The sequence below is a fragment of the Neopelma chrysocephalum genome, unplaced genomic scaffold (genome assembly GCF_003984885.1).
Source record: "Neopelma chrysocephalum unplaced genomic scaffold, ASM398488v2 Primary Assembly neopelma1_76, whole genome shotgun sequence".
Taxonomy (NCBI): Eukaryota; Metazoa; Chordata; class Aves; order Passeriformes; family Pipridae; genus Neopelma; species Neopelma chrysocephalum.
In genome coordinates, this window is record NW_020897737.1 from 13,281,439 (window position 1) to 13,425,617 (window position 144,179).

The 144,179-nt window shown below is 42.5% G+C and overlaps 3 protein-coding genes across 10 annotated transcripts; 1 reads left to right on the top strand and 2 right to left on the bottom strand.

Moving 5' to 3' along the window:
• Positions 1–7,563: 7,563 nt before the first annotated feature.
• Positions 7,564–55,105, bottom strand: PDXK (pyridoxal kinase). Its single transcript, XM_027689220.1, has 11 exons — positions 54,915–55,105; positions 35,031–35,085; positions 28,554–28,658; positions 25,542–25,625; positions 23,683–23,729; positions 22,989–23,074; positions 22,123–22,168; positions 19,582–19,693; positions 18,442–18,578; positions 17,803–17,869; positions 7,564–17,057 (listed from the first exon to the last, which is right to left on the bottom strand). The coding sequence occupies exons 1-11, from the start codon at positions 54,999–55,001 to the stop codon at positions 16,945–16,947; spliced, it is 939 nt and encodes a 312-aa protein (XP_027545021.1). The 5' UTR covers positions 55,002–55,105; the 3' UTR covers positions 7,564–16,944.
• A 7,946-nt stretch (positions 55,106–63,051) lies between these two features.
• Positions 63,052–87,701, bottom strand: RRP1B (ribosomal RNA processing 1B). The gene is made up of 16 exons (XM_027688935.1): positions 87,492–87,701; positions 82,556–82,638; positions 82,020–82,077; positions 80,887–80,972; positions 79,772–79,833; positions 77,163–77,292; positions 75,689–75,753; positions 75,041–75,204; positions 74,737–74,828; positions 73,831–73,928; positions 73,315–73,334; positions 72,792–72,917; positions 71,252–71,994; positions 68,351–68,497; positions 67,567–67,633; positions 63,052–66,461 (listed from the first exon to the last, which is right to left on the bottom strand). The coding sequence occupies exons 1-16, from the start codon at positions 87,622–87,624 to the stop codon at positions 66,271–66,273; spliced, it is 2,265 nt and encodes a 754-aa protein (XP_027544736.1). The 5' UTR covers positions 87,625–87,701; the 3' UTR covers positions 63,052–66,270.
• A 1,281-nt stretch (positions 87,702–88,982) lies between these two features.
• HSF2BP (heat shock transcription factor 2 binding protein) lies at positions 88,983–120,127 on the top strand. Of its 8 annotated transcripts, none has more exons than XR_003535103.1 (10): positions 89,026–89,119; positions 89,478–89,573; positions 91,140–91,290; positions 95,660–95,763; positions 100,727–100,876; positions 104,740–104,878; positions 106,462–106,579; positions 110,660–110,763; positions 113,094–113,333; positions 119,393–119,504. XR_003535103.1 is itself a non-coding variant. In XM_027689057.1 (9 exons), the coding sequence occupies exons 2-9, from the start codon at positions 89,517–89,519 to the stop codon at positions 113,231–113,233; spliced, it is 963 nt and encodes a 320-aa protein (XP_027544858.1). In that variant the 5' UTR covers positions 89,026–89,119; positions 89,478–89,516; the 3' UTR covers positions 113,234–114,576. The 8 variants fall into 8 exon arrangements, 6 of the variants coding, with proteins under 6 accessions (XP_027544855.1, XP_027544857.1, XP_027544858.1 ...); XR_003535104.1 differs by lacking the exon at positions 119,393–119,504 and adding an exon at positions 113,476–114,576; XM_027689057.1 differs by lacking the exon at positions 119,393–119,504 and having other exon boundaries at positions 113,094–114,576.
• Positions 120,128–144,179: the final 24,052 nt, after the last annotated feature.

Below are 144,179 nucleotides of genomic sequence, written 5' to 3' on the forward strand. Positions count from 1 at the left end.
GCCACAACAACACTTCCAAGAGGCAGCACAGGGGGTTTCCCCCACATGCACAGGTATTGGCAAGACAGTGCACATTAGAATGGTTTCTGGCTGCTTCATCTTCCCTCCTCAGGCTAAAAAATAAATTATTTTTCCAGGCTGACCCTGCAGTTCTGAGGGGGGGTAAGAGCCTTCACGAAAAAGATGAAGAAAACCCCAGTCATTTAATTAATGAATCAAGTCCAAAATCAATTTATAATCGTTGAGGTCATGAGTTAATGCCTTGGTTTATGAGTCTCTTAATTTTAAAATCAAAACCACTTTGCAGTTCTTCTCTCTCAGCCTTTCCTCAGCCTTCCTAAGCCCCCACAGTCTGTGTAGCAGCTAATTAAAAATGTCACTTAGGGATGCAAAAAGGGTAACAGGGCTTTCTAAGAGCCAACTGCTCACTTTCTCCCCAGCACCTTCGTGCTACACTGCAGCTCCTGTGCTCAGAACAGCACACAGGACCATCCTGTGTCCTCAAAGTCAGCACTTTAGGATAAAGTCCATTAATTGCTGAACAACAACTTGAAATTCTTGACTACACAGCACCCTAGAGAGAGATGTGTGTTCCTGGATTGCCACAGGAGCATTGGGATTTCTCATGTGGGCTGAAGCTTCAGACAGCTAAGTGCATGCTTTACACATCAAGGTCATGTTTGGCAGAGAGACTCAAGGGAGTTTTCTCAAAAGGATGGGAGCCTTTTACTTTACTCTGATTTGTCCTGTTTTTCTGCATCTCTATTATAGTGACAAATTTTAGATTCATTTTGTATAGTCTTGGGCGATTTCCTCAGTCAGCTGGTTAGAACCCTTTGATATTCCCACCTCCTCTCTTGTTCTCTAGGACTGTCAGGAGACCTCCAAAGGACATGAAGAGTTTATCAGTGTCAGATCAACACAATTAGTCTATTCTTCCAATAACAAGTCTGAAGAGTAAACCAGGTCCAGTCAGTAATGATTCTTCCCAATGCACAAAAATGTAAAGAATTTATCACTTGCACATATTCCCCTAAAAAGTGCATTCACCACAGATCAATGAAAATTACACAGTAAATAAATTGCAGTAAAAGTATGCAGCTTGCTCTATAGTCAAAATACTTCCAAAACACAAGGGTTTTCAGGGTCATACAAAAATTTGGTCCTCAGGGAAAGGAATCACTGCCTTTGACCTCATCAGGCCAAGGTGTTGCCTCAGGAGCATCGTTGTGACAGCAGCAGGACTCAACCCAGCCTAGGAGAAACCTAACCAGGGCCACAGCTCCACAATGTTCAGGTGGAGGCAGCCAACAGCTGGAGGCTCATTTGATCTTCCTCCTCTTCTTTTGGCAGGGCAGCATGAGCCACTCCATCTGCCTGTGCCATCCCCAGCACTGCAAGGGCCGAGCTGCACAGAGGCAGCAAGGTGTCCACGTGGTTGGTGGCTCAGCTAAAGCCTCTCTCCACATCATCTCCACAGCAGGTTGAACTCACTTTTTCCGTGTTTTTATCTCACCTGCTGCCTGTTGACAGACATCTCAGTCAACAAGAACTGAGCAGAGGTCCCCATCTGCCTCTTCAGCAGCTGAACAGAAAGTCAAACCGTACCCTGAGAGCTGCCTCAGCTCCCGGTGGAGGTGAGTATCCTGCTGGCAAGGGCACGTGGACCTGCAGAGGTTGACAGCCTAAGCCCCACACCAGCAAGGGCAGATGTGGTCCAGGGCAGGGAGGGATGGAAGAGGGAACAGCCCCCCAACATATCCCATGGCATGCCCAGTCACCAGGGGGAAGGGACAAGCAGCCCCAGCCCGAGGGCTTGTGGTGGATCTGCATGGCCCTGCCACCAAACCCAAAGAGCTGGGACCTGCTTGGCACCTCCTGTCCTACAGCAGACAGGGAGCATGTACTCAGCTCCATCCTGCCTACTGGATGCTCCTACAGGAGCAATCACTGACCCTTCCAAGTCCCCTGAAGCAATGCTGCTGTGACTAACCCTCCAAATTACTCTGGATGTAATATAAAGGGATGGAGTAAACTCTGACCCACAGGTGCTGGATTTAAGTGTCACAATAGCATTGAGGGGTTAGAGGGGCTTTTTTCCTTTATAGACTGAAGGTAGGAGGATAATGTCCAAACAACTGTACTATGAAATCACAAACAATGAGCAAAGCCAGGATTTCCTTATGAAAATGGATATCAGACTTGCTCTTGGGCTCCAAAATTAAGAGGGTGAAGCATGGTACCCCAAGCATGCCCTGACACCACGAATCCATCCCACTATGTTTGCTTGGAAATCCCTCATCTCTGTCAAGTTCAAATGTGTTGCAGAGAAGTGCCCATTTACCCCATAGCTCTCCTTTAGGACAGAGAAATATTAATCCCTGTCTACTGGTACAAGAGCAAGGACACATAGAGGTGACATTGGCTGTGTAAGATCACACAAATGTTACCTTCACAAAACCACCAGATCAGGACAGGGGGTCTCTTTTTGTTGGGGAAGGAGCAAGAGAGGCAGGGGCTGCTGCTGCAAAGCAAAACTGCAAGTCACTGATTTAGTTGTTACTGGTAAATGTCAAATAAATATCTGTCGCTTATAAATAAATAAACAAAATCTTTAAAAACCAGATTTCCTTTATGTGGGAGCTTTCAAATCCTTGCTTCTCTCCCCAGGCTCTCCCTGGGGCACTGGGACCAAACCTGCCAGGTGCCTTGCAGGGGCTGGTTAGCCCAGGTTTGGCCACCACCAGAGCACTTCACCACGGCAAAAGGTGAAGTCAAACATTTCCTACTTAGCTAATAAATCAGCAGCTGCACTATTTCCCAGCTATTGCATCATTATTATTTCATGCCTTACTCTGCTCTGCAGGAAGCAATTTAACAGGCAATAAGAAGGTCCCTGGGGGGGTAAGTCAGCTCCACCCAGGCTCTCTGACAACATTGCCCAAAGGTAGCACTGGCAGAACAAGTCACCTCCCTCCTCCAGAATCATTCCAAAATCACCATATCCCTGGTCCCAAGGGAAAGGCAGGAACAACCCACTTCTTAACGTCGTTTATCTGCCTTTATGAAGCAAGGGTCACTATCTGTCTTTACAGAAAATGCCAGAATTACTGCAGAAAGAGCCTTTATGCTGAAAGTTGACCACCAAGGCCTCCCAGCAAGCTAATGAGTTGTTAAGGGCTCAGCCAAGTGTTGAGAATAGTCTTTATCCACCTGAGTCTCAGGTGAGCCTGCTTGGGCACAGCCCCAGAAGTGCTGGCTGCTTGGGGAGTTCAGGGCAGACTCCCTGCTGTTAAGGCTGGGCTGGGGAAGGACTGTGAGGAGGTTCTGGCTCACACCCCACTAGCAGCTGGAGGTGAGGGACGGGCTCTCTGCTGGGTGTCCTGCTGGGCAACTCCCAGGAAAAGTGTGAGACAGCTCCTCAGCTTCCTGCAGAGGAGGGAAACAAACCTCTTGGAGATGCTTTGAGGATTAGGTCCCAAGCAATCTCTTAAATATCTGTGACGGGTTTGTTTAAAGACCTCTGTAGCCATGCTGACTCTTTTGACTGCAACAAACAAACAAACAAACATCTCTCTGCACCTGGTGGGAGGGTGATTTCTGATAAATTTTCCAACTTCAAAGCACATCACTAGTCTGGATGCCCATGGAAGTCTAGATGCCCGTTCTCACATGTGCTGCTCATCTGGGTTGATTTCAGCTGCGGTGGTGAAGGGAGCAAGGAGGTGAAGGGTCTTTGCTGAGTGGAAGCCAGGAAGGGGCTCTGGCACGAGGTCGGGTAGAAGGTTGCACAGCTCAGCAGCACCGCTCTGGCTGTGATATCTGGGGCACCTGGTGTCATGTGTTGGTCCCCACTAGCACCAGGATGCTGGGCAGTCCCTCCTTCCACCCACTTACCCCTGCCCTTTAAGGACTGTGCTCCTCTTGCTGGGTCAGGGAACTGATCCAGCTGAAAAGCAATCCCTTTTTTTGCTAGCTGTGGTTTCCAGCAGGATCAGCTCCTTGAAACAGCTCACCATGGGCTTCTTTGCCAGCTGAAGGCAGCGCTCTGGGGTGAGGTGCAGGGGTCAGTGGGGTGGCCTGCACTGGATCCACCTCCACTGCTGCACAGTGGCACCCTCAGCTGCTTTGAACCGTGTGGATTTAACTAGCAGAGGACTCGGAAAATTCACCCCACACCTGAAAACCTCGTCTCTCCCTGCCCATGTCACCCATCTGAGGAATCTCTGTGGCAGCCAGTGCTGCTTAACCGTCTGCTTCCTTGGAAGCTGCAAAACCTGAATTGTGCCAAGGGGATAAAAAAGCCTCAATAACTCTCAAGAATTATTCATTTCCAGGGAATAACATTGGTGACCTCTAAAAGTGGGCCTTAGGTTATTTTGGTGTGTTTGCTCTCACTGACAAGGGCACCTGTTCTTTTGTAGTGCTAATGTAGCAAACCGTAGTTTAAATATTAAACACAAAGCTCAACCTTTAGTAGCTTTAGTAAAGTTGTTTTCTTGCACTCGGGCAGATTTGCTGGATCAACAGCACAGCCTAAAAATCCAAGGTGTAGAAGCCCAGGCTGAAGGCACCTGAATGGGTTGGTGCCATACCATTACCTGCAGCACTGGGACCCAGCTGTGAAATGCTGGGTACCAGTGGAAGGGGGATGTTATATTTCTCCCTGGCTTCCCTGCAGTTAATGTATTACTGAAAGCAGGGGATTTAATTGCCTCTGTCCTACCAGGCAGCTAATGAGTGTTATGAATGAGTGTTATGAATAATGCCATGTCTTTCCAGCCCTCCTGAAGCCGTTCACCAGACCTGACTCATAATTCAGCTCAAATGAAAAGGCTGCCAGTTGCTGTGTGTTACCCTTCTGTTCATTTTTCAGACTTCTTTGCTTATTATTCAATCTAGTCTTTGGAATAAAAGGGGGGGTGAGGGGATGTAGAGGGGGTAGTAGCTTTTATTATTTCCTTAAGATTCCTCTTGGTTATGTGGCCTGCAACAATCTTCTGTTGTGTCTGCAAATAACCCTACTTAGGGAAAAAAATCCCCCATGTTTGTATGACAGGGACAACCAGCCTGCTCCGTGGAGAGGGCTCGGCTTTGGGCAGTCACGGTCCATGGCTGGAACAGGAATGTGGGGACTCCAGCTCCTTTGATCCAGCGCTCCCGGGGCACGAATAGGACACACAGAGCTCAAAGGCAGAACATGGCCTTTCTGTAGCAGTTAAACTCCCCATTCAGAAGCGGAGGTACATCCAAAAATACTCCTCGGAGTCACACCTATCTCCCGAGTCTTTTCCTCCTTTCCCTTTGTTCCCTCTCGTTGCCTGTCACAGCTGCACCGCCTGCCCCCCCTGCAGACCACTCAGATGGTGAGTGATGCTCTGTGTCTATTCCGTGACAGCAGCATTCAAACCCACAAGGGAGGCAGCAAGAGCAGCGTTTGTCACCTGATCCTCGGCTCTCTGGGCTGCCAGCTGACTCAGGGGAAGGCTTGCCTGCCCCAGTGACCTCCTGTGCATGCACAAAATGCTCCTTTTTCCAGGGAACACTCTTTTTTTTTGGGACACGTGAGAGCCACGTGTCTCTCATCAGCCACACAGATCCCCTGGAGGATGGCATGTCCCCCCAGGACCCCCCAGATTGTATTGCTGGAGTGGGTGGCAGGTGGGATGGGAAGAGGAGAGAGGATGTGGCAGAGACCTGCTGGAGGGTCTGCTAGATTTCCCCAGGGGGAGGTGCCACTCTTTCAAAGCCTCTCCTTATTTTGTATGTGTTCCAGTTCTTCCCCAAAGCAAATTGCAGAGAAGGACAAGAAAAATGTGAAAGGGAGAGAGCCCCAGCTGGGACAGTGCCCACCTTTGAGGACAACAAGGCTTGTGGTGGTGCATCCCTCCGGGCCCTTGGGCCTCCTCTAATCTCAGGAGCTCCTGACAAGCCCTGACTGTACCTGTTGGGCTTCCAACCCAAACCATTCTATGATTCTGTGAAGTGTCCTTGACCATACCAGGCGCTCTTGCATGACACGTGTGGGAACAACACTGACAGTAACAGGAACATCAGCTGCTTGACCAAGGTGGGGAACAAGGGTGTCAATCTCACACAGCCTTGGAACATCCCCCATCTGAATCACAGCCCAAGTGCAATGGCACCATTGTTACTGGGGTTTTGGAAACAATTTCCCAATGTTTTGGAAACTCTGGTAGTTACCGATCTGAGGATGGAAACTTACTGGTGACTGAAGGCAAATCACTTTGGGAGCCCACAGTGTGAAGCCTTTTGAGCTCTCCTGGATCACAACACCTGTGCCAGCATCTCCCACTAAGTGGGATGTCTCTTGGAGCTTGACGACACTCAAATGTGGGTACTCCAAAGACCATCACTGACGAGGCCTGGGCTGATATCCACCTCCCCCCACACTCCTCTAGGGGCAATCCGGGCCTCTTGAGAAATATTAAAGGATCCAACCTGTGTCCCTGAACTCAAGGGGAATTTTTGAAAGGTACCTTTACACACCTATAGATGTAGATAAATAGATCTATAGATAGATACATAAATATAGATTATGGTATGAATGTTGTTATCGTGAATCTGTAATTAAGTCACTGCTATAATTGTAGCTAATCCTATTGAATCACTTCATAAATGTTATATTAGTCAATGATTAAGTGCTGCTCAACACTTCTTTATCCTTATATTTTTGTATCCATATCCTTTGCCCTTTTGCATCTCCGATCTCTTTGTAAATCATCCTAAATTGATTCTAATCTGATTTTCTTATGTGTGCTTCATGCACGTAGTAAGTAATAGAGTCAACCTTGCCATTGAACTTCAATAAAGTTGCACTTTCATATATTCATATTAAAACCTGCAATAAAATGGGCAATTAGGAGAAATTTCTGGACTAATAGACCTCATCCTTGTGGAAGATTTCAACCTCCCAGACATCAGCTGGGAATACCATACTGCTGAGATGAGCAGCTCTTGGAAATTCCTGAAGTTTGTAGGACATAACTTCTTAACACAGACAGTTGAGACAACTCCAAAAGCTGCCCTCCTAGACTTGCTGTTTGTGGAAAGAGGAGGACTTGGTGTGGGATGTGATGGTAGGTGGCTGCCTTGGCCAGAGCAATCATGAAATGATTGACTATAAAATTTTCAGTGTAATGAGAAAAAAGGACAGCAGAGTTGGTACCCTGGACTTCAGGAGAGCAAACTTTAAGCTATGCAGGGAGCTGTTTATAATACAGTACCCTCAGAATCTGCTTTTGAGCACTTAGAGAGTCCACAAGTGCTGGTCAGGCTTTAAGAATCACCTTTTAGAAGCACAGGAGCAGGTGATTCCACTGTGTTTTGAGTCAAGCACGTGGAGCAAGCCAGCTTGGCTAAAGAGGGAAGTCTTTGTGGAGCTCAAAAGGAAAAAGAAATTGTATGATCTCTGGAAATGAGGTCAGGCTTCTTAGGAAGAGTACAGAGCTGTAGTTTATATATGTAAGGAGGAGACAAAAAAGGCCAAAGCTCAATGAGAGTTGAAACATCACCAAGGAGGAAAAACCAAACAGACCCACATTTAGGAAAGGAAATGTATTTTATTGAAAAAAAAAATTACATTTCACTTATACACCATGAAAATACTGAGTTGTGTGGTTTTTTCATAAGAAGAGGTTAAGACTTGCACAAGAAAACCACATTCTTTATTACAGCATTACTCCACGAGATGAGGCTCTGGTGGCATCTGCACTGGGCGTTTTCACTAAACAGTAGAGCGGGGCTAAATGTGCTTTGGGCAAAAACCCTAAATATTGGCCTCTCCCAGGTGCTACTGCCCATTGAAGACATGGCACTCCTTTGGTCAATACTGAATTATTTCTGAATTAGAGACAAATCTCAAAGTTTCTCTGCTCACTTAGGTCCTAGGCAAATTCACAGCTATCCCTCCCCTCCACTTTTAACAATCTTGATTTGTGTTTCACACTCAGCCAGCTAAAAGCACATTAAAACAGCACACAGGCTGTCATCCTCCCATCTTCCAGAAAGAAAACAACACTGAAAGGGACACACTGCACCAACAAACACTAACAGCAAATGGCAAAATCATTGTATGGTGCTGAATTCTCCAGTGTTTCCTTCCATCACTGCAGCTCCAGCAACAAGCCCTACGGTTCCCTTCCCTAGCAAGGCAGGTAATCACATGCAGCACCTCTTGGGCACGTGAATACCTGTGCTGTACCAAATGCAGGGACAGGAGTGCCCGTCTGCAGGTGGCACCCCAATGCCATCTGTCACAGGTGTGTCACAAGAAGCCTGCTGTGCTCCCAGGCAGCTGAGACAGGCTCTGTCACACCACTTGGCAAGGCATCTTCTGAAAACCCCCTATGAACCAGAGACCTTTGGTGTGGAAAGATTTAAACATCTGCAGACAAAAATAAATGCTAATGCCACGTAAATTCACAGGTGAGTTCCCTTATTAATCTATTGATTTATTAATGTGATTTCTTCTTTATTTAAAGAAATTAAAGAGCCGGACCTGGACAACTCTGACACCATGCACGTGCTGTGAAAGCAGACTTGAAACTTTCTCCACCTGGATCTTCCTATTATATTCCCTAGTTAGAGCACTGCTTTATTCAGTGCCATTTTCTACTCTGCTAGGCACAAGCACCACACAGGTCATTAAGAACAGCCACGCCAAAACTTTTAGTGCTATAATATTTCTGCCCTACAGGGAATGGGGCTGGATTGAGGACACCAAAATACTAAACCTGCAGCTCTTCTTTCAAGTACTTAGCTCACAAAGATTTCTTTCCCACTAGCAGTGCAGCTCTGCAATTAGGCCCTGCTTACCCAGTATCTCACTGCCAGGGAAAGAGGCAACCACATTCTCCCCCATTTTGAGCAGCTGCATCGTCCCAGCGCCTCCCCAGCAGCAGCAGAAGCACTTATCTGTTCCCAGGATGAGAAAGTTAAGGGAACTAAAGGAGATTAAAACCTCAGGGGTTTTGACTGCAAAAATTCCCCATTGGTTTTAGCTCTTTCACTTCGCTTGTTATGGGGACAGGCAAATACCAAGGCCAGGACAGGTGATGGCAGAGGAAGGTTAGGGCACAGTTTCAGGGTGTAGCTGAGCTGGGTAAGTTAGATATATCACAGCAGCTGATAATTCTCTACCTTTCTCTTCTTAAAAACAAGAGCCTAGCCTGAATAATCTGAATAATGGACTTTCAGAGCCTCTTGGTTCTCCACGGCCTATAGAAGAAGTACAAGGAGATTACACTGTGGCCAGGAAAGCAGCACACTGTACATCACAAGCTTTAGAGTGCACACAGAGTTGTGCTAAAGCACAGCTTTGGTACAGCCCTGTGAAAGAACCAGCCCAACAACTTCACACCGACCTCATCTCGGAATAAACTCCTCCGCGTTTCCCCGGAGGGAGGATGCAGGCAAACAGTCACTCTGCCACCAGCACCACAGGGATACTGTACCCCCAGATTCCCAGGGGAGGAAAAGCCAGGCACAGCGAAGCACACACAACAGAGCTGTTCCCTGCCACAGCCTCTCTCTACGATACATTATTCATCCCAGTGACGTTTTTCCTGCTGACTCGGCAAAGCAGAAGTACCTCTCTTTTAATGCATCTGGAACTCGGGAACTCTTGAGAGAAAAAGTTGTGATAAATTCTCCTCTACTTTTTGCAGTTAGTGATTTATTCAGAAGGGTGGTGAGGATGCTGCCATGTTTCTTAAAAGGGACATGGTTAAGTGATGCTCGGTTTTCCCAGATCACCAATGGTTGTGGCAGGAGCGCAATGTTTAGCAGAGGGCCATGCTCAGAAAACTCCTTTATGTTGCAGACCTTGCACTTTCTAGAGAGACCAAAAAAATAAATCTATCTGGACAGTTGTGCTTTAGCGCTGGTCTGCCAGCCATGAGAAACAAAGACTCAGTTAAGTCTAGCAAGACATAAAAATCACGTTCTGGTTTTGAACCACGTGAACAGCTTTGCCTTTTGACTGAACGGGATTTTATCGGTAACTCAACTCTTCTGAAAGATATTCATGAATTTGAATTCAGAACACCCAACTAAAATTCTTCACATTATTACAGCTGGCAAACTACAAGGAAAAAATCTTTACTTTCTCCCCTTTAGGCTACTCATCTGTCTGTGCACATGTCCAGCACGAGCTATGAGTTACCTTAGTCAGGTCCATGCAATAAGAACAATCCAGTTTTGTTCCAGTCTCCTGGCTTGTACATTTATTAAATACTTTTAACACCTCCCAGTCTTATTTAATTAACTACACAAATCCATCACCAATTGTTAACCTATCACAGATGTATTTGAGACTTTATTCCAATGCAAAAATCTAAATTTCAGGCTTACGCCACAAAGCTCACCTGATTTTTAAAATGGATAAGGTAGCAATATTTAGGGTTTTCTTTATAAACAATGGTATCTACCATCCTATTGCCTCTCTCTACAATCAAGCGTACAAGCCTCACTGCAAGAGGGATACAACTCATAATTGCCAACCAGAAAAGTACACAAACACTAAAAAGCCTACAGTTTCATTAGAAATTAAATCATTTGCTATATTACACAGAACTTCATTGTTTTTCTGGCATAAAAGTCATTGAATTACTACATACGCCTCGAGGACAATCATTAAGATGTGTAAACATATAACAGGTCCACCTAGTCAGTACAAAGCACCACACAAACTTTAAGTACATAGAAAGTTTGCTCATAAATATTTCTTTGTTTAACAATTCAGCACTAAAAAAATATTACTTAAAAAGGCATCTTTTATTAAGTTATTCAGTTTGTCCAGGGCTGGTGGGGTTGTACTATCCCTACTGTATTACAGCCACCTGACTTTCTTTCCAAACCATTTTACTTCTCTGGAAGAAAAGGCTATGTGTGGCTGGGACCCAAAGCTTCAGCACAGTCTATAAAAATATATCTCTTTAAGACCTTCTGCTCACATCCTGAAGGCCTACTCAGCCAGCCCCCCAAAATTCTGTTTCCCACGCCTAACCACATTGCAAATAAAGCTTCAACATACACACACACACACACACACACGGAGTACATATATTACACTCTTCTACACACAGAGTTTTTCTAAACAGCAATGCAACCACGAGGGCAATAGGTAAGTGTGATTTCAGTGGTAACATATGGCACAGCCTTCTCATATTGCTGGTTTTCTCTCTCTGAATAATGTGCTGCCTTATTCACTGCTCTGCAAATTGGGGGTTTATTACCTTTATTTGCACTGTGGAGGCACTAAGTCAGGAATACATGCATATTTAGGAGCATCCCATTTGCCTCGAGGCCCACTGCTGCTGGAGCAGTAAAAGCACCAAACTGGTGGCACTGGTTTCCTGGTGAGGCAGACAGGAGCCTTCTTTGGCTGTTGGAATGCCACGTTCCTCCCTCCTGGAAAATGGTGAGAACTAGCTTGGTCTCTCCTGAAACTGTGCAGACAAAATAGCAGCTCCCTGGCACTCTGCATTCAATGCCCTTCCTCCAGTGTCTGATTGAACCTCATGGATTCACCTGAAATCTGCTCCCGCAGTAAACTCGCTGGTTTACTCACTTATTTAAAAGAGAAGAGTTGGGGCTGTGATTGAACATCTCAAAGCTTAGTTTCCATGGCTGATATATGTCTTTAATGGACGTGCTTTAGAAAGCTACAGAACTGTTCAGCAGGCTCTGACCAGGAGCAAATGTCTTTCATGAAGAACAGCTCTCTGAATATCTTATCCTGGGATTCTAACAGGAGTGGCCATTAAGCCAGTAAGGCTGCAATGGGATATAAAAGAAGGGGTGGTGTTTCCATTTATGAAGGAATATTTTAGTACCAGAGTGACCAAAATTTGTAACACACCTCAGCCTTTAAAAGCACTCTTAAAGTGGGCAAAGACCTTTACTCAGGAGGGGTGGTTCTTTAGTATAAGTATAAACCAAAATTCTCCAGTGGAGCTAAGTGTAATGACACAGCACCTTCTCCAATGACCAGTGCTCTCACTAACCTGGATCCCTGCTCTCTCCCTCTTGCAGGGACACTGCTGAGTGCTGGCAGAAGCACTTGTTCCCACATGAGGAACTACTGTTTCCCACTGTATAGTCCTGTATGCTCTAATCCACATAGTGAGGTAAGAATTCAGCAAAGGGGAGTGCAGCTACATTCTGTACAAGAAACAGATCTCAAAATGAGTTATGGTTCTTACTCCAAGCCCCTCTTTTCACCTTGTTTGCAGGAATAAAGAGCACAACACAATGAGCTCCTACACATACAAGTAAGAGGAATGCAAGAGAGTGGTGCAGAATGCCAGTAGTTGTCTTCCCATGAAACTTTAAAAAAAATAAAAATTCAGACAACAAGGATGTTATTCACTTCCACATCCATATCTTACAGTATGATGATTACAGGGCACAAATGTGTGCTCTTCCATTGACTACCCTTCCTCTATACTAGGACATAACTAAGGAAATATTTAATTACATCCACTTTATTCAGCAAGACTATAAAACCATTCTTGTGCTGTTTGATTCTGAAATGATTAACATATTTAAAAACAGGATCTAACAATTTGTGTGTGCACAGTATATTAAACGTTGATGCTTTTATTACAATCTTCCTTGCCACATATTTTAAAATAAAATCGATCAATACAATCACCATAACAGTCTCAGACAACAAATTAACACCATCCAATCAAGACACAGTTAAGATACTCAAAAGGCAGTATGAGTAGCTGGAAACCTTGGTCCTCTGATTCTTTTGTTTAACACATTAATTATAGAATTCTCCCCTCTTATGATAAAAATCAGCAAACAAACACTAACAATTCATACTGCAGATTTCTTAGATGTTTGTATCGAGTGGGAACAACACTGATTTTAGCACAATGTCTTTATGCACGTCTCCCAGAGGCATGGGAATTTTCCTGTAGAGACTAATCCGGGCCCAGAATAGAGTAGATGGTTTGTAAACAATTTTTGGTCTCTCCTGCACGTCGAGCGAGTGCGCTTGGAGCAATCAAAACGGCTGAGCACATGCACTGTGAACCATCCCAGAAAAAAGGGGGGACCCATCACAAAATCAGTTCCAGTAAGCAGAATGAAAGGAGTTGACTGGATGCAAACACATTCACCTCTCCCATGCCCACAGGTACTGCAGCATGAGGGATGTCCTGTGCCACTGACCTCACACGGACACGTGGAGTCACCAGTCCCGAACTGCTGAGCGCTGCACTCTGGGTTACAGACACCTTTCATGCTCTTAGGACGGTCATGGAAGATTATCCATTAGTTATAGACTTCACTCTCTGGGCTAAAGTGCTTGTTCTGTAATCAATTAGGAGCTAGGCTAGTTTAGATTAACCATTTATCTTTAACTAAAGGCTTGCAAGTGGATCAGACAACCCTGAAGAGTCTCCTCCGAGCCCTCAAATAAATAGTGGGCAGATGTCTGATACTGAGACACTTTCCAGCTGCACCAGACAGACAGCAGGAACTCAGAAAAAGATACAGGTGTTATATGCAGGAGGAGAGGAGGGAATAAAACATTGGACAGGACTGTGCTGACTCTTTGAAATTTTGTTCTGCACACAAGCTCTGTGCAACTCTGAACAAATAAAAATGCATCCAAGTATTAAGTATGTATACCTTGGCATTTAAAAACAACTGTTAGCCTGCTGTGGCTACAAAATGTTAGCTACAGATTATATTTACAGATAATTTCTGATGTTTGTTCCTGGCAAGAGATGTTAAGCCCGATTCTTCAGTGAAGACATAAACCTGACCTAATTTAGACGAGATCAGCAGGAGTTTAAAACAGATATCACATGAACAACGCCCAGGGACTTAAGGAGATGAAGCCAGCAGCCCACTGCTACAGGATCCAGCTACTGTGAAATAGGAATTTTGCAAATTGAGCATATTAGTATTAATATTCTTTTGTTGTTAACATGGATATGTCACAGATTCTAAGGAAGGTGTGAATTACAGAACTGACCCATTCTTTGAAGCAGTGGGAAAAGATCACACCTGACAGATATAAGCTGCTCCAACAAACGTATCACCTTCTCTTTTATGGCAAGATCACTGTTCATTATGGTTTACAATTAAAACCCTGTTTGCAAGGTAGCTTTAAGTTTTCTAAATTCCAGGCTTCTTTATTTCAGGGAAACAGCCCTTGTTTTTCTCTCAATCTTCTTGTGAAGGTCTATTTATTCTAGTGGCAAAAAAAAAATCCTGCTGTCTCACACTTACTAAAAGGGCATTGACCATGGCATGTACAGGTAGGGGAAGTTTAGTATGGTGATCCCTTCTCCCCAAAAGGATGGTAGGGATTATACACTTCCAGATGAAATAGTCTGATTTTAAAAGATAAATAAACTCATAGTTATGTCTGGAATATGGCACACAACACTTGGTTAATTAATGTTAGAAACAGTTAAAATCCTTTTAGTGTTCAACTGTTGAAATGCACCACTAGCTACAGTATTTAAATATCTTTGCTGAAAGCAATTATCTCAAAGAAGTTAACTGTCTTCCTGGCACAACTGCCCAAGCAAGCAGCAGCTTATCTGAGAAGGGGGTAAAATATTAATGTGAGCTATTTCCTGGCCCATCTGGAAGTTTGTGTGCTGCAGGGAGAAAAAAAAATTTGCAAAAAAAAATCTGCAAAGAAAGGCAGTTTGTTGTGCTTCACAGAATCACAGGATGGCTGAGGTTGGAAGGGACCTCTGGAGACCATCTGGTCCAAGTGCAGTAGGCTGCTCAGGGCCATGTTCAGTCAGCATTTGAGTATCTCCAAGGATGGAGACTCCAACACTTCTCTGGGCAACCTGTGCCAGTGTTTGATCACCCTCACAGTCAGTTATGGGTTTTTTAACGTTTTAAATGGATTTTCCTGAATTTCAGTTTGTGCCCATTGCCTGTTATCCCTTTGCTGGGCACCACTGAGAAGAGCCTGGCTCCTTCTTCACTGCTTCCCATCAATATTTATACACACTGTTAAGGTAGTTAATATAATTTTACATGTTGCATATCAGCCAGGAGCTCATATCTCTGTTAATGACTGCTAATTTTAGCAACTGTTCACATCACCAAAATTATTATTGCTAGAAAGTTATTTCATTACAGTGATTACTAAAAATGGTGGCAGTAGAGTCACATTTTGTAGATAATTTCTGTTGGTATTTTTTTCCTTCAAATTCTCGAGTCATATGATTTTTTTTTCCATTTTTATATCAAATGCATGAGAGGAAATAAAATTAATATTGGTTGTTGAGAGTGAAAGCCTGAAGTTTGGCTTTTATACTTACTGCAAAACACGTTCCTCTTAAATTTCATTTGTTTCAAAGATATTAAAAATTAGGGATTTCAGAAACTTATTAATTATGATAACTATTCTATTAAAGAAAACACATTCAGCTAAAAATTTACATCAAGAATAAAATAGTCTTCTACTAGGTGAAAACAATTAAGTTTTACAATGGCAGAAATTCATGACAATGATGGGATAAATGAAGACTTATCAGTTAGGCAGGTGTGAGGAGGAAGATAAGGGAAAGGTATCTGGGAGATACCCAAGAGTGAGTTTCCTCAGCCTACTCAGGTAATCAAGAAAAATTTTCCTCTAATGCAAGTTTTCTTCATGTTCCTGCAATCAGAAATGCAATTTTAATCCCTTTATGCAGCCTGAGACAAACAAAGCTCATCAACTGAACGTGAACAGCAGACCAGACCTCCCTCATCTTGGGACATCAAGAACATGGGTCCCATACAGACCTTGCCTGCCTGTCTGTCCCAGTGGTTCAGGATGTGGCTGTGATGTATTGGACACTGAAATTATTAAAAATTCCATTTTGAAGCTTTAGGAAGAAGAATTTTGAAATTCAGATGCATTACTAATAACAATGCATTTCTGTCATCTCTAATTGGCTGCAGAGACTTACATTATGAACAAGGTAATTTTCTATGTTTTGCTGCATTTGGTAAACATATGTAACTCACTAAAACCAAAAATAATACTTTTCCCACATTGCTTCATTGATAAGCCTGTCTACAGTGCTTACTACTGTTAAGTGGAAGTGCTCTATGTAGTTTTTAAGTACAAACCAGGGCAGCCAGAATAAGAGCTGCTTTCTCATTTGTCTTTAACAGAATGTTTGTCCTTAGTTAAAAAACAGAGAATCAAACCTGGCCTTGGAGGTAGAACTACAAACTCCTAACCAGTGCTACTGAATGAAAGTATTATCTTATTAATGAAGGTGTTTCTGGAGCAGCTTTTGGAAGAAAATCATGTGGGCACCCACGGACATTAGAAATAAGCAGTCAGTCCCAAACTGTGCAGCTGCTCACAGGCCAGAAGCAGGAGCAGAAATCAGCAACATGAATGACACCTCAAGGTCACTTCAGAGTACTGAACATGCCAAACATCTTCAAAGTACTCCTACACACAACCAGAACTTTGTGTGTAGCTTTAACCCTGCTTAGTCTCATAGCAGCTGAGATACTGAATACCTGAGTAGGTAACCAGGTATCTCCAGGAAAAGGGAGCATGGAGCCAGCTCCGTTGGCACTAGAGGCCATCCTGAAATACATTTTCCAGTCAGTCAAGCATTCCATTAGCAAATTCACATCTAAAGTCTTCGGCAAGGCAGGAGCATTGTTCTCTCTTGCCCTGGGTCATTACGCAGACTAAGTGACTCCGACAGCCATTTTGATACCTGGAATATGCTCAAATGCACACCAACTGTTTTGTTTTTTAAACTGAGCAAGGCCAGCACATATGTTTGAGAGTGGATATCTGCCTATGCTGGGCACTATTTCATGAAAGTCAGGTTTCTGTCACAGATCTAAGGCAAATATTACAATTTACAGGAAAGAAATGAGGACATCAATACATTGTGCGTTATTGGAGACGTACAGCCTTTATAACACGGTGGCTTTCACTATGATCTCTGGGTTTTCTATGTCCTTTTTGCTTTGGACCATTCTCAGTTCCAGCTGGGCTGAGTTTGGTTTGTTTCCTTCTCCAGCTTGTGCTAAAAAGATGACATCAGAATGTCATTAAAAACAGAAATGTAAAAAGAAACAAGTTGCATTTTTCTGTTATCCCACGATTTTCTCTAACCTTCCTCCCTTCCCTTCCCCAGTCTCCCTTACAACCCCCTGTTAAAGGCTTCCAAGGTACAAGATCCAGGTCAGCACTGTGATTTTCTATAATCCTTGTGCAGCACCTCTCTCCAGGCACAAAATACGGCTCTGCTGTTAATTAGAAAGTCACACAGACATGCTCTGAGAACCCAGAGATCCCATCTGGATCTCCTTAGAACTGAAAGACATGGGAAGTCCAAGGGGACAGAAGCTGAAAAAAATCACTCCTCACATGGCCAACACAGCAAAGAAATTATTATTTGCTGATAAACCCCTCTCAATACTAAACACACACTCAAGGGGAAAGTGAGTGAGCTACACTTAAAACAGAAGCCCTCTTGCACGTCAAACTTGGCATTTCCTCACATTCTCCTGCCTCTGTTTTGCAGAGCTGAGTCAAGCACAGTCAGCACGACTGTGGTCCCACTACAAGCTAAACAGTGACATCTTCAGTCGGCTGCTGTCAAAGGCTTGGAGGACACAGTCAGGAACATGCAGACAAGACCAACAAGCTCTCATCCTGCTGCCTCTGCACTGAAGGCTGCCTTTAGTCAGGAAACCCACAAAGCTCTTTTAATGTTTCTTCTGATGCAAATGCAGACAGAACACGGGAACAAGGTCTGAATGAATTACCTTTTGCACTCTTAATGGTCCTTTGCAGAACATGCTGCATGGCTGACACAGTCTTTTCACATGCCACCTGCATCAACATAACATATTCAGGTTTTAGTAAAACTTCAGCTGCCTAGTTTAATATTACTATTATTTTAAAAACACGGCTATTAAAAGGCAAACATGACTGATGACACAAGCAGGATGACAACTATGTAATGTAGAGTTTGGGGGGAAAAATTTTTGACTTAATTCTCTAACCAACTGAGCTAATTCTCCCAAAACAGGTATTAGAAACCACATACCCATATTGAGGACTCTATGTCCTTAAGGGAAAGGAACAGAAAAACAGATCTGAAAAATAATTTTCAGTGCTTATGAGGATAAAAAAATGTAATTACAAACATGCATGCAGTCTCCCTCTCTAGAGAGAACAACATCTTATTTGGCAAAATTACAAAATCAATCCAACTGAAATGCAAATGCAACTGTTCAATGCTCCTTTTGGCAAAAGGGAAATTCTGGGTTTTTTTCCTCTGAGGTGAGGAAAAAAGCCAAAACAGAAGACAGTCTTTAAATAATGTCATAGATTAAAAATCATAAAGAACCCAGAAGAAACATGATCTAAACTTGCAGAGAGATGAGTAACTTCTCCCACACCTTCAAATTGTTTGGATGCTTGTGTGTCCATGCCAGAAGCATAGCAGCAAACAGGTCTCCAGTTCCAACAAAGACAGCATCCACTTTAGGAGACTCCACTCGAATTCTTTGTGTTATCCTGGTACCATCTGCTTTAGCTATAACACAAATAGACAGTTAAGTAACAGACCCAGCAGCTAACACTACAGCATTTACTAGAATTTAACAAGAAATAATTTTAAAAGTGATCATCAGATTTGAATTCTTCTGTTGTTTGGAATGTAAAGCTGCTAAGGAGTATTGTAAACTTTGTACTTTAAAGGAGAGGGGTTTTAAAAGGCACAACCTTCAAAAACTTGGCCAACTTGGGGTAGCATTTACAACTTATATAGTCTACATTCTTCCTTTAAGAGGGAGGAGGTAGATAGCACCTTCATTTTTCATTCCTCAAAACTGTGCCCTTCTCAGGTGGAAACACTGTGTGACAGTCTGAAACATAGTGAATCTTGGTGATGGAATAAAGGGGGATATAAAGAAGGAACAGAAGGATATTTTATAACCTATCGGGGGAGGAACAGTCTGCTAACAGTACACTGTAACTTTTCAGAAAAGTATTCAAAACATTCCAAGTTCCTGTTTTATATCACCACTACTCTCGGGGCCACTACTAGGGGCTGTAAGAGCCCTGATAAAACTCACCCAGGACATCCCCCACCCTGCACCCTCTGCCCAGGAGCTGCAGAGAAGCTCAGGCCTGGGCACAAGCTCCCTTGCCTGAGCTCTGTTGTAGGTATTCCTGTGTTCAGCCCTGCTGTCCTGACTTAATGATTGCATTTTCCAGATCAATCTCAGACCTGGCTTGTCTCACCTTCCTCTGATGACCATTGGCCTCTCAGTGGGACCCGTCCTGCTCACCTTATTCAGATACAGTGGGTCTGAGTCTTGTGGGTGTTCTGCCTGTGCTGTGATCACACTCAGCTCCCAGCTTGTCTTCCCTCATGGAGCAGCCCCAGTCTTACCACTCCTTGATGTTACTGTAGGAAAAGCTGCTCCCTTAGGGATCTACGCTCCTTCCATGCACTACAGATGGGTGTGATGAAACTGCTTCATCAAGAGACAAGTTAAAAGAAAGCACAGTCAAGGGAAGAGTTCATGACTTACTTTTTCTGTGGCTTCCCAGAGCAATTAAGTAGTCATTTCCCAGAGGTGCCTGTAGATCTGAGCTTGTGATCACCACAGTCTCTGGTCCCATGGCATGGAGCATATCCATTACCTTTCCATGTACAAAAAGGCAGGAATCAGTGACTGCAGTACATGTTGGATAAACTTTGCATCATGCTTAGGATTTTTGACCAGCATCTTATTTTGGCATGTTTTGTAAAGAGAAAAAACAGTTTCTGCTCAAATAATTCACTTGCATTAGGGGCAGTACTTTGATATAGGGGAATCAAAACATCCACACTTAAATGTACACACTTGTTAAAATATACAAGTGTCTCTGTTTGTGTTATCTTTGGATGCTCCTCTGAAAAGAACACTCTGTTTCAGCTGTGATCAGATTTTCTGCCTGCATCATGTTTTCAGAACGTATCATCAAAAGAACGGGAGAACAAATACACAGACATGTTCACCTGAGCTGGCATCTTGAAACACTTGTTAGAAAGCCAACAAGTCCAGGTCCTGAAATCTTATTTAGCTACTACTTTAAGAGTTAGCAAAAATTTCAAAAGTTAAATCAGAGGTTCAAGTGTGTCTGTCTCAATATTCCTTTCTCATTCTGTTTCAACCTCCAAATTACACTTGTAAATTATATACCTTTGCATGTGTATTTTCACTCTGTGTGTTCCTCACTTAAACTCATAAATACTCTACTTCTGACATCACAATTGGTTACTACAGAACGAAGTGATTTTGATTTCACAGAAGAAAGAATGACTTCAGTAATGAGTTTAGCATAAAACACAGATAAAATATTAATTCTCCCAGCAGAGTTTAACTAAAAATCCTCTCAGGCTAGCTATGACTCATGAGCAGACGGATTTATTTCTGCTATTTTTTAATTCTCTATTGCTTTTCTTTCTTGTCTAAGCCTCCAGGTTTCTTCAACTGTCAGACCTCTTTGCACAGACATCAGTTGGGTTTTAAGGAAGCAATAAATCCACCAGCACACACTGACATAATCAAACTGTGAAATAGTATTAAACTAAATTTCATTTCTCAGTCACAATTCACCAAGAACCTAATCTCCACTATTTCTAGTCATAGGACTTAGTCCCTTCTACATTAATATTACATCGTATTTAATTTTATGTTAGATGACTATTCTGTCATCACTAGTCTTGTTGAAGAAATGAAAGCGTGTCACCATGGAAGTTGATGCCAGAATTCCTACCACCTCAAAAGGGGACAAATTCCAGCATTATTACTGAGAAAGACAGACCTATATATATGACATGCAGCTGGGGAGACAGACAGATTAATATCCTGCAAGCAACTATTTTAAAAATGCTTCCATTCCTAAATATAATTCCACCTCTTTGGAAGAGATTTTTTAAACCCCGTCACAAATAAATGCTATCACACCAAACAGTCTGAAAACTAACTTGCACAACTGTTCAGCACATGCAACTTGTGTTTGCAGTTGAAATACGCAAATCTAAAACCAGTGGCTGCCCAGCTCATGGTGTTCTCCTCAAGGCCATGGTTCCACTGGTGAGGATGAGAATGGAAGAACTGAGTTGCAGTTAGTGGCATAAAGCACAGCTCATCACCCTCACCCAGCACAGTGGGCTAATGTAAAACTGGGGGCTGTAAAACTAGGGGGGGAACTAAACCAGCTGAGATGTTTTTAGATGCTTCCTGCAGTGAAGCAGTGGTAAGCAACCCATGTTGTCTGACGTCGCTACAGCAAAAAAACAACAAACATTTGGGCTGACAGAGCCCCAGCTACTCTCCAGGGTGCCACTGCAGCTGCTGTTTGTTTAAAGATTTTGTGTTCTTTTGAAGTTCAAAACCAAACTGGAAGGAATAACATCAGTCCCTTATGAAAGCACTTGACTAGTCAACAAAACAAAGAGCTCAGCCCTTCTCAAGACATCAATAAAACCACATTCCTACTTTGTCCTTCACCACCAAGCCCTGCAGCTTTTTATTTTCTTCAGTTTGTATGAAAGGGTAAATCTTTACACCTCGATGCAATGTATTTGCAGGCCATCTATCATCTCTGTATGGCAATGACAGCAGCTGTCAATGCTGTGGATTTGTCTGGGAGAAGGAGGAAGAGCTGTCCTCACACTCACACATGGACAGCAAACAGAGAGACCCGAGCAGGTTCCTGATGCCCAGGGTCACCCGGGGTTTTCACCCCAACCAAAGCATTTCCACAGCACTGACAAGTGTCTGGGTACTTGCCACATGTGCTGCTGCCTCTCTTCTTACACTGCAGGAAAGCAACCTCACAGAGATCTGCTCATTACCAAGGTAATGGCTTTATCTGTAGCTTTTTCTGGAAGTTTCTGTAGAAGTCTGACACTAAAATAGGAAACGTTTTGTGTCTGGAGCACATGAACTTTATCGATAAACAAAAAGAAAGGATGGAGGTCAAAGTGACTTCAAGGTTAAAGACAAACTGCAAACTGCAACACTGCAGGCAGGAATGCAGAAAGAGATCTTACACACCCTACCTACCCTTTCCCCACTTACCTCTAAAGCATCTTTTTCGGTGTAAATCTTCCTGCCCGTGAGTAACCTAAGAATGAAACAGAAATCTTAAAAGAGCACAAGTTCTCCAGGCAGTGACTGCTTTGTTTATCCTTTGAAAGGAGGAAACCTTGGACTGCACCAAACAGGCCTAAACCTTCTGTAGCTTCACGGTCTGCTGGACCAGACCTGCTGTCTTTAAAGGTTACGTGCACAGACACACAGTGCTTCTGCAGTGGACTCACACCAGCCCTAACCTGCCTCCTCTAGAGATCCCTGTACCACAAAAATTCCCTTACAAGTGTCTTCTCTCCATCTCCCACGTAGCTGCTCCCTCCCCTCAGGGGCACAGCCTGTGATGTATCACAACAGATTATCTCCTGACCAAAGAGTCACAGTCCTATGTAGACAGGACAAGCAGCAGGCATTTAAATTCTTAGCTCCTATGAGATGTTGACACGGTGGTATTTCTGAATCTAGTTTTGGGGGGGTTGAACCCAACTACCTCAGTTTTGATATTCTGACATATAATAAAAGTTTCCACAGTAATGGGTAAGGATGGGGAAGGTATTTTTTCAACCTGTCCTAGATACAGGCCTCTGGGGATAACAAGTAGTAATCATGAAAATGAGAGACTGGAGAAAACAAGAAGAATCTTTTCCTCACATAACTTCCAGATTTTTTATTGATTTCAGTATGGAACATTTGAGGTTGTCTGAAAAGCACCGATTGAAAGTAACAGCTAAAAACCAAACCCCAAAACATACATACGTAAGGCACTATAGTGAGACAAATAAAATAATGGGGTATCGGCCTTCCCTGCTTTTGTCCCCATGTTTATTTGGCTAGAAAAGGAAATAAGCACTTACTCAGCTTCAAACTGGTTAGGAGTAATTATATCTGCAACAGGTACAACTTTGTCCCTGTAGACCGGGAGGAGATCCTTGGGCACATACTAGGGAAGAAGAAACAGTGTCAAATGCTGTCAGCAGGATCTACGATGTGGGACTGCAACCCTCCCTCACTGCATTTTTACTGAAATTATTTGCTAGTTTTGATCAGAAATGAATGTTTGTCAGTGTGCAGCCTGGTATTGGCACATGGAGCTTTTCCATCACTGATCACAGCCCAATCCTAACTGCTGTGGGATCCCACACAAAATAACTCATCTTCATTTAGGTTCCAGTGCTGTGTCAATTCACACAACAGCTGACAATGCCAGCCAGGCTACCAGCCAAAACAGAGCTCCTGACAGAAGATGAGGGAACTCCAGTGAGACAGGGAGGGAGAGCATGGGGATATTTTCCTGCAGACACGGTCTGTATTCCCTCTGTTGTCTCAGCAGAGAGCCTGAAATGATCCCAGGGCTATGCAGCTGTCATTCCTCCCACATACTAAACTCATTCAAATACAAGAAATTAAAGCACAAACTTACTTACTGGGATTCAAAGCCACACTTGGGTAAAGCAGCTCAGTTTTGGTGTTTAAAAATTAATAAATCTTTACACATCTTTATAAAACAAACATTCACTGCACAGAGAATCCAAACAGATGAATACTAACCATAGAGCCTTCTCCATTCCATTTGTCACCCATCACTGGATCACACACTGTAATAGAATAAATTTAGGTTTAGAAATGGGGTACAGTTATAGAGACCCTGGTTGGAGGGAAAAATTCTAGGTAACAGCACTGAGCACCTCATAGCTTATATAATTTCACAGCTCTTGCAGCACACAGCCTGAAATTTGTAACTGGTGGCTGCCAATCCTGAAAGAGTAGGCCATGTCTTAAACAGTTATCAAGTTGGGATCACCCTCTCCTGCCTGCTTCCATGTTGTTATGTCTGAAGATGATGAGGATGAGAGGATCTGAGTGCTGGGAGTAAAGGGCCTTTTGTTATGGAGAACACAAAGAGCCCTCACCTTCACTCCCCAGCCTAAACTCTGGAATGGTAGTATGGTGGGGAAGAAGTGTGTAAGAAGCTAATAGCTCTGAAAAGAGTCCCATTTCTACTTTAGTGTAAAAAAATACATGCCAAATGTACACACCAAAATGCTGTGTGTATATTAAATGAAAAGTGTATTATAATGAAACAATAAGAAAATCCATGCCAAAGTACATGAATTCATATTTGGTGTAGTAATATTAACATGTGTTTGGGATGGGTTCTGTATCATCAGCAGTATTAACAATGTATTCCAAGTGTCCTCAGAGCATGGAAACAGCCACAGTGTACTTCAAAAAGGAACATTGTTCATTATATTAAGAGAGCCTTTAGCAAGATACAAAAGAAATACAAATCCAATCAGTATTTAAGGAAGTTTTTCTGTGAATAAAAAGAGGGTAATTTGTTTTACATTTTAAAAGTATTTTCCTTACATTATAATCTATTTATTAAATATAAAGGGTCTTAGAAGCCTAGCTGTGATCTCGACATCTGACCTCTTCCTTCCTGTTCTAAACAGTGAGATGTTCCTTTCTACTCATATCCCAACAGTCCTTAGTTTTCATACGAGGTTCTGGAGAATCTGACAATGCAACAGTGTTAATAAAGACTAAAAAGCAATAAAACCCAGTGAAGATCTCTCTGCTACATTTTGCTAAATGAGCACTGTGCTTTAAGTCATCAGCAGTAGACACCTGCAAATCCTGCCAATCTTTCTAAATGTTTCCCGACCACACAGTTTACTGAACCTGAAGATGACAGCTAAAAACCATAATTCACAGCTTTTTATCCCACTGAATCCTCCCTGACCTTGCCCTGTCACTCTAAACATTTTGCTCAATTCAAGCCTACACTGGTTATGTTCAAAAGTCCCAAAAGAGATTCAGGAAGGACACAGATTTAACCCTGACGTGACATGTTAATAAGGACAGTTGCTAGAGCCTGTTGCTCCCACATTTTTAGCAGAAGGCACCAGAGCTAAAAAAGCTTTGGAGTTCAAGGTAAATCATGAAGCTTATAAGGCAAAGTAAGACATTTATGGGATGTTACATGAAGCCATGGCAGGGCAACACGGGAGAGTCTGTCCCGCTTCTGACTGACTGGGAAGTCAGGGAGAGGCTTCAGCCATCAGCACATGCAGCCTCTGAACTACCACCAGCAGCAGCTGGCTGGGATTTTTATCCTTTCTTGGATGCAGACAGTCAGTCCTCAGGGCACATTCTCGCTTGGACAGCGTAATGCAAGAAACATACCGAAAGGCATAAAATCAGAAAGATAAAAAGCCAAGTCCCTCAACACTTAAAGCTGAAATGAAACACCACTGGAGCCTCAGAGAGCCCCCAAATCAGAGGAGAAGATGGTTGTGAAATGCTGTGTAACATCAGAGCAGTGTTGTCATCCTAAAACAGTAAAATGAATAAAATGAATAAAAACACAGTGATGAAACAGAAAGGATTATAATGCACTTCCTTACCATATACAAGGTTGGAATTCTGTTGCTTCAACTCCTGGACAATATCCACCACCATTGCAAGAAATGATGTGTCTCTTGTATACCCTTTGGGGGAAAAAAATAAAAAGAAAGACATTTCTGAAGTCTATTTTCATGAACACTTCTTCTGTTTTTAGTTTTGGATAGGAATGCTGCATACTTCTCATTCTTTGGATAAATGCATTTTTAAAACAAAGGCATTTCAGTAGTTCATTCGAGAAAAATCGGTGGGAAACAAATTCAGACAACTACAAATATAACCTTAAAAATCCATTTACTAAATATGTTACATATGAAGGACTCATACAATTTCAAAATGCTTGAACATATATAAACAAAGGTCAGGCTAAAAGGAAAAAACCTTTCCTTTTCATCAAAGCAGCAGTCTAATAAGTATTATTTATGATGTAGTAAATATTTTAATTTCCATATACTTTTCTCATACTCTGTCTTAAAGCAATTTTTGAGTTATTATTATTAATGTTGGTGCTGATAAAGTCTAGCACACTAATGCAATGGAGTTTTAATTTTGAATATTTTAGAGCAATGGCCAAAGTATCAATAAAATTCCTGTTTTTTAGGCTTAGCAGTGAAAAAAAATGGAAATAAATTTTACTATATTTTAAGGACTTAATCACATTGCTAGCACCACAATATTCTTATTTAATAATTAATTTCTTTATTTTATAGATGTTTCTTAATTTATATATTTATATATTAACTTCATTTGCAGCATTTATAAATTAACAATTTTATTTTAATTTATTTTAGTTCATTCAATACGATTATTTTTAGCCAGGTAGCATCTTCAAACCTTCAGCTTGGAAATGTCCACTCTACTAAAATATTTAAAAGTGCATTTTGGAGATTTTTTTTTTAAACTTGCAAAATTGATCAATTCTTAGATGTTGCAGAGAAATGGAAAAAGCTTCTAAGGTTTTTGGCCAAAATGCTTTGTCTTACATCTATGAAATGTGATAATCAGGAAAAAGAGCCAAGCAAAGATTTTTGTTATAGATTGGCTGAAAAAAAAAATACACAGCTTGGTTAACATTATTGACAGAGGTGTTTAAAACAATTACACTGAATTGGAGTTTATCTCCTACCTTGAGTCTTTTACTGTAAATGAAACAAGTACATAAAGATCTACAAATAACAACAGTCACAAAAGTTAACGGAGTGTTACTTTGTCTAATTGGCTTAAAGACAATAATTTCCATCTCAGCCAAGATATCTACAGTCACCAACTAACAATAAAATCCTGTCAGTTGAGAAATTAATTTGTTTTCAGTGTGTAAATAATCATATCCAGGTTGTTGGAGGTACAAAGTAGTTGTCCACTATAGTGAATGGCTGTTCCTGTTTGAAGAGAAAAATCTGACTTTTGGCCCTGAATGAAAAAAACCCTGAATTTTAAGTTCAGTCAAAGTGCAGCTGAAGAATAAAACACTGGAAGTGTTATTGGATATTAAGAAATTACTGACATTTTTACCCATGCCTTCTTTTTGTCCGTGCTGAAAACGTCTACAGCGAATGAGACGTTAAAACAAACTTGAACAACAACTGACCCATCTACCCACAAATCCTGTTTTAAAAGGCATGTTAATATAAAGATTCCCTTTTTCTCTGAAATTTCTTTTTGCTGAAGATTTCTGTTTTTCCTTCTACCACTTTTAATCTCTTACAACCATTTTGCCAGTACAGGACCATGATAGAAAGGGTGCAGAGGTCTCTTCCAAGAGTTGGAAGTAAAATAAAAAAGGAACATTTCAGCTAAAAGAATACTCAAACACTATTTAGAATTTTTGCATACTAGCATCTCCTGAAAATTCCTGCAATACAGTGTGTTCTTCCTGGAAATGTCCTCTGAGAGAGTTCTTTCAAGGAAAGAAAGGGTGTTCTGCTATTTCTCAGTCACAAAGAACTCATTTATGCCAAAATTAATTTCTTAACCTTAGTTCAATCTATTTTCTATTTAGTCTCCTTTATTTTGGAGATACTCCTTGCAAAAGCCCTGACAATAATCTTCAGACATGCCACACCCTTCTAGCCAGAATGACTGCTGTGGAGTTACAATCCATACACTTGAAGCTTCCAATTTTCCCTGTATATAAGGAACTTCCTTACATGTGGAAGCCATGAAATCAATTAAATCTGGTTATATATTTCTGCTTACCTTTAAAAAGTGACTGTTCACTGCTATAAAAAAATGATACTGTAATCTAAACCAGATGCACAACTCTTACTGAGGTGAAACCTGATCAGTAACCTACTTTTGAGAAGCAGGAATTGGATGAGAAGCAACCTTTAATAAAAACTGCACGTAGAATCTCTCATTTCTAGAAAGTGTTTTACAAGAAGTTCTCTTTGCCTGTATTTATTAACACTTTGTACTTAGTGCTAGCAAAGGAAGACACTGCAGAACTGTATTCACTCAGATGACCTACATAGTAACAAGAGCAAAAAATCAAGACATGACAGAGTCAAACCCAAAATCCAGCCCTGCTTATACTTTGCTCTGTGTCCAAGCACTGTGCCTTAAAGATCAAGTAAAAAAAATCAAGGACATACAACTGTGTATAAAATCATGCTGCAGTACCACAGAGTGCCAGTGCTGCGGATTTAGGAGAAAGGGTTAAACTCGTGTCTTCCTAATAAAATTTAAAATAATACTCTGACATTCCTCATCCTTTTTTCCAGTAGAGGCACTCCCAAAACATTAAGTATGCCGGTACATGACTGGCCTGTACAAGTCTGTAAATTATACAAGGGGATCAATTTACCCACCCAGTTACAACCTGTAGGCTGGAGAGCTCTGGCTGTTCCAAATTAAACAGCACAAGCAGTTGAGACTATAATATACAGGTGAAATTGCAGGAGGAATCAAAGGAGGGAAATTTTAATTGCTTGGTTTGCAATAAGGAGGGATATGGTTCATATTTCTTTAGTTCTGTTTACATCTCATGAGAACTCCAGGGAACAAGCTCATCTTACCTGTGAGCACATAATCGTAGCGGTTGACCTTGTTCAGCTTCAGTCCTTCATACAGTTCATGAAGTTCATCTGAATTCAACACCTGACCCTTCCAGTGGGCATAACCTGCAAAGCAAATGCCAGATAATTTTTTTCAAGAGCTGGATTTTCTATTCCAGATCACACATTATACACCTGCAGGGACCACATCAATTATCAGCATCAAAAAGCATTTCCACCTCTTCTGTAAAACGCTGTTGCCGAATGAAAGCTGCTGTCAGCAGAACAGTTGATGTGCTCAGCTTCTTCTTAGCACTTCTGTCTCACAAAGAATGACTACACTGCAATTTGAGACTGTCCATTTACCAGCAAATCAAGCTGAGAACTCACAAGCTCCTGCAAGATTTCCCATGGAGCCTTTGCAACTACCCCTTTCCAGTGCAGAGGGTGACAAACATATGTTTTAGGCTTCACTGGAGGAGGGTGTCAGCACAACATATCTTTGTTATTTTATACTATATTAAAAGAGAAAAAATTGACAGTTAGATGACAAGCTTAAAAGGCTCGTAGATCTGTCTGTACCCAGACATGCAGCACTGCTGCACCCCATCAGATGTGGTGCTTGCTGGGACCTGCATGTTAACGAACAGACATATAATGTCATCTGACAGATTTTCTTCCAAAAATAGCACAGCTTTAGTACTGAGAATCCTGGAGGAGGAAATGAGTAGCAGAAAGACACTATAAACAGACAAATAATATCCATACACTCTTATCCTTGAATGATCTCTAAGAATTACAAGCCAATATTCTCAGCCGAGAAGTGGATGGAATGTGAAGTTACTCGGGAAAAGCTGAAATGATTTCAGCAAACAGTGGACCAAGCTCCATGGAAGCCAATTTCAAGGAAAAGAAAAATAATTTCCCTTAACAGAATCTAAATATTTATTGAAAAATGTAAATGCACCTTGCACCTTGTTTTCAAAGCCTGCTGCCCATCTAGATGGCACCAATCCCTTCCCTGTAAGAATGGGGCTTCCTCCAGGATTTTAGATGAAGCACCTACAATTTAACTCTTCCAACTTCCATAAAATCAGAGGTTGTTAAAAAGCTTACCTTTTTATTAACTGGAATTAGGAAAAGTGAAATGTTAAAATCATGTATCTTCTTCCACACCACCCCTGTGTGATAACTTCTGCTCTTGCAGTTAGGAAATTCTGTGATAAAAACTGTTGGTTTTGATTATCACTCTTAACTGTGTTATTAGAGTAACTGCCAAAAGGTGCCTGGAGCTTAGTCTAAGCACATTTTTCAGTTTTCCTTCTTATGAATGCAAATACACCCACAGTATGGTGAGCAGATGGATCATTTTGTTCTCCTCAGCTCACAAAGGCCAAGCCTCTAAAACACGACTCGCTGCCAGCTGGCTGGGGGCCTGACTCACATCAGCCACCACCACTCTCTCCCAGGCAAATGCCTTCCACAAAGTCCCTGTGAAGAAATGGACAAAGTGGGGGATTTCCACATGTCAGGGCTGTGGTTTCATTGCAGAAGACAGTGATATTCAAAACTGCAACAGCTAACACCCAGGCACACCTCTAGTTCTTCATGCACCCCGAGTGTATGAAGAACCCTTGACTACACCTAACCCCAGTAGCTGGTTAATTAACACTATGCAGATGTTTGTTCTGTCACATCTGCCGTGCCAGAGAGAAATCATCTGTCCTCTCCTCTTCCTTGAATCTCTGTAGCACTGCAAAGCCAGTACAGGGACACAACAGGGTCCTTCCATTGTGACCATGAATGAAACTGGGTGCACTTTTCACCCAGAAGCAAGATCTGCTGGCAAAAGTGCAGATTTTTGTCTCACACGTGGCCATAAATATAAATATGATAGATTGCCCAGACAATCTAGCTACTCTCAGGAGGCATCCCCTACAAATTCACCATTTAACTAAAAGTTCACCTGGATGTGTCAAGCTGTCTGTATCAAGCTGCCTTAAATACTCAATGCACGGGGTTCATGTCACATTGATCCCTACACTGAGGGGGAGAAATAAATATGGAAACACAGTGTTGGGCAGCAGCCCAGCTTAGCTCAGGAATTGGTAACTCATCCACACGGGGCAGGGACATTGAACTCTGTAGCAATGACTTCCAAAGGTTCTAAAGGAGCCTTTTTACTGCCTGGTAAAGTGTAATACAACCTAAAGTCTAATCACACAACAGCCAGAGGAAAAACAAAACCCTAGGGAAGCTCTCAGGGAAGCCCCAGCTATTCAGAGAGAAAAAAAAAAAAAAGGTGAATGCCTTCACTGGATCTGCAGAGAACTGTGATTTCACTGGGAACTGAATTATGCTGGAGTAAGAAGAAACAAACAAAATCAAAACTGGCAGCAAAATGAAAATCACCCTGAGCCCTTTCCCCAGGGAAATGTCATGTAACATGATGAACAAGGTGCAAACCCCGTGACTCTGCATTTATCCTGCTCTCCTGCTGGAATATACAACCAAAAATCAGCTTCTGTAGAGGGACAGAAGAAAAAGCCAGTTACTCATGTTCAAAAAGTGTTTCACTAACTGCAGAATGGATAAGCTGGGGTCCCAGGAAGAGGGACTATCTTGAAAGGGGTCTTCCTTGAGTCTTACTTGTTTTAGGTACAAAACCACCAAATAATTCCCCTCAGTGCTGGCCTGAGAGAACAGAGAGATCATTGCAAATCATGATCCAGCTCTCCAAAAGACCACTTGGCTCAGACTAACTGCATTAGTCTCCCAGATCTGTAAATAATTTTAAACACACAGAAGAGCATAAGCATTTAAACAACTTTATACCCCTTCTGCTTATCTGTGTTATGACCTTTTACTGCAATTATCTATTTGGTTTTAGCACATAAGGGAATGACAAACAGGTAAGATATCGTGACTTATGTCACTTATCCCTCTAAAAGGACATACATATTCATCAGTCTCCAGGGAAATATCTTGGTTCATCTGTATGAAAAAAAAAATAACAAAACCACAACCCAGAGAGGTAGCTAATACTACACCCAAGATGAATTTGCACACTTTTGTGTCTTGCCTTCCTCCACTGGTACTTTTTTTCTCCTTTGGAATGTATTTATAATCCTCTTAATTACTTTCAAAAACAAGGAAGAAAGAAAATAAAAGTCCCAAGCATATCAGAAGGGACAAAAAACCCCAACCAAGCAAGCCAGCAAAACAAAAGTAAGCTACCATTTCAGTACAGCAAGGCGTGTACTTTGTTTTCCAACCCAGAACACTCTGTTCTGAGGTTTGAGTTCCTCCTGTGGTGCTCCCTGCAAAACTATTCCAAGTGGCTTCACTACCCAAGTATTTCACATGGGAAAAAGGAAGAAAGATCTAGTGTTTAAGGCACATGATGGACAGGCAGTCTGGTTCCAGCAGCATCACAAAATTCACATGTAAACTCCGGCAGACAACCTGGTCTAAACACATGACTAATCTTTAGCTACCAGGAGGCCTTCAACAAAAACAGAAATACAGTACCAAATTCCCCACTGGATTTTTTCCAGCTGGGCAGTGTGGGAGTAAAATACTAGCAGTGTTAGGCATGAGTGGAGATCTTTTCTTTTTGCCCCTGCACACACAGGTGTGAGTGACTGCATACGGGTGGCAGACTATGAGGAATCACATCAAGACATAATTATAATTTATCACATATTAGACCTACCAGCCAACCCAACCACCCACTACACACCCACTAAGTGGAAGTCAAAAGTGCTTAGAAATAAAAAGGAACAGAAAAAAACCCCCGGGCTCTTTGTTCCAGAGCAGTTTCAAAGGTAGGATTTGGATAGCAAAGTAAGCACATTATGTGCTTGCTGGTAACCTACCAATGAAAAACAAAAATGAAAATCCCTGAGGAATTAAAAATGCACCCCAAAATATCAACAACAGAATTAAAAAAAAAAAAATCTAGATTTTAATTTTTGCACATCAGACAATGAGATGCTTCTGCAAATAGTACAGTAAAATAGAATAAAAAGCACAGTCTTTGTAGGCTGCATGACAGCTTCTTTTATTTGTACATGAAGCACGATGCCATTCAAGTGTGAGTCACTCTAATCACAAAAGATCCTCACGAAGCAACATGACAAACTGTTCTCCCAGGGGGACTGATTTAAAGCACATTTTCCAAATTTCAAGATTATCAGAGACTAAAGAAAGCTGAATTTTCTGAGCAGGAGTCAGCAGAAAGTTGCCTGTGGTAGCTTACTAATTTAAAGACAGGGCAAAAAAAGAGCAATAATGATTCACCCAAGAAAGTCTGTTAGTCATAAATTCTCTCTGCATTTTATCCTTCGCTGCCAGGACCAAGTTTAAAAACAGGGAAAGAAGGAAAGAAAGAACACCATGTCCAAAACCTCACACACTTTTCTACCTGTGCTCCTCTGGTATGTGGCATTCTTTCAGAAACTACAGTTCACAGCTAGATTTTGAAGGAGGAATTTGTCCTTCAGCTTTAATGAGGTTGCCAGAAAGGGTTCTCATAGAATTTTGTTTTTATAGGAAAATCAAGTTGCTTTCACCCATTCATCCAGCACACAGTGCTTGTGTATTGCAGCACCACTCCAGACACAAATTCTGCTTCCCAAACCCATAAGATTGTGTGGCAACCTTTGGGATTTTTTTTTAAACACATTTTCTAAGACAATCAAGATTACAGGAAAAAAAAAAAGAAATAATGTCACTGCTAAACACCAGTAGTAGTTCCTGGTGTTTATATTTTACAGACTTGTGACCTTTGAGACATCTTTGGGTTTGGGATGTTCATTTAGGTCTTCTTTTGGGGGAAGACCCTTCTACTATCCACTACCATCTACTACCCTTCTACTATCTCCACTGTCTGCCAAACCTTGAATGGAACACTGGTTTCTTTTCTCCAGCTGTGATACCATTAAAAAAAGTTTAAAAGTTTTCTTTCTTTTCTGTTTTAAGAACCTGCTCATCCTATTGGTAATGTAATTTTCCTACCTTCAGACACATTCAGTTTATGGTCAGTAAAACTACTTCTAAGCTCTTTTAATGCCGTATAAAGCTGATTTAATCTTGAAACTGAAAGCCAACAAACAACATGTGCTCACGCACCTTAAGAACCAAGTTACTCAACATGAAAAAATTGCTTAATTTCTGGAAGATTACAGGAGTTTTACCCAGCTACCAAAACCAAACAACAGAAAATCCCCAACTCCAAACCTAAACACATTAAAGAAATGGAAGTTACACCTAAGTACCTCTGAAAAACATGACAGAACCTTTGTACTGTGCCAAAGGGTACAAGCAAAATAAGCAGCTTTTTGACTGAGCCAGGAAAGGCACCCACCCCCTTGTTTAATTATTACCTCTTTCGTGCCTTTCCTTAACAAGCAGAGATGGCTTTCAAGCTACCTTTGAAACATTAATTTCTTTTTCCCAGGTTGACACTAAATTCCTTCCATAATAGGCATCTTATAATCTCTTGAAAGCTGCACGGAGCTCAACACAGTGAGAGAAGACAGAAGCTTCCTTGTCTGCTCTCTGTTCCAAAAATGACCAGTTTATTAACACAGCTGTTCCTGTGAGATACTAGGAAAGTACCTCAACATTTGTAGGGTTTTTTTTTGTTTGGTTGGTTTGTTTTTTTGGTTTTTCTTTTTTTTGGTGTCAGAAACAAGTTTTGCTCTTTTTCAAGATGTTAAAGTCTGGATTTGCTTCTTAAGACACCTGTGGAATGTCTTTATCTAGAGTAGATCTCCCCTCAAACAACCCATCACCACCAAGACAGTACATGTGTCTCTTTTGATCCAGAAACAGCAAGTCACTTGGAGCTCCTTTCTGGGTGAAAGGTATTGCTAAAATAAACATAAATTTCAGCTTTCTTTCAAAAGATAAAAGTTCTCCAGCACTCTGGATATTAATAAGTCTGATAGTATTATGTGAATGCATCATATAAATAAAATAAAATAAAAATACACCCAAATGTATTAACACCCTTCCTCCCTCCAAATTTTAGGATACTTGCTAGCCATCTGGGTAGGCAGACAAAGATAGGAAACACTGAGTCTATCTCAGTATTCTCTGATGTTTGGGTTGGTAATGTGACTATGCCTGTTATAGGGCCATAATGCACAGAAAACCATTCTGAAGACTCTCTCATTCACAGGCCCTGGCTGTGTAAATGGCCTTATTTGTGTTATTTCACTGTCTGAGTTAATTAGATTACTGCCTAACAAAGAGGAACTCACACTCTGAAGGGCAGATCAGGACATTACCACCTCATATCATGCCCTACTCCCAAATCCAGACTTCAGAGACACTTTAATCATAACATGAAGATTACATTTCCGTCCTATATCATAAAAATGTGAGCAAAAACATAAGGCAAATCTCCTCTCCACTGGCATGGAGGATGAGGTGAGCCACGTGTTGAGAGCAGAGCTGAGTGACTGTGAAGTAGTATCTGTAAAATTTTACCTGTGTGGTTTGAAAACTGGACAGAGTTCACCGTATCAACTTCAAATCCCAGAACCTGCAATAGAACACAGGGATATTTCTTTTACTAACGCAGCTTCATTAATACGTTACCGACGTCACAAAACACAAGGAAGTACTTCCAGTTTCCAGTGCACATTTAAAAATCTTGAAAGCTGAGTCAACAAACATGCAACATAAACAGTAAAGTGCTTTACTACAGCAACCAACATGGAACAAAAGTGCCGCTGGCAACAGCACCAGAAAAACAGAGCTCTGGATCCTCAGGCTGGAGTTCATTTAGGGATAAGGACAGATAGGTTGGTCCAGCAGCAATCACTGAAACCCTGAAGAGAACCTTTCTTGGCAAGAAAATATCTCTCAGGTACTAAATTAATGCAAAATATGGAAGGAGGATGCTGTTGGTATTCCAGAAAATCAATTTTTCTAAAAGGAGGACAGAAGAATCTTAAAGGGAATCAATGCTACAAGCCATAACTTGGATGTCACAATCAGCTCCTTAACAGCTAAAAATGAATAGAAAGAAATGCCAGAGAATTTATTTGGGGCATGATTGGGCAGAAAAGGGAGAAAGCTCTTAAAAACACGGAGAAAAAAAGGCCTAAAGCATGTTCCAAAAGCCACCTGGTACCTTGCATTACCAGCAATCCAAATATTAAAATATCCAAGAATTTGCGAATGCAATCAACAAACATTCCTGTTGCCCCAAAATATATGAATATTATAAAAATTACAGCATTGAATCAGGAGAAAACTAATGAGGGTTTTTAACCTCACAATACCTGCTTAATACAGGCATTGCTGGCCAAGCCATTTTTATCTCTCACGAAAGGAATTCTAATGCAAAAGTGACATTAACAGTCTGACGCTGAATATTTGTTTCCACATCCAGCTTTCTCTGAGTAAGAAATCTCCTCAAAAGATGAGCTGCTATGTATGGCTCAGTGAGTCATACTGGGAGATAAAAGGAATGATGCACCACTGTGTATGATCCTCTTTCAGGCAATTTGCTGGGAGGGGTGAGTGAAGAAACAAAGCTTTTTCAGTCACGTTTTTTTCACCGAGACTCACGACTCTCCCTTTTCAGCATGAAGGCAACCCCTTCACACACATTAAAAATCTCTGGGTGTATGTGCCAGACGTCAGGCTTTCCCTGTGCATTTACTTTCTCCGTGATAAGCCCCTTATTCCAATCCTTGTGCTGCTACAAGAAGGATGTATGTGCTGCGACAGGTCACTCCTTCTCCCTGCAGGTGCTACACTTCTGTCATTTCACAGCTGAGAGTCCACACAGGTCTTCACAGAATTCTTATTTCAGTATTTAATAAAGGTTTCTGTTCATTGCACACCAGAAAGCAAATTAATCCTTTGATAATGACAGACAGAATGGTGGGTTGCCTCAACCTGTTCAAGTTCAAATTAACTCCAGCTTCTACTCCCTGCCCAGGTTCTTGTTTCACCTTGGTGGATTTTATTTTAAAGGCTCAGGAATTCAAAGGGGTGAGAACATGACCATACTGTAATGACCTTAACCTTGATGTTTGCAGATGCTCTTCAAAGAAATAAATGATAATATGACCTCTAACCAGACTGTCACCCCATATTCAACTCCCCTCCCTGCAATGAACAGACCTAAGCAGTTCTTATTTCCTACAAATGTCTTGGCAACAATTGTGAATTAATCCACTTCAGACCATGTCTCTCCAACTATTTAATACTTGACACCACAGAACACACTTATTGTGATTTACTAACTAATCAGGTTCACACAGGGCTTTGGGGAAGGAGAGCAGGCACAGCTGCTGAAGGGAGGGCAGTTCTACAACAGAGGTAAGCACTCTCCCAGATGATGGCCACCAAAAAGAGCAGTCCTCCTCTATTCTCTCCACCAGCACCAGCTATCATTTGATTTCTAAACAAGCTTTTCTGTAGGATTAGGGACATTTGGTTTGTTTGGGCCAGTTAATCTGCTTCAACCAGCAGAAGGGAAAATACAAGTGAGGCCACCTCTCCTGCAGACAGCCAGGTGCCAGGTTAGCTCAGCTGTGCACTTGGTACAAGAGTAAAGAAAATGCTTTGAATGGTTGATGAAAAGCCACAGACAACTCAAATTCTGCAAGGGAGCTTGATATTCCCACTTTTTTCACCGGTGCAAAACAGGCTAAAAAGCCTTTAAAGGCCTCCAGAACAATCACTGGTGTTAGTTACTCTGTCACAGTTTCTAATTTGCTCTGAAGGGTTTTTTTTGAATAAACGTATATGACTAAAATCTAACACACTTAACTAGGAAACCTCATTCAACCCTCAAAATAAGCCACAGTTACTCCAAAGCACTGCCTTTTATAAAGATTCTTATAAAAACAGACGATTAAAATATACAAAATGTTATTTAAAAGCTATGTACAATTAAACTCCCTATTTAGTACTACCTTTGAAAGAAGACCAACAGATGTTAAGGCCTAGGCCCAGTATAATCAAAAAGAATGTTGAAGTCATGTTAAGCCAGGTCATGCTTGCTACCAGGGAGAATTCCATTGAAAAGTCTCATGGAATTTAGTCACCAGAAGAAGACCTGAAAACAGGGTATATTGAGTGTTGAAAGCAGCTTTTGACAGCAATCACCTCTTCTGGGGCTGCAGAGAAAACTCTTTATTTTGGTTTGTGTCGTTCATTTTAACAACCAGATCATTTACAGTGGATAGGAAATGTTTTCTCCTTCAATCAATGTTTAAAAACCAGTATTAGTAACTGTCATCCTTGCACAGCTAAAGGACCTCACACATCAGAGAGAGTTTCTGATGTACTGAATGATGAATACTTTCCCTGCTTACAAGGGGAGTTGTGTTCAAAAGATGCCTTGTTAAACCTTTTTAATACATGTAATTTAACTCCCTTTAATTCTTTGGGCAGAGCTGACTAAAAGAAGTGATTTTGAGGTTTGGGTTTTTTTCCAATTAATTAAGAATTTCTACTCAAACCAGAGGTAAAATAAATCTTAATTCTAAGTTAACTACCTAATTAGAAATACATGGGTTTTCTTATGTACAGATTTAGAAAACTGAGATAGAGTAAATGTATTGAATCACATAAACCATACTAGAAAACTGAGATAGAGTAAATGTATTGAATCACATAAACCATATAAAAAAAAAAGTCAGCCTCTCATATTTGCACACAAAAGAAAGAATATATGTCACAAAAAATATGCCTTTGGTTGGATACTAGCATTTTTTTCTAATGGCATAAGCCAGTAAAAATCCACCTTTTCTTTGGAAAATTACTAGAAAGTAAAAATTCAAAAGAGGACTCAAGTCAATATATATTAAGTTTCTTGCTTGTGTACACACATGTTCCTTGTACTTCTGTGCAACTAAACTGAGAAATTCACTCCACTTGGATTTTGCTTATTTTGCTTACAGCAGAAGTGCCTTCAGAGCATATTTGATCAGTGTCAGGACTGAGCTTACTAAGAGATGCACAATAATACTTAATTTATTGCTTCTCTGTACCATCTTGAAATAGTCCACAGCCATGCTACTTTCCCTGCTCCCTACAGCAAGTGTCCTGTGGGGATATTCCTGCCTCTGGTTTTAGAAATGTAGGTGACACCAGACACTCTGCAAGTGTCCAAGGGCTCCAGCTGCCAGGGATGCACATCACCTACGCTACCACCATCCCCTGATTTGGATGATCTGGTCTCCCACAGGCCCTCCAGCAGAGAACAATTCCAGGTTTCCACGCTCTCCCTCTGCTGTCATTCTGTGTAAGTGTCATTAGCCCACAGAACTGCAAATCTTGGGCAAATCTAAAGCCATCACCAGTTTGGGTAAGGATGATAAGAGCTCTTCAAAGGAAAAAGATGACTAAGTTCGTCCCAAATCTCTCAGCCTCCAGTCTAAGTACGTGTCAAACACTGTTCTTCTTAAGACACAAATTAAAATTGCCTATATCACATCAGTGACATTTACTGCAATTGAAATCTCAGAGGAAAATGGGCAAATTTAATGTATTTTTAAGTATCTTCAAGCAGGGAGGCAGAACTGTTAAACTTCTAAAATTAAATCACTAACCATCAAAACTGGAGGAGTCCTGTATTTGGAAGGCATGGCTGGCAGATGTGAATGACACATTTCAGAAAAATATTTGGAAGATTAAATCAAAATACACACACCAGAGCAGAATGCATTAGAAGAAACAGCCAGCATGAAGCACACATGCCAACATTACGTATGAGATGAAGTTGGGCTGAGCTCTTCATCACAAATAACTGAAGGAAAGGGAAAACATCATCCAGTTCTTCCCACAGTGCAGACACCGCTATCCCAGCCTTGTAAAGAGAAGGTGCATCACCTGGGCAGGCACCTGGTCTAGAGAATTATCTCTAGATAATTCCAAACTAGCAAATGTTCAAGGGAAAAATCAACACAAAAGAAAGGAAGAGACTTCAAAATACGTTGACAACCTCTAAAGGTGTCGGCTCTTTTTTGAAAACAGGACCAACCAGTTTTATCCAGAAGGACAGAAGAATTCAAACTCAAGCCACAAATAAAAAGCCAAGAAATGGGTCCCCTTCAGGATTCAAATTTTACATGTGATACCAGTTGTTTTACTAGGACAACAACCTAATGATCCAGCCAAACAGAAAAAGTCTTAAGTTGGGCAAGTTACATAAATAGCAAGATCTCAGTTAGGGTTCACCTCTAGTAATGCAACTCTTTGGACTTTGCCACTGTGTTACCACACTAATTAGAGCTTTGTTTAAAATTTACAGCCTCTCTTCCTTCCAGAAAACATTTCAATATACAAACACTGAAACAAACCAGTACCTAAGCAATAGAGAAATGAACAGGGAGACTTTGAAGCAAGTACAACATCTCAAATCCAGTTTTAATGATTGCTAAGCTTTATGTTTATATTTGTGTAATCTACATTATGTACCAATGGTCTTGAGATAAATAAAAGTACTCATTTGTACCTCCTAATACTATTTGGTATCTGATTGTTAACACCACTTGAGACAGAAAACTGTTCACTTCAAAGATTAGCTCTGCCTCAGGGTAAATATCAATATAAATTCTCATTTAATAATTTTATTTACTTTGAGAAATGTGAAAAGCTATTATTGAACTGCTTCTGTTTAACATTTGTATTGCAGCTTTACTATGCTCCTGCAGGGGAAAAAAGGTAAATTTTCAAAAGTATCACACACTTTATAGTACTCAAGAAATTCTTTTTCCTTGCTTGGATGCAGTTTAGGGAGGTGTGAAAGGGGGGAAAGGCATTTGGGGTTTTTTTAGAAAAATAACCAAATAAGTATCTTATATCTCCTAAGTGGGTGAGAAAAACTGTCACTGTGATTATGTGAATTTCTGAACTGAACTTTTATTGTTTTCCTGGGTACTAAACATTAGAAACAAACAAAAATCCCAGCTGCCATTGCATTATCTGTACATATTTAGAGAAAAGAGGTTTAGAGGGGGCTGAGAGAGATGCTATGGAATTACTGTCCTTGGAGGTTTTCAAGATCCACGAGGACAAAGCCCTGAGCAGCCTGGGCTGAACTTAGTGCTGCCCAATCTTTGAGCCAAAAGCTGGACTTCAGGAGGTCCCTTCCAGCCCGGGTCACCCCATCACCAGTGATACCACGACATACATAAAGCTCAACTTTACCCACTGTAGATTTCCAAGTGTAAAATCACACAAAATATCACCACCTCCTCATCACCCTAAAGTTCTGGTTCTAAGGTTAAATCCCGGTGGTAGGGTATGTTTACATATTAACTATGCCAGCTTTGACAGTAAAGATAATAAATCCTTTGCTGTTAAATGACCAGTGGACCGATTTAAACGGAATGTTTTAATTTGTATTTAATTTGGGCAATCTTAGAGAACAATGACCTAGTTTTGCAAGAATGAAATTCAATTAAAAACACCTCTCTATTCTACAACATGGCCAGTACATATTGCCCTCTTTGGGCACTGGCTTTGTGCCCCCAGCAGCGTTTTCATTTTAAGGTTTGAAACTAAAACCACAAAGCAGTAGTGCAGCTTAGGTAAGAGGAAAAATCCGGAATGAGTAAAAGGCAGAGTGGAAAAAGAAAAGGCAATGTAAGAAAAGGAAACAAAAAGGTTGTATAAAACCAGACTGTGTAAACTATATACACATTTCTTCCATAGTATTTATGTTCCTGATACATGTTCACAGGTTGCTATCTATATTTCATGGAATAAAGCCAAGACCTCCATCCAAACCCTCCAGTTCCTTCGAAATTCTTAATTTTAGAAAATGTTAGCTTCACCATACCAGAACTCATCAAAAACAATTTTCTCAGCTAAGTCCCCAAAGTAGATGACAAATCCATGGAAAGTATCAGAGGCTGAAGTTGGAAATCAAGCTCAGCCAGTCTTTCACATAAATTCTTTTATTGTGAACACAAGGTACCTTCTTTCTTGTATGCATAACTAGCTAGAACTTCACATCCAGATCTGAGCTACATATGTCCCACAGGTGAAAATCTTGCTATATAGTTTGCTTGTTTGCATGTCTAAAAGGTAGATCTATCTCCAAGGGAAAAGCAGTTTGACAAGAAAAGGGCACTGTCTAAGAAGGAACAAGATTCTGCTAATCAGGAGAAGAAAACTTTTTGAGATTCCACTTTTGGAAGGAGGATTTGACTGCCATGCATCTCACTCTCCCCGAAATAAATGCAGCCTTGTATTATAACACTTTGTATTTCTTCTGCTTTGTAGCAAGATACTCACTTTGTAAGTAAAACTTTTATGGAAAAAGGATGACTCTGTTTCTAATTAATATTCAAATATGAACCATCCAAGCCAGGATGAACGTGGAACCATGAATGAACCATGTCCTGTCCTTTGTGCCAACAGATGGTAACAGACTGACGAGTTAGAGCAAAGTAGCAGTAAATATTTAAAAAACCAAGAAGGTTAACACACACTAAACAAGTGAATCAAAACCACCCAGACAGATCTTAAAATGTCAATACAGTGAATTCTGTGCAGAATCCAAAACAAGGATTCAGGTATGTAAACTCAACTGTGCTACTGATTTGTTTTCCTTTATTGGGCAAGATCAACATGCAAATATATTTTCAGAAACAACCATTAATTTCAGCTGCTTTCCTTCTCCGTTACTGAACTGTTATGCATAGGAATGGTTCATGAAGCCAGGAAACCCAGGCAGATTAGAAGTGATAGTCAGGCTTATCTTTATTGCAACTTGCTCAGATGCTGACGAACACTCCACTGAAATCTCTCACTGAAGTCTAGAGCGAAACTCTCTACAGACAAAACACATCATTCAGGAGAGCATGAGCAGCAAGGAACCATGACAGATATTAGGATGTTGTTTTAAACCAGTTCTAAAAGAGTATACTACCCTCAAACCTTTCAGTGTATGCATTTCATTCTCCTGGTAAAAACAAGCAGTTTTGCTACCGAAAGATTTCTCACAGAGCTGCACTCGTGATCAAGATATGGAAGTTCTAAAGCACAAGATCACAGGATCACAGAGTGGGTCAGACTGAAAGGGACCACAGTGGGTCATCTGGTCCCACCTCCCTGCTTATGCAGGGCCATCCTAGAGCACATGGCACAGGATTGTGTCCAGACGGTTCTGGAATATCCACAGTGAGGGAGACTCCACACCTTCTCTGGACAATCTGTTCAGTGCTGGGTCACTGTCCAGAAAAGAAGTTCTTCCTCATGTTCAGGTGGAACTTCCTGGGCATCAGTTCCTGCCTGTTCCTCTTGTGCCATTGCTGGGCCCCCCCAAGCAGAGCCTGGTCCATCCTCTGCCCCCTCCCTGCAGACCCTACAGACCTGGGAGAGGTCCCCTCTCAGTGTCTGCTCTGGAGGCTGAACAGCCCCAGCTCCCTCAGCCTCTCCTCATAAGAGAGGTGCTCCAGTCCCTTAATCATCTTGTGAAGTTGTGTTTAATTTTCAAATATGGCAGCACATGACAAGCCACAAGGCTCTACAGAAAGAAAAAAAAGTCCTCAGTTTCAGGAGTCAGTCAAATTTTCCAAACAGGGGGGAAGTGCTTTGATTTGTGTCACTTAAAGCACACAGCAGCATTTTAAAAAATAAATGAGTACTTAAGAGCAAATCCTGCATCTCAAATATATACACACAAAATACAAATATATCCCCCCACACCATTTTTTTTATTAAGACCATGTGAGGCTTATCCCAACAAATATCCTATGACTGTCAATTTTAATTAATGAATACTTAATAATTGCTTAATCAGAGTCTTATTCCTCTGCCTCCACAAATACCTTTAACATAAGCAAATTCAGCAACAAGGTGCACTGGCATAAGGCACTTGAATAAACAGATCTGGGAAAAAAAAGAAGTTAATAGTAGACAGGCAAACTAACAGAGAGTGTCTGGTGCCCCATGCAAGGGGACAGCATCTAAAAATATCAACCAGTAGCCCACCAGAACCATGATGTCTGTACTGAAAGCAAAACAGGCTGGCTCAGGGCTGCAAAGGCACATCTGGTTAACTCCAGAGGGCCTTATCTGAGAGGTTGTGATGGCAACACAAAACCAATTGAAGGCTTGAAGAGCCCCACTACATGATCCTGTATTTTCTTCAGAGGACCTCCCTCCTCATCCACATTTAGATCACAGCTGGCTTTATTGCTATTAACAGGACACACATATGGTAGGCCCTACATCAACTAGAAAACTATTGTTATAGCAATGTAACACTGACAGATGCATCAGTCAGAGAACAAATTTTTACAGCACAAAGACAGATAATAAACCAGACACAATTTATGAGGAATTTTCAAGAAATCTTGTGGTAAGACCCAAAATTGCTGACTCTGAGCAGAGCGTGTATACAATTCACAAACTGAATTAGCTGGAATTCCTGTATTTGTCTAAAAAAATAACTGTATCACATAAATCAAACTCATTCTATTCTTTCCAATTTTATATATATATATATATATTAAACCCAAGCTTAATTGAAAGTCATTAACAGAATTAACTTTACTGCCACTGTTAAAATTACCCTGTCAGACGAGGTAATTGAGGTTCAGGGGTTTTTTTTGCTAGGTAATAGCAACAATACTTTCCAATAAGGAAGTCTCCATGTCAGGCCATGAAACACTCTATGTATCCATTGTATTACAAGCTGTTTGCATTAATGTACTACAATTTGGAACTTTATCTCACACAGCCATCACTGTAGTTCCAGTGAACACCACTGCTCCACTGTATTCCTCTGGACACGGCACAGAAACATATTTCAAAAGGCTGAATTTCTGTAATCAAACCAATTTGGAGCGGGAGAAAAATTTCCCAGTTGCAGCTTGCACTTCTCACCGTGTGCCAGCTCTTTCACTTTAATTGCGACTCCTTCCATTTGCTGCTGAACTGAAAAACATACATTGTACTGGGTGCAGAAAATTAGAACACAAATTCAATTTGAGAAAAAGGAACTTGGGAAAAAGAAAAGGCATGTCCTGACAATTAGTGAAGCAGGCATAATTGCTGGCGTGGGTTGATAAACTGAACTGAAACTGCTATTGACTAACCCAATCTCTTTTTTCTCTTTCTGAGCTTTTAATAAACCATACCAAGTAGCTAAAGAGAACTCAGTATACATAATAGAGCTCCATCTTAGTGCAGCATTTGACAAGGCACTGCGAAGAAAAAACATTAAGATATTGGGGATCTTGTGGCAGGTTAAAAATACTGGAGCAAATAAACTAGGAACAGGGATGCTGGACATACTGTTGGTGATTCATTAATCCAGAGTCAGGTACCAAACAGACCACTTCAAATTCTGAGGTTAGAAACAGACAATTACAAAGCATGCAATAAAATCATACACCAGATGACCTTGAGAGAAGGGCACCACAATGTAAGAAGGATATTAAGCTATTAGTGTCCAAAGGAGGGCTATGAGGATGGTGAAGGGTCTGGAGGGGAAGCTGTGTGAGGAGCAGCTGAGGGAACTGGGGTTGTTCAGCCTTGAGGAGACTGAGGGGAGACCTTATTGCAGTCACACCTTCCTCGGGAGGGGAGGAGGAAGGGCAGGCACTGATCTCTGCTCTGTGAGGACCAGGGACTGGACACAAGGGAATGGCCTGAAGTTGTCTCAGGGGGTTTAGGTTGGATATTAGAGAAAAGTTCTTCACCCAGAGGGTGACTGGGCACTGGAACAGGCTCCTCAGGGAACTGGTCACAGCCCCAGGCCTGACAGAGCTCAAGAAATGTTTGGACAATACTCTCAGGCACATGGTGGGATTCTTGGGGTGTCCTGTGCAGGGCCAGGAGTTGGACTTTGATGGTGCTTCCAACTCAGGATATTCTATGATTTTACATGAGAAGAAGTCAAGTGGGGAGGAGACTGGGGTGTTTCATACATGCTGCAGCCACATTGATTTGATGCTTCTTTGTTGCTCCAGGACCAGTTCTCAGGCCCAAAACCAACTAGTCCCAAATCAGCAAAACCAGGACAAGCTAATCACCTCAGGTAGCGTAATGCCTGTTTCTTGAGTGACATTCCCTTTTCATCTTTGATCAACCCCATACCCATTTTCGGGATTTCCAAGCTGGCTTCAGCACTGGACACCACAGAGGACGTACTAAAGATTGAATCAGAAAACAAATGCCTCTCTCTTCTGCCAGAGCAGACTGCAATTTTTGTCAAAGTGCTCTGGCAAAATTGGTACTCACTGAGAATTTGCAGATGGGCTGATCTAGCTGTGATGTCGTGACCATCTGAACAGAAAAAACTAGAACAGCCTGAGACTGCAGTGAATATGTTCTCAAATAGTTTATTTCTTGATTTTTCTGAAAAGGCTTGCAATTTAAATACTTATCTGAAAAATAATCAGGCCGAATTCAAGATTACCCGATAGTGCCTTAAAGATGCTCTTCCAAATAAGCTTTGGAGACACAGGAATGTTTCAGAGCCCATACCACCAGGTCATTCAGTTTTACTTTGCACCTGGGCAGACTGATTGGTATGCACTGCTAACCATTTAATGCAAACTAAGAAGATGACATAAAATATATGTGTTTATCAAAATTCCCTCTAAGCCATTTTGTTCAGGACTAAGAAATTCCTTGTTCTACATCATCATCATTTTTCCACAGGCTACTGAAACAAACAGCCTCTTGTGCCTGCAAGACACACAGGCTTGTCCACCATAATTCCCTGCACCACAACAGTTTAGTTCAGGACAGACCCAACTGCAGAGTCAAAGATTTGTGGTATAGCTGCTTTATTGACCTTCCTATGGGCAGGAGGCCATTCCTGCCATCTGGGGTGGGATCAAGTGTTGGATCTGCAAGACACCAATTTAGAAAGACTAAGGCGAATGAAAGACAAGGAATAACAGCTTCTGCTTCCCCCTTCATCCTTCCCACTAAAGGACAAACATAAAACCAGGAGAATGAGGTGGTGCTGTGGGAGTCTGTCTGCCTTCCACCCAGGAAATACATTTCACCCCCATCCTGAGAGTGTTTGCTGTCACGCAAAAGTGACTTCAGACACCGATTTCAGATGGAGAAGTTGCAGTTCACAAATTCTTCTGAAGAGTTATAAAATCTGCAGGTTCACCGTGAATTTCAGATTCATTATCATCATGTTTCTTCCTTCTACACTTGGATGTAATTTGACAAAAACACCATACTGTCACTGCAAACTCTGCCAGCTGGAATCCTACAGTGCTACATGAGGAAGTTTACAAACACTGATTAGAAGAGGCAGACATAGCAACGATAGGTCCAACAGGCATGGAATTAATCTACTTTTATTTTAGTGAATGAAATGGGGGGGAGGATCCCACAACACATTCTTTTCCTCTGATTTTTATTTTATTTTTAGTCCTGCTGTTCATATTGTGGCTAGACAGGTCCTTCTAACCACCAGTTCATTAGCAAGATGTGGCAGGCACGTTTTGTACATCTCAGGTGGAGTTATCCTACAAGAGAGAGATTTGTTTTATCCAGCACATGTGCTTTATTTGGACTTCTTGGGTAGACTATTGAATGGATTCCACTCTGCTACCAATGTTAAACTGTACAATAAGAGATACTTGTAAAAAACAGAAACAGGTCACATTATGTAAAGATCTCACCAAGGCCACGACAGGGAAAGAATGAAGCTTCTAGAGAGCACATAAATGTCTCACCAATTCCTTCAGAATAAGCAGATGTCTTAGATAACAGCACACTTTGAGGAATGATTCCTTCAGCAGGTGCCAGGTGCAGGAGCCTGAGGCTTGCTCCTGCTCTGGCACCTCAGTTGTGCCAGAAGAGCTGTGTGTGGGGCTGTATTAGGGAACTGGATGAGGAAATTGGCTCCCAAAATAAACACACATTTTCTCCTTTTCTCTCTTTGTCAAGTCCTTAATAAACCTGGATGGCTTCTCAGAGCCATTTAACACATGGCCTCACAAAATGACTTTCCTTGGAGCATGGAAGTGGACACAAAACAGTGCAGGTGGAAGGACTGGCTGTCAGTGGTAAGGACAGAGCAAGTGTTTCTCAATCTGGCATCTCCACTGAAACCAGCAGGTTGTTAAACTGCACCCCAGAGGACAGGTGACAATATAAAACTTCTCAAATTTAAAAACCTAAGTTTAAACAAGCATTGGTTTGGTTGTTGCATGAATGAGTAGAGGCACAATGTTACTGCCATTAAGTACAGTGAGAACAGAAACAACTGCCCCCAAAATAAAGCTACAAGCTGTATTTATCTATAAAAGGAATGAGCTGTGACACAGGCTGTAGCTTGTGCTGGTCCACAAACAGAAACAACAAACAATTACTGTGCTGCAGGAAATACTGTCCATGCTGGCCTCAGTTTTAATTGTTTTTTAAACTTGTTTTTTTCATCTTTAGCTACTCAGGATGTCTGATGGTTTCTGCACATAATGTGATGCCCAGTCCAGTGAGACACGGGCTGTATCCTGCCAAAAAAGTGAAAATAACCACAGCAAAGAGTTAGGTGGATGGGAAAATGAGTCTTCCATCAGCCTAACCTTGCTCAGTAGTACTCATCACCCAAAGCAAATACCACAAACAGATTTATAACAAATATGTATATTTAAATTGATTAGATTTAGGCCCAACTTCACTAAATACATGACCAGAAGCCCTGGTGTGTAATTCTTCAAAAACACTATCAAATTTTGAGAATTTAGCCAACATTGTTTTTTCTGTTATAACTTCTATTTGCTTAGAGAGGATGGGGACAGAATTACCATGTATAGCACAAAGATATCAAGTAATTTAGTTTTAACAAAAAAGTAGAGAACTATTAAGGGGAGCATGAAAGATAACACACTTGGCTTTATTGGCTGTCAATCTGGCAAGAGAAAAAATGTTGCTGTATTCCGATATTGTGGGACAGACCAGAACTTCACTTCCTTGGCAGTTTCCAGTAAGATGACCCAATGGATGCTGTTCTTGAAGACTGTCATGGATTGCTCCTTTCAACTCATTAATGTCATTTATAGCTGTGTCATCCTTGCTTGACATTTACACACACATCCTCTTCTGGGAGGTAAAATGTGACTGGACCCCTCAGTGGGGAGAACTGGAACAGTTGTGATCAGACTGGAAAGGTTCTTCAGGTCAGGAAAACCACTTACTGCTGGTTTTGGGAACCACTGCATCCACAGATCAGAAAGTAGCTCTCCAGCTTTTGCTTTGCCACAGGGGAGAGACTTTCCATTTTCCAGTGTGTGCTCCAGCACCCCCTCGATCCCACATATCCAGCTGGGAAGAGGTGCTCCACATTCCCAAGGCAGCCAAGTTAAATCACCATGGAAGGATTTCTACTCGGCCCAAACTAGTCCATATGCTCAAAATTTACAAAGGATGACAGAGGGTGAAGCGAGGTTTGTTTTGTTTTTAAATGAACCACCTAAGAGGTTTTGGTATCACAGTTCTCTCACCTGTTCTATGGATAATTGTTCCAGATGTTAAGGGAACTGGAGCTCAGAGGTGTCACGGATGAATTAGTACCAAAAAATTAGAGTTCTCAATAAAGGCTTGAAAAAATTTCAGGTAGTTCAGCACAGTAATATTTTTTTAGCTACATCACAACATGATGAACTAGTCTGGCTTCTGCTGAGGCTCATATTATCTATCAACACAGACCTCCTTGGCATGTTTCAACCATTATGCTCATCATTTTTTCTCCTCTGTATATATTTCTATGGAGCTGCACACTCTATCACATACAGTAATTTCAGAAGAATGGACATTTTATGTTCCAGGACTAATGTCCAGCTCCTCACATTAATTTGCTTCACCAACTCCAGCCTGTTTTCCATACAACACAAGCAACTGAAGTGGAACTTCCACTTGCATCTTTTCAGCCTAAAGAAGCTAAAAATACCTGCCTGGTATGTGTTCAGTCAGCCATGGATAATGCTGTATCCCTTATCTAAAATGACTAAATATGCTTTTCAAGGAAGGGTGACCATCATTTTTTGTATATAAATAGAAAAAGTGAAAAGTAAAAAACAACACTTGACTTAAAGGGAGATTTTAGAGAGCTATCAGTAGATTTATCTGTCCCATATTTTTCTCAGGTGTACCTTTGCACAATCCTTATATATGTAATTAAAGACACATTTTATTATTTCAAATTATGCTTTTATTTTTAATACATTTTAGTACATTTTAATATGAAATTAACTTTCCCTTGAAGCTTTTTTCCCCCAAAAAATCTAATCCCTGTTGTCTCTTTTATCTCTCCTTGTTTGTTAATAGACAAAAAAAATATTCTCCCAACTGGAGAATATCTCATCTAGAGCAGAAATAAGACATAACTACTTCAAGAATTAAAAAAAAACAAAAACAAAAACCCAAGAAAAATCTAAGACTTAAAGATAGAAAATAAGGTCATTCCTAATATAAAAATGCCTTAAGCAAGTAAACACTTGCTACTGAGTCTCTGAGTACATTATATTCTCCACACAAACAGTGCAAATCCACCTTTAGGCAAGGTTTTCCAGTCTTTTAATAAGATTTGCAATTTCTTGACAACTCATTTTTTCCCCCCAAAGACAGTGGGTGAATCAGGGTAAAGCATTTTTGCTTGCTCTGAAATCAAATATTTGCACATATTTGCAGACAACAAATTGAATACTCCTTAATCTTTTCCCTTTGCTGTGTTGTGGTAGACAAAAAGACTACATTTATGTCAAAAAAAAAGCACTACTGTTTGTTCACTACATGTCACTACACACTCTCCAGTGTAACTATCATGTCAAGTAGCACCATATGCATCTGCACAGCTCAAATTTTCACAATGGACTATGAAAAAGTTAGCAAATGATCATAATCATCAACCACTGTAAACATTTATCATCACCTTTTTGAAAAGTCCAAAATGCCAAGTGGCCCCATATACACACTGCAAAATAACTTTTAATGCATCTTAGGATGCTTTTTGCAGCTCTCCAACTGTACTATACAATCAGCATTTCTGTATTTTCATGACAAAGGCTTATTTAACAAGTTGCCACTACTAAGTGACTTGAAGGAACAGTTATGAATCCTACAGTCACACACTCAGACTTGACCTTGGTGAGGATGGTTCAGTCAGTCTGGCTCTCTGTTTATTAGAGTCTCTGCTCAGTCATTCAGAGTCCACAGCACATCTGCAGTCCCAGCTGCACGTCTTTTAGGCAGGTTGAAATCACTCTAATTTTTCAAACTGATTATTTTGCATTAGTAGCTGAAAAGATTCCATTAAAAGTTCGAAGAGAAATTTGAGGCCTCTCTTAGTTTGGAGTTCTGCACAAACATAAACTCCTACTATTACATAAAAGTGAGACTTCAGAAGCCTCAGTCTCGTCCGTCTTCCAGCAATATTAAGGGCTGAAAATGACACAGACCTCTCCTTTCTTTTTTTTTTTAATTGTCTTTTGAGGAATAATCTACTTTCTTGTCCTCAGTCCTATCCCACTTGCCTTGGCTTCCAGTTTCCCATGCAGATGGAAAGTCCATCTCCTCCAGTCTTCTCAGAGAAGTTCAAAGTTCTCACCTGAGCTCACAGACAGCCAGAGCCATCCTTCCTTCATAGGTGGGTTAATCTGGACAAACACTTCTGGAAAGTTCTGGTAAAGCCTTTCCCCAGAAATCCAGACTGCCAGGTGGGGAACCACCTTGTTAGGACCTTCTGGATTACAAGTCTTTTTTGGGACTTCACCTTGAGCAAGGTATTCACTGGTATTCATTTTGTAGCTACATGTACTGACATCCACATAATAAGTAAATGCTGTTTATACAGCTATGAACAAACCTTCCCAGAGGGGTCCTGATTTTTTTTTTTAATGTTTTTGTTTGGGTGGGGTTTTTTTGGTTTGGTTTGGTTTGTTGTTTTTTTTAATTCATCCACCCCTTATTTACCTTTCCTAAAAGAACAAAAACAAAAGTAAGGAAAAAAACTGTGCTTCTGCAAGCCTCATTTGAAGTTTGATTTTAGAGCAATAATTCCTGTTTCAGATATGTAATTTAGGACAATCTTTGGCTATTGCAAAGAAAAAATATATTCTTTTATCTTTGTATTTACTTTTTATTTAAGGTTAGGCTTTTTCAGCCTTTGATCTGTAACAAAAATAAGGGCTACCCAGTAGGAGCATTTCTTGTTGTTACTCTGAAAAGACTTTTGATTGATTCATCCTTCTTCTGACTCATGTTATTAACACAATAGAAGCTGGGTTTGAAAAACAGAAAAAGCAATCATTTTGTTTAAGAGATATACTTTATCTTTCTGCAAAATCCTTAATCCATTTTACTACTCTGTTCAACAAAATAAATTTAAAAAAAAACTTAAAACTTTTTTGTGAAGGCAGCAGATAATTAGCAAAGATCTACTGATACTGGTTTTGCTCTCAGCATATGAAAGTAAATTATAATCTCTTGGCTGGATAGTGCAGTTCAAGACTATCCGTAAATATCAAAAACATTATAGTCTGAGCTGACCTAAGTCATTTTCCCATGTTTTTTTTTACAATTAAGAAAGAGATAAAAATGTAGACTTAAGGTTTTCTTTGGAGAAGGTAATTACTGGCATGGTCAAAACACACATTTTTATTTTATATCATAAAAACTAGGACAACTCTTAGTCAAGTAGAAGAAACATTTTTTGGTGTTTTAAAAGAATTTATCTGACTAACAGTGGAAACTCCCCAAGTTAATGTACACCCTACTGCTCTTCCTCTCTTAAATGCTGGATAATCCTGAACCACTTCTTGATACCAGAAGCTGCTCAGGTTATATGACTGTGAAATAACTAATGACTAGCTTAAAAATTATTCTGAACCACCTTCAGAACTTTTTTAAGAGATAGTAAAACCATGGAAGTAAAAACTATTTAAATTCTTGACAAGGCAGAATTCAAAGCAGAGGTGAGGACAGTTCATTTTCTGGTAAGCCCAGGTGTACTTTTCCTCTATGACCTATTAGTTAATCTAGATTCTCCAATTCCTTAAATGTACTTCAACCTGAAATGGTGTAAAGGGTTCTAACATCTCCCATTCAGATCTATTACTTTCATTATTACAGCTGCTCTAATATATAACTCTTGTTTTGCTGTGTTTGCTATATAGAAAGTGTTTACCATAAACTCCACAGAGGAAGTCTTTCCACATACCTCCTTTTTAAATACTTTAGCTTTTAGTGTAATGGAAGTCTGACAAAACCAACTGGTTAAAAAAAAATAAGACATTAAAGAATTCTCAGCTGTGCAAATTGCTGGCTATTGCTAATAAATAATAATGTCACAGATTTCCACCAAAGAACGAGCCATTTACACACGACTGATGCTTTTGCAGAAGTCTGCAAACAGCAGATGAAACCATGTCTGGTTTTCTATTTGGATGCTGCTGTCCAAATACAGATTCCTGAACTGTTGTGTCAGGATTTCAGCCCATCAGGCCTCACAAGCACATAGACACACATCCTGCCTTGCAAACTCAATGCTGGTGAGCTCAGAAGGAAGCCTCACTTAACCTTTATTGGTTCAGAATACCAAAATAAAAAAAAGAGCATGGGAAATAAGCATGCCACACTTGCCCCCATCCTCAAGAATAGCATCAGGTACCATTTTATCTACATATAAAAAAAAATAAAAGAGAAAGACTCAGGTTTTTAATTCCTTTCCTTGTTTCAAGAAAACATAAAAAAAAAGGGGAAAGTTTCACTTGGTGGCACCTTGCTACATCTGATGATCTAGCAAAACGAGGGTTTACATAACTTTCCAGCATGCACAACTTCATTAAGGGTTGCCTGCATAGGATTTTCAAGTGCAGCCTTTAGTAGTAGGTTGGTTGTACCTCAAGTGAATTTCTTTTCCACCCACCCCAGAAACTTCTTCTTACGCTATACTCTGAGGAACATTACTGCCTCCTAAACACAACCCAGCTACAACATCAATAGGATTTTTTAAACTCCAGTAGTATTTTATACTATCACAGTCAAGGAGCTAAAGACACTTTACAGGAACCCATTTGCCAAGTCACATGGGTCATGCACGCAGAGGCTCATATGTCACAGAAAGGTTGAGTTACAGAAAAGTAGAGAGAACCTTGGACAGAGAATTAAAATGGAGACAACAGTTTGAGACCGGAGATTTCTGGAACAAGGATTACTGTGTGCTCTTCTGCTACACAGAAATAGAAGGGGGAAGTACAATTTCAGGATCATTCTGTTAGGAAAGAAGGGACAGCTGTCCTGTAGATCACGACAACCTTTCAAGCCTGGGGCTCCACATACACAGATTTTTCCACAATACTCAGATTACAAATATACATCACCCTTCACCATGTACTAATTTTCAAGAGACTTGGTTACACTATAACTGGGTGGTGACACTGGGGTGTGACATTGGCTTGCTGCAGGCCTGGCCTCACGTGCATCGTTTATCAGAGTACACCATCTCTCCTGTCTCCTCAAGTGAGTTACACCATCGTTTATTAAGCACGTACCAAAATAACCAATGTCACAACACACCGTGTACTGGCAGTGAGGTTCTTAGAGAGCTTCCTACGGACACACGCCCTCAAGGAACAAAGACCTCCGGATAGTGAAGGCCCTAGATTAGCCCTTTAGGATACAGACCCTTCACAGGAGCCAACAGTGCGATCTGCAGAGGCTCACCCAGTGTCTACCCACCACCAGCCAGGTCCAAGCAAGCACCTCCGAAGCCAGCACATGACAGCCATGAAGGCCGAGATCCAATTACACCCTCCAGCTCCGGGCCAGTTCCTCGGGCACAGCCAAGTCCTTACACTCCACTACAGCCTCCCAAGACCCTCAGAAACCCAGGGGTGCGGTCCCACCCCGCCTCCGAGGCGTAGCGGGGCTGAGCTCTGTGCCAGCACAAGGACACCGGTGCCCCCAGTCCCCGGCGCGGGACACCGTGACCACCGTCCCTGAAGGGGCAGGAGCCCGGGCTGGACGCGCCTGCGGTCCCGCCTCTGCCCCACCGTGAGCCGAGCAAACCCACAAGCACCACCGCCTGCCCTGCTAATCCCGCTCGCCGTGCCACGGCACGGAGCAGGAGCTGCGTTAACGGGAGCGCGGCCGCAGCGGCCGCGGGGTGCGCGGAGCCCCGGGACGGTCCCCGCCGCCCGCTCCGCCCGGCACCGCGGCGGGCGGGGAGGGCACCGCTCCGCCGTGCCCTGACCTTACCCCGACTTGGCAGGGGCCGCCCGGGCGCCGGAGCGCGGCGGGCAGCGCTGCCATCGCACCGCCCGCCCGGCTCCGCGCAGGGGAACAGCGGCAGCGCCGCGGGAGGAAGAGAAGGAGGAGGAGGAGAAGGAGGAGGAGGAGGGCAGGCCCGCGCCCGCTCACCTGCAGGGGGAAGGTGGCCGCCTTGTTGCCCACGTAGCCGCGCACGACGTGGCTCTGGATGGAGAGCACCCGGCACTCGGGCTCCATGGCTGCGCCGCCCGCCCTCCCGCCCGCGCCGGGCCGAGCTGGCGGCGGCGGCGCCGGCAGCAGGAGCAGGAGCGGGGGGCGGAGCGCGGGCGGCGTGACGCGCTCGCCCTCCCTGCCCGCCTGTCACACACACACACGCGCGCTCCCCCCGCGGGAGGGAGGCAGGGAGGGAAGAGGCGGGGGCACCCCACGGCTCCCCCCGCGGTGGTCGCTGCCCGGCGCTGGGTGCGGGGCGGAGGGGGCGCCCACCGCAGATCCGCCCCCCGCGCTCTCGCCGCGGGTCCCGCCGCCGCCGCCGCCGCCTCCCCCGCGGCGTCACCGGTCACGCGCCCCAGCGGCCGCCCCGCCCGGCGGTGGCACCGGCGACACGGGGCACCGAGCGCGGACGCGGCCCCGGACACTGCACTGGCACGGCGCCTCCTCGCCCCGGCGCTTGGGGAGTCACCGGAATGGGTCGGGTTGGAAAGGGACCACGGCGGGTCGTCTGTCCCAACCTCCCTGCTCGAGGAGGGTCATCGCAGAGCACGCGGCAGCGGGTTGTGTCCAGACGGTTCTGGAATGTCTCCAGGGAGGGAGACTCTCCACCCTCTCCGGGCAATCTGTTCCACTGCAGGGGGAAGAAGTTCTTCCTCGTGTTCAGGTGGAACTTCCTGGGCATCAGTTTCTGCCCGTTGCCTCTTGTCCTATTGCTTGGAACCACTGAGCAGCGCCTGGTCTGTCCTCTGACACGCACCCTTTGGATATATATACACATTAATGAAGTCCCCTCTCAGTCATCTCTTCTCCAGGCTAAACAGGCCCAGCTCCCTCAGCCTTTATTCATAAGAAAGATGCTCCAGTCCCCCAGTCATCCTCATAGCCCTCCGCTGGACCCTCTCCAGGAGTTCCGTGTCTCTGTTGACCTGAGGAGCCCAGAACTGGACACAGTAAATGAGCTTTTTCCACCTGAAAGGAGGTTGCAGTGAGGTGGGGATGAGTCTCTTCTGCCCATGCTCACAGTGAGAGGACCAGAGGAAATGGCCTTGAGCTGAGATAGTGGAGGTTCAGATTAGATAGAAAAAATTTATTCACTGTCAAGGTGGTCAGACATTGGAATAGGCTGCCCAGGGAGGTGGTGGAGTCACCATTCCTGGAGGTGTTTAAGCCCAAGCTGTGGGTGCCCTGACAGGGCACCACCCTCACAGTCGGGTTCTGAAGTGAATGCAATTGTGTGTTATTGACCCAAAAAAAACCCCTTCGGAGGGCTGCCAAAGAGTAAAAGAAGATGTATGTGTTGGCTGGCAAGTGCTACAATATATCAAGACTCTGCTGAGACAGGACTTGATAGTGTGTTTGGGAGTTTTATCTTCCTCTGGCCATTTGTCATTATTGACCATCACAGATCACAATAAGAAATGACGCCTGATGCCTCTTGTTCTTCTTTGTGGATAGCTTTGAATCGACTCTTGAAATAGCGTGATTATTTCTCAGCAAGGTGAAAGAGTATTTTCCTCATCATAAGTAATCTGTTGGAAAATGAGGGAACATGCTGTCCTCTTTTCAGTCGTCACTCCAGTTAAAAAACTTAGGGCTTATTCTAGTCTGGCCTAACTACTAACAGTTGCTTCACCACCTATAAATTTATGCATTTCTTGAATTGCAGAAATCAGTGCATCTCCATGGTGTATAGAGCCAGAACAATGAGGGATCTGCATCGTGTTATACCCCTGCTCCTCTAGCTTGGAGGGAAATTGTTGGAATACAGATCTTGTCCTTTTTTCCTGTGTTTCCTCCCTTCCTCGCTAATAGGGCTTCATGCTCCACTTTGACCTTGTAAGCCTATGATACACCCATACTGGCTTAGGTTCCTTTTGGGAATGACTCAAGATCTGTCTTGTGGGTTCCACAGTGTTGTCAGGTGAGACTGGGCCTCAGTTAAGGCAGTTGTGTAGTGCCATTAATGGTTTGTCTCCGTAGTGCCTGTACCAATTGTATTTCCCCCAGACTGCTTGTACACCTGAGCAAGGAAACTGCAGCATGGGTATCAATTACAGGATTGTTTAGGTTGGAAAAGACTTTTAAGGTCATTAAGTCTAACTTATTAAACCAGCACTGCCAAATCCACCACTAAACCCAGTCCCTAAGTGCTACATCTACATGTCTTTTAAATATTTCCAGGGGTGGTGACTCCACCACTTCCCTGGGCAGCCTGTTCCAGTGCTTGACAGCCCTTTTGGTGAAGAGATTTTTTCTGATATCCAGTCTAAACCTCCCCTGTCACAACTTGAGGCCATTTCCTGTTATCCTATCCCTGTTCTCCTGGGATAAAGTTCTCTTGCTTGCTCCCACACCACATGCTGTTTCTGCAAGCAAGTGGAAAAATCCACTCTATGCAAGATTGCTACTTTCTTTCTAGTATTCTGAAAGGTCCAACAAAGGCAAGTGCTCCTAGAAAACTTTATGCTTTTCCCAGAGGAACATCTGAAGCCTCCCTTTGTACTCTAAGCTGCAAAAATTGAAGTATTTTTAATGAATTAAGGAGTAGAACCTGCACACACAAGAGTAAGCAAAAGGGTGACTCAGCAGTATTAAGTGCCAATGTTTTTCCAACTATGGAAAATACTAAATATACTAAATGGAAAATACTCCATATACTAAAAGAGTTGCCACAAGCAAAGCAAAGGCTAGAAAACAGTTCTCCTTCCCTTCCAGAAAGCAGCTCATCTGAAAGTGTGCACAATTTCTGGGCAGTGTTTTTTTTTAAAGACTTTTTCCTATTTATTCTTTAAGAAGTCAGGCCTCTTCCTCATAATAAAAGACTCTGTGTCCCAGGAAAAAGTGAAGCTTCGATTCCATAGTGATCATGTATCCTGCTATTCTATCGTTCTCAAAAAAATAACTCCCAGGTACTCCTCCAAATCTGGGGATTACTAAGACTATTCGAGGAGCAAATAACCATTCAATGGGTGACAGAAAGCTTCATTGGGAAAAAAGAAAAAGGCAGGGCAGGTTAGATCAAATGCAGGCAATAGAGAAGCTGTCCTAGGCTTCCTACTACAGCTGCTGCAGCAGCACTGTGATGATACCTTTCAAGCTCCTGCCCTGTCAGTGGACTGTGCATGGAGTTTTATGGTGGTTTTTTTAAGGTAACCTGACCACTCAAATCAGATCTCCTTGGTCAGAGCAGACTATTTGCTGGAAATGGTGAATTTTGAGTAGATCATCATCATTTGATCAAGGGAGAGGATAGTTAAAAAGACCACAGTTTGTCAACAACTGGCAATGTTTCTTCCACAAATGTTCCTTGTTCCTCCTGTGCCCTCCTTCTATAACTCGCTGAAATCCCGCTCACATCTCCCCCACTGCTCTGCTCAGCCTGTCAGTAACCACAGAGCAATGCACCCCACGGCAGACCTGAGGCAATAATGCACATGACAAGCATCCAGCCTGCAGTTCTGGGAGATACACATCTTCACCTGCCTTCTTTGCTTCTGGGCAGACAGGACAAACATCCTTATGGGCCATTTGTTGCACAGGCTGCTGCCTTCCCGTGTCTGTGTTGTTACCCTTTGGAATTCCAGCTCACCACGCATGAAGAAATTGTGAGATTACGGCGAATAACAAGCTTAACATGGATCAACAATGTCACAATATTGCAATAAAGGTAATCACCTTTTGGACTGCATAAACAACACTATAGTCTGCCAGACATATGAACTCATCCTTGCAGCCTGCTGAGCACTGGTTGGGTCTCTGGTGAAGCACTGCCGAGTTTTTGGAATGGCATTTCTTTCAAAATGAAAAAAATGGCACAATGGGAGAGGCCGTAAGAAGGATCCAAGGCTCAGGACACACAATATAGGAGGAAATGTTTTCTTTATATTAATGAAAACTCAACTCTATTAGCAGCCTACAAATACATATAACACAGGGCTATGAGGGAGCAGAAGGGAATAAACCAATGTCCATGATGGAGGGCTTGCTGCTGTTTTGCAAAGGATTATGAAACACACAGGAGGAGATTGCTTGGGAAGATTGATGAGGTTTTGTCTTCACTTTGTTTGGTTTTTCATAGCAACTGGAAGAAATATTTTATAAATATTGATAGCTGTATTTAAATTTGTCTTGGAATGGGGAACAGACTTGAATGACCAAGGTCTCCTGAAGCCCAGCTTTTCTATTTCAGCACAATAGAAAAGATATGGAGCTGCCAAGAATATGACACACTGAGCTTGATAAAAGATGCACAGAGAGAAGGTCTTAAATCAGATTTTGTACCTTGCATATGGGTTCTCTAAATCATTGTAGACATTGACAGAAAATAAAAGGTGACAGTTATGTAAAAGTAGTATCAATACCCTCTCCTTTCCTCAAAAAGTCTTCAAGGCAGCAGAATAGGACCAGCAGAGGGTAATAAGTAGAATCATAGAATTGCTTAGGCTGGAAAAGACCTTTAAGATCACTGAGCCCAGCTATTAACCCAGCACTGCCAAGTCCACCACTAAACCATGTCCCTAAGCACCACATCACATTTCTCAGATACGTCCAGGGAATGTGACAGCCACAAGCAGCCTGTTCCAGTGCTCGACAACCTTTTCAGTGAAGAAATTTCTCCTATGTCCCATCTGAACCTCCCTTGTCACAAATTGAGGCCGTTTCCTCTTGTCCTGTTGCTTGTTACTTGGGAGAAGAGACTGACCCCCACCTGGCCACAACCTCCTTTCAGGTACTTGCAAAGGTCAGTGAGGTCTCCCCCGAGACTCTTTTTCTCCAGGCCAAACACCCCCAGCTCCCTCAGCTGCTCCTCACCAGACTTGTGCTCCAGCCCCTTCCCCAGCACCACTGAAGAGTACACCTGACCAGCCAGTTTTTCCAGAAGAATTCTGTGGGAAGTGGTGTCAAAGGCTTTGCTAACATCTAGACAACATCCAATTGTGCATTGCTCAATCAGAAGACCATCTGTATTTTAAGATACTGATTTTTGCTTGTCAGTTCAATGTTTGCTAAGACAGATTGTAAAGCACCAATTTATGATTGTGATAATAACCATAAGCTATTAGCAACATTTGATGTAGGAGGGGACCGTTGTCCTTGTTTTGTGCCAAATTTTCACTTGGCCTGTAGTAAAATGATTAACTTTGTCAGGAATTGTCAAAATTAAGAGATGATCAGAAGATCAAGTGGGCTATCTATTCACTTACACCTCTGACTCAAACCTGTTCTCTTTCACTTACTTGACAAATTTCCATATATTTTGAGCATTTTTACCTCCAAATATCAGGCCCAGTCTTGCAATCCTCACGTCCATTGTTGGAAGTGCTTCTGGGATGGCATCCAAGGGGCTGGGTGTCAAGCTGAGAGACAGGCCAGTGATAACAAAGTTCTGTTTAAAATGCCATATTGCTGTCACCAGTTGCTGCAGCTGAACAGCACTGTATAGCATGGCATTCTTGATCCTCATCAGCTAAAATACATCCTCAACCTGAAATACACCTTTTTATAGAAAACATGCAAGATGACTCTGCTGTGAAATTCTAAGCTAAAGCCCTCCTTACACTGGTAAAATTCCCAGTAACTACACACAAATATTTTGGCTGGTGCTGGTGTCTGGTGGATGTTTAGGTTCCAGTGTCCATTTAACAGAATTATTTAAATTAAAGAAAGCCAGGAGGCCTCCTTTGCTTGGCTAAGGGAGCTGAAGTGCTTCAGATCAGCTTGCAGTTTTGTCCTGAATGCTCATGTTTGCACCCCCAGGACCCAGTTCTATTGCACTCAATATCCACTACGTAATATTGGAGAAAAGCAACTCATTAGTTTAGGAGTTTAATGCCATTTAACCCTGTTTGTCCTTGAATAACCATTCACCAGCATTAAAGGGGTATCAGGGTGAGTGCAAATATCTCTTTGCCAACCAGTTTATTTCCAGCAGCAGACCAGAGGGGATAGGAGATGCAAACAAAGGGATAGGAGATGCAGTTACAGGGCAATACAGTACAACATGTGTCATGATAACAGCTTTAGAAAAATTAATATAAATGTTTTTGTTTTGCTTTGTTTTTAAGGTATCTTTGGGGAAAGTGTGAAGAAATTGGTGATATTTCACTGTTTTTAATAATTTGATTTCACGGACACTTCATACCTGGATTTTGATATTTAACCTTGAAAATTGTTTGTCTTAGATTTTGGGTCAGAAACGCCACACACTGCATATTTGCTTTATAAAACATGATAACAGCTGGAAAAGAGCAAGGCCTTTCCTGGCAGTGGGAATAAACCTCTCAGCCATGAACTGCATCTCTCAGCAGTTTGTCCTGTGCGTGTCTTGCATCACATGCTGTCGTCTTGCAGTCATGAGTCACTTGCTTCAGCTCCCACTGCTCAGGGATAACGGCTTGGCAAAACTACATAGCTTATTCCCTCATTCCCTAGGGAAATGTGCACACAAAGCAGTGGGAAGCCAGGCCACTGCTGTGCTGGAAACAGAACAGATTTGCATTTGAGTTCAAGCTGCAGGGTGTACATGCTAAGACTAATACCACATCTTTTTCTAGTCCTGTTACCTGGGTAATGGTAATTTCATTTTGTTCTTTTCCTTCAGTGGCTACAAAAAGATTTGCTACTTTAAATTAAGCTTTGAAAACCTGAATGAAATACACTAAGTTCAGAAATGAGCTGTTTCATTTTTCCAGTTATTCTAATTTCCCTAATAAGCAAAATAGCAGTAATACTAGAGGACAGATTTCAGGAGTCTGAGAGGGGCTAGTTCTGTCCCAGGGTGGAAATTCCTTTCTAATTTGCTCTTGCTTTTCTCTGTTATTAGAGGACAATTCTCCCCCCTCCTGTAATTTTGACCATTGTGACCAGTAGTGGTCTAACCTATGTAGTTCTGAAAGTCTCCTGGATTTTCCTCCTTAGTACAAAAACATAACGGTAGGATGAAGTTAGCAGACATTAGTGGGACCAGGATTTCATACCAGACTTTCAAAATTTCATCAGGAGTTTCAGGGTGATCCTGAGTTTGCTAGATTTACTATTTACTGGTACAGCATTGGTTTAGCACCCAAAAGGTCTCTAAAAAAAAATAGAGGAAAGAGAAGAGAAGCCTAAAAACGTGCACTCACACACACATACAGAGAACTGCAATTCACACAAATAGCCAAAGCTGAAAAAATTTGGATGAACACCAATCATGAGGTTCCATTCTTGGAATGCAAGTAATGATCGGTTCCTTTCTGGAACCCAGGTTAAGATCTTCTCAGCAAACAGCAGCAATCCAAAGGGAGTTCCCCAAAACTCTAGGAAAAGCAAAAGGGATGAGAACCCAATTACAGACCATTACCATAACATGAGCAAAACAGTTGTGTGTGTGAAATAGAATCTGAATTTACACTTCTGGAAAGGGAGGGCCAGAAACCAGAACATTTTTTTGGACTCAGTGTCACACCTAAATTAATGCAAGATGCTTCATACAAGATTATTTCTTATGAGGACCTTTCACCTTCGTAAATTTGGTATTCTGGGATTGAAGAAGAAAGAATTTTTTACAGAAGAATTACTGGCACAACATAGTGAAAAACTCTAGAGGTTCTTCTTTAGGAACAAGATTTTTCCCCATTAGCAAGATTTTTCTCCAGGATAACTAACAATCTCTATAATTAAATGAAGGAAACTGGTAAAAAAGATGTGAAGATTGCGTGAGATAAATGGGCAAAAATTAAAAGTAACCATCTGGTCCTGGCAGATACTTGAGCTGTGCAATACTATCAGCAGCAGTTGTAAGTTCCTTGGGCAGTTGACATTATTGCCCACAGCTGGTTAGAAATAATCAGCAAAAATTTCATGTGCAAGCCCTGAACATGCCAGTGGCCAACTGCAAATTCCTGTGTCTGGCAAACCTACTTCTAATGTGTCTGAGTCTTCATCAGTTTTGGCTTTTTATACCATAAAAATAAAATAAAAAGAGAGAGAGCAGGTGCACACGGGCAAGAACAACTTCTTTTGTACTTTCAAGTGGCCCCCCAGATGCTACCCTCCCATTTCCCAAATTTACAGATTTAATCAACATACAATGTCCACAAAAAATATGGTTTATTGGTCTAGATTAAATGATGTCAATGCTTAGACACTGTATTTGTATTAACAATGCTCTTGCAGAGGTACACAAAATGATATTTTTCTGCCTGTAATTAAATCTAAACACAGGTAATAAATGACAAAGGGCGTTTGAAGCTTTCCAAGTCACATAGATTTCATAGACTATAAAAGACCTTGCATATCCAATAATTTAAATACAACTTCAACTTTTTGCCTTGCTGAATTCATTTTGTGCTTTTGAGTTTTCTTGAAGCTATAAAGAATTATCAACTATTAAGAGTTTGAGAAAGTTGATCAGATTCGTAACAAAAATGCAGAGACAATCATTACAAAATACTGTCCTTTAAAAGTTATGTCACATTAATTTTGACTCAGAGCATAGCTGGCAGCTGGAAAGATGGAATAACACTATGAAAAAAAATCTATGAAGCAACATCAAACAGGTCAGATGAGTTTTTCCTTTCTCTTTTCCCATCAATACATCTCTCCTTACAGTACCATTGTGTCTGCGCAGTGGATATCCCAGATGTTACATTTCTTTCACATTTGTTTTTGTCTTCAGTGTTTATTGGAATTGTCACTATCCAAATATTTTGGGTAATTTGTATTCAATTTGTATTCAATTTAACCCAACCAAACTCATTGACAGCGAGTTTTGTTGGTAAAGTTGTCCTGAATGAAACTCCAGACACCACTGAAGACAATATACACTATATATGTAATATTTACAAAACATTCCACCAGTTTCACGGCACAGATGGATTAAGGATGAATCCCAACAAGCAATCACATCACTAAAATTATAGATCAAAATCTGACTGCCATTTCTGGCCTCTCCATTTAACACCGTGGGCAACAAAATATTTGTACAAGCAACAGGTTCAATGGATCCACAATCAGAAGAAAAGGATCCAGACAACCATTTAAATACATTTCCATAATAAGTTATATGTATTAAAACCAAACCAAACCAAAACCAGACAAACCCAAACCAAACCCCAGTGTGTCCTGATCCTGGATTGTTCTGTGCACACCAGATCCACTGACTGATTGTTTGCATCTGTATCCTTGGAGGAATGTGGCATCTTCAACCTAAGGCATTAACAACCATGCACATACAAATGCTTTTATGCATATTCCACAATAGACTTTTCACCCACAGTACAAAATAACAGTACAACATAGTGAACAGGCTGTTACACCCTACTTACCATCACCTTGTTAAAAAAAAAATAAAAATCCATTATGCTAATATACAATGAGAATTTTTTAAAACATAAATGAGCAATACTTGCTCAAACAAGTATCATTAATTTTATCAGTGTATTCTCCAGAGTTCTTTATTGATCAGTCAAACAAATATAGCCTAAAACAAAACCAAAACCAAATGAAATTCAGTCCTTCACTGTAAATGAGAAAAGACAAGAGCAAAGTGACTTTCTGGCAGTACCACAAACCATGGACTGTTGCAAACTTAGTGCAAGAACTGGGATGGATAAGAATTGAGCAGCTGAGACCAACCAGCAATCTGCAAGTACACCAGTATTTTGAAACAATTCTAGATAAGCTACAAAAAACCAGTTTCAATCCAGTTGCTGGATTGAACAACAAGAGGAGTTGTCTGGCAGAGGACAGTCAACATCAAGGACTGGTAAAAAACAGTATTAAGTAGGCAACTATGACACAAAATGTAATTCTGCTGGCTGAAATAGCTAAATAAACATTTATCAGTTTATTTAACTGATAATCCAGTTACTATACAACAAGGTAATGAAGCAGGTCCACCCTCTCTCTTACAGAATTCCAGAAGTAACTGGTGGGAAGCTTCAGGAACAGCTTTGCTCTGGCACCAGGTTGTGCCTTCAAGCTGAGCTCTAATATAGAGATCTGCTGCAAAGCCTTTGCCTCATTTGCATTAGCAAAACTTCTAAAAAAAATTTCAAGTCTTCCAATCATATCAAAAAGAGTTTTTATTTTCACTTGCTCTCCCTTTCCTCACTGTTCCCCCAAAGAGAACTTTAATGGTCTCTCATGGAAAGGCACCTCATTCTTTACCAAAGAAGCAAAGAAAAAAATAAAACATGCAGAGTAGTGATAAAATACCCGAATAAAAACGCCAAGAAACGCTGCAGTCAGAGTTCTTCTGGTTCTACATCAAAACCAAAACTAAGCTGCCTGGGCTTTAAAGTTTCACCTGTACTGAGAAGCACCAAAGCTTTCAGAGAGATGTGTGTCCTACCCAAAGATGCGCTGCACGGATCTAACTCGCTTCAGTACAACCAGAGGCTCATTCACTGAATGAGATCTGAGTTCTGGCACCATGTGGTGACACACCAGCTGCTAAAGCAGAAAACCACGAGTCCTGTGAGTCCTTCAGGAAAGGCAACAGTGGGGGTGGGGGAAAGACCTGGAAATATCAAAGATTTCTCCTGTGCAAGAGCACGATTTCAGTTACAGTGGAAGGAAGAAGCCAGCTTACAATGTGACAGGCACAAGCCAGCTTTGGCACTTGTGTTACTGAAAATAATGTGGTGGCTGTCCCCAACTCAGCAGGCAACCAGCTGTGAAGGTTTACTTGCAGCAGTGACCACTTGAGCAGCGAGGCATTTCTTATCCCAGGGAAAGCTTGCTTGCTACCTGTAAAGCTACCCAAGTCCAGCTGTTATGAAACAGAGACATGAGGTAATCATTATTTCCAGAAGAATTAACAGGATGCCAAGGGTGACACACGAAAAATGACAGAGTAAAATTTTAAAATAATGAACACACGTAGGCTTAAAATCTACATTGCATTTTTCCTTTTTAAGCCCTATCCAATGAAAGACAGTTTAACAGCATGAAGTGCAAGTTGTCTTACACTGGCTCAAAAAAATAAAAAATCACTGGAACAATCAAACCCTGAACATTCCTTAATTAAATGGACAAGTCTCTCGGGAATGACATGGGCAGAGGCCATACTTTTGGTAGACCAAACCTGAGCAGAGACTGGATTTTGTTTCTTTTCTGTAAATAGACAAAACAAGTATTTCAAGATACAGCTGAAGTGGTTTCAAAATAGCAATGACCCAGGTCACAATCAGAATTTTGTATATACAATTTGTATTTAACTTAAAAAAATAAAGAAGTTCAAAATACCTCCAGAGAACATTCTAGCTTAGCAAAACGTCCTGTACAAAAGTAGGCCACATCTGTTGGTTTAAAAGAAGTCCACAGCAGTTGGTCTCTTCTTAGCTGACTTAGTAAATGGTTTCTTCATCTGGGGTTCTCTTGCTGGGGTAGCTGTGGGTGACTTCAGCACCCCATGACGAGGTTTCTGTTCAGGATTGAAAGCCACACGGGAGGGTCCTTCTGGGCTCACTAATATACTTTTGTCAGTCTTTTTAAATTCTGTTGAAAAACAAGCCAACAAGTTAAAAGAAATGCAGCTCCTGGAATAACCGGGCCCGTCAAACAACTGTGGAATTGCCCAGCCCTGCAAGTCTGCCCTAGATCCTTAATTCCACTGAGGAGCCTAAGGCTGCAGAGAAAACAAAGAGATGGTGGTGAAGCACATCTCTTAGCAGAGTCCCTTGGAGAACAGGGTCTGCTGCAATCCACTGAGAGGCTGTGAACCATTCCCATGGTTCCACAGACCACCAGAGACTCTGGGCCTACTCCTGAGACACAAGTGTTCCAGCCATCCTGAAGAACACCACTCTTGAGTTTAAAATATGACGATGGCTAAGAAATGTCTCTGCTCTGACTGTTGAACAGCACTGCTCTAGTGTCTCAAGGTCATCCCTTCTGCCAGCAGAGAAACACTTATCTTTCATTTTGTCAGCTGTGTTGTATTAACATAAAGACATGTATCTAAACATACTGTTCTCAATTTAAACTTGACTTACTGCACACCTCATTGAGTTAAAAAATAGCTAAATGAATACATGGAATACAATTCTATGCTATGGAACAAGACATTTATTTAACAGGGAAAACACTGTCTGCTTACAGAAGGGAGGTGACATTTATCTACTCCTGATGATCAATAAACCACAGGCAGCCAAGATAAAAAGGAAACTTTGCTATGTTAAAGTCAGATCTTATCAACACATCAGCACCCTTTGTCCTGGGAAACAAGTGAGCAATGAAAGCTGTGAAACCCACGTTTCCCTCAGAGGTGCCCTGCAAACAGGCAGCTCAGGAGGGCGACTCCATCACTCTGCTGCAGTTTTCCATCTGTGAGGCTCCTTCTGCAGGTCAGTAATGCAGCACCCTGGAATTGCTCGAGTCTAGCTGTTGGGCTGAATGTCCTAAACTTTCCCATCTCCTCTGAAAAGGAACTTGAGGAGGAGTATTGTTCCAATAATTGTAAATTATATACAATTATTGCAACAAAAAGGATCAGAATCATCCTGTTCTAGAGGTGTTCTCTGTGTGTGTATGAGTGCATGAAGCTTCCCCCTCCCTCAGCCACGAGAGAGACTGTGGACACACACATATATATCAGACTCACCAGCAGTCATGTTTTTATTCAAGCCAAATGTGACTTTCTTGCAGCTGGGTGACTGCAGCTTGTTCAGCTATAAAACAAAATGGAGACATGAAATTAAGATTTCTGAGGCAATGCTATGAGTTCTTTTACCTGCATCCCACCAGTGTAAAGCAGCCTACTTCCTTCATCTGATTTGGAACTGCCCCAATCCTCTAGCACTGACCCCTGCTAAGATAGCACTGTTTTTCTAGCCAAAAGCAAACATACTCCATTTGTGGAGAAATCACATACTCTCCTTAATGTCATTACATAATTCAACAACAAACAAGAAGATATTTGTGTATTAAATAGAGTGGCCCCACTGCACTCAGGCCTCAAAGTGCTGAGAGGGCTTGAAAAGATATTACATGTTAAAAAGGTTCAGAAAAGAGGGCAGTCTTTTGAAGCCCTGTGCTGGTAAAATCTCCACAAATGGGAAGAAATGGAGGCTCAAAGTCCCTCTGCAAGACTGAAAGTCAGTTTATGCTTTTGCTTTCTTGCGAAATGAGCAGACTCAGAATGGTGGGTGTTCAACAAGAAGGTAGTTTTAAAAGCAGAGGGGTGAAGAAGAGGTTTCAGAGGTGCCTACAACTCATTTTCTGAAACTCTGGAGCCATATGTGACAGGGAATGCAACAGCATTTCCAGTTTTATCTGCTCATGGTGAGAGACTAAAGCAGAGTGGAAAAAACAGCATGAGTGAGGTAATGGTGGGGCAGGTCTCTTGAGAAGAGACTTGTGCCTGTCCCTCTGTGAGATCACCTCACCTGCAAGGATGTCCTGGTGGAAGAGATGGCGCTCCTGGCTTTCCTGAAGAACACTCCCTTTGGTAAAGTTGTTTTCTCAAATTTTACAAAATCACTCCCTGGTTTTGCTTTCTTTTTCTTTAATGGTGACAGAGCATCACTGCTTTCCTGTGAAGGAGGGAAAGGGAAAAATGCTTCAGTACAACAGTACTGCAATTAACTATACCTAGTACATAAGCTCATCATCGTGGTCAACTCTTAAGACACAATTTTGCAATTAGCACGACTGAAAGCAGAAGTTTAAGGCAAGCTCTGTACAGAAATAGGAAATTGTCAGTGCAAAGCACAGAAGGAAGAACGAGTAACAGATTTGCCAGGCCCATCAAAGTGCAAACAAACAAGGTTTTCTCCATGTGGATGAGGCTGCCTTGCAATTGATCCAGGTCTCCTGCACACAAGTCACTTTTTTTCCTTGAGCAGAAGCAAAAACTATTCTGTAGTACCTCTGGATGCATAAGATACACAACTAATGAATAAATCCACCTTTGGGCTAAGATGGAGACTTTGGAGAAAAAAATAAAGTGGAGTATGAAGTCTTTACACTCTCAGAAATCCAGCTATTGTGTATTGCTTCTAGTTTGCTGCCTCAAATTCATACTCTTGTGGCATTTAAAGTAATTCTTCCCTCCAGCAGAAGGCAATTCTTAGGGCCTGTACTGGCAGAGCTTTCTAACCTGCTGCCTACAGACTGTGGACCAGTCAGATACCTGTGGATTACTGTCCACAGTTATGCTTTACATCAACCTACAGATGTGAAATTCCACAAGCAGTTCACTGACAAGCTGTGGAAAATGTCCAGGGGATATGGCCTCTTTTGATTTGAAAATCACTTGTGCTTTCAGTAAAGTGAAAAATCACAAGACTTTTAGCTTCCTGAAATCTGGATACACCTGTGAAATAATGCTGATCTTGTCTGTTTTTTCCCCTTCTCCTCCTCCTCCTCCCTCTCAGGATTTGAAGCTAATACTTTGGAGGTGTGTGTTGCCCTTGAAATCAAGAATCAAAACATGCCCCTCATTACTGGGCACAAGGCCAGGATTACGTAACTAAAACCAGGAAATAAAACAACACGTTATTCCTCAAGCAACGAAAGCAAAATTAGCAAAGCTTTATTTCCTCCGCATTTGCGCCTTTTAGCTTTACCCTGCCCTCCTGTTTCTTACCCAATACTCTCACTCTCTTCCTGACTCCCAAATATCCCTCCTTCTCTCCACCCCCCTCTGCTCCCACTCAACACACACAACCACCTGGACTGAGGCTGTGCTGCTGCTTTTCCCCTCAGTGCCCACGTTAATTTGTGCCAACAACTCATTTCCCTGAAGTCTGCAGGAACTTCTTATCTTGAATCTCTTTCAGGTCTTGGAGCCTGTTGGTCAGTTGCAGCAAAGTTTTACAGAAATAGATGGGGGTGGCAGAATCATATTTTCTTAGAAATCACATTTTTATAGACAAAGACAAGGTATGCAACATGGAATATTTAGGCTACAGGAGACAAAGCCAATGGTTCCTGCTTTGGAAGCCCTGCAGTGAAAGAAATGCAGTTTGCACAGTGGGGAAATAGAAATGTTTTTGGTTCTTCCAGCTCAGTACTTTACCATCAAAAACCAGAAAATGCCAAAGCTATTTTATTACTGTTTAAGCAATGTTTCAAGATGCATTTTTTCTCCCTTGAAGGGCTGAGGAGTTATACTAAGTTAATTTACCAGGCTGCATTACTTAACTAATCCTACAGTTTTAAGTCGGAGGTGAGCTGATGGGCTGGAAACATGCACTTTTAAGTCAGAGGAAGATGGAGCTGTTTTGTATTCAGAATCTCATTTATGTTTTATGAATCTTCTTTCCACTGAAGTGAGGCTGCCAGCAAGACTTCCAGGAATGTAACTGAACCCCTAGAAGTGTTAGGGTGAATATGCACATGGGAAGTGAGCAGTTAAAAAGAGCTTCAGTGGCAGGGGTGGGGACAACCCCTGCACTCTCTCTTTTAGCCACACTATCAAAAATATACAGTGAAAAGTGCTTTTTGACTCTCAAATCACTGAGAAAAATCAACCTTATTCTACTTATTGCCAAGAAGAAAACAAGGGTGGGAGGTAGAGGCGGGGGAGAAAAATAGGTTGTTTCCAAAATGCAGTGCATACATTTTTGAACCAGACTACAATCAGACCTTCCTAATGAGAAAACACTGCCTTTATAAGAAACTGGACTGCTCATAAATATGATCATACAGGCACTGATAACATTAAAGGTCACAGTATCACATCCTCTATTCCATCTTTCCCCAAATGCTTTCCCCAGACAGCCCCATCAGTTTGTTTAAGATGGAGAAGTGAGTGAGCAAAAGAAGCCACTCCTGGAATTGCTGTGGGCAATTTCACAAGGAGTTTATACTAATCTAAGTGTGTGCTGCTGCTGCCAAAAGGATGCTCCATCTTCCCATTTCTCATTGTTTTGCCAAAATACGCCCTTTGTGAACATGCTGTAAGACCAACCAGAGACACAATGTAAAAGAATAATTAACCCAGGGACCAAAAAAAAAAAACCACAAAGAAAACAAAAAAAGAAAAAATAAAACAAAACAAAACAAACAAACAAACAACACAACCCCATCCTGTAACATCCCAAATTTCAGCTAGATGGGTTCTTCAAGCTGAGTATCTGGCACAGGTTTTAGTGTCATTGCACAGGAGGGCATGAGACTGTAGCAGCTGTGGATTTCTAGGGAATTGAGCTTTTTTTGGTGACAATGCATGATGACATCAGCATTCAGCCCACGGAGCCCCACACTCAGTAAGCTAAAGCCAAATTTGAAATTGAGCCTGGCAGCTCATGAAGAAGGCAGAGAAAAGCATGAGATGTACATACCCCTTTCCTGCTTTTCTTGCATGCAGTCTCCAGAATCCCATTGGCTTCGACAGAGTTTAGCACCTCTTTCACTTTTCTCTTCTTTTTCAAGGTTGCTGCATTCTGACTGGAGACTTTCATCCCTTCCAAGCCAACAAGCTTTGTCTTTGTCTTCAATGTGACCTTTCCGGAGGGCACAGACTCAGACCCTGCATTTCTTGGCAGGGTCCCCAGCAATCCCTCCTTGTTGGGTTTCCTGTCACTTTGCTGCAGGAGGGGATCCCCATTCACCAGGACAGCCCCTGCCTTCTGTTTCTTCTTCACAGCCTTAGGAGTTAAGGGTGTGACAGATGGGCTGACACCCTCTGCTGCACTGGCATTAGCTGGTCCATTCTGACACGCTGGTTTTGCAGGAACGTTCTGTACTTTTGGATTCATTTTCTTCAGCTGACTCTTTTTACTCTGTTCTGCGTCGGTCGGACTGTTCTGTGCAGAGATACTGTGATTTTCTCTGGTGTCAGTTGCTACATTTGTGGTCTCATTGGCCTCATTTAGTAGCAATTTCTTTTTCTTCCTCTCCTTGATATTTTCTGGCACCTTTTCCTGGCTAGAAACATTAGATCCAGATGTTTCAGCTATTCCCTTCTCACAATTTCCATCAGCTGTTCTAGGATCAGCATTTGGGCTGTCCCTCTTCTTCCTTTTTTTCCTCTTCTTCTGGGGAACTGATGGCATCTTCACACTTGACAGCTCTTCTTCATCCTCTAAATCCATCACAAAAAGAATACCATATAACACAGATGTGAAACACAAGGTACTTAAAACAAGTTAATTCTATCCTGTTTTTGCTCTTTTCCTTTTCTTTTGAAACAGGTGTACCATCTTCCTGCTATCAGCCCTCACAACAGTTTTACAGTTACAGTTGGTCAGGACACTGCAGTCCACTGACATCTGTCCTAATTAATATTCTGCCAATCTTGCCTTGCCACAGCTAACTTCTAAACCATTCCCTGTGGCAACCCTATTTTTTATAGCAGTATTTCTAGAAAGAGTTGTTATTACCCACCTGTTAAGCCCATCATAAGGGCAACTCAGGGGTTCAATAGTTTGGTTGGATATTTTTGGACATGGCTGGGCATGTGTCACATCAGTACAAGCCATGATGCTACAGATACTTGCACCTTGTTCTCAGTAAACCTCTTCACCTTTCAAGAAACACCCTAAATCCTTATATTCTAACAGTCATCCTGTTTTAAGACTGACATGTTTCTGTTTTCCTACAGTAAATGCAACTGCTCAAAGGAGCAATGCAAACAACTGCTTCCAGTTCTGCTTCTGATAGAAATTTTTGAGGTGATGCTTGCCTCAAAATTGGTCAGAGAATTCCCACCACTTTCAAAGATAACTTAATTTCACATTTAACCTTCATCGCAACAGGATACAAATCAGCACATCCCGAACAACAGTGTTGCCTTCTTCAGAACAGCTTGTATCTGACACTTGGCCAAACTGCTCAAGTCATTACAGATTGTCTCTCTTCCAAATGTTGATCTTGCCTTACCTTTTACTTTTTCCAACTCGCTTTTTTTCCAAGGCTTGGCAGCTTTTTTCTTTCGCCTTCGCCTGCTGAATTCATCGTCGTCTTCATCTGTAGAAACATCTTCAGGAATATCTTGGGGGAAGATTCCTGTTGAGGAAGGATAAGGTATCAGAAAACTAATAGTTTTATTTCTATGAACAGTTATGCTGTTCCTATACAGCAGAACTCCCACAGAAAGAAAAAACAACTCCTTTATCCCCACTCAACCTGAAGGAAAATCACTCGATGGATTCCTATTTGTTTAAGTAAAAATAATCATCTTTTATTTAAGGACAAAGTATGGGGTTGCTCAAATTGTGAGGGGGATTTGGCCATCTCACCAAAAACATGTAACGTATCTTAAAGAGATTTAGAAAAACCACAACCCCCTAAAATAATATTCTTGAAATACATATTAAAAAAAAAGAAAAAATATTTCCAATACACATGGTATTGGAAGATTATATATCCCTTAATGGAAAGAAACTACTGTCTCTGTCCTTACCTTCTGCTAAGTCCTGGAACCTGAAGGTGGGGAGGGAGGGACAAAAGAAAAAACAAATCAGTATTACTGGTTTAGTACCAATAATAACAGTAGCATAACAGTATCACTGTACTTACTATGATTTTGTCAAAACAGGAACAACGTATTTTGCACAGGAAGTTACAAAGAGCCCATTCCAGAAGAGACCTGCCTCAGAAATCCCCAAACTCAAACCAAACCACCGAAACCACTGAGAAAACAGCAATTTAACACTTCTGTATCTGTGCCTTGCATCACACACAACCTGATGTCACATCCTCCAGCACAAACCCACCCTGTGCAGACAAAACCTCAGCTGGCTGCAGCTGCACCAGTGAGGAACAGCAGCACAGGCTTCAGGCAGCTCATGCACATCATCCAGGACTGTGACCTGCTCTCGTGACATTGTCACTGGGACGACTGAGGGTAGACAGAAAGCAAAGTGATAGTTGTTTAGGACAGAGTGGCACATGTAAGGTGTATTTCCAAGGAACTCACTTTTTGACCAGCTTGTACAGACGCTTTCTGTTCAGGGAAGGTGTGTTCTTCTTGCTCGCTAATTCAAAGAGTTTGTCAGCAACAGCCTTGTAATCAAACTGTCAGAAGGGAAGTACAACAACAAGTTTATTCATGCAAGATAACCCATGTTGCATTCAATACTTCAAGTATTGAATTCAGTAGGTAGATTGTAAAGATATACATCTTTAAACAGCCACTTCTTTTAAACCCAAAATATTTTTCTCTGTTGAAGTTTATGCCCCCTTCACACACATATATACTGACTTTTCCAGATTGTTGCTTCATTAACAGAACAGGTGAACTCAGTATCACTGTCTCAGATGTTCTTAACCTTATTTCTTGCTCAACCTACTTCGAAAGTCCCATAAATATTTAGCTAAATATCAGATTTAAAGTGTGTCACGTCCTAATTCTTGCTTGAAAGCCACAGAAGCACGAAGTGTATCTGCCTGCATGTGTGTTTGATGGGTGGATCTGTCAAAAACACTACACTGCACTGGGTCTAGAAAACCCAAATTGTAGCATACTACTATTGCTCCTATGTATCCCATCATCCATTACTTTTGCCCTTATTGTCAATGAAACTCAGAGCTGATTGCTTCACCACCCACAGTGACTTGGCATTTAACTCCTGAAACAGGAAGGGAGAGGCAGAAAACAGAAGGCATGGGAGAGAGGAAAGAAGAATTTAGAATTTAGACTTGGATTTATTTTACTACAATTCACAGAGTACACATTACACTAACATCATCTTACATTAAATCAGAAGGGAATTAAAATTTTGTAATATTTATCCATTAATGCCCTTTATTTTTGCACCTTTTGAAAGGGATGGGAAAAAAGAAGAGAGAGGAGTATTAATAACAGAGCAAAGAAGCCACAAACCTGAAGAACAGTCCCGATCCCATCCTTAGCATTTTCATCAATATCCTCTGTTTTTTCAGAGCTCTGCACTGATTTTCTTGAAAAACATCTGTCTGCAATTATAGAAAAAAGACTGAGTATTAATGCTTAGTTTGTTTGAGATAGCAAATCCAAAAGTGCAAGCTTTGTTAAGCACATTTGGAGGGAAGACAGGAAAACACAATTATCCTTACAACACCCCGAACAGAGCAGAAATGTATTTTTGAGAAGCAGATTTTTCAATCCTACCAAGTCTTACCAGGGCAACTTAGAACCTCTTCCTCACCTTTGGTTTCAGGCACCTCCTCCTCTTCCTGTTTGTCTTCTTCAGAAACATCCTCCTCGTCACTGTTGCTACCCAGTTCTTTCATCAGGTCCTCGATGGCGAAGGGGGACTGATCCACAATCAGCTCGAAGATTCCAGTGGCTACAGCGTTCAGCAAACTCCGACTGTGTGAGGAGAGAGCAGGCACAGAGCTGAAAGGCAGGAGTGTAAACACCCTCCCCTCTCACACCAAAAGAGTGGAAATTTGAGGGGCACAGAGAAAGAAGTGGAAGAACATGTTACTCCCTAAACAGAAGTCCTTCAATCCAAACAGTGTCCTGCTGGTGTCCCTCTCTTAAATTTCACTGCTTATATGTTGCTCTGTATTACATTGCAACAGCTCAGCTGCTCTGTGGATGTTAAAAACATAAAATAACTAGATATATTAACCAACAGAAGTTGGTTATAGTCCTTATAAATCCATGATTACCTACAGCTTTGATAAGCACAAGTTATCTTCAAATGACTGTGCACATGGCTGGTAAAATACCCTTCTTTCTCTACATTCTGAGGTTAAGACTCTTCTTCAATCCATTTATTACCATGTGGAGTGGTAAATTCAGATTTTATAAATTCTTAAAAAATATTTTGTCTTTTCATTAAACTTACTCTTTTGATTTGGCAGCAAGTCTGCAGAAAGGTTCAATGAACTTGAGATTCTGGTCTGCTGTGAGCTGTATGATGAGAAAGAAAAAAGCAGTGAGTACAGTAAATATTGTATGTGTACACTCAAATTCCTTGCATATTTGGTGTTTGGGGGATCTTCTTTAACAAAGTCTTTCACTATACTAAGTCCAACTGACAGGAGTATTTAGGGACTTTTTGTTACCACTGCTACCATTAACTTCCAGATATTCCCTGGAAGTATTATAAAAACAGTGACTGTCCTGCAGATTTTAATCTGCTGAGTACAAAAATATAACAAAGCTTCTTATTTTAATTATGGAAACATAAAGCAGAGAAAGCTTGAATAATTTCATGCACTTTCACAAAGAAGGTCTGTAGCAGATAAGAATAAGATCTGAGTGTCTCTTAACTGGACTCCTTGGACCAAAACCCTGTCAGCTCCAGTAGTGCTAAAGATAAATATCCTTCCCTGAATTCAATTTATGAGCATCATCTGTGATTTCAAATAGTCGAGGGGACTAACTCCTGAGGCTTCCTGTGAGTGGCTTAGCTACAGTTTTGTGTCTGTGGAGCTGCAGAAATGATTTGGGCTCCAAGTACAGGCACTTCTCTGTTGCAGAGATTTTTTCTCTCACGCTCCACAATCCAGAAGCACAAAAGCTGCAGGCAGGATTGCTTGCAATACTGCAAGGAATACAAATGGAAAATTGCTAACAGCTTTGCCCATTGCTAGGAGAAGTATCAGAGGCCAGAGACAAGGGAAGGTAACTGAGCAGGAGCCTGGGATGAGTGTGGGGCTGCAGGCAGAGTGCAGGGACAGGAGAAATGCTCTTTGGAAGACATTCAGCAGCGACAGCTGCAGTAACAGGCTTCCAGTTGCTGCAAAACTGGAACATCAGCCAAAATTAAGGGCAACTGCAACAGTAACATACAGCAGAACAAGACAGATTGTCACCAGCAAACCCGACAACTGGATGTGGAGGGTAAACTGCACAATGCACAGGCAACAGTAAGAAAATATCAGACAGCTTTCAAAGCTCACTTTCTTCCTCTATTTAGGTGTTACACAACGAGCCAAGAGCAGGCTTGATGTCAGGTTTTGCAAAAGCGAAGACTGGAAAACATGTTCACACAAGGGAGAAGACACTAAGTCCCTTCTGTTGAAACAAACAAATGAGAGTGGTCTAACTTTTCTGTTGCTATTTCCAACCTCAATTTGGAGCAGCATAGCAGTACTCAGGAACTTGAGAGAAACTACCATATTCTCACTGTCAAAAACATGAATAAAAGTAAAAGCATAACTTGTAGTAAGTCACTTTCTTCATACTTATTCAATGTGTCTAGGTTACAATTAAAACTGTTAAAAAATACATGATGTAAAAATGACGTTTCTTCTAAAATGTTGCATGCTATGGTTAACATTAACCAGGAAGAAAATGACAACATATTTTCTAACCTCCTTTGCACCAACTTTAGCCAATTCATCCAGATAGATATCAATGAAATGTAACTTTATCCCACTGGGAGAATTGCTGTCTGGGTCCATAACTTCTTTCATTAGTAGCTGCAGCAATGGTTCAATTAGACTAAAAAAAAAAAAAATTAAAAGAGAAAAAAAAGAAGAAGATATTAATATTCAATTGCTCATGCTTTATTTGCCTTGAAAACAAACTCCAATCATTCACAGCTTTACCAGTTCTTTACAGTTCTGGATGGATATCCAACACTCATGAGAAATAAATCCAGAGGTCAATTTTCACATCTTAAAGCAAACTTTGAAAAAGATAGAACTCCTTACAATCTAGATGATTTACAGCATCAGACAATCCACTCAACTCAGTTTGCTGCAATGAAAATCACTCTTTTAGAATTCACACCTTAATTTGGGCTGAAGTTTATTATGCCATGTTATTGATGGATAGGAGGAGGAATTCTGCCATTTGAGCAGCTGTCACATGCATCCATCCTTGATGGGCAGCACCTTGTACCCTTCCATTTGAAGATGGAACTCTCTGCCACTGTTAAAGCTGGGTCTGGCATTATTGTGAATAATTAAAATTGCCCTTGTTAATGATGAATAAGAGAAAGCTGTAGGTGGGAAGTTGAGGTGAACATAGATAAGGGAAGAGAAAGGGTATCTGGAAAGAAAGGGAAGAGAATGTGAAAGAACATCACTTGTTCAGATAGAAGTTGCCAATGGTGGTAAAGAGAGGGAAGTGAATAAAAGAAAGAAGGAAGTAACAATAAAGAGAATTCATTCACTTGGGTCTGTGAGGGGAAGGATGCTGCAGTCAGTGCAGTAAAATTCAAAGTGACACGCCTCCATTTTCCTTTTTTCTAGAATCTACCTATAGATGCACAAATGAGACCCGGTTTCTAGATACAGGACTTCTTCTACATAGCCAGAGATGTCAGTAATTTTCCTTTATTGTTAGACATGATGATAGGAAAGGAAGAGAAGTCCATGAAACAATCTCCATTTTGGTCAACACCCAAGGATTAAATTTAATACTGAACCTTCTCAAACTCATTTCAACTGTGCAGTTTGCTTTTGTTAAATCATGTTATTCACTGTCCCTTACAGCAAAACAGACTGAGAGCTAAACTAGGCATAAAAAAAAATCAACATTCCAATAGTTCAAGCCAGAACTGACTGAGATGTGTACGAGTAGCTCTGTGGCTCAGTTATTCACTTCTGGGGTACCAACAAATACTGCTGGAGTGACACTGCTCAGAGACATGCTCTCATTGCTGCAGCTGAGCAGCACTTGGGACTTTTTCCCATTTCCTTTTTGTGCATTTGGGTTTTTTTTCTTTTCTTTTTCCCAAGGCCTATCATTGCTATCTTTCAGGAAAGTGAACCTATTTATATTCCAAGATTTCTCCCGTGGCGTTCTCTGGCACTTTCTACAATTTTGCCCAGAACAAACGTTTCCAGTCCCAAAGAGAATTCAAAGCATCCAAAACCATAAAGATTATTTCAGTTTAATACACCTTCTTTCAAAAGCATTTTAAAAGAAAAGAGAAATGAAAGACATGCCAGGCAGCTTCTAGGCTCCACTAAGGAGGGAAAGGCAGTTCTTGAGCTCCCTCATTCTGTAAAGAAAGGAATCATGAGATTCTCTTCCCACACTGCCTCCACTGGTGTTGAACAGCCTTCAGGCCATCCTTCCAGTGGAAAAATGGAAGCCAAAGCCATAAGAAATCTTGTCAGAGATCAGTTTGGGTGATCATGTCTCTGTGTGTGGGGGAAAAAAGGCTTTGGATGTATCAAACCCCCTCCCACACCTTCTGCTCCTGTCAAGGAACATTTTCATCTCCTCAACCTTTTGCATTTACTCAATGCAAAACTAAGGTGGAACAGGAGGAATGTGGGGCACTTTAGCTTTGCATTCCTTTGTTTTTCCACAAAAACATGCCTGGATGCATTCCACATTTCAGAAGGCAAGAGAGATAGGGTAACCTTGACAGGAGGTTATCAAGCACTTTCAATTAGAAGCTTAAATCTCTCCATCAGTTTAAAGACAGAAGGCTTAGAAGTGGCACAAGAGCTCTAGACAGGGCAAGTGACTGCAATTATTTGCCTTTCGATAGAGTATAATACAACCCAAATCACTGATGTACAGAATAAACAGGAAGATAGTTTACAGTTAAGGAGTTCTGCCTTATCAAAAGAGAAGTCACCATGATTAAACACAGTAAAATAAAAATAAAAAAAAAAAGTCACAACCCATCTAAACAAACAAACGAAGAAATTCCTTTTCCATATTTTCTAGGATGAAGGTTCCCTGTCTAATCTCTCTGCAGATGATATTGTATCGATAGTTCTTCTGGCTAAGTCAGAAAATTAAATACACTAAATATTGTATTTAACTTGAGGAAGTGTAACACCTGACTATGTTTCTAAGCTACATAAGTGATCTGAAGAACAAATAAACCTTAATGTTAAGACTCCGTAACAGAGCCACCGATGGAAACGAAGGATCTATTAAATGAAAATATATTGGATAAAAGGTAAATTGGGTGACTTCTTTATGATGCAACTCCATTCAGGAATCTCCTTACCTTTCATCCCATTCATTTCTTTTCAGCACTTCAAAGGATTGTCTCAAAATCAGACGCATCAGCTGCAAAGTACAAAGTTTGTTATACACGTTGTTCATGAAAACAGGCAAAGGAGTCACTGTCAATGAAATATGAACAGACTTCTTAGTAAACCTCTTTGTGGCACAGGGTGGAAGCTGCCTCATGAACATTCTGACAGGCTGGTCTATCATGTAAAGCAACAGAAGGATGCTGTGAAGCTCAAAAGGCAACAAACTATTTTCATATAGTAAGCACAGAAACATCCATGACCATTTCCACTATCAGCTTCCTCTTGCTCCATCATCCTGATTTCTCCATAAGTGCTGCCAAATCTAAGAACACTCATAGCTTCAACTGAAGAAACAACATGGGACAGATGACAACAATAATAATTTAATTAACTTGAAACTTGCACTAAGAGACAGTCATATGTAAAATAGCTACATTCAGCTGGCTCAAAACACTTCACTTACTGAAATAACTGGTATCTGCTAACACTGTGAAACAAAAATCAGCAGTGAATGTGCTGCAATTAACTTTTTTCAAAGACAAAGATTAATGGGATTTTGTTCCTTAGAAAAGCAGGTCTTTTAAGATTCTTCTTTCACTGATTTTACTGCTTGTTTTAATATACTGTTTCCAATAGAATGAATTCAGACAGCTGAATGTACTACACTGGATACTTTAATGGTAGAAAATTGAAGCTCTAGTTACAATTACTTTATACAGAGCCATAAAGAAGTCTTTAAGCAGTCTGATCTAAATAATTACGTTGGTACAGTGCCCTTTGAGATTGATTTGTATATGGAATATAAATACTATGAGAATAATCACTATGTTATAAAGGCAGACAAGAAAGCACTTGAGCACTATACAAACTGCAATGGCTTTTAGATTTGCTGTGGTGAGTGTCAGCCTTTAAAACAAGTATCTTTTGCAATGGGTCATGAAGATGGTCCCTTGTCTCTTACAAAATACATAAATGCACATACAGGCAAACCTGCCTTCCAGCACACCACCACCACCACCACATCTCTTCTAGGAGAAAAACTTATTAAGTAAAACACAGATTTATATTTTAGATGTGCTGTTACCATGTAGAACTTATCGAGGCGCAGGCTGTCAATCCCATTCCACTCGCGGCTCATCGTCTGCCAAAATGTCTGCAGGAACAGGTGTCCTGGGAGAGAGTGGGGGAAAAACACCTGCATGTCTGGCACAACAGGTTATCTTGCTAACCTGAAAGAATCTCAAGAAATCCCTTCCATGTGAGAAAGGGACGCAGTTCCCTAGGGAATTGCCCAGTGACAGGGACGGAGCTATGGAAAGACGTGCTTGAGACTGGTATAAGAAGTCAATTAAACTTGAGAACAGCACAAGAAAAGACACACATCTACTTATAAAGTGTAATTATGGGACTGCTTTGTATCCATTTTGTGTTTTTTGGTTTTTTTTTAAGTAAAGTTCCACTTTCCCAATAGTTTTATTCCTTACTAGGGGCTTGTTTTGATAGAATAAACTTCTAGCAATCAACACATTTATTTCTGTATGAAACTGTAAATCAAAAACCCTCAGCAACTGTAATTAAAATACTTCCAATACAGTTAGTCTTCAGATGTAGTAACACCTGAATTTTAACAAAAATATTTAGCAAGTAATATTTTCACTATGAACAGTATAAAAATTCTAGTCAAATTCACACATAACAGAAGGAAAGTATTACATGGAAAATAAAATTTTACTGTCAGTAAGAGTTGCTCAAAAACTGGATCTTTCATGACATCAAACAAGTGAGAGCAAAATATCCATTCTGCACCCTTTTCTATCCGTGCAAGTTTTAGCATTGACTGAGCACTCTATTTCAAGTGCATTTTGAATTATTAGAGGCTTAACAGTCACGAAACAAGGTTGGTTTTGAGCAGGAAATACACAGAACAGTCTGTGCAGAATGGAGAAGCAAGGGAAGAAGTTTGTTTTGCTATCCATCCTGCAAAGTCTCCCCCTTATCACACTGGAGATACAACTCTTCCTCTGCAACAGCCACAAACAAACTGCATTTCATGCTTCCCTTAATGCAATCACACACACCAGCTGGACAAAAAGGAAAGGAAAAAACCAAAGTGCACCCCTATCTGTCTGACTATATTCTGGCACTGTGATAGTGGCCTAAAAATCACCAAATATTAAAGTACCTTAATAAAGTATTAAATAATTAAATAGTACTTACGAGCTTCTGTATTTTGAAACACATGCATAAGCTGTGAGATATTTGCTGCGAGTTCCTCCTAAAAGTAAATAAATATAGTTAGTGTAGCATGTGTCAGAGCTTGGTCTCCTTACTAAAGAGTCAACCAGAAAAAACAGGAAGTAAAAATTTCACGAAACATCTCTCAAAATGAAAAATATTCTCTCAACAGGTGCTTTAGTACTGCAGTCATCCTTCCACTGGGATTAGGTCAGTTTGGAAAAGAAGTTTCAGGAGTATCAAAACCTGTCCATTTCACCAGATCTCTGCACAAATCATCTTTCTGACAGCAGACAAAATTAAACTAGGAGGAGGAAAATCCCGTGTATTTGAATTAACAGATGATATAAAACTTTAGGGGCACTCTTCTCAGATAGGTCTTTGTGGAGCCGTCTGTGCTGTGTGTGAGATAAATGTTCAGATGGACAAGTGATCTGAAAACTGATGAAGTGAGGTTACTGAGAGCTGGGACTCCAAAACCAGACACACTCAAGCAAATATAGAAACAGTTACTATACCTGTAGCAGAGGTTTATCCTGCATCCACATACAATAGAAGAGGCCCTTCCATATTTTCAGCAGTTCTTCCTGGCTGAAGCCACCTACAGTACAGAAGAAGTTGGAATGAAATGAAAAAAAGCCCTCCATTTTCACGAAAATATTTTCATGCAGTTCCCTGCTTTCTTCTCTGGTTTTGTTGTATCTCCTGGGTAAATGTTGGTTGCTGCTGTAAACACACCAACTGGAAGGCAACTTGGCATAGACCAGTGATTCCACCTGGTGCCAAAGTAAAAAAGATTTCAAAGAAACCACAGATGAATACCAAGATAATTCTGATAAATCTCTCTGGCATATTTTTAGCACCAAGTCTAAAAGACATTTTTAATGAGGGCATCATAACTATTTTTGCAAGAGAGGTGATGTGTGAATCCTCAAACATAACTGATGTGGCTTTTTGGTTTGTTGGGGTTTTTTTATGTAAATTCCCACTTTCCCAATAGTTTTATTCCTTACTAGGGGCTTGTTTTGATAGAATAAACTTCTAGCAATCAACACATTTATTTCTGTATGAAACTGTAAATCAAAAACCCTCAGCAACTGTAATGAAAATACTTCCAATACAGTTAGTCTTGAGAGGTAGTAACACCTGAATTTTAACAATAATATTTAGCAAGTAATATTTTCACTATTGACAGTATAAAAATTCTAGTTAAATTCCCACACCAAAGAAGGAAAGTATTACATGGAAAATAAAATTCTACTGTCAGGAATAGCTGCTCAAAAACTGGATCTTTCATGACATCAACTACGTTCCTGGGAGGTAAAATTATAACAGTATATTGTTACAAGGCAGCTACAATGACCTGCTACAGCTATTTTCAAACTATGACCTATTAAGTACTCCCAAGTAATTACAAGAAAATCACTTTAGAAAGGTAATCATCTTCAGTAAGCTCAAATCTGCTCCAAAAAGATCACTGTCACTTTTGACAAACTTTCAGGGGTCTCTCAACCAAAAAGCCTGAGACCCAGTGCTAGATCTAAATTGTGCACCCCCTCCTTGGACCAACTCATTTGAAAGCAATTATCAGTACTGCATCATTGAGACAAAAAAACTACAAACACATTAGTTGAATTGTCTGCAGTTGTGCTTGGTTAAAAGGAAAGGAAGTAGAGCTGAGTGAGGGAAATATGCAAAATGCTATGTAGGAAGCAACAAGTTCAGTAATATTAAGCATTAATTATGAATTTAACTCTAGATTTGACAGTAATGGTAAGATTAAATATGAAACAATTTAGTTCATTATTTATTAAAATTAAATTTTGAAATATTAATATTTTAATATATTTCAAAATATTGAAATAATAAAATTAATAAGATTTCTTAACAGAATTATATGCTATATACATATTGGTAAGAAGCAGGCTGAACCTCACACGCAGCATTAACCCTGCAGAGACATGAGACAGTCATTTGCTGCCCATAGAGATGGCTCAGGAGTTCATAGAACTGAACCATAAAATCATTCACATTGGAAAAGCCCTCTAAGATCATCAAGTCCAACCATTAACCCAGCACTGCCAAGGCCACCATGTCCCCCAATGCCACATCTTTTAAATCCCTTCAGGGAGGGGGACTCCACCACTGCCCTGGGCAGCCTGTTCCAGGGCTGGACAAACCTTTTGGTGAAGAAAACAGACTGTCCATGAGGTTGCTTTTCATACATAAAGGGCTTTTTAAAGTGTCCTGGGCAGTCCTGTGTCCATTTGACATATGATTTTAGCCAAAAGGTTTCAGAACAAATTTCTTATCCTACTCACTCAAAAAGTAGTTTCAAGATTTGTTTTCTGTTTTTCAACTTTATGTGCCGTCCCCAGCCACAGCTGGAAAACAATAATCATTCAAGAAAGGTTACTTTAGAACCTGAATGTACTGTTATTAAAAACCACAGTGCACAAAACTGAAGGCCTTCTTTACCTTAAAGCTACTTGGAGAAAGATTTTGGATTTAGGGCATGACTGTAACTCTGTCCCCCAGTGTGGGGGCTTGGATTAGTAATGTTACTCTCACTGACACTTTAATGCAAGCCTTGTCAGCATTTCTGTTTGGCACTTAGGCTGCTTTGACATTGCTACCATTAAAATTATTGCAATTTTTCCTATTCTAAGTAGTCTCCAAGGATGAGATCCACGCAGTCACATTTCAGTGGAAATTATATAAATCCCTTCTAGATCTGGGTCCAAGTAAGTGCAGCTCTGTCAGACAGAAAACCACCCAGCAATCTTTCCTCTTTTACTAAGTTATTTCCCTTTACTATTCTTTCATCAATTCATTTATAAACACACTCTCCTATTTTTAGTGGCACAGTACAGCATGCTCTTCTCCTTCAAGGCAGCTAACAAGAAAAAAAAAAACAAAAAGGATCCCTTCCAAGGAATAAGGTGCTCATCCAAGCTCACCTGCACACATAATGACTTCAGTAGTTCTATGCATTCCACAGAGTTTAATTTCTTGCTGGAAATTAAGAGCTCTGGCTCTCTGAAGAAGTTTCCCCAGCACAGACCACTCTGAGCAGTCCTACCAGTGAAACACCTGACTGAGGTGAACATCAGGTGAACTCCAGCACTTCCTTCAAAACTCAGCATGTTCTCAACTCCTCAAGTTAGGGCATCTTACCTGGGCTGCCAGCTGTGAGTCTCATCCTCTCAGAATGCTGGATGGATATAAGGCTGCTAATTAATAAATAAATTTTAAAAAAATTCTCTCTCCTGAACATGCTTTCTCTCCAAGCCCAAAGAAGTAAACCTTTACTTCAATACTATCAGCTTGATTAGTACTTAATAGTAAGTAAATCTAAGAGCTCTGGAACTAAGTCACCATTGTTTCCTACTCATTTGCATGTCATGGTGTGCTGACTTTAGCGTGCAAAATGTTCACATCCCAACTGAGCAGTTCCCCACTGGTGGTGTCATAATGTCTTAAGGGAGTAGCTGCACCTGCAACCTCTTCCCTCAGTTAGGGCATTCCTGTCCATCTCGTGGCTGCTTCCACAAACTCAAAGGAATCTGCACTTTGCAGTGGGATGCACAGAGCACTACTGAACACAGAGAAGCCATGAACAGCTTAGGAAGTCTCCAGAGCTAAAAACAGCTAGAGGGTCAGAAAGTACTTGGGAGGTATATGATGTACACTTGCTTGTACTAGTCCCCAGGCTATCCCTAGGTCTTTGATAACTGTCAGAAATGGGATAATGGGCTGTTTGGCTCCCTGGCCTGACCCTGTAAGGCTGTTCTATGTGCCCTTCCCTCTGTAAATGTGGCTAATGGGTCAAATACTATTTGTGTAGGGAAGAAACAACATCTATTCCTCAGTGCCTTTTCAAGGAATTGACTCAGCTCCAACCAGCATTCCAGGTGCAGTTTAGCTCATGGGGTTAGGTCTGGGCTAATTCCCCAAAGCCAAAGGGGTGTGGAGGCATAAACCTCTGTAACAGTTTCCCAAATGCTGCAGGAAACTTTATGAGGTCAGACTCAGTGCTCTGAAATTGCTCATGACCAGCTTCCCTTCCTCATTGTGTCCAGCTTATACCATATTGTGCTGGAAACAGCAGTCCAGAAACACTGGAGATGGCCAAGATCCCTTGGGGATCTCTGCATTGTGCTCCTGATCACTGCAACAGGAAGGTTTACTGAGCTGAATCCATGACTTCACACAGTGCTATGACTGACCTCATAAGCTTATAAAATATAGAAATATAAAATATTAAAGTATAATATACACATAAAAAGATAAAATATATACTTATATAAATAACATATGTATAATATATACCAATATATAAAATATAGACATACTATGTAGTAATATATAATTTAAATATATATATAATTAAATAATGTATAAAATAGCTTATAAATATATATTTTACATAGAAAATGACAATTATTTATTTATATATTATATATTATCTATGTTATATATACTTTTATAGATAGATAGATAGATAATATAATATAAGGTTATAGGAATAACCTGCATCCATGTGGAAAGAGTGCACAGGAGGCACTTTCAGGTGCAGGCAGCTTCAGACTGGCATTGCCAGATTCAAACTGTCTCCAGGGACATCACTGAACCCTTGGATCTAAGGTGCCAGTACACAGCTCCAAGTAGGACTTTTGGAAAAACTTGGGAAAAAAAAGCCTTTGATATCATGAATGTGGAGGTAATGAGTAACCCAGACGGGTAACACAGAATCAACAGCAGTTATACAGGTGCTGAAACACTCCTGAGCTTTCCTCAATTCCCTCCAATGCTCCTGAACATGACTCGTGGAAGCAGGCAGCCCCTACGTCACAGAAATAACTGAAAATAAAACTTTATGCTGCACATACGGGGCGGTTTCCAGCCTGAACCAGTTCAGTGCATTTACATCCTGTTCCTGCGAACGGGAGCACATGAGCCACCCCGCTCCCATCCCGGGAATATTAATGCTGCCAACAAGACCTTCCCGCGGTCCAAGGGGATCTTCCCCGAGCCCTCCAGCCTCTCCAGTGCCCGGAGACACTTTAGTGGGTGAGGAAACACGAGTCTTTCCGCTTCTCTAGGGGCAGCTGGGGGGATGCTGGGGGAGCTTGCGGCAGCAGCGGGGCGAATACTTCTTACTGATGAGATATACGCGTAAAAGTAAAAAAAAATTAAAAATCAGAAATAGAAAAAAGGAAAAATAAATAAATAAATAAATAATAAAAAAAAGGGAAGAATAACAACGAAAAGAACCCACAGGAGGCGAGTCTCGGCCCTCCGCACACACGTGGTTCCCTCTCCATCTCGTCCGCCAGCCGGGGCCGCCGCTCCCCCCTTGCCCAGACGGCACCGGGGCCGGTCCCAGACCCCTGTCCCGGTCCCAGATCCTCATCCTGGTCCCTGTCCCAGTCCCCCCACCCTGAGCCGTACCGCCGGGGCGCTGGGTCCGCACTCCGATGTAGCCCCGCAGCTTTTTGAGGGCGCGGTCCCGGATGCGTTTCTCGTTGGCGGCCAAGCGCTGCGCGAACTGGACCTCGGGCGGCTGCACGGCGGCGGGAGCCATGGCCGGGCCGTGTCCCTGTCCCTGTCCCGTCCCTGTCCAGCCTCGTCCCGTCGCTATCCCAGCCCGTCCCGGCCGGGCCCGTCCTGCCCGCGCCGCGCCGGGCTCCGCCTGATGCCGTCACGGGCCCCGCGCTCTGCCGTCACCGCGGGGAAGGCGGAGCGCCGGGATGGGCGCCGGGAATGCCCCGGGAGCGTCGTGGGAGGGACACCGCGGTCGGTTCGGGAGCTCAGCGGGGCGAGCGGGGCGGAGACACGGGAGGTCCTGGGACCCCGCAGGATCATTTAGGTTGGAAAAGACCTCTGAGGTCATCGAGTCCAACCTGTGACTGATCCAACACCTCGTCAACCAGACCCTGGCACTGAAGAGCCACGTGCAGCCGTTTCTTGAACACCTCCAAGGATGGTGACTCCAGCACCTCCCTGGGCAGCGCATTCCAATGTTTAATCACCTTTTCTGTGAAAAAATTCTTCCTGATGTCCAACCTAAGCTTTCCCTGCTCCAGCTTAAGGCTGTGTCCTCTGATCTTGTTGCTGGTTGACTGCGAGAAGAGACCGACCCCCACCTGGCTACAGCCCCCTCTCAGGGAGTTGTAGAGAGCCATAAGGTCCCCCCTGAGCCTCCTTTTCTCCAGGTTAAAATCCCCCAGCTCCCTCAGACGCTCCTCATCAGATTTGTGCTCCAGACCCTTCACCAGCTCCCGTTGCCTTCTCTGGACTTGCTCCAGCACCTCAGTGTCGTTCCTGAATTGAGAGGCCCAGAACTGGATACAGAGCTCAAGGTGTGGCCTCACCAGTGCCGAGCAGAGGGGGGGGGCAGTCACTGCGCTGCTCCTGCTGGTCACACTTATACAGGCCGGGATGCCACTGGCCTTTTTGGCCACCTGCGCACACGCTGGCTTATGTTCCTGACTGTTGACCACCATCCCCAGGCCCTTTCCCACCTGGCACTTTCCATCCCCTCTTCCCCCAGCCTGTAGCACTGCAGGGGGGTTGTTGAGACCCAAGTGCAGGACCCGGCACTTCACCTTGTTGAACCTCACACCACTGTCCACGGCCTATCGATCCGGCCTGTCCAGATCCCTCTGCAGACCCAGCAGATCAGCACTCCCAACAAGCCCAACTTGGTGTCTTCCACGAATTTACTGCAGGTACGCTCGACAATGTCACCCGCTGGAGCCATCAATACAGCGACAACGCAGCAGGGCCGGGTTCCCGGTGTTGTCCCTGTGTTGTCCCGGTGTTATCCCGGTGTTGTCCCGGTGTTTCCCTGGGCCGCTCCAGCCGGGACTGGGGGCGGGGCCTGACTGGAGACCACGCCCAGCCCACACCCCGACCCCGCCCACTAATTGCGAAGGGGGTGTGGCCACGGCGCGGCCCGTCCCGCCCTCAGTCCCTCCCGGCCTCAGTCCCTCCTTTTCCCCACCGCACGACGCTCTGTCCCTGCTGTCGCCTCTATCGCGATGTGGCGCTGTGCCGGCCTCGCTGGCGACGCGCAGGTATCGCGACCGGCCCGCCCGGTGCATGGGGCTGAGCCCGGCCCGAAGTTCGCTGTGGGGCGTCCCCATGAGGGGTTTGTGGCGTCCTGGGCCTTGTGGGGCCCTGAGGGGCCGCGGGGAGAGGGGAGCGCGGTGGGGGCTGTGGAGCGGTGCCAGTGGCACCCTGGGGTGGTGGGAGGGTGAGTGGAGAAAGGGCTGGCAGCGATTCCATGCCGGGTACCCATCGCCAGCTGGGATCTGTTCAGATCCCGATGCCAGGTGGGGAAAGGGGATTCCCTTCACTGGGAGCTCTGCCCTGTTCAGATCCCACTGCCAGGCAGAGAAGGGAGATTCCCTTCACCGGATTCACACCACGCAGGTTGTGACCTCAGGTGCATAACTGGGTGACTTGACCCTTATGGAAGAGCTCTGCGAGGACTGGAGTCAAATCTACATCCAGGCACCTGGTGTTACTGTAAGAACTGGACACAAAACTCTTCCACTGTCTGTGTTTGCTTGTAACACGCTGTTGTAGTGCAGGGAGATGCTGAGTAGCTGCTTAAGCAGAGAAAATAAAACTTGTCCATTGTAGCTGCAGTACTGCAAAGATGTTTGCTTACAGTGGGAACTCTAAATGAGAATATTCTCCTTGCCATATATTTCATATCTCCATCCCAGTACTTCACAGCGTATTTTGTTTGAATTTAGCTTCTGCCAGTGAACAGAGCTACTTCTATGCTTTTAAGCACTAAATTGTGCTCCCTAATTCTGAGCAGTACTGAATTGTCTCTGTCCTTCCTGGTTGCTGACATGCAGATGGTTTTCCTCTATAAAGTCCTGTTGCCATGTGCTTATTCCATGCTTTCATGAGACATAAATGAGTTGCATTTTTCTTGAGTCACGTGATGGTGCTTTACCATACTCACTTTGCCATAGGCACTTCCTAATGCAACTTAGAGCATGTAATTCCAGTTGAAAGCAAAATCTTCCATATTTTCATTGCAGTTTTGATACCTCTGAACCAGGAAAGGTGGGACTGACCTGTTCTGAACCAAAACTGTCTGGCTTTGAAAGACAGCTGGGAAAGAAATAGAGTAGGAAGCAAAACTGAAAGGAAAATTTTAACCTCAGGAAGTAGGGAAGCAGAAAGAGAGAATTATAGGGAATGGTTGGAAAGGATGACCTCTGTTTGTCTAATTCTCAATGAAGTACAAAACAGTACTAAGATATGTTACAATCTTGCTTTGTGAAAGCTTATCTGATTGATGTTTTAGTCAAAACATGTTAAAACCTATTTTATGTCAGTGTATGTGGCAGCCTTATTAAGATCCAGCAGTGTGCACGTGTATGTACATCAGAAATTAGAATGTAGGAGTTTTTTGGTACAAAAACTGCTCTATAACTTTAAGATTAACACACATTCCATTGGAATATGGAATTAAAATTATTTTAAAGCAATAACTTGGCAGAAGAGGAAACCAGTAGACATTTTCTGTCTTACTTTGGGTTTAAATTATTTATGTGGGATTGGGTTGCAAATAATTTTTGCTCTTCACAGAAGCTAAATTCATTTGACAAAGTACAATTTCCTCCAAAAGAGTTGTTGTAATTTATGACTGAGGATCTTGCAAATATTTGAATTAATTAAAAAACTGAGTTATCATATTTTGCAGCAGTCATGAAACAACAGCTTGGCACATGCATGGCTGCTCACAATTTAAAATGTGTGTGTTAATTTTTGCAGCATTCTGGGCTACACTGCACATATTTTGGGTGAAGAAACAGACACAGAGAGGTAATATGACTTGCTTTAGGCCAGAATGGCAAAAATTAGATTACAGCAAAGGGTCCATCTCAAAGACTTTTGGGTTTAATTACTGTACTGTTCTCTTTTAAAAGGTTATGAGTTTCTGAAATTATGTCACACAGAGGAATGTTTTCGCCATAGAAAAAAGATTCAAGCAGAAAAGCACTGCAAGGCTGTAACAGCGTCTTTGTTTGGTTCTCGGTTTCTTTGTTTTGTTTTGTTGTTTTATTTCAGAAGGCTGAGACCAAAGAGGAATTTGTCAAAGTTAGAAGAAGGGATTTGGAAAGGCTGACAACTGAGGTTATGCAATTGCGGGATTTCTTACCCAAAATAGTGAATGGAGATATCCTGGGGACACTCCAGAAACTGGATGCTATTGAATCAAGTGAGTAGTACCATGTTACAATCTCTTACAGTTTCTGCCCAAACTACTTAGAACAAACTGCTGTGCCCCTACAAATAGTTGTAGAGTTTGTGGAGTTATTCCAGATTAAACTCTGCTGTCCAATGGCTGCTTCAGCAAATTAATGTGTTTGTAATGAAGGAGGTTACAGACTGCATTAGAAATAATCAGGCACGTCAAATTAATCTTTACAAATATTTTACTGTGGATAAAAACATACTTAGTTGAGGCTGTAAGGGGAGCTGTATCAGGAAAAAAATGTTTTCCCTTTGAGAGAAGGTGAAAGCATGCTAGTTTTCAAAAAGTCACTTTGCACAGAAAAATAAAACCAAAAAATGATGGTAAATAGCAGTGGATAAGAAGTTAAAGGAAGAGACAGCATCATTGTATTTGGCCTATCTTGTTTTTTAGTATGCATATTTTTATTACTATAAATACTATTAATAAAAAAAAAGTTGAAGACTATAATAAAAGTGTTTTTACTGCTGTCTGCACAGGCAGTTTCTCAGTGTTATGTTTCTCTGTGCATTAATTTTTTAACAATTACACCATTCCTAACATGCCATCAGGACCAAATTGGAGTCAGCTCCATCCCTGGCCTGTAGCTTCCCTGCAGCTGTACAATTCAGTTGTTATCCTAGGAGTTGGTTTTGCCTGGAAAGACACAGGACAAGCAGTGAGACAGATTACATAGTGTTGTCTCTTCTAGAATATTAAGTGATAAATGGAAAATTAATTTGCCACAGCTAGTTAGAAAAGAGTAAGATAGAGCCCCAAGGCCTGTTTCTGACCAAGTAACATTGGAGCAAAGCTTCCAGCTGCCTCAATGATCCACATTTTGGAAAGATTCTTCCATGCCATCAAATCCTAACAAAGATGGGAAGGCTGTACTACCTCTCCTGCTGCTAGTTGACATGTCATCCATGTCACAAGCAGAGATGTAGGATCTGGAAATGTTCTTTTTGTGCTGTTGTAAGGCATCAAGACCTTGTTTCCAGTTGCACTAAGTGTTCAAGATCCTTAACTAAGTCAGATCCTTCTTTTAGCTGCTTATTTCACTCACTGATCCTTCTTACACTCCTTGTGCCAGGCATCAAGGAGACACTGTCAGGGTCTTCTAGCAGCAGGTTTGTGGATTTTAAGACTTCTTTAAATGTTCTGCTGTCTGTCCAGCACTCTCTGGGTCCTCAGGGGGAGGACCTGAGGCTGAGTCAGCCTTTGAGCTCTAGCTCACAGCAGAGTTTTCTCTTGCAATTAATGAGGTCATTTAATATTTGTTCAGGCTCTGGCCATTGTTTGCCCCTGCAGCTGGACAAGTCAAGTGGTGATTTTTGCTGCTCCCATCTGCTCCTACCTCTGCATCATGCCATAAGACAAAAGCAGGCTTTGGAGCATACAGATCACAAAAGGCTGGACATAGGAGGGACACAAGCAGCCTTTACTCTCAGAATGGTGCTGTTTATTACATACAGTCTCTTGGTGTGGCATGTGAAGCTTGCAGGAGTCCTGGCAGCTCCTGGAGATGTTTTTTCACGTTGTTCTTGCAGAAGCCTAATGTGTGATTTGTACATCTCTCTGCAGACTTTGATCAGCTGTTGCAATTTTGTAAGTACTGTGAACACAAAGTTCCTCCTCTTCTTGGCAAAGTCTCATGTTCCTCAAGAACTACAGATTATAGTCAGAGACTTTCAACACCTCTGGCCCATTTGGTTGTGACAGAGATGGAGTCTTGAATAGCTTGAAGAAACCTTGAGATCTTTGCATGTTTTACTGGTGTGTCTGGGTCAGTAGGATACCCATTTCCTATGGGAGCTTCCCTTGAGTGTTGTCTGAGATCTGAGCTGGCAGTGCTCGGTGCAGCCAACACCTACTTTTCAGGCTGGTGTCAGGATCTTCATTAAGGCTTTTGTCAGGGTAATTGTTCGTTTAGAAAAGAAAGGTGTGTTTTGTTCTGACTACCCTCCTCAGGGAGAGTGTTTGGCTCCAGGAAACTTAGAAAAACAGCTCCAAAAATCTTTCTGTGTTATGTTTAGTGGAACATAAGGATGGTGCCAAAGTCTTTCCGGTGGTTCCCAGTGACAGGATGAGGAGCAATGGCCATAAACTACAACACAAGAAGTTTCTACCTCAACATGAGGAAGAAGTTTTTTTCGAGGCTGTCAGAGCACTGGAACAGGTTTTCCAGGGAGCTTGTGGAGTCTCCCTCTCTGGAGATGTTCCAAACGCACCTGGACGTGTTCCTGTGTCACCTGCTCCAGGTCACCCTGCCTTGGCAGGGGGTTAGACTGGATGATCTCCTGAGGAACCTTCCAACCCTGACTATTCTGTGATTCTGTGAACTCAGTCCACCTGGGAAGTGTTAAAAATAGCATTTAACATAGATCCAGCTTTTGGATCAGAAGAATTGGAATTCCATCAATTGTCAGCATTCATCCTAATTATACTCAGTTCTCCATGTCCCAGAGCTTTGAGATTTGATCTCTGGTCCAGAAAATCTCCTGCATGGATGAGAAAGAGTCTACTTCACACCTGAAATGTGGCCTCCTTTTCTTCCTTGTGCCCAGTGCCTTGTTCTGCTGTTGAGTCTCTGTCTCAGGAGCAAATGCCACTTCTTCCCAGAGTCTGATTTACCACTGCAGTGGCGCAGTTACATATTTCCTCTTTGTATAACAATTCCACTTCTTATTTGTTTGCTCACCCAAGCTGATAGTGAAAGCTGCTTCTTTCTCTTCAGAGCAAAGGTGCAGCTGAGAGGGCTGACTGGGCATAGTAGGGGAGTTTCCAGGAATGAGGCACAGACAAGTGGGGCTCTTTTCAGCAGCTTCCAATATTATCCTTCTTTTTTCCTTCGACATAAAACATCATGATACCTTAGAGGATGTTGACACATCCTTTTTTATCTGAAGGACTTTTAAAAATAAAGGTTACGTTATGTTAACACTCAGTAGTTAATATTGTTCCCTTCTGGCTCAGGTTTTGTTCCAGGACCTTTTAAGTCTGACAGTGAAGGATGTGGCACCTTTGTGTGTCTACTGGCTGGATTCAGGTTGGATCCATCCTCTCAAAGGCTGGAAGTGATTCTTTTCTTTCAGGAGAGCTTGTTTCCTTGAAGGAACAAGAGATTTTCACTGGATGTACCTGACCAGAATAAACAGGTTCTTGGCTGCTATTGATAAGCAGATTCATTCAGGCTCAAGACATCTTTCTGTCAGCTACTTAAGACTCACACCTAAATAGTCAGAGGTGAATGGGACTGACTTTTTGGATAATTTTTTAATGATGTTGTCTTTTTATGGTTTCATTCGTTATGATCTTTGGTAACTGCATTGAAAGATATTGACCACGTGTAAGGGGAAGTTTGTGAAGCCTTAAGCCACAGACCAAACTGTCAAGATCAAGTGTATGGTGCTCAAAATGGGCTGTAGCTTGTTCTTTTTTTTAAGCTAACCAAAATTGCAGTAGATGCTGTTTAAACATTACTTTTTGGAACTACTTAAACGTATTTCCTTTTTTCAGTGTAAATACGAATTATCCAGGACTATGGGATTTAAAGTAAAATACAATACAAAACTATTGTTAAAAATATCCCTCAAAGTGATTTTTTTTAAAACGGGCACCATGATGGTGAAATAGATTTTTAAATTGATTTCTGTTCACTAAGATAAAGTATCTAAATTGGAATGTATTTCTGATACGGTCAAAAATTAACTTTTTTAAGGGAATCATAAATTTTGCTTATAACTGACGTAAAGTTTAAATAGTTTGTAAAATCACAGAACAGTTTGTGTTGGAAAGGATCTTAAAAGTCATCCAGTTCCAACCCCCTGCCGTGGGCAGGGACATCTTTTAGTAGAATAGGTTACTTATAATACTTTATAAACATTAATTTAAATGTTTTGAATAGTTGCATTTCATTCTTACTGTTTATAGAAGTTATATGTTGTATATTGAAACACACACTTGAATGATCTTGGTGTTTTTCTTAGGTTTTCAGTAGACTCACTGAATTGAGTGAAATTCCACTCACTGAATTTTCATGAAAACCATCATTAAAACAAAGCAGAAAATTGAGTAAATTCTAACAAACCTGATCAGCACGCAGTATTTTACAGCTGGATGTGATTCTTTCAGTCTTTCCCAGTTTTAAATCAGAAACGTGTTCATTTACTTGCTCAGAACTGTTGTGATGTGGCAAATCGTGAGATCCCGGTTTAGCCACGGGGAGGTGATCTCGCACAAGCAAACAGCCACAGCACCTCGGGAAAGCTGCTCTTGGTGGATCCTCTTTTCCTTAGTGCAGCCCCTTGGTCATAATGTGTCACTTCGTTTATCTTGATTTATCCTGTCACAGACCTGGAGAAAAAGGAGGAGGAAGTTCAGCAGCTGAGAATGGATTGTGAACACTTCAAAGCCCGTCTGGAAACGGCCCAGGCAGATTGCATGAGAGAGAAGAAGGTAGATTTGCTGCCATAATATTGGTATCTGTGTGCTTGAGTTTTCATGATAAAAGCAGTAATGATTGCTCTTCAGACTGAGGATTTATTCTGTGACATGAACATGAAAAACAATCTGGGATTTCTATCCATATAGTCAGGTGGTGAGGAAATTATGAATCTAAAAGTTCGTAGCTGATGGTTTTTTCCCCTCTTGGTATTTCCAAGCAAAAGAGTCAATATTGTACCTAGGCAAAATACTGTGGGATGCAGTCCCAAAAAGTAGTCAAAGTGTACAGAGGAACCACTGAGGTACAAAACTCCTGCATACCTGCATGAGTCTCTCACAGTCCATACCATGTGGGGTGTGGTTGTATGGGGTCGAAATACAGGTTCTTGGCAGGGTTTGTTTTGTTGTATGTGACTTTAAAAAAACAGGCATTTGGTTTATATGAACATGCTGAAGTAAAACGTTGGGTATTTGGGAAGATTGTGGTATAGCTGGTATGAAAATGTGCTTCACAGAATCAGTTCTTTTGACTTTAATGTAACTATAACGTATTTTCAAAGAGGACAATAGAAGATAATTTAAGCAATGCAATGTACAGAATGAAACCAGCCTCTTTTTTGGCTTTCTGTGATCTATGCACCTTTTTTTTTTGGTGTTAGTAGTCTTTCTCAGTGCACATATTGATCCAATTGCCATGTACATCTGCGAATCAAAGAGCAATTACAGGGCTCCTTTTGCTCTGTCAATATTGTGTTTAGTGATTATGAGAGAGGAGATTCTGAACAATGAAGGAATAACAAAGACAGTGACTTCTCTGATTGTTGGTTTTCTGTGAAGCAATTGGGGTTCAAATGGGTGTCTGTGAGAATCAGTGGTGATTATTTGCTGCAAAGGTTCATTTCCTTGGAGCCATCTTCAGCAGAAGCTCATGTTGTTGGAGTTCTACAGCTGGCATTTGCCAGCCCTGGGATTGCACAGAGATAGATGAATCTGCAGAAATTATTTCATTTTTGAAAAGGAATAAATGAAGAGTTTGGACGTATAGTTTTAGTGAACTTCTGCGTGGACAAGTCATTCTGGAATGAAGTTTGATATGATGGAATAGTTGTCTTTCGGGATATTCCTTCAAAGCAGGGGTAGCTATTGCAGTTCAGCAATAGATACACAGTTTTGCTGTGCACCCACATCCTCAGTTGTGTAACCATCCAGGATGAAATCCCTGTAAGATTTACTGTTGCTGCTTTAGATATTAATGAAGTGGGTCCCACCCATTATTCTTGTTAACACTACAAAATAAATGGCAGGTGGTTTGGGTTTGTGTTTTCTTTTGGATGAGTTTTACTTAAAGCATGGATAGAGTAGTTGTTTTAGTGTTCCTGATCAAAGCTCTTCTCATCATGTCTTTGCTGTTGTGCAGTATGGCATTGTCTAAATGGGTTCTGTTATATGCCAGGAAGGTGTGAGCAGATTGTGCTTATGATGTGAACTCCTTTAGCTCTTCAGGTTACAAGAAGATGGTGTGTGTATATGTGTGATTTTTAGTCCTGTTAATCACTTGCCTGGTGTTTCTCATTTGCTTGCTGTTCTGCTATAGGCATCCTTCCATAAAGTTTCTGAATTATTTGCTAAATATTTATCTTCTGAAGGAAAAGGAAATGATTCACTGAAACAAACATAAAGTAAACGCATTTTCTGGTTGAGCAGTGTCCTTTTCTGAGACCATCATAAATCAACATTTTTGCATTCCAAAATCTCTGTGCAGAGCTGGATCACTGATCAGAAGTTGCTGTGCTTTCTGAACCTCAGCAAAACTTGAAGTGCACGTGTTATTCTTGGATGATGTCTTCTTTGTCTGTCCTTTTGGAGTTCCTTACTTGGGCAGTGCTGTGTTCTTGTGCCTTGACCCTTTCCTGAAGATGGTGGTGTTGCACAGCACAGGGATTGGGTTGTGCTGTGAACTCTCAGGAGTGTTGCTTCCAGTTGGTTATTTGCTTTTGCAGGCTCCGTTTATTTTCCTGGCTCTGCACATCAGCCTGCACCTCAGGAAGTCCCCCACCGTCCCCACATCACCATCGGCCAGTCAGAACTCAATTCAGTCCAACAGTTTAATTACCTAGGCAGCCTCATCTCCTCAGATGGTAAGATTGATGGGGAGATAGACAATAGGTTAGCGAAGGCATACAGTGCTTTTGGAAAACTCCATAAACGAGTTTGGCGTAATAAACACTTGAAGAAAAGCACCAAGATCAGTGTTTACAGAGCCATAGTGCTGTCTACTCTTTTATATGGTTCCGAATCATGGGTCATCTACCGCCACCACCTGCGTCTCCTAGAACGCTTCCATCAACGCTGCCTCCGTACAATCCTTAACATCCACTGGTCAGACTATGTGACCAATACATCTGTTCTCGAACAGGCAGCAATCACAAGTATTGAGGCCATGCTCCTGAGAACGCAACTGCGTTGGGCAGGGCACATCTCTAGGATGAAGGACCACCGCCTCCCTAAGATCCTGCTCTATGGTGAACTTGCCACTGGCTGCCGCAAGAGAGGAGCTCCAAAGAAAAGATACAAGGACTCCCTGAAGCAACAACTCAGCCTCGGGCATATTGATCACCATAACTGGTCCACTCTGGCCTCTAATCGGGAGGCCTGGAGACAGACCATTTATAACGCTGCTGATGCTTTTGAGAAGGCACGCAGGATCACTCTTGAGGAGAAAAGACAACGCAGAAAGAATCGAACCTTGCAGAATATACCATCTAAGGAGTCTTTCTGCTGTGTCTTTTGCAACCGGACTTGCCTTTCTCGTATTGGCCTTTTTAGCCACCAACGCGCTTGCATGAAAAATGGGTAGAGCCCTTCCCAAATCTTCGTTCGCGAAGCCTAGCCATGATAGTGAATGTACTATTTTGTTTCCCTTGCCTCATATCTTTGTTCTGATGCTGCTTTTGATCTATTAAAAATTCTGGCATTTCTTGTGCTGGCTTTACATCCTTGTTGAGGGATCTAGCTTTGGTATTTACTGGGTTTTATGTCTTACTATTCAGTGTTAGCATCCAAATGCAAAATGCAAATAAAATGTATTAAAGATACATTTTCCTAAGAAAAGGACAGTGCGGGAAAGACAGGGAGATTATAGGGATTAGGTAGGAAGATGCCTGTGGACATTTTGTTGATGCATATGGTTGCAGAAAAGCTGATAGGCCTGGCAGTGAGTCATGTAAAAGACAGAATTTGGCCAATTTACTTAAAAACGATCAAAGTATTAAGAAATAAGAGACTTTTCCTGGGAGACTGTACCTACGAAATCACCAGCAAGTGTCAGTCTTTTGCATGTGTTAATCTGTAAGGTGAAAGAGACTCCAGAGAGTAAATATGCACAGAAATCTACTCGATAAATTTAATTTGAACTTTACAAATCCTCGCCTGCGTGTTCCATTAGCAGCACGATAAAGCAGCGCAAATCAGGCTGTCAGGTGTGATCAGGGGGCTCAGCAGGTAATTGCTGACAGACAGAGAACAGGCAGCTTTGTGCTGGTTGATATCACATTACATAAATTTTCAGGTGAGTTTGCTTTTCTGGTTCTTTCCAAACCTTCACACAAACCATTGAGGTGAACCTGCAAAATTACAAGACAACGATTTTAAAATCTTGATGGCAATATATGGTTGAAAGTCTTGTTCTGTTTAGGTGCTTTCAAAATCTACACAGAAAAGATTCCTCATTTCTCACATCCTGATATCCAAACACACTGGGGAGGCTGGGCTGAGGAAGGTGTTTTCTGTGGTGAATTTGAAAATCCCATGTCTGTAAAGTGGGCAGAGTAAGATCCTTCTGTTCTTCTGATGTTGTGTGATCTGCAAATCTCTCTCTCTTTCTTTCTCTCTTCTAATATGTGAATTAGCATCATTTTTCTGGACTGGCCTTTGTCTTTCCATGCAGCACTGTCTAATACCACCCTACTTGGAGATAGCAGGGAGCTCCCACCCACCCTGAGAAACCACAGACTGCAGAATCCCTGCCTGACTCTCCCTGTCTGTGCTGGCTCTAAGCTGAGAAGTGCAGCAGCTTTGCTACCCCTGTGGCAGTTGGTTGGAAGGCAGTGAGACCTGGAATCATACTCAGTCTCAGGATATTCTTCCAGCCAGCTTCCCATGTGATTGGGAAAAAGTACTGCCAAATTGAAACTGTGCTCTGGTCATGTAGGTTTGATCAGTTCTCTCTCTATGCTTTGTGGCAAGAACCACTGAGCAGTTCACTTAGGTGATGATAGAATCATAAAATCACAGAATGGTTTGGGTTGCAAGGGACTTTTAAGATCATTCAGTTCCAGTCCTCTTGCCTTGGGCAGGGAACCTTCCTCTAGACCAGGTGGCTCAGAGCCCCATCCAACCTTATGGATGCACAGTGGTGCCTCAGCTTTCTTGATATGAAAGGCCCTCCAAACTTCAAACCTTAGATATGTTTTTCCAGGGACTTTGTGTTACTTTGCTGATCAGTAATATGCCAATAGAAAAAATTTGGAGGAGACAACAGTATTTATCCTAGATATCTAGCCATGTTGGCTAAAGAAATTTTGAAAAACAGAGCACCCCTCCTTTCCTGTCAGATGTTTCCAGTATCTCTTGTAAGGTGTCAGGGAAGGCTGTCCCCTGATGCTGAAATCCCCTCTCTCCTGAGGAGACATGGAGCTGTTTGCTCAGGAGGAGATGACTCTCCTATCAGGCTTCTCTGGGTGCCACTCAGTCTCGGGGGGTCACTTGGTTTGACCTTGTGGACAGGCTTCTGGTTACTGTCAGCCTCCACGATGTCCTGGCTGCTTAGACACAGCTCAGGGGAGAAGGTACGTGTCTGCCACTGCTCTGGGTGTCCCTGCATTTCATATACGGCCATGATGTCTTGTTCTGTCACTTAGACTGGAAACTCGTGGCTGATAGGAAGTGCAACCAAAATTTCCTTGCGCTTTTCCAGGAGAAACTGGACCTGCGGCAGCAGCTGAACGAGGCCAAGCAGCAGCTCCTGCAGCAGGCAGAGTATTGCACAGAGATGGGGGCTGCTGTTTGCACCTTGCTCTGGGGGGTGTCCAGCAACGAGGAGGCTGTGAAAACCATTCTAGGAGGAGTAAGTATGGCAGGTGAATGCTGACCCCTGGTAATGCTGTCAGGCCTTTAAAATAAGGACCTTGCTGTGTCACACTTTTAAGGATATATTTCAGAAATTCTTCGGGCAGCAAAAATGTTTTCTGGTTTGCATGTTCATCCATTCTCATTTAAGAATTTTTGGAGTTATGAAGTGTTATGAATAAATGCAGTAATTAATTCTCACATTTCCAAACAAGGGTTGTCTGTTTTCCACCACACACAGTTAAACTGGAAGCAAGGCTACAGCCAGCACAATGTAAATATCTACATGAACTAACAGAAGGAGAAAATAATTCCTGGGCATATGCAGGAGTTTCTATGCCTGTAGGGAGCTTGGAGGAGCTATTTCCATGGAAGGAAGACAGATCCATTGATTCTCATCTTACTTTAAGTGTTTGTGCTGCTGTAATATTTGCATAACTCTTGGAAATTTAAGAGAGCCTTGCTGCTAGGGGATCTGATTAAATCTTCAATGTTAAACCTGGACAGATAGATTATTTAAAAAAAACAAACAAAAAAAACCAAACCCCGAAACAACAACAGTTGATGACAGTGGTAATATTACAGCTAACGCAGTTTCACTGCCAAGAGGAGCTGATGGAATTAGTAGGGATCAGAGGAACAAGCCTGATAAAAATATGATTTTCATTCCTGACACAGCCAACATGAGAAGGAATTGCTGTGTTTAATCTGAGTGAACTGGAGCCACAATTTCTTCTGGCTTGATTTTTCAGCAGCATGATGAGCAGCTGAGTGAATAGGATTAGTTCATTATAGTAAGTGGTAAAGTAGTGTGTTTGTAAGAGGTGTTCTAGTTTGGATGCACCAAAATACAATTACAACAATACTGGATATTAGAAAGCTGTACAATGACGCCTTTTGGTGATGACTTCTGGTGATTCAAGATCCAAGCAGCCGCAGTTACTAAGGAAAAAAAGTCTCCTAAAACACTATATAAAGCAGATAAATTTTACAACAAAGGGCAGGTTGTTGAAAGCAGTCTTAGGTGTCAAAATTCAGTAGAATTAGGTAAAAACAAAACTGTTACCTGAAGATTTGTATAAACGTAAAAAGCATAACTGTGAAGATGCAATATTTTGGGGTTTAGGTTGGTTTGAAATGCAAAATACTTCTTCTGTAGTCAGTTCCAGCAATCATTAGAGCTCATTGAACTGCTGTACTTCTGGTGAAGCTCATGGCAACATTTCTGGGCTTTGTTTTCTTGTGATGGTGCACATAACATGGTAAAAAACGTGCCTGGGTTTGCAACAAGACTACTAGGAAAACATAAATGGGTTGTGTGGCATTGTGTCAGCCACAGATTATAATTGGCAATGAGTCAGGTCATTAAAAGATGATGAGAAATTTGTCATACAAAGTTTTTAGTTTGGGTTATTTTGGGACAAGTTTCACAGCCTGTAGCATCTTCCCCCTCCCCTGAGAATGTGCCATGAACTACAGAAAAGGATGAGAACATTAAGAATGCTTTAAAATGGATGCTGATGTTTAAGTGCGTGGGGAAGGTGGCATCAGTTCAGAATCATTTCATGCCTTAGGGAACAATGCCCAAGCTTTTTTTTTTTTATTTGCAGCAATACAGAAGTAGGTCTTTCTTACAGTCCTATAACACAAATGGACTGAAATGGTGTCAGTGACCAGTACACCATTTGTGTCCATATGGGCTGGGAAAATCAAAACTCAAGCAGCAGATTTGAAATGTGACACAACTAAGTTTTCGAGGCACTGGGGGCTGTTTCTGCCCATGTGTAATGTTCCTAGAGAGAACTTGAAGAAACATCCAGAGAAGCAGCACGAGAGAGAGTTCTCAAGTTTTCCTACCTGCACGTGCCAAAAAAGAAGTAAATGAATTCCCATGACATTGTTTTAGATGTCTTTCAAAAAGCTTCAACCAGATATGTTGAGGTTCTCGCATGGAAATGCAACCTGAAGGTTTGATTTCAGAATGACATTAAGGCTTGCTTCAGCTTGAGAGATCTGGGATCCTACAAGGTTTTCTGCTACCTCAGTTGTCTGCTATGGTGACAAATGACTTTATGGGAGCAATTTCTCATATTAACTGATGATTTCACACAGGAGTTACATGGACAGCAAAGGGTTCGTGCACCATCTGAGCTCAATAGCTCAATAGCTCAATAGCTCCTTCATAGCTGCTCTCAGAACTGTCCTTATCTCAATGTTTGTGGGTGAGACATTTTTCAGTCCCATGAAAATACTGTCAAGCTAATAAGACACTGTGCAGAGTATGCAGTGTTTGCTATTTATAAACCTGATGGGTCTCTGCTGCAGCTCCTCAGACCTCAGCACTAGTGAAGTAATGGCTGTTTGGACAAGAGGTTCAGCAGAGAGAACACCAATGGCACCTCAGGAGATCAGCAGAGAAGGTTTTCCTTGTTTTCTGTGCAAAATAACAACTACTCAGTGTGCTTACTACTCTCTTATGTTCCCATGTGAATATGTATTTTCACAGTAGGCTCTCTTCATTTTCTCTCGCACCTTCTGTTTATTAACTGTGGTCACTGCTTGTGTTAAAATTGCCATCTTTGAGGTGTGGAGTCCATATAAGTATAAAACCTACATCCAGCACATGCAGAAATGCAGTTGTTTCCAACCTCTTTGCCCATGATCCCTTCATTGCTGTTATTCTGGGACCACAGAATCACTTCAGAAGATACTGAGTGCTGGCTGAGCCTGCTTTTTGTGCCCTGTTTCTCCTGGAGTCACCCCACAGCAACTGAACATCTTTGATGTGATGAATGTTCAGCAGTGGAGGAATAAATAAATGTTATCAGGAGCTTTGCATGTATTGTGAAAGTAGTAATTTTTAAAAGGTATTAAAATTTTCAGTGGCTTTAAAAAAAAGGAATAAACGTTCAGGCATTTATTGACCTCTTCCATTGGATCACTGCTGGGAATGACTAAGAGTTTCAGCTGCTTCATGAAACAAATGGAAAAATTAATAAAGACACTGGGAAACCCAGCATTATAGGCTCTCTGCTACACTGTTTTGGTTATGAAAACCTTCATACTCTGTGTGAAGTAGCATTCCAAGAGTGTTTTACTGGTCAGAATTGCCAATAAACAGAAACAGGTCTCTTCATCCTTCTTTCTGGACTCTGTCTGCACCTCTGGCCAAGCTCTTTGACCTGCCCTGAGCTTTGTACCAAGTGGCTGCTTCCTCAACTGAGACGTGGAAATGGAGCAGTATTCCAGCTGAGAGGAAAAGATTGTAACATAACTACAGCCTGTACTCCTGTTTGTGTGCTCTGGTGTGATGATTATCTTTCTCACGTGACATTGATGACTTCAGTTCAACCTGTGACCCAAGAGAGACCTCCATTTCCCTTTTTAAAGCACTTCTGCCTTTCACTTCTTATCTTTTTTCTGAGTACTTCATTGGTTTTCTTAGGAATTTCATGTTAAGTCTCCAGTCTTCAGCTGGTTTTGACAAAAGCTACTGTAATAGCTCAGGTAAATGTGAAACACCTGCTGCAGCTACTGCAAGGCCAAGAGATATATTCTCACTTTTGAAAATAAGCTTTAATTCTGCTGGTTGATATATATTATTGTGGGTTTAGGAGGTAAATATGCAGTGGTTTAGTTTTATAAATAAATGTAGCATTGAGTAGTTTCCTATTTTCTTCTGATGTAATTGTTTCAAATTTAGGGGATCAAACATCATTTAGTGAGCACCTGGTATTTTTTGTTGGTTTTTGGAATAACTGGATGCGTTAATAATTTGGAAGTTGGTCCAATTTTACTGTAGCATCTAATAATTACAGTTGCTGTAGTGTGTGTAACGTTGTTTCTCCTCCGTGCTTGCAGAGTAAAGCAGTAAAGTTTTTCACAATCACTGCCCAGACCATGGAGAGCTTTGTGAAGTCATTAAGTGAAGACATGAAACAGCAGGATTTGGATTCTGATGAAAATCAGTTTGTATTAGCCTTGGCAGGGATTGTGACAAGTAAGTTCATGTTATCCCTCAGAACAGCATTCCACGTGTACTGGGAATCTATATTGCAGTAAATAGAGCTTTTCAAAGTTAAGTATTTAGTCAGTGTTCTTTTAAAGTTCTAACAGATCTTGTTACTGACACTTCTGTGAGGCTCTGTGCTGTCTGTGACGTTGTTAAGGATTAGGTGGGTAAGAGCCATTGAGTTCTGAAATTACCTAATACATCTGTTTAATCTGGAGTGAAACAAGGACCATTCTGCTGGTCTTGCATGCTCGCCTTTGTTTGTAAATGTCAAGCAATTTGCTTTCTGAATTGCCAGTAATGCCAACACCCTCAAGATGATGGGAGTAGATCAGCCCCAGCTTAAGGAATAGACTAAGTATTTTGAAACTGCTTAAATATTTTGTTGCTGTCAGATGGACCATACCTTTGCTGTCCTGAGAAAAGTAAAAGGTAATAAACCTGACTTTTGTGCGAAGTATTTGTTTTTAGGGCCAGAAAATAAGTAGAAAGCCACAGATCTGTCATAGTATGACGCCCCTTGGCTTGGAAGGCTGTGAGAAATAGGGTTGATGCATCATCTGCATTTTTGTGGAACTGTGTAACCATCGAAATGCCACTAATGGCATGATGCAAGATAGATGAAGCAGTGGTTATTTATACAAATAAGTGAATCTTGCATGAATAACTTTTCTGAATGTGTGATTTTTAGCTGTTGCAATGCCATTATAGATTGTGATAAAATCAATATGTGATGCATTATGCCACTGTACCGAGGAGGAATCCAATTCTCTCAAACTGCTTCATTGGGGGGGGCGGGAAGGAACAGCAAAAGTAAAGTCTGAAAAAAGAAAGTGTTTAAAGGCTGGGTGAGAGAGGTGGGGAGGGGAAATTGGAGTTCTGTCTGAGGAGGAATCAGGAACAGGAACCTGTTTAATCTCCTGTACCAAGTACCTGGTTACCAGGTTCTGTCACTAGTTACCTACACTTGTGCTTCATGGTTTTGGAGGAGGTTTGGGCACTTGCACAGTGCGAAGGATTTTGGGCTGCTGGAAGATGCCTCTTGGACAAAAGGATGCCCTAAAGTATGGGGCAGGTGTAAGGGAAAAATACCAATGGCAAGTCTGCTTTGGAGCAGTAGCTGGAAATAATTTTGTTTTCTGGTTTGTGCTAGAATAATGCCACAATTGCAGAGAGGTAGGAAAAGAGCTTTGGTTGTGTAATGTGCCGGGGATATTGAATCGAGCAATTGTAAAACAATCTGCAATCTCGTTTCTTTGAAGTGGAACCTATAATGGTCAGCTTTGCTCCAGTTCCACGTTATTTGCAGGTGAATAGAGCCTTTTGTTTCATAATTCCCTGTGTTGCCATTCTGAATAAATGTTTTAATTACCAAAGTAGAATTAGGAGGGAGCTCTACCAGTGTAACTTGCTGCTTCAGTATTTGCTATACGTGTGAATGTAGTTTGAAGTTTATATAAATGCCATAGTTCATTCCTCACAGCAGCATATCTTTTTAGCAGTCCTGATAATTATCAGAAACCTTTGTTTGAAACGTGGTTTTTATGGTGCTGTTTTGTGCTCTCTCACAGATGTGGCCGCGCTGGCGTGTGGCCGTGAGTTCTTGGTAAGCTCAAGTCATGTATTACTGGACACGATGATGCACCTCCTGGGAGACATGAAGCCAGGACTCTGTAACAAATTTAAAGTGTATGATGACTTCTTGTTTTTCCCTTTCAAGTGAAATGCATTATCTTGCAGTGTAGGTCACAGTGATGACAGTAGTTTTCCCACTTTCCCATCATTCCTTTCCTGGAGAGGAAATATAATTTTTGGAAGCTCTTTTCCCAGTAGCATTCCTTGCAGCTATACTAGGGTTGGCTACAAGGCTTTATCCAGTTTTTTTGTCTCTTCAGAAGTTTCTTAAACACCATAATATTGTAAAGATGAGCGGGGATGCCCCGTCTACCTTGGGAGGGGGTCGTGAGTTGAGTGTCTGGTAAAGAAGATGTGAATTTGAAATCAAAGAGGATGTGGGAAATGTGGACTCATATTTATTCCCTTCCAATATGAAGAATGTAAAATGCCACATCTGCTTAGTGAAGAAAGTGAGTTATGAATCTGCTAAGAGCAAAAATTAAATTATTTTAGGCTACTTAGTAGCCAGACTCACCACACCTTTATTTTGTAAGGATTACAAACTAAAGTTTGTTAAAAGTTAGGTAATTCCTTTAAAGGGACCTTGCGATGCAGCATTAAAGGCAAGGCCATGTGACACAGTTCAGATACTGGAAAGAAGTTTTCAGCTGGTGAAGAGATTAAATAAATTACTTTCTTTGCCTTTTCCTCAGAGATGTTACAGGCTGAGGACATATGGCCTTGACTGAGCAAATTACCGTGGCTTAATGAGTGGCTCATCTGCTAAACTATGGACACTGGTCCTGCACACCTGGTTCATTTGGTCAGGAAGGTGGTTTAAGCCACTGTGATGTTTTTTCATAAATGAGACACACACACACACACACACAAACAGTTCATACCCCTGCCAGCTGTCACAGCTCTGCTGACAAACAGCAGCCACAGTAACCTGACCACGTCCTTGCACACATTTAGGCAGGTTGTGTGGGATAGGCACGGAATCAGGCTCAGTCTTCACTCCGGAGAGGTTTTATCTGGCCTAACCCCAGCTATCAGAAAGGGAGATGTCAAGCATCTGCTGACTGCCTGGGCTTCTTCCCACAGTCAGTGGAAGGAGATGGTGCTGTCAGGTGGTGTGAGGGGGAGAACAGGTTGCCCTCTGGAGGTGTTTGTCTTTCCCTTTTGGGTATTGAGGGGAAAGCTGAACAGCCTGTGCTGTAGGTAGTGGCTTGATCAATTAATTGCTGTGTTTCCCAAGTGTTGGGCTTGAAGGTCAACAGTAGGTGTTTGTTTTTTTTTTAAGCCTCAATGGAAATATTTGTATGAGAACCTCGACTTAAGAAAGAAAAGGTAATTTGTGTAAAATGAAACAGAAGAAAGCAAACAAACAGAAAGCCCAAACAATAAACCAACCATGAAAAGAGAACCTATACTGTTTCAGAACCTGTAAATTAAAAAAAAAAGGACTTTGAGAGGAGGAGGGAGAGGAAAGTATTCCTACACACACTCACAAACACACACTCTGAATTTCAAGTGAATATGTGCATATGGGTCTAGTTAAACTATTCTTTATCATTTCAGTTTGTATTAATGTAATTGGATGATGTAATTGGATTTTGAGGGCCTTTATTTTGAATTTATGTTTTGGGTTGGTTTTAATTATATTTCAAAATCTGCCTGCCTTGCAAAAGAATGACACATAATGATATAAACTTGGCTGCCATACAGCATTACTGGTAAAATATACATAACATAAACAATCCCATGAGGGATTCAACAGAGGCCAGATTCTTAGGCTAACAAATGGAGGGAAGCTTGGAAAAGAGGTTGCACAAGGTAGTTGATAAGTGAGAAATGTTAAACATATGTTACAATAGCTTGAATTCAGTGCAGTGATAATGTTTTATGATATTCCACAGAACCAACATTTTCTTTTCTTGCTCTGAACTTGTCATGTGATAAGAAAATTGCTGTATTCTGACATTAGAGCAAATGCCAGAAAGGATGTTTCTTCATGGCCTTGTCACTGAACAAGGGAGCCTAATTTGCTCAAATCTTTTGGTGCAAAATGTTTCCTCTGTGTTTGCTTTTCATGTCTATGATCAGGTTCCTTTTTTTCCATGAGCTCCCTGGGTGTCTTGTCACTATTCAGTTCTAAAAACCTGTTACTAACACTGGATTTTTTTTCTTGTCCTTTTGGGGAATTTTACAGTCTCCCAGCCCAGCACAGAAGGGTTTGGGGAGTTGGTTGATTTGTTTTTAAACTGCTCTCTGCCTCTAAGTTTCTTTAGCTGCTTATTAACCTTAATCTACATTTTCATAAGCAGATATGTCAGTAGAACTCCCTTTTCTCCCTACCATAAGGAACATAAGGCAGGACAAAATGAAAGACAGTTGTGAGATAAGGATGTGATAATTGCCATAAATTGTAGTGCAATTTCTAAGTTATGTGAAGATGGACTCCAGAATTATCATAAATAATGTTTACACATATACTTATATACATATACACACAGACAGACACATTTTTAAAACTACACCTCACAGCTGAAAATGTCTGCTCATTATTTTGGAAATGCAATGTATTTTTCTCAAAAACACCATGGTGTTACATGGGAGGACATCAACTTGTAATTTAATCAGTTAAAGAGAAAATTTGACTTATTATTTTAAAGGATATGGTTGGCCTTTGCTTAGTTTTGAGGTTTTACAATTGTTTTCTAGCTTTTATTTTAAAAAATGTTTTTCATTGCTGTGTGACAAATCAGGGGAAACTGTGAGTCTAATTGTGCACACAGTAGTATCAAAGCAACATGACAAAGAGAAATTCTCTTATGTAGTTCTAGCAATCCTGTGTTTTACTTGTACAAATATATAAATAAAAAAATTACATGGAGAACCTACGATTTATTCCAAAACTGCTGTGATATCCATTGTAGTCTGTGAGTTTGGAATAAATATATCCAAGGCATCAACATGAGTGCTGGGACTGGAATCTCACGGGTGTCCTTGCCTTTCTGAAGTAGCAGTGATGTGAGAGACTTCAGGTTTTCTTCTCATTGGTGTAGGGTTTCTTCAACATTTGTAAATGTTAGTCAGTAAACATATACATAATTATTCATTGCTATAATTAAATAGTTAAGAACATTTAACTTTGCTTATGTAGCTGTTGAAAGTAGCCAGAAGAAATATGTACTTTGGTAGATATTAGCACGTTTTATGTACTAATCCCATGTATTAGGCAGACAAGAAGGGGCTTTAGCTGTGCTTTTATAGATTTTAAAGAAAGGATTGACAGATACAGTAGTACAAGATGTTAATTAAATTTGGCTTGCCTAAATAGGAAGATTATGAAGTGCATGATTAAGACACCCTCCATGTTAAAAAGAAACCCCAAACCAGAAAGTATTGTTTATCCCATAATTATGTGTGTCAAGTTTGCTTCAATAAGCACTTTTGCAATAATTATTGCCAAAAATACTTACTAAAATGTGCGGGTACTAGAGATGAAGGTGGTATAAAGGGCCTGGAAATGCTTCTATGTTGTGCCCAGGAGAGTGTGTTTGATTAAATGTGCTATTAGATATTAATATGCTACTGCACTGGCTTGTGGGGTGGGTTATGTCATCTCCCAACACTTCAAAACCTCAGCTCTTCCCTGGAACACCACCACCAGTCCCTTTTGTCTGCACAAAGCAAACAAGTGACACAAAAATACAAACACAGCAGTACCTTTTTGCGTCACTTTATTTCTAACTGCAAATGTCAGACAGATTAAGGGTGAAAGACCTTCTCAAGAAATGTTAACACTGCCATTATAAGATACTGGTTTATTGATCATTTCCAGTCTGCCTGCTTGTAGGGAGTTATGACTGTGCTCCTTTGTCAGGGCTTGTGTTCTGGAAGCCAAGAGCTGCAGGGGCTCTGTGAAAAGCATATTTTTCCATGTGTTTGGAGTACATGATTTAACAGTAGAAACAGTAGAAACGAGCACAGCATTGCTTATATATAATTTGAGATTTGTCTCTTTTACCAAAATATAAATTATTAGCACGGGCTCCTGCATCAGTACATGCCTGACACAAGTGGCAAAAAATGCTAAAACATGCAAAGAAATCAAAGGCCCTCACATCTTTTTTCTTTCAATTCTAGGCTAATGCTAATGTCACTTTACAATGTGAGCATCAACTTGAAAGGCTTGAAGTACATCAGTGAAAGTCCAGGTTTTATTCCCTTGCTTTGGTGGCTGTTGAATGGTAAGTTGCTCTAAAAACCTCTTAAATTGTGACTTTCTGGGTTTCATAGATTTGCAATAGGTGTTGCAAATAACAAACCAGAAATTTATGTCTGTAACCTGATTAGCTCGTGACAGATTAAAAGTAAACAAAAAGGGCAAATAGCTGGAGGGAGATGTGCACTTCCCACAAAACTTTTGGCATTGTATGTAACATTCCATTAATATAAAATTTGTGGGTGGTAGAATTAGAAAATAGGGAATGGAGAAATTTGATGAAGTGGATTAAAAAAAAAAGCCACCTGTATCTTCACATACCAACTTTAAAATTAACCCTGAGGGGAAACAATGTATCAGTTCACTACCATTCAACAAAGAAAAATGTACACGTTTTGGGGAAAGAAACCAACTCTGTAATTACACTGACCCATTGCAAAAGTGACCCTTTTGGAGCTGAAGAGAGGCCTTGTGCTCTCATAGGATTTGGGTTTGCAGGGCTTGAGTGCTATTCCCAGCTGTCTTTGGCCAGTGCAGGACTTGAAGGACATCAAGGACTCGTGTTGCCTCTGTGAGGTACATGAATGACATCCAGGCTCTGCTCTTTGGGAGGCTGGAAATCCCTGAGCAGGAGCCAGCAGAGACTGACGTTGCCAGTGTGTGCACAGCTCATGAGGGACAGCAGGACAGCAGTGAGGACAGAGCTGTGACACTCTCCTGCCTAGGAACAGCTGCTGGAGTTGCTCTATCTTGGCTTTCTCAGGTTTTTGTGGGAAGATTTTGGTGTGCAGTTCGTAGGACTGGGGAGGTTAATTATCCCTCTGTGCTGCAGTGCAAAACCCTGCTAAAATCCAACTGGTAAAATATTAACAGCAGCTGAAGTGAGAGGAGTTGCTTCTGCTTTTTGAAGAAATTATTTTGATACTGAAGCTTTGGTTTGGGTTGGTAAAGTGGAAGCTACTTGTATTGCACACAGTTCCCATAACTTTTACAGAAAATGTAGCTACTCATGCTTTTCATCAAATAATTCCCTGCTGTGGAATGCCACAGGCTCTCTCTTCTGAGGTCTCAGGAAATTAAGTAATCTTTGTAAGGGAAAACACCAGTTCTATAGAATTTTTAAATATATTTTGAGAAAAATGATATCCTCGGAGAACATCAAATACGTGGTCCTTTGTTCAGCTGTGCTTAGAAATTTAACATAAGTTAGTCCACGTTTCCCTTTTACTTCATGTTGGGTAATATATTCATAAGCTGTTCTATCAAAAAATACCAACCCAAAACACCCTCCAGAATCCTGTCTGAGTTCCTGAAGATGCCCTTCTAAATGTTGTGATGAAACAAGATAATCATTTGATGCAGTCAGTTGTCTGAAAAGGGCTCCTAGGTCACACCAGAGGATGAGAATTGGGGCACCGTTGTAATTAATTTGCAGCTCCTAATGGAAATAAGAAGTGGAAAGGCTTCTCTGCAATTTGGAAGTGTTAATTGGGTATGGCTGAGTTGAAGAAGGAAGGACTGGCATGGCTAATTCCTTCACTTTCTGATAATAAAATTCTTCAGTTACAACAAAGGAGGGAGATTCTCAGATAAACCACTTCTGCTGGTTCAGATTCCTGACTTTGGAGGAAGTCTGTTTACTGTCAAGGGAGAGAGAGGTGATTAGTTAGTATATCAGATAAGAGGTCAGATCCAAGACAGCCTTGTTCCCATCATTTTGTATGGGATCTCCGTAGCTTTCTCTACAATTAATCTGTTTCTGAATGTTTCAACTTGCAAAATTCAGTAGCTTCCTCCCAGTCTTGTTTCCCTGGCCAGCATCTTCAGCCTCTGCTGAAGCCATGATTCAGCTTCTAAACACCTGGAGCTGCTAGAGCATAAGATCTTGTTTTTTCCATGCAGGAGCAGAGCTCTACACTGTGCTGGCAGAGTATCCTGTACGTGCTGCCTGCCTGCAGGAAGCTTCTTCAAAGAGTGTTTTGATTAAGGCTTATGAGATGACTCAGCTTTCCACAGTTTTGTACGCTTTTATCAGCATTCCCACTAAGAGAGGCCCCAGAAATCATCCTCTGATTTATTTTTTTTTCATTTCCAGAGAATCATCCTGTTTCCATCATCAATCTACGAGTGTCTATGACCTCAGCAGATACATCAGACACATTTTTCTCCCATTGCCTTGTACACAGCTGATAAATCCCTCAAATTCCTTCTTGGAATTCTCAGACTCTGCCCATCCTTGTCCCCCCAAGAAGAATGTCCTTCCCATTGAGTGAAGAGAGCAAATAATTGACTTGATATTCTTTATTTCCCCTTATGCCTGAAGCAAAGAGGGATCTGATTCAAGTTGCCTCTCAGGCTTTTTGAAGAGACGGAGACATACCTTGATGTTGAATACATGGATTGAAGAGAAAGGAAAAAAAAAACTAATAAAGGCTTCTAGTGGAGTAAGAATGTTACCAGCAAACTGTCCTACTGTCTTTAGAAAATTTGGATGAGCTGGCTTTATGTTCACTAACAAGAACTCTTAATAGCTCTTTCCGCTGGAGGCTTTACTGATCATAGGAGAAAACCAAATGTTTTACACACTTTGTGAAGGTAATGCAGATCTCTGTAGTTTTAGCACTTTGTGAAGTGGACTATCTTTTTCTTCTATTTTTTTCTGCCTTTTAAAAACTGTCTAAAAGTTGGGCACCCTTTAATAAGCAACACTGATCACTGAAGAATATCCTCTGTGTAGGTATCAGCTATGCCTCCTTACATCTTCCCAGCCTGGTGCCAGCATAAAACACATGAATGATGACTCAGATTTCTGTCCGTGGAGCAGCTTGTGGCATCAACAGAGTTCTCTTCTCATGGAGCACCATTTGTTTGCAGAGCAGCTGCTCCCATCTTGGAGAAAACAGGCAGCTTTAGTTTCCTCCATCAGCTGCTGTCCCTGTGTTGATGTCTTGACTGAGGGTTTCACATAACTTTCAGATTTAAAGAAGCCCCGTCCTCAGCAACTGAAAAAGAAGCTTTATCATTTTGGGTAGAAATCCACCTGGGATTTGTCACTATTTCTTTTTCTGGTGCTTTCCATCTATAGATGCAATAAGACTTCCATCCTGTAATTCCCAAAGAGGTAGATTGGGACTTTTCTCTGCCGAGGATCCTTTGAAGAATAAGAAGACACAGTCAGCTCAGGTATTAATAATAAAGACTAGATTTTTGTTTTTCATTTTTGATCATGCAGAACATCTGCCAACAAATGAATGCTGGAGAAAAGGAGTCTGGGCTCTTCTCTGCTTTGTTAGTTTGGGTGCGATTTTTTGTTAGTTGTATTTTTCTAATTGTTGTGCATCTTTATTTTGGTTTTTTTCCCCACTTTCCTTTTCTTTGAATGCAGTTTAAAAAATCTTCGGATCCATGAGAAAGTGTGGAATTCAGAGTCACTATGTCAGTGGCATTTTTGGTCATTTCACTGGGAAATTGCTCCAGGTACTTCATTAAACAGAAGACAAAAAGAGAAGTATGACTAATTTTAGATCTTGCCCTTGAGTTTCCTCCACCACTGTTCCACATGGAAATCTAACCTTGTTTATCCAAATTCCTTGCAAATGATGGTCTCTATTATAAATGCTTGTATGAAGCACATTCTCATTTTGCTGCCTGCACCCTTCAATATTTGCTTTTCAGGACTAACCCTGAAGGCTTCTAATGCCTTGCTCTTCTGCCTGAATTCATTATAGCTGTGAGAGTTTTTGAAAATTCGGGTTATTTGCATGGCAGCATGTTATTTAAAAGACATCTGGACAAACAGAACCCTCATATTTATAAACTGATGTCTGTATTAAAACAAATTTTGGTTCATAAATCAAAACCTCGGGTTACCAGTCTTTCAAGTGCTCAACACTTTCATACCCTTCGGACTATGCAGTGAATCTTAAGAAGGGGATTGCCCTCCTTGCCCTTTAAGATCACGTCCCTTTTTGTAAATGTGAAGATGTCAGCTCTGACGCAGGAAGGCCCTGAGCCACAGTGAGCTGAGAGGCTGGAGGAGAGGCCAGGGGGAGTCTCACTGAATGCTTGTCCTTTTCCATACTCAGCTACTTGCCTGGATGGAGCTCCAGCTGGGTGCAGCGTGGCTGTCCTTACAGGAGAGGGGGGAATTCTTGTTAGCTGAACTCCTCATGGCCAGGGAGGAGACTGAAGGAAACCCAGTTGTCACACAGGAGCTGGGGCAAATATTTTGCAGAGAGAAAGGGCATTTTTGTCTGTAGGAATCGCAGCAGCAAAGCTCAGTCTGTTATTTTTCTGCCACGTTTCAGCCTGTTATTTTTCTTCCTGCTCCTTCCCCACAGAGCATCTTTACTGCAACATTTCTTATCTCCTCAGACCTATCAGCAGTAATGCCTGGAAAATGCCTGGAAAACTCTCTGCTGCTGCAGGTGCTGCTTCAGCATTGGCAAAGCAAAGGGATCCTACCTGGGGGAAGCTGTGGCTCTGGCTGTCTCTGTTAGATATATTCTGCGAACACAGATAAGTGTGACAGGCTCATAAAAAAGAAAGGCTGAGTGGCAGATCCCCCCTTCCTGCTGGAATCAGACAGTAAATGAGTTGAATGACACCTACAGCAGTGCTGGGAAGCTTTTGAAATTGTAAAATCACAGAATGGTTTGAATTGGAAGGGACCTTAAAGAACATCCAGTTCCAACCCCCCTGCTGTGGGCAGGGACACCTTCCACCTAGACCGGGTTGCTCAGAGCCCCATCCAACCTGGCTTTGAGCACTTCCAGGGATGGGGCAGCCATAGCTTCTCTGGACAAACTGTGCCAGTTCCTTACAACACACACAATGAAGAATTTCTTCCTAATATTTAATCTAACCCTACCCTCTTCCAGTTTAAAGCCATTGCCCCTTGTCCTATCACTACATGCCCTTGTACAAGGTCCTTGTCCAGCTCTCTTGTAGCCCCTTTAGGTTCTGGAAGGGGCTCTAAGGTCTCCACAGAACCTTCTTTTCTCCAGGCTCAACAGCCCCAGCTCAGCCTGTCTTCATAGAGATGCTCCAGCCTTCTGATCATCTTTGTGTCCCTCCTCTGGTCTCACTTCAACAGGTCCACATCCTCCTTATTTTGGGGATCCCAGAGCTGGATGCAGCACTGCAGGTGGGGTCTCACGAGGACAGAGGACAGAGCAGAGGGGCAGAATCCCCCCTTCACCTGCTGCCCACCCTGCTTTGGGTGCAGCCCAGGACACCATTGGTTTCTGGGCTGCCGGTGCACATGCCTGGGGCATTTCCAGTCTCTCAGCCACCAGCATCCCCAAGTCCTTTTCCTCAGGGCTGCTCTCAATGCCTGTATTTGTGCTTGGAATTGCCCTGACCCGTGTGCAGGACCTTGCACTTGGCCTTGTGAACTCCTCTGATCTTGTGCACGGACGTAGCTGTAAACAGCCTGCTGGCAATAAACCTTGCACTCAGGTGGCCAGGGAGTGGTGTGGCCACGTGTAAATTGAGTTCACACAGCTCAGAGGCAACTGTGGATAAGCTGTTCAGCACTGATGTAATGCCATTACCTAAACCCTGCTGCGGGAAACAGTTCATCTGAGAGCTTGTTGCTAATGACAGATGTGACTAAAATCTGTCCACGCCATCGGGTACTTTTGTCAGTGAGTGACAGCCAGTGACATCAAAGGGCAGAGCTGGCAGCTGGCAGGACGTCAGCAAACTCCAGCAGTTACAACACCTTGGTAAAATTACATCAGCATCTTATGGTGGTGGCAGGTTTGTGCTACGCTTGTGATCCCTGGCTGAGGCAAGCAGCTTGATTTCTCCCCCTCTTCCCCAGAAATAACGGCTGTAGTTTTGAAATTTTAACTGGAGATGTGTGTGCTGGTTGTTGGGAGGATGTGATGCAGTGATTTGATTACAGCTAAAAGGATTTTTTTTTTTGATCTTGTACAAACAAAATGTTACTCAGCTAGTGTAGAAATGACTAAATCTGGAAGCTATTGAGATAAATATAATGCTGAATAATGAAGATTCCTTACATTTTCCTGAGTGCTCTGTAGACAGGGCTTTTAGAAAAAGTCCCTAATGATATTGGAGACAAGCGAAAGGATTCTATGGTTTGCCTTTTTTTTTTTGTTTAAATCCTCTTAGGAAACATGATTATCCGTAATAAGTAGTATTCTCAAAACCACATGTAATCCTAAGGGAGCGTATTTTAAGGCATATGTATTTATTTAACTGGGAACATCTCAGAATACATTCAAAACAATGGCAATCTGAGGTTAAATGTGTATTAAGTCATCCTCTGGTGCACGATCATTTCCTTCCTTTGCTGTGTGCCCACGTGCCTGATCTGTTCTTCATTTGAGCGACTCAAGCTGTTGAGCTTCCCTGGCTGCTGCTGGAGGTTCTTCCTAGAACCTCTTTGCTCTTACTGGAAAATGTCCTTGCTTGTCAAGCTGGAAATCATTTCCTGATCTCCTACAGATCCTCACTTTTGTTGGCTCCCCTGCTAACGCTTCTTCCCTGATCAATTCTTTACTTTCTACAGCCCTCAAACGCAGATAACAGTAACATTGATGCCTGTAACAGTATTAATAAAAAAGCTCTTTTCATCTTACATGTATGAAGCTTCCCAGCAGTACTGCAAGCCATTACAAGCATTAATGGCTTTATTTTGTGGAGGAATAATGTCACAAGGAGTAAGATTATAATGAACTACATGGATTTCACTCCCCAAAGCTTCTTTCTTCTTAGCTATTTGGGCTATAGTTTGTGGCTGCTATTTCTGGTGAATAAACATAGAATTCTAAGTACAGAAAAAGGGGGCAGATGATGTGTGCAGAGTTTGAACATTATATATGGCAAAAAAAATAGGCATTAAAAACAAAAAAAATGTGGCAGGCATGGAGACAAAAATGGAAGGAATGAGAGAATGAATTTGAGGCTTTTAGTCATATTTTGATTAGTTCAGAATAAATCTGAAAGCCAAAACTTGCACCCAAGTGTTTTTTTAGAAGGATTCACTGAAGTGTTGCTGCCCAGAAAATTGGACATAAAGTGTTGCTGTCTCTGAGGCTGAGCTGCAGCGTTTCTCCATGGGTCGTGGCTGCTTATAACTCAGAAAGTCACATCGTGCTGGAGATGATGATGGAAAGAGACTCCTTGGAGCCTTCAGCCTGGGTGTCAGCAATAGGAGTGGCTGTACCATGGGTGTGCCCACTTCTGTGGGGTGTGCAGCACTAATCATTGGGGGTTTATTGATGGTTTTCCAAGAGAAAGTAGAATTCCTTTCTTAGGGGGTTGATTTTTTTCCATTTATGATGGAAAATGGAGGAAGAGAGAGAGAGTGCCTGGCTTGTGGGTGTAGATCAGATGTCACAATCTTTAATATTGTACTTCAGCCATGTGCTACTGGGGATTACTTAAAAATCCCCATTTTAGCAGTCATGCTTAAAACCATAGTCTTCTTCACTGTCCATCACATTCTGTTCTCTGCCCCCTGGGTGCTTTCAGACCTTGTGCTTTAATGAATAATTCTCCTCAGTCCTTTTTCAGGTCACCAGTGTTAGGTATTAAATAAGCCAGGAAAGGAAAGAACTCACCTCAGCCCAGCAAATGCTTCCTTCACCCTCAGTGCAGAGTGGTTTATCACTGCGCTGCATTTGTGCTCCTTCAGTGAGATTTTGGCCTCTCTGGTGATTTTGTGCACAAAGGGATCTGAATTAATTTTCTCAATGTTTCTGCACAATGCTTTATCTAAAGCTTGCTGAAGACTAGGTATGCTAATGAAAAGTGCATTAAAAATGCACGGCACGTGGGGCAAATAACTACTTCAGCCATAAAAATATATTAGGCATTTTCATTTGGAAAATGCAGAATAGAGAAGTCTTTCTACCACATGCTTTTGATAAAGCTGTAAACCACTAAATGCAAATGGACTGTTGTGAATGATTAAAATATAATGCTTCCTAATGTTTCAGTTAATTAAAAATGCATCCTGTGTTCTTAGCAGTGGAGTTATTGCACGTCTTCCTGGCTTAAGTCAGTCAAAGGTCTTTGCTGCATTCCTGAGCAGCAGTGCTTAGCTCCAGTACCCATTTCAATTTTGTGTAGACTGAATTAAACACTTGGAAGGTTGATACATGGTTACTAAAAAGTTTTATGAAGATTAATATTTTATTGAGCTTTGAAGAAATCCGAAGGCTCACAGAAAAAGGAATGAAAGAAAAGCCTGATGATTTACTGCAGATTTGATTCCTTGGTCTGTTTGTTTTTTAAGTCTGAATAATCATGGGATGTAGCTTGTTCTGCTCTTAAATTGGATTCCATCCAACAGTACATCCTGGGTACTGATTGGATAAATCCAAGTAGATAAATTCCCTGCTTTATAGTATTTTCAACATCTGAAAAACAAGGGAAAGGTTCCTGGTTATCTCTCCCTCCCAAACACTGCTGAGCAGAGGCTGCTGAGAGAGGATCAAGATGTTGTTTTCAGGTTCCTCTTAGAGCCAAGCAGCCAGCACCAAATGCCAGCTGGGAATTATGACCCTTGAGTTATTCCCTATCTGCCTGGTAGGTCATGAGGAATGGCACTGTAGACCTTTAGTGCTGCCTTTTTGGACTCATAACAAACCCTGGATATTTTTGTTTCCTGCTTTTAGACCCGGACACAGAAGTTTGCCTTCATGCTCTGAGGCTCCTGCAGTCGGTGATCCTGGAGCCAGAAGTCTTGGCCAGGACAGCTCCCGAGCTGAGGGATACTCTGCCATTCCAGCGCATCCTCGCCCTGTCAAAGAGCCGCAATGCAGATCTGCAGGCACTTGCAAAAGAACTACTTGAAGATCTTAAAATATTTGAGTATGAAGCGTAGAAGGGCTTTATGACACCAACTGCTAACGTCTCTCCTATATTTTTGTGCTGCAAGAGTTGTTGGAGATGGGCTTGGCTGAAAAAAAGACCACTGCCTAAAGTTCCTCTGACAAAATCCTTTTTGGAAATTAGGTAACCCAACTGAAATAACACTTGGGAAAACATGTTGGGTTTTAGCTGCCCAAATATAATCTTAGGGGATCTGGTAGAGATGGGACAGACTTAATTTCTTTGAGTAGGATTTTGTTGATAATGGTTTTCCAAAATGGCCCAGGTTATATTGTCAATTTGCTGTCTGGAGGGAGTAAAATAGTCTTCTCATTCACTGATAATACATAGTTTATGGCAGTGATAAAAATCCTTTTGGTCCATCCTGAGGAATTATTGTACTGGGAAGAAAACTTTGCTGCCTTTCATAACTCTTCTGTGTCAGAATGGACCCCACTTCCAGTTTTATTGTTGTTATTTCTCACCTCTCTTTTGCTATTCTAATAAAAGAAAACTGAAATTCTGTAGCATGTAATGGATTCTGGTTTCAAAATTTGTATTCAGATTCACTCTTAACTGCAAGTCGCCCAGGTCTGTGGCTGCCAGGCGTGCTAGAAACTGAGCTGTTGTTTTTAGAAAAGTCCTGAGAAAGGAAATAAGTTGCTGTTGCCCGTGTAGTTGTGTGTTGAGAAGAGGCTGAAATGAACTGCTGCTCTGTTGTGAGCAGCATCACTTCACCTTTCAACTGTGGTGTTTGTTAGAGCCTCTGAGTAGAGCTTTCTTACCTCAGGGGTAAATGCAAACACTTGTGTACTTGGCATTGGTGGAATTCACAATTTTTTAAGAAAAAAATAGCATCCATTTCTGTGATGACAAAAACAGGGCCAGTTAGCCTCTTAGGTGAGGCTATTCAAGGGAACAGCAAATGAGAAGTGCAGTGCTGAGGTAGCGCCTTTTTCCACACTAAAGTTATTGCACCTCAGCTGGGAACTCAGTGTATTAACAAAATACAATGTGAACTTCAAATACATAGAAAACACATAGGATTTAAATATTGTGACTGACAGACAGCTTTAGAGGAAGACCAATGTAAAATATGTAAGTTAAGGTATAGGGCATCTCCCATTAGACTGTTTGCAGAATGATGAGTGTTCAGAGTTAGAAACATAACTAATCAGCTTAAAATTCCTTGGCTCAAATGGTACAGATGGTAACAGTCTGATTTGGGGCTGTAAGATGAAGATTAAGATAGAGATCTCACACACATGAGCGGGTTGCTTGGGGTTCTGATTCAACACTACATTGAATTTACCAAGTGCAGGTTTTTGGAAGGCTTTAAATCTTCTGTAAAGCATGATTTCTTTGGATTTGTTTTCTTATCTTGCTATCCTAGTTAATCCTCCTAGACTTTAATCCTAAAGGGATCAAAATGATAATTGGTAATTTCCTGGAATATCAACTCATGAAAGTGTTCAATTTTAAGAAACACTGAAGGGCATCCACTTTCCATTTAATTGCTATCTGCTCACAAAGGTCTTTCATCAAACTTTTGGAAGCCAGTAAATAACAGAAAAAGATAAAAGTAGTTCTGTGAACAGAAAAGAGCTGATGAAGCTTCGTGTCCTTTGGCCTTGAGACATTTCTTGAAAATTTCCCTGCCCTTCCCAACCTGAAACCAAGTCCACACAAGGGTCGGTGTGGGTGGCCAGGTTAGTAAACTGGGGTGATGGGCCACTGGCAAATCCAATGTTATAAGAGGGACTGGCAGTGCAATTGCACCTCATTTCCATGTGAAATCAGGAAACAGAACCATCATGACTGTTCATTTTAATTGTGTGCCCACTGCATGGTCAGCACTTAAAGCTGTGCTGAAATAGGTGATTTCAGACAGCACAGTTTTTCCCCAGCAAGCTGCTGAGATCTGATGATGAGTCTTTCAGTGTCTCCCAGCTGAATTTATTTTCAGGTGTAGCTTGCCAGGACTGTTTCTTCAGAGTCAAACGATCCACTGACCTTGAGAAAGTCTTTTTTCTGTACCAAGTGTTTCCTTATGCAAGACTGATAAATAAGAAGAAGTTCACAATTAATGTTATAGTTTTTATTCTTTATGTGGGTTTATGGAAAAGAAAAAAGACAACATTTGGGGAGGGCATCTTGTTATTACAGGGAAGCAAATTCACAATAGTTTTTGAATTGGGGAAAAAAAGTGTCACTGGAGTCAAACTATGCTGAAGGTGAGTGGATAGAAGTCAAGGATAAGCCTTAATTAACCCTTAACATTTCAGAATGTTCAAATATCATCAAAGTGTCTCATATTTAAATGTTTTAGTGAAATAAGATGGATATTACTAGTTGCAGATTGCACTGTGAGCCATTATCTTGTGTGCTGATAAGCTCAAGAAATCCCTGTTCAGAGAAGAAGAGTATTTAAAGGCTTAATTTGTCTTCATGTGGTTAGTGCTAGAAATTAGGCTGTTAAATAACTGTGGGTCTCCTTTGAATCTTCCTCTCCCCTCAAAGACATATTTTTTTTGGCAGGTTATGAATAAAAGAAAGTCTGTAGATGCAGAAGCTCTGAAAACTCAGAGCATGTCAAAGCTTTATGTATGAAGTTGAACAATGGGTGGCACACAGGACACAATATGACACTACAAAGGGCTGCTGCAGTTAAAGACTGGTCAACACATGCATTGTAAATCTCAGCTTTTACTTTGCTCCAGTCTGAAACTATGGACCATTAGGAAGTTCTACCCATTTAAAATCAAGAGTTCTGCCTGTGCTTTGGGAAACACCGACTTTGGAGTGTTGGTTTTTCTGGATCCTGTTGAAAAGTTGGGGTTCTTCTGTGCAGTAATTGATTAACTGCATTACTGTCTCACAGGAGTGAAGGGGGTTCACACTGGCAAAGCCTTGGTTTCAGTAGCTGTGTTCAAAGTCCAGAGTTAATCTAGTGTTGCTGTTTCCTCTGTTGCACAATCTCAGAGCTTCAGTGAAGGAGAAAACGTGAGTTTGGAGTTCCTTTGAGGTTATCAGAGTTACTCCAGATTTATACCCATATAACTGAAAGCAAAGTTTGACTCTCATGCTGAGCTATCTCAAAAGATGAAAAATCTGTTTTGTAACCTCTTAGAAGAAAGGGTTTACTCACAGTTTTATCTGCATGATTAAAATTTCACTTGGCTCCTTTCAGTCTATATGCAGAGCACTGAAATAATGTCCTTGCTGATGCTCCTGGGAGGTACTGGCTCTTCATATTTGATGCTGGCAATAAATCAGATGCAAAAGGAAAATAAATTAGGATCCCCTAAACTTATTTCCTGTAACTTAAGAAATTTAGCTATGTAATGTTTTGCCCTACCAGTTCTTTGTGTGGTATCTCAGGTCAATGTTTGGCCTGAACTATGAACTGGCTGAAAAGAAACTGGAAAAGCTCAGCAGAAGAAAGTAAGGCACAGTGTGAAGGCAGAGCTCCCCCTGTGGCTCTGTGCCCTGTGCATGAGTGGTCTGGTGTCTCCAAAGAGCACTGTGAGATTTTGGATGGGAACAGCTACCAGCTGCCCAGTTATGGTTGTTTAAGAGAGGAAAGTAAGTCTTTCTTAAGGAAAAATGGAAAGCGGTGGTGATTTGGTCCTATGGCCACAAGTGAACTTTTCAGATGATTCAATTTCAGCTGGTTGCACCATTCAACTGCTCCTTTGAGTTATCATTTGCACTTGTGACGTGCACTGATTAGCACAAATTGGACTTCAGAATTGATAAGATTTTACAAGTCTTGCAATATTGTATGATTCATCTCCCCTACGGCCTCCAGTCCTGGAAGGATGCAGGAGAAAGGAATTTTACTGGGGAATAAGGAACCTCTGTTTCCTCTGTTACCCCTGCCCAAGGCTTGTACTACTAGTTAAGAGATATGCAAAGCACAGCTGCCCCTTTTCTTTCTCTTCACAGCATCTCATTTGCAGCTCCATTTGGCCATGCCTGTGTTGTTCTGTAATTTTCCTGGTTTGTGTTCAGGAACTTTGGCAACTGCGAGTTGCTTCTCGTATACGTGAGTTACAAGTTACAGCTGATAAAAAGTCATTAGAGAACTCCTGTGGTAATACAGATTTTTAACTTCTCCAGTGCTTTTATGATGACCTTTACAACCTATAACTTACTCGGTCGGAAACCTTGAAAAGACTTTGACCAAACTGTAGTTACACGTGTAATTTATGGGACTATAATTTTTACTGTGGGCGCGACTGCAGTTAAAGCACTCCAAATGCCAGGTGCTGAGTTCTTCTGAATGCACATGGTTTTCACTTTCTGTGCTGTTGGGCTGCAGTCAGGAGAGGCAGCAATCCCTGAGGACAAGGCTGTTGTGAGCCTCAGTGTGGGGTGAGGTGTTGTGTGACCTGGCGGTTCTGCCAGGTGGATGGAGAAGGTCAGGTCTGACTGAGCTGCCTAAGAGGCTTTCATGCCACCTGAGTCTTGCTTTGAACTGAGGCAGGAGAATGGGTTGGGTGTTAGGAGAGCAAGTGAGCTGCTTGAAGCTCCCTGCAGAGATAATACCTCCTTGATTCTGTGGTTATATCACCGCCGGGGTCAAATAAAGTGCAGCAGTCACCCTGTACCAGCACAGAACAGGAAATGGAGAATGTAGGAAAAAAAGCCCAGTTCTTGGATCTGCACCCCTTCCTCCTGAGCAGGGTCTATGGTGTCCAGAATAAATTTCATAGATTAACAGAATGGCTTGGGTTGGAAGGGACCTCAAAGATCATCTTGTTCCAACCCCCTTACTATGGGTAGGGACACCTTCCAGTAGACCAGGTTTCTCAGAGCCCCATCCAGCCTGGTCATGAACACTTCCAGGGATGGGGCAACCACAAGGGCATTTTGGCTTCGCCATGGTGTGTGTGAAAGCTGGTGAATGCAGCCAGCCCCTGGCTGCTCAGCGATGTGCTGCGGCATTACCAGAGGACTTGCTGTTGTGGTTCCTGGTGTTTTCAGCTGTGTTTTCACCTGTGGTTCCAGGTGTTTTCCTGTTGTAGGGGCCTTCAGTGCAGCACAAGGTCTTCAGGAGCACTTCTTCAGGCTGTAGGTTTCTGGTACCTGCTGGCCTGGGAAAGAGAGGATGGTGGGCATCCAAAGCCCAGGGAGAGTCAGGGCATCCTGATGGGGTAAGAAGTCCTCCAAGTCCCTGTGGTGGGAGTCTGGATCTGTGTCAGTACTCCAAGGCACATGCCAGAACATTGAATTAGAGGTGGAAGAACTACGAGGTGATACCATGGTGATGGCAAGGGAAGAGAGATGTGGGGCCTGGGTCCTCAGGCCAGTCTAAGCAGGGAGAAGAGCTCTGGGGCGCTGAGGGCAGGGAGGGCTGGGGCCCCTCGAGGCAGTGCCTTTCCTGCCCACAGGGCTGTGGAGCTCCCAGTGGGGCTTCCTGGCATGAGGAGTGCAGTGAATGGGGAAGGGACTGATTTTGGGTGGGTGGAAAGGTAGCTTCTGCTGAAAGGGGAGTTTCCACAGAACTGGTGGAGGGGGAGGGAGCCCGAGCAGGCTGGGCCTGGAGGGAGCTGTGGGATGACAACAGGGAAATGGCACGTGTGGCTTCAAGGACCCACAGGGCTTCACTCTGTCTTTATCTGCCTCCTCAGCTGCTTTTAAACGTGACTGGGCTGGGCAGGTGCCACAGGGCTGGGCTGAGCAGGTGCCAGACAGCTTTGGCACACCAGGGGCGGCTCCTCCACGCAGCTGATGATGGCACTGGGAGGAAACATCAGAGAGGTTTTCTGGCAAAAGGGCCGTGTCGTGTGTGGGCTGTCTGGAGCTTTTCGAGCCAAACATCTCTTGCTTCCACAGCATGAGTGGCCATGGAAGAGGGTTAGACAAGCCATAATCACCCAGCAGAGCCCTGGGAAGCCCACAGCCAACAGCCAGGCACTCCTCACCCCAGGCTGTGGCTGGCCCCTGCTGCCTGAGAGCAGGCTGGGAGCCAGTGGTAAGAGGGAGTGAAGTCTCTGAGGATGTGACTGGAGGGCTGGGGACAGACATGGTTGGGATTTGAGCAGTGCTCAGCCGTGGGGCAGCATGTTTCTGCTCAGCTGGGGGGCACTGGGATACGTGGACCTGAATGAGTGTCTGGAGCTGACTTACTTTGGAGGGATGACCAAAAGCACCAGAGCCTTACCTGTGCCAGAAAGTGGTGCTAGGATTTTGGAAAATGCAGTGGACACTTCCCATGCCTGACACAAAGAGACACAGAGCTCTGCATGCATGATCAGCATGTTCAGCAGCAAGAAGCCACTGACAGCGATGGCTCTTCTTCCCAAACATCCTTTTTCTTCTTTGTGTTGCAGTAACTGGTTTTTTTTCCTTCAGGATGATTTTCATGAACAGCACCTGTACCCTGGTGCAGCAGCAGCTTAATTTCTTGGAGACAAGAGCAGCTGAGTGCGGTGACTCACCCGTGTTCCAGTAAGGAAGCCCCTTCAGGAAGCCTCTCTAGCAATGGTGTCCTGTGCAGCCCTGATTCACCGCCGAGCTTTCAGCTCTAACAAAGCTGACAGCGTGTAATACTGCCCTGGAAACCTTCAGAGATTGCTTGTCAGGCACAGCCAGCGTCTCCAGTGCCCAGGCAGCTCATCTGGCAGCAGACAGATCTCGGGGGAGGAAGCCAAGGGAAAGGAGGTGCCCTCTTGGCTGTAAATGCCGAGGGACCAAACGGCACAGACGACAACCTGGAGCACAGTCAGGAAAAAGGGGATGGCCTCTGGGGATCCTGCAGTCAGCTGAAAAGCCAAGCTGCTAAAAACAATAGTGCTGCTGTCAGTGGCGTGGGGAGAGGGGAGGTTTCAAGGGCACATTACAAGCATGAGAGCACAGCGACGCTGATGCGGGAGCTGCCGCGGAGCGACGCACTGAGCCTCCAACGGAAAGTGTTTGGTATCCCACAAGCTTTTGTCCCCGGAATGATTCACATTTTTCAGGACTGAGAAAGGGAGAAAGTGCATTTGCCATTAATTTTTAATTATAATGGAGGGTTCTGAAGTGATAGGAAGCTGCTACTGTACCGGCTGTCTGCAGCAGGGGGTGGCCCACCGGCAACCTTCTCACTGATAAAAGGTTTTCGCTGCCACAAGAGAAGCACAGAGGAAAGGGCAGGAAAATGTTTCTAAGGCACTGCTGTAATGCCACAAAAAAGCAATGATTACTACACAAACTAAGCATTTCCACTGAAGTGCTCTGCTGCTACTGAATTTTAGTTTCTTAGACCTGCCTTTCATTTTCTTTGGGCACAGGATCATACAGCTTGTGCTCCGCTGGTGGCCGGGAGATGTTTTCTCCATGGTTCCTGCTGGGGCTGGAGATGCAGCCCTGCAGGATGAGGGCATAGCTACTGGGCTTGTCTGGGACTCAGGGGATGTGGATTCAGTTCCCTGTGTAGTCACAGACTCCCTGTGTACCCCGGTAAGCCACATGAACAAAATTTGCTCAGGGGCTGAGTTTCTGTTGGAGCATTCCTGATTTCAGAGGGAGTGTGCTGGAAGGTTCAGTCCTCCAAACTGGATTTTTGCTTTAGTTCTCTTTTCCTGATAACTCTCCTCCTTCCTGGCTTAGTCTGACCTCTTTTATTTGGATTGCAAAAGTCTTTGTGATCAGTGACTGAAGTGTCTGGCAGACAGGAGGAGGCTCTTATCTTACTTGGCTAGTACAGCTTTCTGAGTAGTGGGTGTCAGAGGGAAGGAGAAGAAGGAACCAGAGGTACTGAGGATCCCTAAGCTCTTGCTCCCAGCCTCCAACTGGCTCTGGATTTGGTTGTGTAGCTGTGACATGGCCTGTACTGACCTGTACAGTCCACCCGTGGTACTGAGTGAAAGTCGTCCAAGCTTCCAAGAGGACCCATCTTTGCAAGGTTCTGCGAGTCCTTTCCAACCCAAGAGATGTTGCTCCTGCCAGGTTACAGAAAACTCAGTGGAAAAGAAGGCCCTGGGCATGCTATTCCTGCCCACCTGTAGCCCAGCTTGCACACAGCAGTCTGAGTTTGTGTAAACTCTCTTGGGCTCATGCTGTGAAAGCATTATATGGGTGCCAAAAGGAGCATGAGCCCTGGAGAGTTCACATAAATTCAGATTGGATCCTAAGATCCTAAATGAGATGCTAATATCCTAAATGAGCATGAAGCAATCCTTTCTGGATATCTTGAGGGAAGACAAAAGGACAAAGGGCGTTCTGGCACCAAGAGGAAGAGAAAAAAAGAAACCTGCTTCCAAGGATTCAACCCTTAAGCACAGTGACGTAGAAAGAAGGAGATTCCGTTTACAGAGGAAGAGAGAAAGGAAATGAGATGGGGGAGGAAGCAGGAGTTCACCAAGGAAAGCTCATCCTTTGGAGCAGGGCAAAGAGGTTGGTCTGCTCCCTGGGGAGCTCTCTCCCAGGGCAGAAGCACTGTCTGTGGCTGCACTGCCTGTGGCCCTGATGCTCTGCTGTTTGTGGGCCAGGCTTTGGGGAGGCCCTTGTATCTACTTGATTGTGTCACAGCACAGGCAGACCTGGCTTCCTTCCCTCCCTTGGAGGGGTCAGGGCAGGATGCTTTTGGAATATCGAATCTGTTCTTTCTTGAGGAGCTCAAGCTTCCTTGGAAAGTAAAAGGTATGGTCAGGGAGCAGGTAACCTAAGACTTGGAGTGTGTCTGAGAAACTGGAAAATGTCCCATATGTTTTGTCCCTGCTGCTAGCAGGAGCCTGGAGAAGCTGCTGGAGTCTACAGCATTGTTCTGCCTCTGGATCAGCACATCTCCCAGGCTGCCTTCAAGCACAGCACATTTTAGTGCTGCCCCTGCTGCCCTCATCTCCCTGTCAGGTCTCAAAAAATCCCTTCCTTCCTTTCACAAGGTCTTGGAGCAGCCTCCCCATCCCTCTGAGCTGCTGGTACCTTTGGGCAGTTTTTCTGATAAACTGACAGCAGGGTAACTGCAGTGATGCTCCCCTCTATTGCAGGGGCTGCAAATCCTGTCTTAATGCCCCAGGCTGATATTTCAACTTCTCTGCATCAGCAGTGAGCGTGGGATTGCAGCAGGGGATAGAGCAGAACTGAGAAGGGAGAACAGCAGCAGCAGTGACCCGAGTGCTGCATAAAGTTACCTGGCCTGTCTAGAGCAGCAGAGCCAGGGCACCAGGAGCTGCCCAGCTGTGGCAGGGTGCCTTCTGTCTGCCCCATGGCCACAGCCTGCAGAGAGGAAGGCAGGCAGACAGGTAGGTGCTGCGAGTTTCTGTTTATCCAGACCCTCTCCCAAGGGCTCACTGTGGTTCCCTTCCTTCCTCTGCCCTGTGGGGGATGCTTTGTATTTTTTTACCTTGAAAACCTCTCTGTCCTTGAATTCAGAATAGCAGCCAAGGCCAAGGATGCAACAACAGGGACAGGGAAGAAGTTCTCATAGTTGTCTGATGACGGGAATCTTTTTCCATTTCTTGCCCTTTTCCCTCCTTTCTGTAAGACAGGCGCCTCCCTCTGTTCTGCTCTTTCCTCTCCAGGCCATTAAGCACTAGAAAATGTGTTTGGGCCTTTGTATTGAAAAAAAGTCTGAAAACTGCTGTGTTGGCTGGGATAGAGATGTCTCTTGTCAGCAGTGCTAGACCTGGTGCTGGTCTGATTTGGACTTGTGTGATGGGCACGAAGAGGGCACCCTCAGTATCACGCAGATAACACTGTCAGCTGCAGGGCTTCAGGTCCTGTGCCACAGTGGCAGGAGATGAGGACAACATCAGTAACAATACAGAATTAGCACCTATTATGTCTTGTTTAACAAATTTTCTGCACAGGGCCAGAACTAATTTGCAGTTGAGCAGCAGAGGAGCTGTGTGCAGGCAGCTGGCAGGGTTCGGGGGTGACTCAGCTTGCTAAGCATGTGTGCCCTCAGGTCTGGTCTTTTCCCGTCTCCTGCTTGGCTTTTCTATCTTACAAAAATATTTGGACAGCCTACTGAAGGTATGTGCTCAACAGGGTGCGAGTTTCTTTGAACATCCCAGGTTTTCTCTTGAGAAAAGCGACGTGGAAAGTTTGGGGCGGAAAAAAAAAAAAGTCGGATTAGGTTTTATTCTTTGTTGTCCTTTGTGAGCTAAGACTTATGATACAGAGCAAAACCAACAGCACAAAAGGACAGAAAGGGGATTTTGCCAACAGAGAACCTCAGCATCGATGATGTCATTTTCCAGAGAAGGCATTCCCAAGCCATTACAAACACTCTGCTTCTTACCTGTCACGTATGCAGAGTCAACCCCACGTGTGAGCACTGCTCAGCAAATCTCTGCCTGCATTCCTGCTCTGCCAAGGATTCTTCATTTGCCCAAGCAAGCCTGGAGGCTCCTGGGGTTGGGATGCTCTGGAGCTCTTTCCCAGGCAGTTAAAATGAAGCTTGCCTGTCCTTCCAGGAAAAGATCAGGGAAAGCAGTGGGAGATTTTGAACGCTGCTTATTTTCTCTTCACACCTTCTCTGTGCAGACCAGCACCTCAGAGGATCACCCTGGCCCTTGGCCACACCATTAGCAGAAGTTCCCTGGGCCAGAGTCCTTCCATGTAGGAAAGGTAGTAGGGTAAGGATGAAGCTCATGTGTCTGCAGAGAAGGCAGTTGCTGATGAGAAAACCACCTTTTGGTGTTCAGTGTGATTTTTCCCAAGACCTGGCTCCTCAGAGTCTTTCATAGAAGGTAAAAATATATTCCTGTGCAATGAATGGGTTTCTTGCAGCTGTAAGGTACCCTCTTCCTGCAGGAGAGAAAGAATTTCAAGGCTTCTGTAGTGTATACCAACATCTCAGTGGAAATGTGCCACTGATCCTTGCTCCAGAAGAATTAATATTTCCTTCATCTATTTTGAAACGAATAGGAAATTCTGGCAGCTGCAGAAGGGTATGGTTAAAATCCAACATCACGTCGAGCTCCTGGGATTGCCGAGCAAGGCATCTCTCTCCTAATGATGACATTTTTAAAAACACTCTCAAGGTTTGATCTTGGTCCCATTGGGCGTTTTGCCACAGATCTTAATGGCTCTGTGGCTGATCTCTTAATCTCTAATGCACCTGTGCAAACTCGACAGTTTATTGCAGTTTCATGCTTTTTGGAAATCGTCTCACACTAACGCCATCAGAGAGAGCAAATTTTAAGGTCATTAGCTCAGGACATAACAAATAAATACTGAGAGAAAACAATCTGTAAATGTCACATTTGTTTAACACACAAAGTAGCTCCTGAAGAGCAGTTATCCTTATGTCTAGAGACAGCATGAAAATTACATTCTGAGGCTTGAACATGTGGATCTGTTGAAAGTGAGAAGAGTATAACATGGCTGCTTATCTTCCCTACTCTCTTCCCTATCTCCTCATTGTTCCCCATGCATCAGTTGTTTGAGTTGTTCAATAATATTCTTCAATTTTTTGACTACAGACCAGAGCTCGAGGCATAACTAAAGACCTTCAGGTTCTACTGCTAAGATTTTATTACAGTTTTTTTTTTCCCTAGGGATAAATAATACTTTCTAACTGCTATTCCCAATAAAAGGAACTGTGGTGAGTGGGAAGTGTTATCCCTTCTCTACATCAGTATAAAAGACAGGCCCACTAATGTAACCTGATGTAAACACTCTCTGAACAGAAAAGGGCAGAAACAGGTAAAACTTGAATCAAGTCTGTTGCATCAATAACTATACTTTAACTAGACTTCCATGTTTTGCTGGAACATCAGCATCTGCCTGGCTCTTTGTACCACGTATTTTGTGGTCACTGACACATTTTAATTCGGTCTAGAAAAAGTCTTCCAGCTGCCCTGAAGAGCATCTTTTAGAGTCAGAAAATTGGTGTCACCACAGCTTCAGTGCACAGCATGATTTTGCCAGTAAAATCTTCTCCTGTGGCCCATATTGGTCCATTCCAGAAAGGTGGGGTGTTCCCACTATGAAAGGGGCTCTGGGCACTGGCACAACTCTTAATGGGCTGTAAAGGTGGTTTTAAGACAAAATCTCCTCTACTTTTCCCTGGGTGTATGAAAGCAGAGCCTGGTATTGTGTCACAACTCCCCAGATAAGAGGCTTTGTCCTCGCCATCACCATCCACCCTTCCTCTTCCCCAATCTCAGCACAGGATACACTTTCCAGCAGCACTGGAGCTTGTGAGGCAGCACAGATTTGAAGATTTAAAAGAAACCCTGACTCCTGTCTGGGTAATTTTTGGAGTATTTGTGGGAAGTCACTTACAGGGGCTTTCCTGGTGGTGAAACTGGAAGTGGGGAACCAAACCCTCAGCTCCTGAGATGGATGTTTAGTAAATACTCATGCTGCCCTATTTTAGGTGTCTGAGTTGATAGATTTGTCAGCTCCACAAAGACTGACTGTAGCCCCAAGTGAGTCATTCGAAGCACCCGAGTGTTTCTTGGTTTATGCTGAGCACACAGACACTGGGCCTCCTAAGGCGGTGGATGGATTAAATACGCTTGGTGTCCAAGATAAATGGGGTGAAATATGCACTTCTTTATGTGCTACAGGAACACCAGGCTGTCAGCAAGCCCAGATAAGCTTCAGCAATGGATAATTATTACAAAGCATTGTGTCACAGTTGGGTTAAGCACGACAAGAATTTCCCCAGTGTAAGAAGATGTCAATGTTTGCTGAAAGTATGTGCATTTTTTTTCTTGCCTGCTTAAAATATTTGTTTGTTCATTCTGGAGTAAGTTAACACTGTAAATTTACATTTTACAGTTTAAACATTAGTCCTCTAGCTAGTTTTTCTTTTTGGCCAAGTTTCTTTAAATATTAGCAACGTGTTTAATGGTTGCTTTATTCATTTCAGTTTCATACATTCCTGTAATTAGTCTTGTAACTCAGCAGGATGGTTGAGGCTTGAAGTGGGGCTTCACTCCCGTTATGATGACGTCTGTTTGCTTTTATCAAGCCCAGTGACTCAGTTTCAACTGATTTGTACATCCAGAGTTTCAGCCATTCTAGGGTGTAGGTGCAATTTCAAATAAAGAGAGACAAACTGAAGTGCATATAGAAATGCTGTTGGTTTTGCCGTGCACAGGGATTTGGTCTCTTTGAAAATTCAGCTTCTGTAAAGGGCTTAAAGTCTTGTCCAGTGGAAATGTGAAATGCCAGGATTTGCTGTTCAAGTGGCAGGCGCAGGGAGTCGAAACCTTCTGGATGTTTAATGACCTGACACTCTGCCGTAACTCACATCAGACATTCCCACCCAAAATGTGCAATCGATCAGCACTAAAGAAAGAGAAAGAATTGTGTCTTCCACCAGCAGGTTGTTTCCAGTGTGGTGGGGACTGTGCAAAGACAGCAGCAGCTGTATCAGGCAAAATCACAACCCACAGGCCAGAGTCGTGTCTCCAGCAGAGCAGATGCTCTCAGGGAAAGTGCTGAAAGTCTGGGGAATGGGTACTTTTCTTGTGAGGAGGAGGAGGAGGATGGAACACTTGTTCCTGAGCCCCGTTGTTTGCTCTGATCTGTACTCTGGAGCATGAGCTGGCCTGTTGGCTTTTGCCAAACCTTCCTTGGCCACTGCCTCATGCTCTGGCTGGAAAAGGCACTGCAGCACCTCTCCTGCCCCATAAAAACCCCCACCGTCGTGCCCAGTGGGGGTACCAGCCTGACCCATGGTCTGTGCCACGTTGCCCTTCAGCAGGGCCTTGCTGAGTCCTCCAGGAGGATCAGGTTTCCTGCCTGGGCACTCCTCTGCCACACGGCTGTGTGGTCCCATCCCATGACCTGGTGATGGAGCAGCTCTCTCCCTTATGGCAGTGTTGTAGTGCTAAGGAAGCTCGTGTGGATCCAGGAGGAGCTTAGACAAGTTTGTGGAGGAGAATCCACTGAGCGTCGCCAGAAGGGTTGTGGACATGGCAGCTGGCTCAGGAAATCCCTGAGGCACAGGTGGTTGTGGGCTGGAAGGGCATTCAAGAGAGGCATCATATGCAGCTGCCCTGTTCATGGTGAGCCAGGGGAGCTCGGCCAGGCTGTGCTTTTGCCCTGTGGCATCTTTGGCAGCACAGCTCCTGCAGCAGTGGGTGCCCTCAGCTCCTTCACCTCTGCTTGGCACTGGGGCTCAGCTGCCTTCTCTTGTGCTGCTCACCTGCTTTTGGCCACTGTTCTCAAGCAGGTGAGACACCTCAACTAGGTCAAAACCCAAGGATTCTTTGCTGTGGGTTTTTTCCTAAAAACTTTTCTGCTGGATCCATTTCCTAAGCCAGTTCAAAGCACGGTGCCTCAGACAACAGTGCTGGGTAGTGTGAGGGGATGGCTCAGGGGACAGGAAGGGAGGGCAATGTTAATTGTCCGAGCCAGCATTGCTGCTGATGGCTTTGTATTGTGAAACCATGGCCTGTCAGCCCTGGTGTCCCTGTGTCCACAGGAACCTTTTGCAGCTGAAACCTCACCTGTTGGCAACATCTCTCTGGTAAAGTTAGGAGAAGTGTGCTAATTTGCAGCAGCAACCAGTGATTTTAGAGAATATCCCATAGCTCCAAATACTCCACATCAATCCTATGCAGACAGGGAACAGGTTCCTATCCTGTGGCAATGAGTTCTGCAGGCTGCTGGAGCTGTTCTACATTCTTTGTAGTCGTACAGGTACGGATCCAGAAAAATATTTTCTCTTTCTCACAGTTCACATGAATAAAGCTAATAAAACTCTCCCCAGCTTATCCACTACTGCTGTGTTTCCAGATTTGAATCCAAGGTTTTTAAAATCCACGTGGCTTCTTTTAATTTTCTTTCTCTGGTAGGAAAAAAGAAAATAGAAAATACATACCCACGTATGTATATGCATGTGTATGTGTATGTATATATATATATATATAACTGCTGAGAACAAATAAGCCCTGTTTTCCTAGCAATTTTAAGCAAGAAGAGGTTCTGTGAAAAGCAAAAAACACATCAGTCAAAGAAATGCTGGTATAAAATAATTACACAGATTCCTCTGCGTGCTCTGGTTGCTGTGCAGCTTTCTGGGAATTCAGTATAGCCAGAAACCCAGCTTATGGATGGCAGTTTATGGCTCACAGCAGTGGCTCTGAGTGTGTAGTTGGACTGGTAAATTTGTCCCTATTTAAAGCAGAATTGTCCCTATTTTCAAGTGCAGAGTGCAGCCCCCACTGCTCATGGAGCCTTCCTGTGTGTCCTGTGGAGACCCCAGCAATCAATACATGGCACATGAGAACAATCCTACATCCACTGTGTAATCTTGCCTGTTGTATATTGCATATAGTGCAGTTGTACTTCTGCCCTTCTGCAGCCTGACATCCCGTGATTCCTTGACCCTTCGGGGCAAAGTTTCCCTTTTTGTGGAAGTGGAGCATCTCTCTGTGCCTCCAAAATCACCAGTCGCTCTGAAAACCTGAGAAGCAGCTCACTGAAGAGAACGCAAATGTAGGTCTGACGTATTTTTTGCACCTGAAAACCCCAAATCAAGCAGCCACTTGCTGTAACACGATGGGCCCAGCACAGGGGGACAGGGTGGGACTTACATCCTGGCGGTACATTCCTCACTGAATTATGGGCCCGAGGCAGAGACCTCATTTTCTCCAGATGACTCTCAGGAAATACCCTCCCCATCAGCTATTATTGCTTAAATAATAGGGAGGGAAGTGCAACTGACTTGAACAAAAAATATCTGAGGTACTCCATAGGGCACATCCCAAATGTGGTGCAGGGCAAGGCAACTAAGACAACTGATTATAAAGTCACTCAGTGGGTGTATACAGTTCTCTTTTTGCCCCAGAGTTATGAGGTCATGTGGAAAAATACAGATACTTGTTTAGAAATTGGTAACTTGCTGAAAAGAAACATTACAAAATCTGTCCCTAAGCACGGGACCGTCCTGTCAACATTTGTGCATAGGTTTAATCTCAATAATGGGGCCTCTAGGTAGGAAAACATGAGTACAAATGTTTGCAGGATTAGAATTTCAAATGTTAAGTTTCCAGAAAGTCCAGTCCAGGAAGGGAAAAGCCTGTCTAGAGAGAGGTCTGCTGGGATTTGATTTATGAACAGGACATCCTGCTTAGTTCTGAGATCTTGCAGATACGATTCTAGTGAGACTGCTGGGTTATTGTGATGGCAAAGAAAAGGAGCTCACCCTCTCCCTTGTCTGCCAGAGGCACTCAAACCTGTCTGGGCATCCTATCAGCGCCAAACATTTGGCATTCTTTATCATGTTTCATCACCAGTGTTTACGGAGCGATGTCAAAAAATGCATGGCATGTGTGCAGCTCCCTGCTGAGCAGGCTGACGTGGCTGACATTAATTAGGGAGTTGCTTGCTGTCATCTCTGCAATTAAGCTCAGGGTTGACTCCATGGCCCAGACACAGAAGATGACTGGCCAGAAAGCTGGGGCAAGATGCAGGGCGAGGTAGAGCTCTTTGGAGGATGTGAGGAGAGGTGGAGTTCTTTGGAGGATGTTTCCCATTTCTTCTTCTGGGTCGCTGCAGCTGCATCTACATTTTCTGCTGTGACACGAGTGTAGCTCAGCTTGTGCTCTCAGGTTTCCTCTGTGTGGGAACCAGGGTGCAATGGGGATGTGAGAAAGGATGTTTGCCTCCCACACCATCCTCCAGTAGGAGATAAGAGACATCCAAGACATGCTCTGGGGGCACTGATGTTGACACATCTTTAGAAAGCTGCTTTGTTCTCGTGTGCTGGGATGCTCAAACCACTGAAGGACTGGCTGCCAGGGGCTGCCTGAAACTATCCCCTGGTTTTGGCTGGAACTGCAGTACTTCAGCACCTCAAGCTACCTCTCTGCTGCTTGACTAAATGATGCCAGGGCACATTCCCAGACATTAAGATTGAGTCATATACACTGTCCAAAGCACATCTGTGGTCCTTCAGATGTTTCCCAGGCATGGCTTGGAAGCCAGCAGGGTCTCGAGACCATTCTTGGTAGACATTTGACATGAAACTGCCTAATTTTGGCAGACAAGTAAGTTCACTAGTCTGGAAGAGGTATATCTCATGGTGGCTGGCCTTAGTGCCAGAGGACAGACCTGGGCATGTCTGATGCACTGTTATGGACATGGCCTGGGTGTCTCCAGCTGGCTGTCCTTAGGATAGAAGGCTCTTTTGTTTACAGAGGGGTTAGAAAGGATTGTATAGTGCTTTAAAGGTCAGTGCTGGAGCTGGCTGTTCAACTAAATGTAATACAGTGTAGCTTGGTGGGAGCTGGTAAGGAAGGAGTGGGGTAAACTCGCCTGTCTGGCTGCTTCCTCGTAGGTGAGGGAAGGAAGTGTCTGAATTAGAAACTGTGTTTACCTGTGTTTCCTTCTGGCCACACCACTGACAAAGTTAACTTTTTACCCTGTTTTATTCCTAATATGTAATTTATTCATCTCATTCCTTTACCTGGCCCCACGTCCCCCCAGACTAGTGCTGAATCTTGTACCGTGTTGGACATTGCAGAGAATCTCAAGCCCACCCCGATGTCAGTGGACAGCCTGGGTGTGTTTTTGGGAGGCATAATTCATTCAGCTGCAGATTAACAGAAGAGTCCTCCAGGCAGAGTTTCCTCCCTACCTCATTCGTTACCTTGTCACTGGCTGAATCCCTGCAGTTCATCTTTGTGCTTTGTCATTTTGCTGGGAGTCACGGCACTTCACTTTTACCTCCACAGGGAAACCAAATCACAAACCCCAGGCAGATGCCTCCTGGCTGCCTCACGGAGCCCTCTGTGCCTTCCAGCTGCTGATGTCCAGTTATAGCTGCGTCACCTCTGGAATGAAGAAGCTCAGGGTGGGTCTGGCTGCCCACAGCTTTCACTTGGGAACTCCCCCCCTGTTTCTAACCTTGTAAGTAGCCCCGAAGGCATGTGGGGCTGCTAAAATTAAAAGGGTCTGACCCCAGGGCTGGGATGGATGATACGACAGCTGTCTGGGTTGTTAATCTAAGGAAGGGTGGTTTAGCTGTGCCAGCAGCGCTCACACATCGCAGCTGCAGCAGGGCCTGCTTGGAGATGTGGTCAGAGACCCACCCTCAGCACAGGGACCCCTGCTCCCACTTCCCAGCGTGGTGTCCAACATGGGCACAGCCCCAGCTGTGGGGCCATGTGTCCAGGAGGTGGCAAATCTGGGCTTGGAGCACTCTGTCCTGGGCAAAGGAGGACTGCAGCCGTGTGACACAAAGTGCTTCGGAGGGATAACATTTCTCAGCTAAATCGGAGAGGTGTGAAAAATTCAAGCTGGTGTTTGCACTGCTCTGTGCCTACAGGGCTCTCAACTCTTCCACAGGATTTTGCTCTGTCATCCTACCTCCTACCCCTTCCCAGTTCTCCAGCCATGGCCACAGGTGTGGCTCACCTTCTTTTAAGCAGGTTTGTGCTCATGCACACCTTCTTTTCCTCAGATTCTCCCCTGACTTAGGTAATTCCTTGCTGACAACTGTCTTGTGCCAACCTCCTCCACAGCTCTCAACTCAGCCTGTTGGCACTGAGCAGAGTCCCAGCACCCCTTCTGCTCTCCTGCCACTTGGCCTCATTATACCCAAACTCTGGAAAACAGAATATAGGCACAGGTGTGCAACTCACCTTTGCTTTTTAAGCTCTGAATGGAGTTTCACACAGTGAATTGGGATGGGGCAGGTCCTACCAGGGATGCCACGTAAAAAACCCTGTGTCCCCCAAAAGCAGATGAACCAGGGAGAGGGTGGATGAGAGGACAAGCTGTGGTGTCAGCATGGGAAAAGGGCAACTGAGAGCCAGAGGGCTCAACTGTCTTCCCTAATTTCATGCAGGGAGTCTGCAGCAAATTTAAACAGCAGCTCAGACTTCCTGTGTCTGGGACCCAGCCACATAAGAGCAGCTTTTGGGGTGATGAATAAGGAGAAAGCCCAACACGTGTGACTTGTCGGCTGGCTCTGCCTGGGACAGAGTGGATCTGACCCCACACAGGGTGTTGTAGAGGAGTGTGTGGGAGAACTGGTGTGGGCTGGTTGGGATGCAGTGGGCACTGTCAGGGACACATGTGACTGGTGACAAGCAGAGGAGCTGCCCCCTTTTCGCTCACAGGCGATTTCAAGGTGACTTTGAAGTGGTCTGTGAGATTTTGAGCAGTTTTGACTGATTTCTGAGGGGGAACTGAGTGCCTGCCAGTGGAGACTCCACAAATGAAATAACATGCCTGATAGCAAAGCTCCTGAGACAGATCCTCTGTGGGTGTAAATCAGCACCATCCCCTTGGTCCCATTAGAGCTCTGCTGGATAACATCCCATGCTCTTAGCCATCCTCCTGGGCAGTCAGCAGCGCTGGAATGAAATCAGGTGTAATTGCTTCTCACAGAAAAAAAAAAAACTGAGGAAAGGCATCTCGCTTAGTGAGGATAAATCTAGGTCTCATTGTTTTCCTTTCCTTGAAGGAAAGCAGAGTTATGATGCAAAGGCAGCAAGAGAGGAATGCCATAAAACAAGCAAACGAGGGTGGAGAGGTTTGCCATCTCACAGCCTTTTTTCCCCCTACATCCTCCTGCCACACAGCAGCTCTCCAAAGGGACTTGAAGAATACCTAAGGGAATGGCTGCATGAGCAGCCTTTAAAAGAGCCTGGGCTAGTTCTCACCATCATTATGTTGTTTGTTTTTTTTTCACCAGTACTACTCGGTTGATTTTCACTGCAGTGACACAGCTGTGAAACAGGCTTAATGTAGTGGAGAATCAGACCTTATGTATCTAAATTTGTTTTTCAGAGCCGTGCTTTTCTTGCAGGGGGAAAAAACAAAAAAGTGCCTCGAGTTTAAGGTAAGCTCCGAATCTTCATCGCACTGTGAAGATTTGTAGATATAAATCCCATTTAGATGACTTTATAAACCACTGAAGTCCTCCACAGCAGTGGGATTTAACCTTGGGATGTTCACTTGCTGTAATGTGATTAATGAGCCTTTCCCCATGCGTAGCAGATATCTAAGCAATTTTTTGTGTATGGAAGTGGAACAATTGTCCGGCTTTACGCAAATGAGGAGCTACTTCAGTGTTTGCCCTGTGAAGAGACTTCAGTTTCAATGGGCTTCAAGATTGCACTTTTGTGTTAAGTGGAGCTGTGATCTTTTTCCAATGAGTGTTGCTATGCAGGGCCAATTTGTGACGTCCATTATTCTAAAATAAGTAACTTCTGCACAGCAGAAATATGCTCCACTTGCACTGCTAATCTCTCACACAAAGGCATGTTTGGAAGAAAAGTTATTTATTGCAAGTAATAAATGCAGGTTCTCAAAAGCATTTATAACTTAGTTTCCAGAGCACTCCAGTTTGAAATAATTTCCTTTCAATTTTCTACATTTTCAATCTCTTTCCTGGCTGTTTTAGACCATATATTGCATACTTAATTATTCTCCGAAGGAGAATCTCAGCCATTGAAAGTGGGATATTTAGCAAAATTCTTCATGCAAGAATTTGCTCTTCAGGTATCAACTGTGACCTCTGATAAGAAAGGAAACCTGTCTCTGTTAAATATGCACGTTATGTTCAAGCTCCTGCCTCACCTGTGCAAATGGTTATAGATCTCACCTGTGTAGTTTATGAGCTGTTCTCAGTCACTGTTATAATCGTCCTCTGAATGTCCTCTGGTGGAAAATGCAAACTGTAGTTAACACTTACCCAGTTTTTCTGAAATTACAGAGAGCCAGGGTGCAGTGGGATTTGCAGCCAGCTCATCTGGGTTTTTACACAGTATCTCTCCCTCTAGAGAAGCTGCATCACTGTAAAAGCAGAACAGTTTAAATTTGTCCCAGAAGGACCCAGAAACCTTAATTTCATTAGAAACCACATGAGTTACTAGCTGTTGAGGACTCCACTAACTTGAGGGGTTCGTATGGGATTTTTGAGGCTGTTCTCAAGAAGGTGAGATGCAAATATATCAATATTTTGAAGGTTCCTATGGTTAGTTTGATGTTTCCTTGTAGCTTTGGCCATCAAGTACCATGGGACTGAGAAGTACAACTGGAAAACTCCATGAAAGCAAAATAATGAGTGGCTTACACTCCTGTTTAACTCCTGTGTGAGGCTGGCTAAGAGATCCCAACCTTTTTCCCTGCCGTAGAAGCAGCTGGCTGTGGCTGTGCAGCTGCACAGCTCTTGCAGTGGGAGAAGGGCTGACTCCATCCTTGTTGTGCAAAGGGTTTGCATACAGGATGAACTACAGCTGCATCCTTCTCTTGTTTCATAATCATGTACAAATTTATAGTCATCCAAGTAGGTATGAGAATAATTAGCAAAGTGGAAATGAGTGTTTTTAGCAAATAACATCTGCTTAAAATCCCTACTTGTCCTGTGTTTTAGCCTTACTGATGCCCCTTAGGAGTGGGAGGAATTGCAGGTGTTCCTATCATCTCCCTGCCTTTGGAGGAAGGAAAAAGTTAGAGTTCAAAGGGGGAGTTAAACCACTTTGGTTATACTAAAGTCACACAAAATCTCTGCGGCTGTACTGGAAATATCCACATGTCCCCCTCATTGTCAAAATTCTTCCAGGATTTCATCTTTTCTGGCAGACTGTGTTAGTCAAATGAGGTTTCTCCTGTTGTCTGAAAGACCTTTTGCCTGGCTGCTCTGTCACCTGAGGAAACATGTCTTCATAACAAGTTTTCCTCGAGTTGGTTTGGTTTGATTTTCATTTTGCCTCATAGCCACAGCAAAGCTTTCGTCCCAGCGTAACCAGTTTTCACCAAGTTCCCTATAAAACACAGGGCGAGCTGTGTTGACTGCCCCCTCTGGGAGTGGAAAATGAAAGACATCCAGTCCCTTAGCAAGGTTTAAAGCCTGTGTGGGCCTCTGAGTTCAGGGAGTGTGAGGAACCTGCACATGCATCACGTGCTGGGCTGGTGCTGGGATCTGGATGTGGAGGATTGTAGAGCACGAGTTTCCATGTGCAGCCATTTCCAAGGCATTGATCCATTGCTGTTTCAGCCTGTTCTAACTGTGTGACACGTTGCATGGCTGGCATTTGTTATCACCAAGTACAGTTGTGCTTACATTACTTATGGAGGCTACAGGGATTCCTGGGAATCTTGCCCTCCTCAGCAATCAGGCTGCTCTAATCACGGTTTGAAGGGAGACTGCAAAAAGCTGTGAGCTAATCTGTAAAGTCATGTCTTTCTTCTCTTTCACTTCCCTCCTCTGGACATGTCTCCAGCATGAAGCTGATATTTATGTATGTGTAATGCCTATGCCCTAGGGGAGGCACTCCTAAGTGAGTCAGGGATTTGTTGTGTGCCTAGTTAGCACACTGCAGCCGTTCCTCCTCAGTCCTGCCACCCTCAATTTCCATTTATGCCACTGGGAAGAGAGAAGAAAGCTCTTCCCCTGGTGCTGTCACAACTAATGTACTGGCCAGACTGGCTGCATGCAGGAAGAGAGGGAATGCCACCCCTCCTCAGGGCCTGTGCCATCTCCTGGGGTGCTGATCAGCATCCACGACTGGGAGTGACACAGAGGACAAACCTCACTGGGGTAATTGAAAAAAAAAAATCCTTTAGGCATCCTACTGTGGTCACTGATTGTTCCAGGAGTGGTTTGAACCCAGTGAGAGGAGGCTCCACACACCCCCGTGAATATCTGCAGAGTCGTTGAATTCTCTCATGCTGACAAAGTTTGAGGATAACTCACCAAAATATTTTCGGGCTTGCTCTGGAGGCTGGAAGTTCAGCTACAATTCCAGAAAGCTTGAACTCTTACTTAGAGGTTGAGTTAGCAAGTATAAATGAGGGTTGAGGTTAGTTGACTGATCCACAGAAGAGGCGCTCTATTTTTTACAGCTATTTATGCTTGAGAGTGCACACAAGCACACATACAAAAGGAAGAAATATGGGCCGTTCCCTTGGCCTCATCCCACTTTCCATGAAAAGAAGTGTTCCCCTGGAAGCTGTAGCCATTCACCTCCCGCAATCTGCCACCTGTCAAAGCAATTTGAGATTTGCAAGTGACAACTGAGTGCTAATGTCTGCCATCCTTGCCCTGCAACTAGCCGAGGCATTCCAAATCCCACGGCCCTTGGCCCTTGCGTCAGCTCTCCTCCCCGAGATTAGTTCAAACCCAGCCAATCACCCAGTGGCCATTTGGAGTGATTCACTCTTAGAAGTACATATCTTCCACACTCACTAAAACTTCAGGGGGAAAATGAGTCATTTCACATTATAGAAAGTCGTATCTTGCCCTTGGTATTTCTATGTATACACGAGTGATAATCATTTATTTTTAGATAAATTTCGCCAGTATAAATGCTGCTTCCTTTGATAAAGGTCGTTTTGAGAGCCTCTGCTAATATTCTGCTTATTGCAGAAAAGCTATAGGAGTTCATTTATTTATTCATGCGGTTGAGTGACAGGGAGACACAGCGGTGGCTGATTGTTGGGAGTCAGCCTGCAGACAGGGTCCCTGTTGCTAGGCTTATCTGTCCAATATGTGTTCAATAATGCAGTGAAATCATCCCCTTTCTGGCATTTGCTCGCTGTTTGAATCACTCAGATCTGCCTCCTAGACTGTCTGGTGATGACGCAGGAAACCCTGGGCTTTTCAGGAGGAGCCATTAGACAAGGTATTTGTCACGGTGTCCTGGAGAAGATCTTGGCACTGGATAACCAAGACCAAGCAAACGCAAACGGATAAAGCAAAGCCTCATTAGCTCTTGTCAACATCCCAACGAACCAAACCAACTCCACATGGCAGCTGTGGGTGGGTGTGGTTTCGGTCCAAGTGCACCCGTTGTGCCTGTGCCACCCGCAGCACATCTGTGTGGGGACCTGTGGCTGTTTTGGGATGTGCCAGGCCTGATACTGCACCCCAATACTTCAGCTGCAGCACCCTCTGGGTAACAGCCTCACTTTTTTTGTGTGAAACAGAGCAGTACTCCTGTCTTGGGGTCACCTGGCCTCACCTCACCCCTGGCAGGTCCGTCCCCTGCTGACCCTGCATGAGGTGGGTGGCACAATTCCCTCGACAGTTCCCAAGGGGATCCAGCTCTTGAGCAAGCACAAACTTCCACTGCTTTCTCCACACATCAGCAGAGAAAGGCAGGGAATACCATCTGGCCATGAGAAGAATTTCAGTGCTCTGCCTCAAGGGACATGAGACCACTTTGTGCTACACTTCAATGTCTGAAGAAAGTGTATTGAGTTTTATACACATATGTGTGTAAGTGTATGTTTTTATTATAGATAACGTGCAAACTGATATTTAAAAACCCAAGTGCAAAGCTGTGTGTCCCACAGGGGAAGTTAGCAATTTACTGAGATTTTGTTTGCTCCCTCCCCACCCTGAACTGAAGATGATTTGGATATAATTCTGTACTGAAGCAGTTTTCAGCCCAGTCACTAATGAACCAAAAATAACAGTGACCTTTACATCAGGGGCTCTGTGTGGCTCAGTAGCCAGATGCTGAATGCCTGGGGGTGTTCAGTGCCCCCTGTGCCCGCTGGCCCCTCAGCAGCCTCTCTGGAAGCAGAGGTTACATGCTCTCACAGTTTTAAAGATTGGCCCCTGGGTTTTGGGCTGTATCCTTTGCAGAGGAGATGCAGTGGCCTTGGGCACAGCAGGAGGGAGCAGGGGAGGGAGCTGAGCTGTGCAGACCCTGTGTGTTGCCTGTGGATGCA

What these genes read in the sequence shown, in the direction of transcription:
- PDXK (XM_027689220.1), bottom strand. Translation starts at nt 55,001, where the DNA reads ATGGAGCCCGAGTGCCGGGTGCTCTCCATCCAGAGCCACGTCGTGCGC. An exon ending in CTACGATTATGTGCTCACAG is followed by an intron (nt 25,626 to 28,553) that starts GTAAGATGAGCT and finishes TTTCCCCCAAAG; the next exon opens with GGTATACAAGAGACACATCA. An exon ending in GACCATTAAGAGTGCAAAAG is followed by an intron (nt 17,058 to 17,802) that starts GTAATTCATTCA and finishes TCATCTTTTTAG; the next exon opens with CACAAGCTGGAGAAGGAAAC.
- RRP1B (XM_027688935.1), bottom strand. Translation starts at nt 87,624, where the DNA reads ATGGCTCCCGCCGCCGTGCAGCCGCCCGAGGTCCAGTTCGCGCAGCGC. An exon ending in CTTGCTGCCAAATCAAAAGA is followed by an intron (nt 75,205 to 75,688) that starts GTAAGTTTAATG and finishes CTCCTCACACAG; the next exon opens with TCGGAGTTTGCTGAACGCTG. An exon ending in CTGTACAAGCTGGTCAAAAA is followed by an intron (nt 73,335 to 73,830) that starts GTGAGTTCCTTG and finishes CCCCACCTTCAG; the next exon opens with GTTCCAGGACTTAGCAGAAG.
- HSF2BP (XM_027689052.1), top strand. Translation starts at nt 89,517, where the DNA reads ATGGAAGAGCTCTGCGAGGACTGGAGTCAAATCTACATCCAGGCACCT. An exon ending in ACTGGATGCTATTGAATCAA is followed by an intron (nt 91,291 to 95,659) that starts GTGAGTAGTACC and finishes ATCCTGTCACAG; the next exon opens with ACCTGGAGAAAAAGGAGGAG. An exon ending in CTTGGCAGGGATTGTGACAA is followed by an intron (nt 104,879 to 106,461) that starts GTAAGTTCATGT and finishes GCTCTCTCACAG; the next exon opens with ATGTGGCCGCGCTGGCGTGT.